Source organism: Anas acuta, chromosome 2 (genome assembly GCF_963932015.1).
Source record: "Anas acuta chromosome 2, bAnaAcu1.1, whole genome shotgun sequence".
NCBI lineage: Eukaryota > Metazoa > Chordata > Aves > Anseriformes > Anatidae > Anas > Anas acuta.
This window is the reverse complement of record NC_088980.1, coordinates 116,024,731-116,161,979: the sequence shown is the minus strand read 5'-3', so window position 1 is coordinate 116,161,979 and position 137,249 is coordinate 116,024,731. Positions and strand designations below refer to the sequence as shown.

The following is a 137,249-nucleotide window of genomic DNA, read 5'->3' as shown; positions in this document are numbered from 1 at the left end:
ATACCTTTGTATCAAAATAAAATACTGCTTGATGTAATGTTAGAGGATACTTTTTTTTTTCTTTTTTTCAACAGTAAGTCCACATATATTCTGTGTCATTCCCTTTCATTTTGTTAGAAAGTCAGGAAATATACCAAATTCTAATGTATATCTGAAACACAAATTGAACACACTTATATATGTCCAATAAGTACAATTTATACACATTTGTATCAGTACAATCTAGTGGAAAATTTCTTGTGTTAGTGAGGCATTTCAGAAAGTTGAAGAGAATCTCCTGCCAGTCACACCTGGTTTGATGCGATCCTTGTTTTCCTGGCTGCCTCTGCATTGTTTTGAGTTCCCTCAGCTCCCCAGGGCTGTTTGTTTTATCCCCACTCCAGCCAATAGCCCTCTAGTATGAAGGCCAGGCTTCTGGGACAGAGATCATTTCTTTGTTATACTTGCGCAGTTCCTAGTACAGTGAAGCCCTGACCTCCAGGTTATCATACTACAGTTAACCCCTAATAATGGAAATCTGACCTGCTGGTACAGAATATCGTGTAATGAAAAGTGATAAACATCAAGGAGTAAAACCCACAGCCTTCCTAAATAATTTGACAAGGCTATTACCACATCTCTGATTGGTAGAAAAGCCACTGCTGCTGTACAATGTTTCAGCCTGGTTGCTGTCAAGAAGATGAAACTATCTACTTTCAAGTATTATGGCATTAATATTCTAAACAGGAGTCCCCTAAAAAATAATTGGGTAACAGTGCTTGCAGATGTCACATATTGTTAGCACTCTCTGCATGTTGGTTTTCTATCCAGCTGACCACCAGAAGTCCTCTTGTAAAAGAGTCTAAGAGTCACAGCACTTTCATGTGCTTGTCTCCTTGCTGCCTCCTGAGCAAAACCCTTAGGAGTAATCATGTGAATGGGGCTTCAAAGGTATCTGTACAAACTCTGTTAGCTTGGTTTAAATAATAGTCGCACACTGCTTAGCCAAGGTTGCCTTCCACTGAGAAGCATGCACTTGCTCTGTTCCAGAGTCTGCAAGAGATGGGTAATCTGGAGCAAAATGTAGGAATAATCCTCTCCCACTGTATCTGTGCAAACATGTCCCACTCCATGATGAAGTCCCCTAGTGGCAATTGCCAGTCATAGGAACACTGGCACTGTATCAACTTTTGGCACAGCAAGTGCTCTCAACAGTAGCCTACACAAAAAGCAATGGCTTAAAACCAATTTTTAAATGGCTTAAAATAGCTAGAAATGCATTCAGGACAGCATAGACTGTGCCTATACTTGTAGGGAAATTCAATTGTCAAAAACAAGCATGCTGAAAAATTCTTCCTGTGTCAATGATGGAGGAAACGACTTGCCGTCTTCTGGGACTGGAGTGTGGCACCTATGCTTAAGAGTTTTGCTTCTTCTAAGGAGCCTGGCTTCTTTATGGAGCACACTTCAATTGGCTAACCTTATTTCTGGTAATGAGGAATCTACAGCACATCATTTTGTCATTTGAATAATTTATTTTCGCTGTCAGTGGACAGGATACTGACTTACTCTTGCAGCACAGCATTACAGCTTTGTTTCCATACATTAGTTTGACTGAGTAGCTGACGTCCAGCATAAAAAGGAGATCTCATTTCTTAACAGAGATTAGAACAATTTATTGCTGCCTCTGGGACTGTGAGCTCGTCTTTTAGTTGGCCTTACTAATTAGCAGCATAAACTCTTGCCTCCCTTATGAGATTGGTTCACAACTGGATTTTGACAGAAGTTCTGAGGGTCACATAAGGAATGTTCTCAGGGACTAGTCAGGCCAACAAATTGAATCAAAAGGACTGAAATACAGTGTGATTCCTAATGTGAAGCTCTTAATATGAAGTACATTGTGCCATGAAATGTCTTTTGAAGTGATTGCTTTCATGCTCTTTATCTTACCATCTGTTTTTAAAACAATATTTATCCTTAACACAAACAGTTTTTCTCATAGACAATTTATGCTAGCAGGATCACACTGTACAGAGCCAACCAATACCACTGCTGCAGCATCTCTGGCATTTCATGGTTACACTGTCTGAGACAAGGCCACCTGACATTTTTTGAGCTGTCTAGAGGTGGAGTTTATTGAGCTCCCATGGTTTGCTGTGAGAAGGATAACCACCCCTATTTCCAGACAGCATTTAATCCTAGAGTCACTCCCAGTGGAGACACTTCACCTGCTTCATTTGTTACAGGGCACAACATCATTAAAAATCAAGGGTTAATGCAAGTGTATAATAACAAAACTACTAGTAAAGTCTTCATTATCAGTCTGGAGTTATTCTTTAAGACCTGGAGTCTCAGATTATGAAATTTCCAGCTCTCACAATTGTAACAGTTGATCACACAAGGTTTAAAAAATAAAAATAATTTAAAACTCATCTGACTTCAGAAAGAGACTGTTTTGATTCTGAGGCCTAGTGCACAAACGCTAATGTTTTGGATTTGGCACATAAGTTACTATAAAACTTTCCTAATGTCATTACAAATCTCGTCTCCTTCTCTTGTCTTTACTAAGGAGACACAGGCGTTGCCTTGCCTTTTCTTGCCTCTCCCTATTTAATCACAGAATCATAGAATGGTTTGGGTTGGAAGGGAGCTTAAAGATTATCTATTTCCATCCCCCCTGCTATGGGCAACTTGTTCCAGTGCTGCCATAAGGTTTCCTAAGAGCCTTCTCTTCTCCAGGCTGGGAACAACCCCAACTCCCTTAACCTGTCTTCACAGAAGAGGTGCTCCAGCCCTCTGAGCATCCTTGTGACCCTCCTCTGGACTCACTCCAACATCTCCTTGCCCTTCTGGTGCTGGTGGCCCCAAGAATTGAATGCAGTACTCCAGGTGTGTGTGTGTGGAAGGCAACTACATGTCCTCAAGGTACTCATTAACTCTGTCTTTCAACCCTAATCTCAAACTTGTGAGTCTGGGGCAGCTGAGAAATATCAGACTACCCATTGCAATGTCCTCAGTCAGGATAAATGGTAACAGGGAGGAAGAGGAAGGAAGCTTCACGTCATCAGCCATAAAGCCACTATACCTGTGGTTGAGAAGGTTTCTACAGCCCTGCTGCTGACATTAAGGAGTGACAGGGGAAGAACAGCCATAATGCATAATTATATGATCAAGATAGTAATTTTGGCATCATCTTTCCTTTAGGTTCATATGTAGGCCTGCAGAAGAAAAATAGTTGACTTGTGGAAATGACATGCCTATGTTACAGGCATCAAACTCACTAGTAAAGTTTGGTCTGTTAAAAAAAAAATAATTAAAAAATAAATAAAATAAATATCCTTGTCATTATTTTTGTCAGTGGATTGTCAGCACCAAAGGTGCCTCAGGCAGACATAAGGACCCACAAGAAAAAAAATGTCTGTAATAGATTGGTTCTGGTGATGTTCTGAAGGAAAGGGTCTGGTAAGACCTATTGCCATCATGGGAAGTGAAGCCTGACCTGGCTTTGCTTTCAAGAAGGTACAAAGCAGACAAGAAAACCATCAGATTTCAGCAAGCCGTATTACTTTTACTCAGTGCTGGTATTTTACAGTTTGATATTTACACAGAACATTTGTAGCTTCATGTCAAATCAAACCATGTGGAAAATGCTGTCCCTGTAACAACCGTGAGAGTAAAGTCTCCCATTTTCAGATTTATCTGCAGAATAAACACTTCATGTTGGCTGTAGAAATGTTAACACTCATAAGAGAGAAAATAACAATGTTCAGAAAAGAATTATGGGTGTCAGGCTGCCTGCTTTATCTTCCTTGTTAAAGTTTACCATTAAAACATGATGGTACCCAGAGCACTTCAAGACTGCTTAACTATTTATAATATATGCACATATATGATATACATATAGACACATATTTATATAACACATATATGTAATTTTAAATGTTAAAAATATATATGAATATAAAATTGTAATTGTAAAATAGATTTAAACATTTCCTAGGACTGCATAATTCAGTGTTCGAAAGCCGTTTTAGCTATGGGGTGCTACAGGATTTCCTTCTGGGAGCTGGATAAGCTATTGTTATTTAGGTTTTTCTACTTTCTTGGATGTGGAGGGAGGAACTTTGCATTCATGGCTCTATAGAAGCTGTCAGGGGAACAGCCTGGAACAACACAGGTCATTTCTAGATTTGCCAAGTGCTTGTTCCCTTCTCTGCATGTCTTCAGCTTGCCTCCTCATTAACTGGCAATACCAAACCCCATGTCTAATTTTCTGCTGTTGTGTTAAACTCACAGGTGAGTTCAGATATGTGAAGTCCATCTCTCTTTCCATCTTCCGCCCAAGGAAACACTCTGAAGGGGCAGTACTTCTGCTCTTAGGCAAAAGAAACTTCAAATCATTAAGTAGTTGTGTCCTCTGAAATGGTTGAGCCCCAAACTGTAAAAGGCATTTTTTTTTTTTTTTTTTTTTTTTTTTTTTGTACTTGGAAAACCTCTTGGAAGCCATTCCCAGGGCTGAGAGGTATGATTTGGATTTTCCATCCACTGACCGCAGAGCTGAATTCAGTATCTAGATTTTCACTTCATGGTTGAATTATATATTTTCAGTTCTCACTGAAACTGTGACTATTGACTAAAATTTCTGTTTGCAAAGATATAAAATGGCAGATTTTTGGGCTCCTTCCAGTACCTAAGACTCCAGTTAATCCACTTACATCTGCCAGAATATGAGCTTTCTTCCTTTACAAAAAGTATGCAAACTTGTCACAAATGTTACTGACTCCTCAAACACTGAAAATATGAATGAAAAATGGAATGGAATACAGAAAACACAAACATTACTCAATAACTTCTCTCAGATACGCAGGTTTTAATGTTAAGTTCAAAATAATTAACAAGAATTTGGAAAAATTGATAAGAGAGCAAGACTTCAGGAAAAATTCAGGTTCATCATGAAATTAAGTTTACGGAGATTTTGTGTGTTTTATTATGGAAAATACCATCTTGAAAGAAAAACAAATATTAAAACAAACAAACAAACAAAAAACAAAAAACAACAAGAAAAAGAAGGATCTGAATGAGAAATTTGTATGCTTGGAGCTTCATTGTAAAAAACCTCAGCAGTTGCCATAGGGTCTTTGAAGGGACAACTGTCTGTGCAGAAAATATAGAGAAATGGAGACCATGTGATGGAAAGTGCCACCAGATCTTGCAAAGCAAAGATCTCAATCAGCTAGAAAAGTTAAAACACCCTCAAGTGATGTCATTTGAAAAAAAAAAAAAAGGAAAAGAAAAAGTAAATAAATAAATAGGATAACAAAAGGTTTTACTAGATGAGAAAATGAAGTGAAATTTTAAAAAGAAGAGAAATTTTATAAAATGTTTGAGGATTCAACCTGTAGAAGAGGTAAAATATAGCATGGATATCCTGAAAGGAACATAGTTAGATAAGAGGAAAAAAGACCAAACTCCCACACAAATACAAGCAGACGAATATTTTTTTCTAACTGGGGAGAGAATAAAATAATTGTGATTTGACCTTTTCCTTACCATTCAGACACAATAGCAATAGCTTCTATATATAAACTTTAGATGTTCTTCAGCTGCGCTCATCCAAAGGGTATTTATTCTAACTCAGAAAGGCTAGTGGTAAAAGGAGTTGGGGGATATTTTATTTACACAGCGATAATTTAACCTAAGGAGTAGTACTCTAAGGATAGCCCCAGGAATGACTAGGATGTTGAGGGATCCAGATGAACTTTTTGACCTCCTCTGTTAAAGCTCCTTCCATGGTATTTGCTGGGCTTTTTCAAAGTGAAGAGGTTGGAGGACACAAAGCTTTTCTCATTTTAGTCTGGAGGCCACAGAAGCTTCTGCTTTTATGCCCCAGCAATGTTTGCCTCCAGTAAATCTGAACTGTGCTGGGCAGCTGTGGAAGGAGGGTAAAAAACAAAAAAGCCTTGTGTCTGAAACATTTGTGTTTATGTGCATCCTAGCCTGTACAGCTGGTCTGACTCAGCTCTGAGAAGATGCTGTGCAGCTGTTTCTCTGGAGCTATACCTGTGGGCAAGCAGAGTCCAACATCTATGTACGTCTTTCTGATCTCCAGAGTTCATTTTGTCCCTACTCTGTCATGTTTAATCATGAAGCATTCAGCTTTTTCTTACTGGATATTCATGTGCATATGTTCAGAACTTACAGGGCCAATCTACCATTGTTCCAGTTTCCCTATTGATGTTTTTCTTTCAAATCGGAGCCCAGGGACTTGCTACAAGCCCAAATCCAATCTTTCAGAATTGATTATTTCCTTGCTGGGTCCCTGTTTACTGCAATTCTCTAAGACTGGGTTCAGCTGGTGCAAACTAACTTTGTCTTTTCTGTGAAGATAAGGCAAGATTTACCCTGAGTACTGTACAGCTCTGGCAAGTCAAGGCCATATAATAAGCACCCCTTTGAGGCTTCTCTGCTGCCACATGCAGAGAGTGGCCACAAGACCAAGGAGAGGCAGCAGCCCCTTGAAGAAGCTCAGGGGAGGATGCTCAGAAGACTAAGCTCCAGCTCTGATGAGCTCATCCTGCTGGGAAGGCAGGGAATACAACCAAACCAAATCAACATACATTCTGATCTGAAGATGTGATCACTAGGCAGCTAGACACTGAGATACCATGCAAATGGAAGTAATTAAATAACAGAAAAAAAAAAAATGGAGATATCTGGAATTATCAAAGGAATCTTTGAGAAAAATTAATGTATCTCCAATGCCCTGAGATCTGCTGGTCCAAAGGAAAGCAACGATCCCTACATAAGAAATGAGGCAAACTGTAAGGTAGAATAGGGTAATGGTGAAATATTTCCAATGCTAGAAGGTTCCAAAATGTGTAAGAAAAACAGTTTTTGAATGTTTCATGTGTGGAAAAAATCAACTTGTGACAGCTGATCCTTGGAAGGAAGAGCAGAAGAACCCAATTCAGTCCAAGTCAGTAGGAGACAGCCCTGACCCCTCTTCAGACTGAATCCATATGTCTCAGAAATAACTGGAAATAAATGAGTCATTGGGATCTCAGTGGAGCATGCAGCAATCTCAAATGGCAGCCAACCTCCCACAGATTTACCCACTGATCTTGTCCTTTCCCAGGAGTAAATCCAGTTGCTCATTTTTGTGCAGCTCACTGTCATGTACGCACTCGCACACACACAGAGTAGACTAATATAAACTTTTATACATATTGTGAGTTTCAGAGCATTTTATGAAGGTTCATATCAAAAAATAAGTGTAAGTGAAACATCAGAGGAAGGCCATTGCTGTGGTGAGTGGAGAAGAGTGGCTGGGAACCATGTTTGCCAGGCATGCCCATCAAGCCCTAGAGGAAGCCTCTGCATGTCTTACACCACAAGGTGAGAGACAAATAATATAAGTTCCTTTTGCCTTTCAAAAGAACCTTGTGACTGCTTTTTTAGCTAGATTATTCCACAGTCTTTGTACTTGTAAGGATTGCTTTTCTAATGAGGTAAGAGAGGTCAAAAGAAATTAATAGCTAAGATAAAAGCTATCAGGCTGATATAAATTAAGCAGCTTATAACATTTGCAATGCACCACAATCTGCAACAGATAAGGGACTCTAAAGTGAAAGGAAGGTTCAAAAGGAAGCTGATATTGGGAGTATCTACACTCTCATTTCTCTTTTTAAGAAGACAGCTGGGCCACAGTTGCAGTTTCCTGCTGAAACCTGTGTTCCCACTGATGCTCAGAGTGAGGATATCACTCACCTGGTACAGTGCAGCTCCTGTTCAGTGGCTCTGGTGTGATCCCACAAGCCTACATGCAAGTCCTCGTATGATAGGGACCATTGTCCTCTGACACCACAGTGTCAGTGAGAGCTTTATAACAAAGCTCTCCCTTGCCTACACTGAAAGGAAGCTCTCCCTTGCCTATCCCTGAAGCTACCTCTGCAGCAGCTGAAGGCAAGAGCCAAATCTCTGAAAGTGCAAAGTGTCAGGTATGAGTCTGCTCTCAGCTCTTCCTGCTGATTAGGTGTTTCCCCAGGTGATGGGTTTTCATATTAATAATTGTAAAGAACTCTCTGCATTAGTGTCATATGTTTTAGGAGCTAAACTTTTCGTTCTGAGTAAGGGCACAGACAACAAAGAACATTATCCCTACAGGACCTGATGCTGATGCTGCCTCATGTTGAAGCTCCTCGTGGGAGCTTGGTCTCAAAACCCATGCAATAGCAAAAGGGCTCTGAAGTGCCTGCGTCATTGCTATCACTTGTATAAAACCTTAGCTCTCCATTATTCCACATGAGTTTTAAACCTATCTGGCACAATCGGTGGTGTATGTACACCAGCAAAACTTTTGCTCTAGTTGATTTACCTTGTTTGCGTAAAGATATTATACCTTTTGCAATCACATCTCTTTACTGACAGATTTTATTTTTTCTACAGTAAATAACTCATTCTCAGCTGCACACACACAATTCCAGGCTCCTCTTAGGCATACTCTATTTTCTGGATTTTTTATTTTTTTTTCTTATGTTCTGGTTGTGATCTTTAGGACCGTTGAATGCTTTCAATGACAAAATGATATTTTATTTTATTTTTTTTTTAAACAGGTAATTTATTTGCAACAGTAGTGTGAGATACAGTAGAGTACAAGTGGGAACCAGAAAATCATATATTATTTCACAGTGTATTTTTCAGTAGATTATTCCAAATGTAACATAAGGAAATTTTAAGTCCTATAACATTAGTTCTGATACCATGGTGACTAACATTACCACAATAAGCAGTCTTGTGGAAAAATCCTTGTGCTTAGTTTGCTCTACCTCATTTGTCTTAAATTACAGAGACTGCATCAGTATGATTTAGATCATGTAAGTAACCGTGTAACAAGTAATTCACTCTGAATTTGCATCACATCTGTTTAGTAAGTCCTTGAGAAACTCAGATACACACAGGTCGATTTGAGACAAATTTTGTATGGTGTTCTCTTCTCTCACCTTAGACAAAAAGGTTCACAACATAAATTTTTACATATTTTATTTAGATTATAAATACTGGATGGTGTATAATATCCTGCATGTGTTACACAGACTGAAGATAAAATGTTGCAGGGCACAACAGCAACTGCTCTGTTGCCAAGCACTAGAAAGGTGGAAATCCTATTTGAAGGCTGTTTAGCTTTTTGTGCAGGTACCATGGCTAATTAATAATCAGGAATAAAACTCATTTTGAAAAAATCATGTGTAAATATATGTGACAAGCCTAAACACTGCATATGAGACGTCTTGCTCCTGCTTCCACTGAATGAAAAAAAAAAAAAAAAGGTACAATTTACATATACTTTAACAGGAGAAAGCTTATGATAACTCAAAATGCTGAAGGAATCTTGTTTTATTATTATTATTTCTTCTTTCATGAGAATGTTTAGAATTTGGCTGATAAATGCCTTGGAAACGGTGCAACCTGAAAGATATTTGTGTGACTCTGTGTAATCACCTTTAACTTTCATCCTTTTTTTTTTCTGATGCCCAGTGATTAAATATTATGAATATATAACAATATTTAAAGAACTTTGCCATCATGAAGGAGTAAGACTCATCCATATTTTTTTAGGAACCCAAACTAATGGTGAAATGGCCATCAAACTTACTGTGATATTTATCAACCAACATAAACCAATAAATACTTTATTTCCAATCCATGAAAAGATCATGCCAGTCTATTATTTAACAAAATTTTACTATTTTATGATGATGATACCACTGTGCAATAACTTAGAAAAGCACATATCCCTGCATTTTAAAGCTAAGTCGTAAGGGATGCTGAAGTGTGACATTCCCTTACATAAATGGTGATCATCACATAAAATGGTGATCTCTTGTTGTGGGGTAAAGCCAGTTTTGGTGGCACATACACCTAAACATTTACTTTAGGGTGGGTCATAAACCTCAAGTCAAATGCATCTCCTTCCAGAAATAACTATCTTGACTAAAAGCTCTTATTTTGGAAAAACTACAGCGAAGTCCATGACAGAAGCCATCAAACCCCTAAATAGCTCAGGATCATTTCCATTGTAGTTAACGACAAACCTAACCACGAGTCTCATTCCATGGGAGCAGGAGCAGGCCTACCATATTTTGCTTGTCCAATGAATGGCAACATCCTTTATGGTCTAATGGTCTCTTTACTTCAGCTTCCTTTTTTCCCCTGATCATTTCAGGAGTCTTGGCATCTTATGTCCAATACTCCTGTTGAGCGAAGTGCTCTCCCAGGACTGGCTCTGAGTGGTATCCACACTTCGTTAAAAAAAGGTGTGTTCCAAGGAAAAAAAATCCTCCCAATTGAATTGGCTAGCTCCATGCTCTTGTTATGCTAACCTCAGCAGTCGAATCAGGCTGGGTGGAGAAAAGTATCATGCCATTTGTGTACAGAACCCTCAAGCATAAAACAAATCACAGTTTCTTATTTAAATAATACAGTACCATGCAAAATTCACTTCATAAATGAGTTTCTAAGGAGTGTTTTTAAATATGAAAATGTAAAAAATTTCCTAACAATCCACCAATGCTATGTGTATTACTCTCTTCACTTTATCTGCTTAATCCATGCAAAAGGTTTAATCAAAGTGTCCCTTTAACAAACACAGCATTTGAACAAAACAAAACAAAATGAAACAAAATGAAATAAACCAAAACAAACCAATAAAGTCAGAACAAATGCCTACACACACGTACAAAAAAGCACACAAGTTTTAATCTTTCTGATTGAATCTATTTAGCATGACGTTTACCTATCTGAGGAGAGGCATACAGGAGTCCAAACACCTGCCCTTCCCCAGGAGACTCAGTCCTTGCTGTGGCTTAGCTCCTTACCAGTGCTACTCAGCTTCTGCTTGGCTCTTATCTGTGATCTGACATTGTATCTTCAAAGCAATTCCCTAACTATACTCAAGCCCTTGAAGTGTGATGCTGTTACTGTGTCAGAGGCACAAATATCAGCTGTTTTACCAGACTCCACACAGGTACATGATAGAGAATGAGAGGACTCATGAGCACAAAGCAGAGCTGTTCCAGGGTCACCCAAGGAAGCCCTGACCTGCACACGTGAGCTACGTGCTGTGTCCCAGGGGAGCAGAGGAAGGTCTGTAGCCCAACTACAGTGCATGGAGAATCACAAATCTCATGCTCAATGCAGGGAGCTTGTGCCACTCTCTACCATATTTTTTAAGGCAAGAAAAGTGTGAAACTAGGAGAACAGTACAGCAGGATATGCTGGGGCTACACAGTGCTGGTGAGCTGGGATAGTAGAATTGCCCTTGGATCAAAGTACACAGACTTGAGTTTAGCAGTGGTTTATTATCTCACTAGAATCATCTCATTCCCTGTAATAAAAATTGCATGTAGAGTATGTCAAAGAGCCAGAGTCTATTACAGCCCATTGTCAGGACTAATGTATTTTTTTTTCCCTCTTATTGCTAAGTAGGCAGGAGTAGCTTTTCAATTTCAAAATAAAACTATACAATTACAGTAATAATGTAATGCTCCTGACCGCTTGGCTGCTGCGTATTGTAAAACTCAAAACCACTGATCAGTAGCAAAAGCTGTAAGTCAGTACAATCTTTACAAAATGTCCTGTTGGGGTGATTATATCTATCAAAATACTTCTATGAGGGAAAGACTGATTACTGAAAATATTTCATGACCCTTTCCCCCTAAAAAAAACAAACCCTGCAAGTGCTTGCATCTTTTCCTAACAACAAATAAAGAAGCTGGTGAAGGTGCTGGAGGTTTAATTAAGACTGCAAGAGCAGTGGAACAAGCAAGGATCTTGTTCAACTAGTTAGGCATCAGCTACAACAGAAAAACAAAAGCAGTCATATTTTTATCGTCTGTTATAAAAAAATATTTCCCAATCAGTGTTTCAATACAGTTAAAAGTTAAAAACCCTCTACATTACTAATAAATTAAAAACCCCAGATCTCCAACCATCTTGTAAGAAAGTAGGTAAGTAATTTAAACCTTTAGTTTACATAAATTAGCACGGAAATCTGTATTTGAACAAGTGCACTGAAAACAGATATGCCTTCTTTTCTTCTGATATCTCTTATTTGAGTTATTAAGTAACAGGAAAGCCTTTATATTCTTTGCATGACCTTGAGAGTCTGCTGCCACTAAATGGTCAATAGTCAAACCCCAGGAGAATGTTTCACCAGACAGACAATGACATGGGCGAGCATGAAGTACAGTCAAATGCTTTGCAGCCTTATTATGGTAGACTTCAACATTCAATTTCAGCACATTTACTCCTGGGAAGAGATGAAGGTAATATATTTATACAGGAAATCATATGAGTGAAATTTGATGGGTTGATAGAATTTTTTTCAAAACCTATTAAAATACCATTTTTTTCAGAGGTAGTTTGCGAGGCAATAGCGATCTATGTGAGTGGAAACAATATTCCTTTGCTTGACTTTGGATAGAACTCTTAAGTACTATTGATGCTCTCCCTGAACCTTGCAGAGAAAGCTTAATGGATAAGACATTCTAATGAGAGCTGACAACAGCCAATTAAGTGTCAGAAGAACAATCTGATAAGTAGGTCTTCGTGTCTATAGGCGTTTCCTGATATGTCTTAACTGTCAATCTGAATGTTGAACATCTCTATCTTCATCTCATTATTGACTGATTTATTAAAGGAGAATGCCTTCAACTCCTTTTTTTTTTTTTTTTTTTTTTTTTTTTTGGACTTTGGGGTTGTTCCAGATGTTCCAGAAAGAAGGGAATGAAAACAGTAGGGACAACTCTTAATTTGCAATAATGCATGGGGAATTGTAATTGTAGTGAAGGCTTAATATTCCAACCAAGCAGATGTATGGTTTGGTGATGCCACTACCATGCAGCTGCCCACACCATATCTTTTAAAAAATGGTAGATGCTCAATTTAGAGGAGATCTGTTTCTTTAATAGGTGGAAGGATATCTGTGGACATGCTAGCAGGCTGTTCTCTGCTTTCAGTGCTCCTTGCTAGTCATACAGAAGACAGCACCTCGCTGGACGGATCTCTTCCCTTCTTGTCGTCAGCCCGGTCGATATCAATCACGTGAACTATGCCAGGCTTCAGGATCAGGTCATCGGTCTCTACGTGGCTCCTGCTATCATCCACCTCTGTGTATTTCCCTTTGGATGGCTGGGTAGCCTTACTGAAGACATCTTTAAAACGGCGTTTGAGTTCAACATCTGGGCAATAGACATACTCATAAAGAGCACCAGCAAGGACTGCTCCGATTATTGGTCCCACCCAGTAAACCTATGAAGAGAGGTGGGACAAACATAGGCATTAAGCTCTACAGCAAAGAAAGAAGCCAGGATCTCAGAGGAAATCATGTCACTACAGACTTCACTCATTAAACTTTATGTGACGTGCTCTAGCCCAATCATTTAAAACAGCTGTTTTCCAGAAGTGTAAGGTCATATCATTCACTGGATTTCATGACCTGTAAAAAGAGTTTTCTTTTTTTCTTCTTCTATCTGCCCACATACCAGATTATGAGGCAGAGAAGTGCTAGGTTCTAGTTAAGAACACTAAGTTTAGCAGGTGGAGCTCAACAATGAGGTGACTTCTCTAAAGTAATGTATGAAATAGGTCAAGAGTCAGTCTCTTAGGCAGTTAACAGCATTAGTTCCATGTAGCCTTTTTTCCTTCTCTGCCTCCTTCTCTCAGTCTCTCTTCTCTCACAGGTATTTTGTCCACTTCAGCAATACTCTCTAGTATTTCTGCTTTTCTTTTAAACTAGCAAGAGTAAGGTGATTGAGAACCAAGCCCATATCCTCAGAGAGAAATGTTTTTGTCAACTTTTATTGATCCACCTCTTTCCAAGAAGCTTTCTCTAAATTTTCATTGGTTATTTTCCACCTGTAGATAACATATCTGTGCTGTTTGCCAGGTGACACACAAAATAAATATCAATGTAGAAAACATCTTCTTTCTACATTTTCACCAAAGATGATGATCAACTTATAAGGAAACAAAACCTATCCTAATGCATATATGCAAGCAGTTCTGTTACAATATTTCAGAGTCACATTTCCAAGAGTCCAAATTTGACATCTTATCCTGCAGAACCCAACAGGCAGCCATCTATCTGATCATCTAATTTGTATAACCGAATGCAAATGACACACACAACTTTGTGGGGTAGCTATTTCAGTACAACAGGGAGCAGTTCTGTAACATTAGTAGGTGCAGAGGCCCACTGACTTCTCTTAATGACATGCTAATGTCACCGCTCTGAAGGAGGAGAAAAAAGCTATCTTTCCAAATGACCAGGACAACAGATAAGCTTCTCCTACAAGTTTCTACATAGTACATTTGTTTATTATTTACAGCGTTAGTCGTAAATTACAGGCTCCCTCAGAGTATGAATAATTAATCTTATGAAAAACTGTGGCAGTTTTTTCATATGAACAAGCCATTCACTGATAACTGGGTAGATCTGCCTCAATAGGATAACTCTTGGGAGCAAAGTTACACATGGTATTATGTTTGCAGAACTGGAGCCTCAGGGCCTGAAGACCATGCTATCTCTGTTGTTAGTTGCAGTGGGAGCAGTGTGGGCTCCATACTTTAAAAATCAAGAAAATCCTTATATACACTGTAATATGCAACTCTTACAGTTAGTACTGAAAGCGTCCCTGGAAGTGCTTTCCCTATCTTTAATTAGGGGAGGCTGAGCTGCAATCCATCTCTCCCTATAAAACATTAACTGTTTTTTGATAAGTTTAGTAGTGGGACGCTATAAAAAATTACTGTGTCACTCACAATCTGTTTATCAAGTTGTTTCCTGCACAAGTACTTCCAGTTAAGGGGACGCTTTCTAATAAAAGCAGATAACATCTGGTCTAGTTTGTAAAGACCAGGCTGCAACCCCTTCGTCTCTCAGTGTGAGTATGTGCAAAGGCAGGTTCTCCCCCTGGAAACAGATCACAGAGGGTCCCTGCTCTCAATGTGTATCTCTGCCCCGACTTTGCTGTATAGCCAGGTGAGACGTGAAGCCAACAGAATTACTTCCATAACTTCTCATCAACACGACTGGGGGGGGTTGCAATCTGCCTTGGAGGATTTTTTTTCTTTCTAACAGTTCGATTCTTTCTGTCTTGCTGGATTGCTTTTTATTGGTTTGAACTTTTTGTATGATTTCCTTTCTACCAAAGCTACTACCTCCACAAAATGCCCCCTGAATAGCAAGATGCTATTCTAGTGTGCTGTGTACCACATTACAATGCCAGGAGAAGAGAATGATTATACCAAAGCATGTGGCAGGTCAGCACCTGTCTTCTTCAGCGATGGCCTCTATGCGATGTGCAAGGATAGACAGCTAAAGGCAAATAATGTATGAAAAAATCCTGATAGCTATTTGTTGCTAGGGTGAAGGAAGCATGAAAGAAGAGTTACCCATTGGTTTTCCCATTTCCCCATGATGACAGCAGGCCCAAATGATCGAGCAGGGTTCATACTGGCACCGGTGTAATTGATCTAAAGTAGAGAAAAAATGTTACCTGTTATTAGAGTCTTAAAGATAGTCATTTAATTTCTTTTAGTCCTTGCACTATGGGACACCCTGGATTTGCAAGACATCTAATCCTGACAGTACATATTGTCATTCTCCAGAGTCTCATCACAAAATTAACAAAGCCATCATGCGAACAGGCAGGAAATCTCTGATGCAGCAGCCCAAGAGGACCCTCCTGCTACTTTCAAAATTTTTTTTGGCATGGACCTATAAAGACTACAGCAGCTATATAGCTATAGCAGCTATAAAGTCTACAGAAGTTTCCATTTACTTCTGAAGTAGACATAATGGGACAAAGACTCTATTTTTTTTTTTTTGAGAGAAGCCATTAACTTACAGCAAATAAATGTCCAATTGCAACAGAAAATCCAATTGCTAAAGCTACCGAACCAGTGACATCGTTTCGTTTTGAATCACAGCTGGCAAAAATAGTAAAAACCAGCTGGAATGTAATTATCAACTCCACCAGGAGTCCATGGCCAGCGGAAAGATCTCCATGTACCTGGAAAAAGAGAAAGAAACACCAGAGATGAAGCAAAAGTGATTTTGTAAATCAGAAAGCAACCACATACATTGATTATATTTCAGTAAACTGTATTTTCAGTGATTTCCTAAATACTACACAGTGAAATTAACTTTTAGAGGTACAAAGTCCCACCCTTCTTTTCCCCCTTCTGCCATTTTTTTTTTTTTTAATTGAGAGCCATGGAAAATTACAGCTGGACTGACAACAGACAGCTTGCCAGTAACATCGAACAAGAACTTCAAAGTTAGACTGCAGAAGTGTAGTTTATTTTTACACAGGGATTTGCAAATGCTGCACTTCCCCTTCACCATTTTTTTTCTTGGGAGCGCTGTAATTTACTATTCAATTATAAATTCATTAATTAGCCCTGACTTAATTAATTTAAATTTCAATTAAAAATTAAGCAGTGTGCGGCTCAAGTGCATTTTTAATAAGTCCTGCAACAGGGCTAACTGATGGCATTTCTTATTAGTTTAGAACAAAGCTGAAATCTAAGCCACAATCTATTTCAAAAGTATGTCATTTTAAATTGATGTTTTTTCAATCCCCATCATAATGGCATAGAATTAATTTCCCCTCCCCAGTCCATATGAAAATGGCATTTCATGCATATATTATTTAAATTTTGTATGTAAATTAACATTACCTGCTGTCATCAGATTTGGGGAAGTTATAGAAAAGAGAACTTCTATAAAAAGAATAGCTATAGATATTGCGCTGCATAAAGCCATCCCGGGGAGAGCTTTAAACCCTGTCTAGATGTTATAAATAAACCAACCAGCTCCTAAAATCTCTACTTGAGCTCTCTTTATTCTGTGTGACACTGATTATATTTTCTTAGGCTCTAAGTTAGTCTACTCCAGGAGCTGGAGCAGCAGTGATTACCATAGTGACTCCCAGGCCTCCCACTACACTTGGTGGTGTGATGAGATAAAGGATGCCTGCCCCCACGATGGCTCCCAGGCACTGGGCGAGAATGTAGAAGACTGACTTGGCGAGGCTGATTTTCCTTGTGCAGACCATTGCCACGGTCACAGCGGGGTTGATGTGGCCACCGCTGATGTGCCCAAAGCACTGCACCATGGTTGCGATGCTGAGTCCAAAGCAGAGAGAGATAAGAACCATGTCTACAGGCAGGGGCTTCTCCGATCCACCCCAGTTGATTGTGGAACCAAGGCTGAGGAGGACAAAAATTAACATGGCCAAAAATTCTGCTGAAACAGCTTTCCAGAAGGGCTGAGTCCAGACGCCTTTAAATGCTACCATGATGCTCTCACACTTGCACAGACGTCCACACTTACTGAAAAGGAAAACAAGTCTTCATCAGAAGTCAAGCAATAAGCCCTATGTTCTCCTGTTAGAGGGTTGCTATCTGGCAGGCTTTGGAGGGAAGATTTCAAGGCTGAGTATCCTTGGACTGGGATAACCATGGATGCCTGCACTGGCAAAGCAGACTGCCCTTAAAATACAGCCAGTGTTCGAGTATCTGCAGGTGTAATACACAGGTTAATTAGTCATTCCCTGTGATAAGTCTGTCCCTATAGCTTATTAGTTCATGAAAAGAACCTCCTTATATTTTTTGAAATAAATGAGAATGAAAACAAGTGTAATCTTCTACACTAGCTGACTTCTGCCTGCCTAAGAGTCTGCAAAACCCTACCACTTCCAGTAGCCAGTTAAGCATCATGCTCATTAGATCAGTGGGCATTCTCTTTTTCTAAGCAAATCTGTAGTTTCCACAAAGTAGGTACAATAGTTCAGTAAAGAGCAGTGTCTTAGCCAAACCCTGTTTTTTACTACAGTGTAGTGTTGGGAGGTTGCTTAGGGAGCTATAAGAGAAAGTCTATTTGTCTGAACACTCATACAAACCAATACTTCAATTTATATTTATGCAAAAAGCTCTTTCTTCTCTGTGGACATAGGGTAAAATTTGAATTCAGCCAGGAGAATAGATGAAATCCTAAATTCTGATTTTTAAATCAATCATGCAGTCAATTAAGTCCTTATAAGGGGCCAAGGGCGCAGAGTTAAGTAGTGGAATAGAAACATGTTTTCTGTACATTTGATGTGTGCTACTGTGTGTGGTAAAGAAAAGAAAGAAATGTCTTGATTTTCCCATCTGGAAATGCTATGTGTTAGTCTGCGCAGCCTTCCTGATGAGTTACAGTTTTGCTAGATGCTCAGATACCTATGAAAGTGGGTCACCAAAGAAAAGTTATTTGTGGTATTAATAAATTAGGAGAATAAGCCAAAAGGGAAGCATTTTAATGAGTTTCTAAGGAATGCTAACAAGATTCTTCTTTTAAAAACAAAAGCAAAAAACCCAACCCCTCCAAAACCAAAAACAAAACAGAAAACAAAAGAAAGAATATTCAGCTGTTACATCTGGGAACAGAATTTCAAGTGGAAGATGGATGAATTTATGCTCAGTTATCTAAGGTAACTGAGCTACAATGCATATTTAATACCACTTACATCAGAAAGAAGCATAAAATGCATGCCTAGCTTTTTCAAGTTATTGCAAGAGGAATGGCCCATGAATTTCTTAACAGTTGCTGAGAGTTAGGGAAAGGCAATTTAATCCTGTGACTGGAGCAAATAATTTGTTTCCTTGTCTCATTTCTTATGCTAATTTACTGTGTATTTTGGGTAGGTCATTTGTACTCTATCTCAGTTCTCTAGACTCTCAGATGAGAACAAGAATTACATTATTTCCTGAAAATGGCTGTAAAGTGCTTGTGAAGCAATCTGACAGACTCTGAATTTTGAGTGGGACTTGTAAGAGTGGGACTTGTAACTCATATTAACAACCAGTTAATGACCAGCTACCTAGATCAGGCTTTTTGTTCAAAATGGCTCCAAATTCACCACCTCCCCCAGTGCTAAAGCACACAGCTTTTTGGGGATTCTTGTCTTTGAACACTATGCCCAGACTCTCACTGCAACCTAAAGACTGTCAATAGCTTACCTTCGACAACCTTGCTACTCCCTCACTAACTTAATTTAGTGGCCTCAGGAGTACACAGGAGCTGTATCTACACTGAAAAGATGTTGGTGTCCCAGGAAATGTCCCAGATGAACATTTCACATAGGGGTGAGGCACATCCTGCTGTCCATGGAAAAGAAACGTGGATGCACAGACAAGGAAAGTGGCACTCATCTACCCTCTCACACCCATCTCAGTTGGGATGCAACATGGGTTTCCTTGAGCTTTAGCTTGCACCTGCTTTTGCAAAGCAAAGCACAAGCCCTGGTATTTTATCCCAGACTTTTGAAAAATTTCCTACCACTGAAGAGAGTTAGGGGAATGTAGGTTTCTGGAGAATGTGAGATAAGGATATAGTGACTCCTGACTTCATTGTCCAAGAATACCCGACCTGTCTCTTTCTGTATGCAGAGAATAGCAAGATGTGCAAATCAGCAACATCCCCTCATCTTGTAGAAAAGAGAGATTGCATTGGGTATTAAAACCATGTATTTAGCTTCATTCCGGTTGGGGGGAGTCCCAGGAGTCAGTGGTGCATGCACGTGTGTAACAGAGGGAGGATCCAGTAGATCACAACTTCTGCTGGCCTGCTGACGGGCCTGTCCAGGCTACCACTTAAGGAGGGCAGATGTTAGACATCTAGTACTGCTAGACCCTATGAGAACATGTGAGAACATGTGCAATCAATTTGGTCATTATTTACAGCCCTGAAAATGCAAAAATGCTGGATGCAAGTCAAAAGCATAACTCAAGTACAAATCTTGTTCATCAACATAAAGAAAGTTTCTATTTTTCTTCAGTAACACACTGCATGGAAAATATGAAAATGGTAGAACTATACTGCCAGACACACTTTGATAGTTAATGATCTAAACACCTATTTTCAATGCAGAAATGTTTTTCTGAAGCAGTCTGTTTTTCCCTGATTTCAACACCCAGCAAAACACCCAGCTGTCACAGCAATTTTTTTTCTTTCAAGCTGCACACCTGTTAATAAAAGCTTAATACTGTGTTTTAGCCCTGAGCCCAGGTTTTCACTTAAATCCAAAAGCAACTTGGAAATCAACACCGCCTCCAACGTCCACTATTCTTTCTGCATGCAGTTAATTTAAAGCCTTGAGATGAGATGGTGATGGCTGCCAGGTCTAAAACTGAAACGTGACTTTCCAGCCACTAAGATTTACCATCGAAGTTGCAGAACAGTTTTTGGAGGAGTTGTTGTTCATGGTTGCCTTACACAAATAAAAAATGGAAAAGCAGAATGACGCTTTCATGTTCTGGTCACACATTAAATTCCTATGGATACACTTGAAATCCTCTAGTCTAGACCACACAGTTACACGGTAGACTGGGTCTGATAGGGTGCAGGGTGGGTTTCACAGCTCATGTTGCCATCAAGGCCAAAAGAGTGTGGGCTATGGACAGGACGCACTGGTGTCCAGGACATCATCGGTGTGATTACAGCTCGAAGCCATAGCAGTGTAAGCAGTAACGCTGTCTTTTATCCAAATGTCAAATGGCATTTACCAAATTCTTCCTCCCCTCACTACTATGCTTGCGGGGAGCAGGGCCAGCAGCTGGGGGGACTTGCAGCGACCCTGCCTGGGGTGCAAGCTCTGTGTGAGCGGTGGCTTTTGGGGTGGCATCCGAGGCTTTTTGGGGGGCACCAACGGGCCCGTCCCGACATGTGCCGGCCGTGTCGCGCCGGGACTCCGGGCACCCGCTTGTGGGGAGGGGGCGGCAGGGGATGGGGGCAGCAGGGGATGGGGGCAAGCGCACGAATAAAAGCAGCGAATAAAAGTTTTAGGGCGCGGAACAGCGCCGGCTTGCAGCCCTCCGGCACCTCCAGTCTCAAACCCCAAGGGCGACTGAAAGATACCACCTTCGGGGAAGGGGCCGGCTCCCTGCAAGCCCCCCGTGATGCAACCCCCCCCTCCTCCCTCCTTCCCCCCCACCTTGGCACTGCAGGACGGGGGTGGGGGGTGCGCGAAGAATCCCCACCGGGGCTCCCCATTTCCCCCTCGAAACTTTCCCCAGCGCCCCTGTTGAGCTTGATTTCCTCCCCCCCTCCTCCAACCCTGCCCCCCCTCCATTTTTCCCCCTCCGCACCCCGCGGAGGGCCGCGCACTCACCCGCGGCGCTCAGCGGCCGCCCGGTCGCTCATGCCTCCGCGCGGAGCTGCGGCACCGGCCGGGGGGGGCGCGGGTCTCGGGGCGGGGGCCGGGGCCGGGACCTGGACCGGGGCCGGAGCCGGGGGGAGGACCTGGGGGGGGACCGGGAGGGGACCGGGGGGGGGGGGGCGCGGCTCCCAATCTCTGCCCTCCCTACCTGCTGCTGCTCCCCGACGGCTCGGGGGGGGCTCGAGGCGCTGCCGCCGGAGAGGGGGCGCTTGCGGTCGTGGGAATAGGATTAATTAATTAGCGCGGGGTGGGGCGGGGGGGGGGCTGCGCAGTTTGGAAGATCGGTCGGAGCCGGAGATTTTGCGGTTTCTTCTCCCGCTGCGCGCTGGATTCACGGGAATCGAGTGCAAGGCACCCTGAGGTGGGGAGATCTGAGTGCCCGAAACACCCCCGTACCTCACCGGGACCATGCTGGCTCCCAGACGGGTTAGTTTTTAAGTTTTGCCTGGTGTGGAAAGCCAACGGGGGCCACTGAAAAGAGCTCTTGACACTAGTCCGTGATGCTGGTGAGGCAATTCAGGTGGTTCTCACCTTGAGAGGAACCCATTCCATCCGCGGCATGAGAACAATCTGATGAAAAAAACAGCCCTTTAGGCTATAAGAAAACAGACAAACAATAAAGTTACCTAAGTTTCCTGGCAGGATTATTTTGTTAGAGACTGCACGGAACTTGACACTTGAAGAAGGCAGGCATGAAAATGGAACAAAGTATAAAATCTCTTTTTCTTTTTCTTTTTCTTTCTTTTTCTTTTTCTTTTTCTTTTTCTTTTTCTTTTTCTTTTTCTTTTTCTTTTTCTTCTTCTTTTTCTTCTTCTTTTTCTTCTTCTTCTTTTTCTTCTTCTTTTTCTTCTTTTTCTTCTTCTTCTTCTTCTTTTTCTTCTTCTTCTTCTTTTTCTTCTTCTTTTTTTTTTTTTTTCTTTTTCTTTCAGGTGGCTTTGACCTTTGAATGCAGTAAAATAATCAGTGCATAAGTTACACAAAAAACGTTTTAAAGAACATGCTGTTCAGGGGTTAAGCCAGGTTAAAACAGCATGCACCGAGAAACTAAATCTATTGCCTTGCACCCATATGGCAACAGAGAAAGAATTAAAATTTGATATGATAATCAACTGGCCTGTGCTATACCTGCTGTGCCAGGCAATCTTTCTGCACATTAGAAAAGAGTGCAAGAGCTGAAGAACTACTTTGGATGTGGAAACCATGGAAAACCATGGAAATCCTTTCTTAGCTTCTGCTAGGAGATTGTAGGCAACAAGTTACAGTGGTGAAAAATGAGTCTAATGTGTGACACTATCAGTTTAGGATGCCCTAAACAAATTTGAACACCGTGCAATAAAGAACTAATGCCCGTGTGTTAAATACTTAGCGATCAGAGTTAATGGTACGTACCAAGTGATCATAAAGTACAAATGTAGGTGTTTCTCTCACGTTTGCTTGCAATTCCCTTCTCTAGAGCAGTCATAAAGGGAACCAAGAGACATTCACAATTTGATGACAAAGGAAAACAGCTGGCTGGATGTTTGATTTCCTTGTTTTCAAGCTTTGCTTCATTTGCTTCCGTCTTGCACTCAGCGAAGAAGGGGTGCGGGCATCACTGCACAGCTCTGCTCCTTCCTCTGGTGCATTTGGGTTTCTCAGTGTTTCTCAGGCAGCTTCACAGCCTGTTACAGTGATTCCAGAAACTTCAAGTCCTAATAGTATCATATGGGGACACAAGCCTGTCCTATACTTCATATACTCACAGACAAGCTTTCACATCAAGGCTGCAGGAGTTGCTGCCCACAGTGAAAGCACTTTAGTTAGGATGTTCCTCTGCATAAATATTTTTTTCACCCCTATTGCCTTTTGAACAGGAATTACTATACAAAAAAAACCCTTATTTTTAGTGCTGTGTTTCAAACACCTGTGGATTCCCTTGCTTGAACACATCACAACTTTTCCCACCTGTATTTGATGAACTCATTATTTGATTATTTCAGCCTCTTGTACCACAGCTACTTCTAACAAATACTTTACTCCATTGTTCCAAAGGCCACAAAAGGTGCACACAGAAATCTCGGATTTCTTTCCAGTTTTTGGAGCTGCCTGTTTCCAACTAGGGCTGAGGTTGCTTTCACAGCTTTGCCCTGACAACACACTTGTTCTTTGGCACCTTGTAGATTGGGCTCTCGTGGCCCATTCGTTTATTCACAAACAAAATTCACTTAACAAAACAAATAATTGCTTTTCTTTTTCTTGCAGACAGCACGTATCTGCTCTTTGTGATCCTCAGAGCAGATCCCTACCACATAGAGAAGCCAGAACATTAATAGCTTCTGTCACTGCTACCATTCTTGCTGCAATAGATCTTCTGGAGAATTAGACAAAGGTTGTGACCACATAAACAGAGAAAGGCAATGCTTCGGGCACAAACCTGGAGCAAACTGCACTGTGCCAGCCCTGATCAAACAAAAAGGCTATGTTGTGTTGAAAACACAGGGGCAATGAAGCCATCCCTTGAGGTGTCACTGAAAAACAGAGAAAAGCAGTCCCATTTCATCCAGGGATAAATTTGTTATAAATTTGCCATTCTTGGGATTTGGGGGACCATGTAGATTCTTCTCTTCTCTCTCTCTCTCTCTCTCTTTTTTTTTTTTTATTTTATTTTATTCTTCTTTCCCTCCCCTCTGTATTTTCATCTCCTTAAAACCTGGCTCAACTTGGTTTGGACCTCTGCCCAAGGATGAAACATTCCAACATTCCTCCTGCTGCTGTGCTTAACACAATTAAGGAAATAACTTGCAAATAAACATACATGACAATTTTTAAATTTGTGCTAACTTTCAATCCCTGTCTAAGGGGGAGAAATACGTGGCAGAAACTCTCAATGCCTCTGCTTCTCCTTCACTGAACATTACAGCTGACTTCCCATAGTCATTTTTAGGGCATCATGAATAAAAGATCTCCCTAGGAAAGTAAGCCATGGCGAGAAGATGCTGCAACACGTAAGGCACATCCACCTTCTGAACAAGGACTTCCCAGACAGTTGAAGCATGCTGGATCTGGGATTTCAGATTGGTCTGTTGTGGAGGAGAGGGCACTCTGCCAAAGTTGGAGAGGAATGTGCAAACAGATAATTCCAGCTAAAATAATACGAGGGAGGGAGACAGAAAATCTCCCTGTAGTAGACTCTTGCACCTCGCTGAATTGCAGTGTCCCTTCACTATTATGGCGAGTCCCACGGGTATCCATCCTGGGCATCTCCATCACATCTGCCTCAAGGCTTTTGTCAGCTGAAGCAGAGAAAAGAAAATCCAGAACAACAGTAAAAAGGCATAATTTAGTAGCACTATGTGTTTTCTCAGTGACCATGGTTCTTTTACTACTTGTACCCAGAGGACCTGGACTGCTCTCCTTATGCTGCTGTCGTTAAGCTCCTCAGCTCGCTCAGCTCCTCTCTCAGCTCCACTTCAGGCTTTCAGTTTCCAAAGGGAATGAAGCTTACCCAAACATGCTCACTGTCCTACCACTCTCTGTCTTTGGGTGTCTTTGCCCTTTCCAATGTGTTTTGAGCCCCCAGGCCAATCTCAGCTGCAGCTGAAGGAAGGTCAGAGATCTTCAGGCTGCTCAGGTTCCTGCCAGCCCTGTGTGCACAAGCAGGCAGCAGGTAGCCAGAGCAAAAGGGACACTTGCTGCCACTCACAGGAGAGCCTTGAGAAGGATTTTCAGAAGCGCCTGAAGTGATGGAGAGACTTAGCTGCCATTTTCACAGTGGCACAGGCTCCTAGGAGACTAAATTCCTGTGACCCTTTCCTGGCTCCTGTTGACAAGAGCGCTTGAAAGCAGGCTGCAAGCCTTTCAGAAATGATTGACGCTTGCAGAAACGCCGACTTTCTTTACTGCTGGACCGAACATTTTGTTCCGTCGCCACTAATGAACCCTCCTCCCCTCACCACTTTATGTTTTATAAGTTTGGGCTAAGCTTTGTCTACTAAAAGGATCTTACATAAAGCACCGCTTACTGAAATGTGATCTTTGCACATTTCTGAAGTTCTAATTTTCCTGTGGTGTAATCTTGTTACTTAGGTCATTCATTTTGTCACGCCTTGGTATCAGTCTGGTCCAGATTTGGCTGCAGGGCTATGTTCTCCTGACATTTAGAGCAAGAATTCACTGGGAAATCAGTCAAGAGATTTGACATTGCTGCTGGCCAAGCTCCAGAGGGTTTAGTTTTACTCTCCTTCTCTGTTTATTGTGGAATCCGTCTGTCCACAAGCTGCACATTGAGTCCCATGCTGGAGAAGAAGAACTGAAAGGGACAAAATGGCCATTCACTTGAGGGATTCATTCAGGCTTTTCATAAAGGTTTTACAAGAAGCTGTGCACTTGGATGACTGCTGCGCTTCCTTCGTCCTGCTCCATTACCTTCCTGACGAGACAATTTGGATTGACTGCTTTTTCTTTGCTCTCCCCCCCCACCCCAGCTCAATAAGCAGCAGTTACAGTTGGAAAAGCAAAACTGTGATCTAGGTAGCATAGGAATCACCTGGAGGCTTTTCGTTTTTAGGAACAGTTTAATTACAATGTGGCATGGATAGGCCCTTTGCTAGCAATATGTAGGAGTAGTCACACAGTCAGGGGTTGATGAGCTGGAGGGGAAGAGCAGTCCCGGGCACTCATGGGGGTGCAGCAGTGGGTGTGGAAGGGTCCCAGAAGGACGACTGGAAATGTGGGAGAAGGAGGGAGGTAATGACCTGTGCTGGCAGGGAGTAAGAGCCCAAAGTGTCGATGGGCTGTGTGCTGAGGGCAAGTATTTGCACCCAGCGGGGCCAAAGAGATTTGTCTAACTTTTCTAGGTGGGACACTGAAATTCGGTTAAGCTCTCACAGGTTTCATCAGCCACAGAAAAAATAGTATTACAGTTTGTATACCTCACTGTTGCGCGTTCTTTAATATCCAGACATTCTTTCCTGGCTGATCTGAGCTGCTCTTCTTCACAGTCTTGCTGTTTATCAGCTCCTCATCTCCAAACGCTCAGCCTCTTCCCTCAGCACCACCCCAGGCTCTTAGTTTCCTTCAGAAATGAAGGTCATGACAGCTCTGCCTCTCTTTCCCTGTGCAGCTGTTATCCTCAATGATTTTTGATCCTATCAGCTGTTGAGCCATGGTAGAAGTGATGTTGTTTGTGTATTTCATATTTTATTTTTTTTTATACCTAATGTTAAAAACAGAGTACTACTTAAAAATAAATAAATAAATAAAAACCCCACACCCACAAAGTTATAACTGACCAGAAGACCTTTATCACAAAGACCTATATCATAAATCTTTATCATAAAGACCTATATCATAAAGACATTTTATGACACCTAATTCCATTATCTGTGCAACAAGAAACACACTCAAGCAAGAATCTGGTTTCCAGGAGAGAATTTTGCTTGCTAACAGCAGAAGGTGGTTTATTTGAAGGTGCATTTTGTCTTAGTTGTTATATTACTTCCATGTCTACCTAATGTGGCCACAACTGAAAGGCTCTGTTCACAAGAGTCAAAGAATCATGCAGTTTAAGACTAGACAGCAATACATTTTCTAGCTAATGTTATATATCATAGACCATCACTTTTCACCTCATAATACAGCTCAATAACTTACATTCGGTTAAACCTATTTTACAAAAAGCGTCTTTACTTGATTTGAAAACTCACTGGATAGAAAATCTACCCATTCCCTTGGCAGTTTATTCCCCAGACTAATCATTTACATCACCAAAAATGGCCTTTCTCTCTAAAATGAGTTTGTATGAATTCATTTGCCATACAGTGGTTCTTCTTATGCTGATCTCTCCCAGATTAAAAAGCCTCTTGTACTTCTACTTTGTTCCCATGAGGATACTTATATAATGTGAGCAAGTCATCTCTTCATCATCCCTTTGAGAAGCTAAGCAGACTAAGCTCTCACTCTAAAGAAATTTCTCTAACAGTTTTTTTTTTCAGCTCTTGATTTTGCCTTTGCTACTTTTTCAACATGTTATTTAAATTTTTTATTTTTTATTTTTTAAATATTGGGCTCCCAGTAGGCATATTCTGAAGTAAAAACACATCTTGTAGCACACCTAGGAATTGTATGAGCCATTCGCACTGCACCATCACACTGAGGAAGCGTTCTTCCTCACACCTCCACATAGCCCCCTCAGTGCTTCTCAGGACACAGACATCATTCTGCAGATAAGGCTTGTTTTACTCTGAGACATTAAATTTTGCATTTTTATGTATTGGAAGACTTGTTGTCTGGCACAGATCAAACTAGAAAAATAATCCACTCTGCTCTGTCCATCCTTTTCTAAACATACTAATCTATGTTCAAACTAAATTGGCAGTGATTCTATATTTACCTTCAGATTTACTTACTGAGGAACCCCCTGAAGCACATGAGGCCCTACAGCAATCCCTTCAGATCCCTGCCAACAGCTACCATTACAGGTCCATTAAGTACTTTTAGAGATCTGTCAACCAGGTCTGAATCCATTTAATACTCCATGGCTAATGTACGGTGGTAACGTTTTAAACAAATGTCACTCAGTATTGTGGTAAAGCCTCGAGAAATGCACAAACACACTGCTCAGTGCAGCTACCTCTGTCAACCACTCTGTAATTTTAAAAATGATTTGTTAACTTTTTTTTTTCTTATTTTTGGGGATGGTGGTAGCGAAGGGAAATGCCAAGACTTGCATTGGATGGTTGACATGTGCCCCAATGCTGGGAATTTCTTCTCTGCCCAAGCCATCTGCTATAACAATATAATGATAATATGTATAATACATATATATAGTTTCATATTCACAGATTAATACACTTAGTGGAAAAATATGCCATGAATGGGTTTATGCAGCATGTTTTGAAAAAGATAATTTTGCTTCAGATCATTCAGGCTGTCTTTGCAGATTACAATAGTAACAGGCTTCTTAATATCATGTATTTTATGGATTTTTTTTTCTTATTTATTTATTTATTTTCTTCTTCTTCTTCCCCCTCAATAGTAATACCTTCTAAAAGCTACACCTCAGGACAAGTGAAGATGTTGATCTTTCCTCAATGCAAAGGTTCTTCTTTCATTGAACTAACTGAGGAACAGGGTCTGACTATGCATATTTACAAGCTCAAGCTCTTTTGTCCATAAGCTTCTAAAGAAAATCTGACAGCATGGTGTTTTTTTTTATTATTATTATTTGTTTTGTTTTGGTTTGGTTTTTTGAAATCCTTTGTAGAACATTAGTTTCATTTGTCAGTTTCTCATGCTTACAGTTTAAAAACAAATACAAAAAATATTAGGGAAAGCCTAATAACTTTTGATGCAGTTGCTGCATTTTTAGTGGACTAATAAAAAGGTTTTTACACTGAGAAATTGGATTTATTCAATTTCTTTTATGACAGAAACTGTACTGCTCTGAAGAGTCTTGTTTGCCTGAATTGCCAGCAAAGTAAAATACAAAGAAATAAATACTTCTTGCCACCACTTTCACCTTTATTTGTACCAGCTTATAACCTCTGAATGGGTGTGCATGTTTGGTTGGCCAACATATGAAAACTGGTCACTCAACAATATTCTGTCTTCAGCTGCTGAATTGCAGTGAATGTGCCCTGGAAGCACATGGAGCCATAGCAAACAGTCTTTTGAGACCTAAAGCTCTAGTCCAGTGTTTGCATGTTTCCTGGCACCCCAGGGGGGTGGAGGGAGAGTGGTGGATGCAATTTGCGAAGACTGGATGAAATCAAGCAGTGGGCCACAGGGCTTTCCTTGTATTTCTTTGCAAGAAACTCATGTTCCTTTCTAAGCAATATTTTTCCAGTATAACCTCCACTACTGCCTTCTGTGGGCTCCTAGAGAAGGACAAGCTGCTCTTTTTCAAGCCAACTGAGGAAAAAAGCAGTGAGCTGTGTAAATAATTAAAAACAGCACCAAAACACTTTTTTTTTTTTTTTTTTTCCAGAAGATAATAAATATTGTGTTGATTTGTTTACAGACATTAATACGTAACAATTAGCCTGACACCATTCTGCAAGGCTTACTTCTCCATAATCATCAGTCATCTCTTTTCCTGCACCCGTGCTTTGGCTATCCTTTATAGCCCTGATATAAACTGTTTGCAGTGTCCTGTGTAAGTTTTGTGGAGAGAATTATTTTTTGTGAAGGCTGGTATTGTATTAAATTAGTGCTTAAAAAGGAAGTAGAAATGGCTAATCCTACTCTTCAAGGATATATGACAAAAATATTTGTTAAAAGTCTATCTATTTTTGTAAGAATGCGTACAGAGAATATATATATTTTAAGAATGCATCAGAGAAATGGGAAATTCTGAGGGGGTTGTGGTATCATATATCCCCTTTTGAATAAGTTTGACATCCCCCAAACCCCTTAGATTTTCAGTTTCACAGTGCGTACTTGACTGACACGAGCAGATTGTTCTTCCCAGCAGCGCGGCAGAACCAACACGCCAGTGAAAAGGATTCTTTTCAGCTACACGCCTCATCGGCACTGTCATCGGTGAGACTCCAGCGTGCTCGTTCCTCAGGGTGTAAAAAGGGGCAGAAAACCTCATGGGCTGTTTCTCAGTCCTGCAGGGTGGAGTTTGCAGAACTGGTTCTTAGAAAATGGTTTTAGACTTGTGAACTGAACATATGTGCATGAATGGCACAGCAAGGCACTTCCATGCAGTTTCACAATGTAGTTTTTGCTGTCCAGTTTCAGAAATTCTTAATTCACCCTTAAAAGGTTTAGCTCATCCTGATCCCAAATAAACTATCTCAAAGTGCTGATAGCATAGCTGTGGAATTGCAGAATTGGACTCAGTTTCCAACATCATGAAGAGGCAGAATATGTGTATGAAGTCCTAGCAGCCTGTAGACAAGAAAGCTCTTTATTTTTTACTTGAGTGAGGATGTTGAAATGGAACAAATATCAAGTCTTGGAGGGGAGAATAATTACTTGAATCACACATGAGTGTCAAGAATTTAAACCACATGCAGAAAACAAAGCAAATATAAAAGCGATCGGGATCAGAGTGCAGCCCAAATATCAAACAATTAGAAAACGTGTCAAGAGATTTCTTCAGTGATGCAGAGCAAGGAATTTGTAGACAGGCTACTGTCCTGCTCAGATAATAAATAAAACAGAGCTATTTCCCCACTATTTCTTTGTGCATTAGGTACACTGAAAGACCTAGACCACATCAGAAAGTTTGGGCACACCATTGATTTGCCTGGGTTTTGTGATGAGGCCAGAAAGAAAATAAAAGAAAAAGAAAAAAAGAAAAAAAAAAAAAAAAAAAAAAAAGAGCCTGGGAAACCCTATAATTGTCCAGTCTCAGTGGTTTTGTTACTGCTCCAAAATAAGGGGTCAGGGTATAATAGCACTAGAAAAGCTTGGTTACTGTAGATTTTACATAACGAGTTCCCAGCTTCTCTCACTTCTCTCATTCAGTGTGTGCCCAGTTTTGCAACCAAGACAGCACAGAGAACAGATTTGAGCTATAAAGATGTCAGTGGGAGAGCTTGTTTTCCTTTGGTAAATTGCAATAAATTATAGAAATGCCTTAGTGCTTGCAGGAGGGGAAGAAAAAAAATAGCAAAACTGAAAATGCTAAAAAGAATCTCTCAAGTGTCCTGAATTATTCCCTCTCCTTTTCTACGGCTTGCTCAGAAAGTTATGGTTTTGACAAAGTAGCTTCTGCTGCTTCCAGTTAAAGTCCATTTAGGGTTGTTTTTTCATACTAAACCTTGCTACCCTACCCACAGCTGTTAGGCATGGTTACTTAAGAAGTGGGTTCTCCAGCCTCACTTTGGGGGATCCCTTAGGGGCACCTGCCTCTCTGAGGAGGCACCTGAAGCTCCTCGTGATCTGCCTGGCAGCAGCACTTGCTCAGACCTGAAGAGATTTGCCTGCAGCCTCCAACCACTGGCTTGCGGATGAAGTAGCCTAATGTTCAATGGCTTAACCTGAAAAATTCAGTCTTAGCAGCACTTTTAAGCACGGCAGAAAGCCAGTTGTGAGTCAGATTTTTGCCTGGTAGCAACATTTCCATTTGAAGCTTCTGCACACAAAGGCAATGCAGGATCCTGGGCCCACCTGGTCCCTACCTGGTAGCGCCTTGTCTGAAGGCAGTTGGGAAGGTTCGAGGAGAAATGGGAGAAGAGCATCTGTTGGCAGCATGGCTGAGACACTGAACAATTTTGTCTAACCTTGGTTCTGTATTTGTGTTTTCCCTGCTATTCAGGAGGACCTTCAGGGGTCATGATGATTTCTGGAAACATCATCCTCCCTCAGAGCTGAGCGTTTGCTGTGCTGCACTCTTAGGGTACTTTCATCAGAGATACAAAAGCAAGGCAGCAAAATTTCTTATTGTGCACTGTCACCTCCAGCCACAATTAACATTTCCCCTTCTCATTAGAGGTTTTCCCTCTGTCCCTTTTATTTTTTTTTCTCTCTTTTTAAACAATAGCAGAAGTCACAGAAAAGGTGACAGCTGGTGTCTATGTCTCAGAGTACGTTATAGGTGACACCACCAGGACATTCCTGAAAGCAGAGAGAGGCTGATACTCCTGCCAACTTCCCCTCCTCCCAAGCTCCCCACCAAAGGACCTCTCCCCCCAAAACCTGTAGCCTTACCCATGATAAGAACCAGGTAGAGCTGCACAAACTGCAGTCCCTCAGACCTGGCGGCATTCTGTTCTGGGCAAGCTAAAGAAGCAAGAAGAAAACCTGTGCAGAAGGTAAACTTGCAGTCCCTATGAATAGCTCAGGTTCATTTGGAATAACCCGGTGGCTCCACAACACACTATTAAGACATCTTCATGCCTATACATCATGCAATACTTTTGCACTTAGAATGCCACCACATTTATTCTCTGCTATAGTCAGAGGTGGGAATAGAGTTAATCCAAGTTCTGCCAGTACATCCCAAGCCAATAGATGGGAGCTCTTTTTCTTTACAGAGTGTATCTTTTAATACAGATTTAAGATCTCTAAGGTCAAATGCAGAACTTAAGCTAAGTATCTCCCAATACAATCATTGAAAAACATTTGGCTAAATGTTATGCCTCTCAAATAAATATATACATTGTGTGTGCAAGTGAATTTATAAAATATATGCATGCATTTATACATGCATGTGCGTAAGTTAGTAGGAAGGAAACTTTTAGGTAGAGAACTCAGCTCTCTGTACACACACACACACACAGTTTTCTGATGAATTATAACTCATTCCTAAAACTTAAAAGATCTGTCTACATGAGTACCTGCTTTTATTAAGAAAGAGATAATTCAATAGGCAGATGCTAGTCTGCCTACATCCAGTTTTTACACCCAAGTAACTAGCTTGGGAAAATTAAACCTTTAGCATTTAATATCCTACTGACATGTATTTACAGTCCACGGAGTGCTGATTTACAGCTCTATGTGATGCCTGGATAAAATTGCTCTGCTCCTACCCATCACGTCCCAGGATGTTGTTGAATGCAAATTTTATGGGACACTTCATTTGCAAATCTTGAAAAATGAGCAGAACTGGGAGGTTCAGTGGAAACTCTTTTCTGGAATGAATTTGAGGAGAAAATCTGACATACATGGGAGGAATTTCTGCGTGAATAGGACAAGACAGATATGTGCGCACAGATGGTGACTGACAGTACCATACTCTCAGGCAGGCTTATTAGTGCAGCCTCAGTGCCACGATAACATAGATGTGCTGGGCTGAAGCTGGCTTGTGCTTGACAGCTGAGAGTGAACCCGTTTGTGCTGACATACTTAAGAAGGAAGGAAACTGTGAGAAGGCAGAGGAAAGGCAGGAATAATTACATATTTATACATATATATATACATATATAGGTGATGATAGTTATGGCTTTTCTATTTCATTTTGTAAGGAAAGGGGGTTCTTTATTCTCTATCAGGTTTGTGAATCACATCACTTTCTAAAGACAAAGCAATTTATTCAGTGTCAATATAGTCTCCACGTTATTAGTAGCCTCCACAGAGCCATAGGAAAAGTGGCTGTGCTAGGGGGAGGTAATCCTGAGAGTCTCTAGCAGCCAGGCAAACTGGAGACTGTCTCAAGGGTTGCCAGAACCTCGGGGAGCTGGTGGAATATGATCCTGGGTGCAAGGTGATGCAGCAATAGCATTTTCAAGAAGAAAGGATTTTGTGTGGGATCCATGAAGAAAGGCTGAGAGAGCTGGGGATGTGCAGCCTGGAGAAGAGAAGGCTCCGGGGAGACCTCATTGTGAGCTTTCAATACTTAAAGGGAGCTTACAAAAAAGATGGAGAAGTACTCTTTACTCGGATAGATAATGATAGGACAAAGAAGAATGGTCATAAACTAAAAGAGGGGTGATTTAGACTAGGCGTTAGGAGGACATTCTTCACCGTAAGGGTGGTGAGGCAGTGGCACAGGCTGTCCAGAGAAGTTGTGGATGCCCCATCCCTGGAGGTGTTCAAGACCAGGCTGGATGGGGATTTGGGCAAACTGGTCTGGTGGGAGGTGTCCGTGCCTGTGGCAAGGGGTTGGAGTTAGATGACCTTTAAGGTCCCTTCCAACCCAAGCCATTCTATGACTCTATGACTCTATGATTCTATGATTAATGTTGCTTACTGTGCTCACATCTCTCCTCTGCTTCTGCAGAACCTCTAAGTTGAGCATCACGCTGTTTAGGGCTATTGCACCAGAATAAAATAGCTTCTCTTAAAATGGGCTCAGAATAAAATGAGAAAGCAAGATTCTCAGCCTGTCTGTCTGCTCTCATCTGTACAAAAGGAACCGGAGGGGCACTTTCCTCTGGTCAGACAACCTGGCACTGGTTTTATGCTGAGGCAGTGCCTGGGCAGGCTTGACAGATGCACAGTGTTTTGAAACAGAGCTTGCATTCTTAAGGCTGCCAACTGCGAAGAACAAAGCTGAATGATGCACTTCTTGGCTGGAACAAAACTGGGAAGTCCCTGGCTTCTTCCAATCCACTGGAAAGAAAATGTAAAGAAAGGGCATGAACATCCTATGAGTTAAATTCCATGCTAATACCCTACTTCAAAACACATCTGTTAAAGCACAGAGTTCCATACTTTTAGCTGAAGACACGTGGTATAATTACCACCCATTTACAGGACCATTTTACCAGTGGGAAAATTGAGGCAGAGAGCAGGTCAGGTTGCTCAACAAGTCCATGGAGCTACAGGAGTTGGAGGAGAATCCAGGTGTCTGAAGTCCAAGTCTGATACTGCAACCACAAGCAGAGCTACACCTCAGGACTCTGAAGAACTCCCTGCAATTAGCTACAGAGCCAGGAGCTTAGCAGTTCTCCCCCCAGATAAATATTTTTATGAACACCTAATTTCACTGAAAACATTCTCATTAAACTAAATATGACTGTTTCCTCCACTCACACATATATAGACTTTCCAGAAGGCAAATCAGTCCCAAGTATCTGGGGCTATGGGCAGATTCCCTTTACCGAATCAGTTCCATCCCCCAGTACTCTGTGTCCCTGCCCTGTCCTCTGAACTGTAAATGAATTTCTTGATACAGGACAAGCACATCTATTTTTTTTATGAAGTGTAACAATTTATGGCCTGATTTCAGACATTAGGTTCCAAGGCCAGATTCATTTAGTTCTGAAAGCATCACAGCAGGTTACATGGCTGATAAACTGGTATTAACAGTACAGTTAAAAATACTTATCTGATGCATGGTTAGCCTGAAGGCACATACAACAAAGACTTTTATATATAACCTACATACACAATACAGAGCTCTATTAAAATATTTTCCTCTCAGACTTCTGAAAAGTGTCATATTGTAATTTTCATTTAAATTTAAACTACATTTAAAATTAAAGTGGTGATCTCCAATGACCCATCACTGAGATAGAATAGCCCGAGGCAGGAGTAGCTCCAATAAATTTGGCCTTTTGGGGGAGGTACACCAGAGGACATTTCAGGAGGCTGTGTCATATTTGATTGCACTGTGGCTGCACACCTCCGACTGCCAGCGAGCAACAGCTTAGCTTTAGACGAGATGGCGGTGATGGCTGTCTCAGCTTTGCGGGCCAAATCCTATGTGGAGAGAGGCAGCTGCCTCATGTGGGCAAAAACACCAAGAATTTGAGAATGCACATCTGTGAAGTTTACTTTGTTTTCAAATTAACATGGATTTGTTTAAGAAGAAAGGCAAATACGAAAATACTACTTTCCCAAAATTAAGTTTTTGTTTCAGAAGGGAAGTACAACTGCGATGTTTGGAGCAGAGCAAACAGCCAAGGGAGCATTCTCTTCCCACTCCAGCCCTACCACAGACTTGCTGTAACTCCTTTACGGAACATCTGACCTACCCTGGCAACTGACCTGCATTACAGAAGTGCTTAGAGATCTGCAAATGAAGAAATGTTCATAACTAAAAAGCATTTACTGTAATGGAGCCCCGTAAAACAGGCTCTGCATGCTGCAGCTGATCTTTAGTATATATGCAATTGCACTGAATGAATGCTGTAGAGTGTGTTTTCATTCCTCTTCTGCATATGCTCTATATCTTTTTCTGAGCAAAACAAACATCTGTGCATCGTTGTGTAGATGGGATTTTATGCAAGTTTCAGTGGATGACCTTCAGCTTTTGTTTTTGCCTAGCAGTCATACAAAATATAAGCTAAACTACAACTCAACTTCACACTTTGACCTTTTAAAATTTACTTTTAAAAATAGAGGTTATCTTTTATGCTGCAAATTATGCCTTCATCTCTTATAATCCCACAAGTCAGATATCACAGTCCCACTTCAATTATGCTAAACTCTTATGTTAATTTTAAATCATGTAACTTAATTCCTGGCAAAGCAGGCTGGTGATTTTCAAAATGTGGTTAATGAGGCAAAGTACAATCTAGATTCTGCTACTGAGATCATCTGAATCCCCTAGGTCACTGAAGATGACTGTGGAGAGGCTCTTCTTCACACAAGTCTGGGTTAGATTTTCAAAAAATGAATTTTTAAGTGCAGTTAGGGGCTATGAAATTTGAAGTTGAGCATACAAAGAAATTGAATTACTTTCACTAGAGCCATAGAACAACAGTGCAGCTCAAACAATTACGCTTCTGTGCACATACACACTTTAAAGGCCTTGAGTAGTGTCCTCCCTTTTTAAATCACAAACACAAACCATACCAGATTTTCAAGATGACAACCCAGGGACCTGATGTCTATGTCCACGGATGCATGCAAATCAATGTCATTTTCTCTCTCATTTGCAGAAACCAAACATTTGCTAATAACTTTTTTTTCACCCCCCCTTGACTCAAACAATGGCTTTATGTAAGACCAGTTAGTATAGGAAATCTTATGAGACTGTACAATTTTTTCAATACAATTACATTCCCCTCCTCATAATCTATTTCATTCTCTGATCAGATAAGCTGAAGTTTGTCACTAAAGCAAGCTCAAGGTTAAACTCAAGTTCTTCAGAGACTTTGTAATTTATTACTATTTATTTCTCCAAATTATAGAATTCATTCAAAACATAGATGAATTCATCTCCATTCTTTATTAGGATGCTAAACTGTTTTATTTGCATGTAGTTTGGGGAATATATTGGTGCATAAGCCTTTTTTTTTTGTCTGTAAATTAACAATTAATTAACAAACATCTGCAACAGACAAGACAAAGCAAATATAAGGGTATCAAAAGATTGGTGTACATTTATTTTTTATTTAACATCCCTGATGACCTGGAAGAAATCCCTACACGGCAAGAGAGATTCATTCAGGATTTGAGGTGGGAATCAATACTTACAAAGAGCAGAGGATCTAGAGAGCATTGCTGTGTAAGTGGAAAAGATGCTTTATACACCAAGGTCAAATCCAAGTGAAATCTAAAGACGGTTTTTCACATGAGTTAGAAGGTTGGATGACACAAAATAAAAATTCTGTCAGGAACTGCTCTTAAATGTCTTAATGTATGGTCCTGCTCAAAACAGTCATGAAAGTGCACAGTCAAAATATTAAAACAAAAAACAATTGTGCTCAGTAAAGATACATGGGAACTCACTGTTACTCAGTAAGGGCTCTTTAAAGAGTGGCTGGTGTGATGCAAGGGCACCTGGGCAGTAGCATAATAATGCCCAGCATATCAGCCTGGGAAGGAACCGCCTTTCCAGCATGGGGCCCTTGGGCTGAGCCCTCAGCCATACAGAAAAACCAGAGGGATTTCTATGGGGGAAGGTGGAATCAGACATCATCTTGAGTGTAAAGGGGGAGATTTAGGGACACGTTACTCACCTGAGGAAAGACATGCATTAGGGCAGTCCTTTGGTCAGATATCCTGTCCAAAACACTTCTGGTGTTAACATCTGTGGGTCCATCTGAGCACAACAATCGCTCTCACAAGTAACACTGTGCACGTTTACCTACCTGAGGTACCCATGGAGCTCCTCATTGGTGCTTAACACCTGTACTTCTCCAAGCCTCACGGTTTGCTCCACAGCCCCAGGGAATGGGATGGCTTTGCTGCAGGTGCTGGTAGCCTCATACAGCATCACTTCTGCCTCCGGCTGCCCAGCCTGCTTCTACCTTCCCTCCTCAGAGCATGCTCATCCTGCCACAGGGAGAGATGGGAAGAGCCTGGGGCTATGCGCCAGCACTGTGCAGGCTGTAAGTGGCTTTCCTCCTCTTCAGAGAAGGACATTGAGGCAGAAACAAGCAGTGGGAGTTATGTAGGAAATGGTCCCTCTCCCTGTGTGTCAGCAGGGACCCACTATTTCTTCTGCAGAAGGACTGAAGCCATACATTTGCACAAGATGAGGGAAAAGACAGCAACAGTTCTGACCATGAACAGTTGTTGGGAACAGAGGAAAAGGACATTTCACCTTCTTGTTTCCTGCCAAACTGCTTCCTTTTCTTCTACAGTTTGCTATATGAAGATGATGGAGCAAAATGTTCCAAATCGCTCCAGAAAACAAACAATAGGTGTCTATTCTATTATTTATTTATTTATTTATTTATTTATTATTTATTTATTTTCTCCATTTGGAAGGAGATTTCTCCTCCTCCTCCTGGGACATCTTGGCCATATTGAATGCAGCTGTGGACTGCAGGAATGACCACACGTGTTGGTCACACAGCACTTAAGGGAGGAGAAAGGAGGAATAGAGGATTACATTTTATAACCAAGACTGTGGGATGCTGGACACAACTGCCTCTAGAGTTAACCACCAATACACACCCACCATTTAACACTGCAGCATCCACCCTGCCCCTGGGGTTTGTTAGGTGTTGACAAGGCAGGAAGAACAGCAAAATGGTGACTTCAGGAAGCTTGGGTCAAAAAGCAGCCCATGGGACTGATAGGTGATAGGCATATGCACTTTCCGTGCAACAAATTGCTGGGACTTGGACAGATGATCAGACGCTGGCAGACCAAGAGCAGTCACAGCAGCAGCAATGAAGTTGCTTCTTGGTACAGATATTATAATGTCCCACAGCCACCACCCTAAGACTTTGCCTCACCACTAAAAATGAATACTATCTTGAACACTGGGACCAGGGTATGCATCATGCAGTTGACTCCAGAGTAAAATTAAAATGTTAATTTTAATGTACATTTAAGTTCTCTGAAAGAAGGCTCATGTGTGTTGTTTACAGTATTTCAGTCAAAAGGCATAGTGGACTATGACTTCAGATGGCAGGCTCACCCAAACTTACTGCGCTGGAAAGTTGAGCTGCTGTGTTATCTGTAGCGTTATGCATTTGTATTCAAAACCATCCTTCAGTAAAACAAACAGTCAGGTCTAAAAACAGCTACAGTCTAATGGTAATCAAAAAAACAACTCTTACAACTGAGAACACTGCAAACATTTTAGAAAATTAGCCAATGCTTCTTTATTAATAAGCAACAGAAAGTAAAAAATACATTCAAAAAATAGTTTCAAAAACAATTTCTAAAGCAGACACACCAAAAATATCATGCTATTCTGAATGCTTTTTTCTTAAACCATTAAAAGAACATTAGGTAGGCTAATGCAACAGCTGGCTGCATTACCGCTTTCACAATATAATCTGTAATGGTAAAAGCAGCTTTTTCAGGCATTTTAGTGCAATTTATGCTGTTTACAGGTCTTTTTTTGTGCATTTTCCTATAACTTTATGTCAATTGATGTCACTCTAGTTTATAAAACCTCCAGTAAGTCAAGACAACTCCACTTAGCAGTTACTTTGTTTCCTTTTAGAGGTAATATCAAAGTAGTTGTTCTGAATCCCAAAATGATAAATATCTAATAGAAGCCTGAAGCTATTCTGGTGCTATACAATCGGTGATGTATAATTGAACATTAAGTAATCCAAGTAATAGAAGTCGTAGGTCAGCTGTCTTTCCTCCTTAGACAACTCCTTTAAGTACTGCCTCACTACCTCTGCACTTGTTCTTTCATCAGAGGAATGTCTATCTTTGAATTTCGGAAATTTTAGCTCAGCTGGAGCACCCACCAGCTGCAAAAAGTAATTGGCATCTTCTTCCAGGGTTTCAAACTTTCCTATGAAATCATAGTTGATGAGGCAGGGATAGCAGAGCTTACTGACCTGCTCCCAGTGAATGTCCATTCCTACTGGACGATGGGAATCTAACAGGTACTGGATAAACTCCTTGAACTTAACTCCTGATCCAGTTTTCAATGCCTCTTCATCTGCGTTATGTCTATACTTCTTAATTATTGCCTTCCCAAATACGGGATGGTAATAGCTGTTTGGATGTTCAAACTTATCCCTGAAGGCAGATACGAGTCTTTCCAAAGGATCACGTACAAATATAGTCTTGGTGTACGTGTTCAAACGTGTGTATATCCCTTTTAAGTCATAACTGTCCAGTTTCCTTAAATGCTTTCCGTAGTGCACATCATCATGGGAAATGTTGTGCGTGGAAGTGGCGAGTCCATTGAGCACCATGAGGACCCTTTTCCAATTGGAGCAGCCCGCTTTCGGCACTTCACAGTACAGGACCTTGTGCCTGTCCTCCACGTAAATTCGTGACACCATGTGCACGAGGTGTGTCCGCAGCTTCTTCCTGCTGTTGTATTTCTGGCAGAATTCATACAGGAAGGACCTGCGCTTTTCCTGGGTGCTACCCACATCCTTCCACTCATCACCCTTGACCAAAGTCTTGTTCAGAGGGCGTAGCGCGAGGGGTAAATACACTTCTCTGAACTGGCTGAGAGGTGGCTCGCTGATCTTCTGCTGGTTGGACAGTCTGCTCACCAAGGAGACAGCTACTGCACCAAAAGGGTCGGCCTTCCCCTGCCAGTGTCTGCTGCCCGAGATGGTCATCTCCTGCCTACTGCGGCCAGGAGGAACGTGCCCGCTTTGCACCACTTTCCTCTGTGTCCCTGGAGGTGGGAGCGTGAAATCCTGAAAACATTGAAAGAAACAGAGTTTACAATGCAGCAACAGTACAGCCGAGTCCATTCACATCGCAATCAGTACCACAAATCCTTTCAAACCAGTTGATCGATACAGCTAGTTTAGCAACTAGCTGGGCTAATTACTGAAATACGTGCTTCTGAGGCTTTCCTGACAGTGCACAGTACGTCTTCCTACAAAAATAAATAGCTTATACCAAAACTTTTACGAAAGCAGAAGACATTCGCGCAGGGAGAGTGATAGTCCAGGTAGGGGTGGCCAGGTGCTTTTCTCTGCCCATTACATTTTCCCTTCATGACAGCACTGGTTGAATTTAACATTGCCAACAGCTTTCCAAAGTGCATGGCACACCTGAGCTTGCTGCTGGCACATATTCTGGGCGCTGGAGCAGTCTTCTTGTGCCCCAGTGGCTCTAGGACCACTTGCTCCCCAGGACCAAACTAGGGCTCTTAAATAGTTGGAGGAGGGTAGGTTTGAGTGCGGTGTAGGGAAAGCCAAAATCCCTCTTCCAAAAACATCCTCTTCCTTTCCTCCTATGGATAGATCATGGAAGTGGCATGCACTGGGTTGCATGAACATAAGATAATTTGCCATACAAATTTGTCTACACCTGAGCTAGGTGCTTTCACAGCCAATAAGGCAAAATAGGTGCTTTTAGTGCTTATTGCATCTGACTTATTTAAACATCAACATTAATGACATCAACTAACTAGACACCCTGCAAAGTATGTGAAAAGATGAGACTTTCCTCTCAAACATCTCTTCTAATGTCCAGTTTCTGTGCAGGCCATGAGCTGTAGAAATGGCAAAGCTCAGACCTGTGTTTTGTGGGCAAATTCTCCAAATTATCATGCAAGCTGACTGAACATCTTCTTGCAGTTTAATTATTTCTGCTCTCATTCTTGAGTGGATTCTGCTGTGTCTACTAAGGCTTGTACAGCTTTTGTTCTTTCAGCAGGCAAGTCTGCAGCCTTGGGACATTTATATACCTACTATTTTCACTACAGTTCTGCAGAGAGGGGATGCTGCTCAATAGTTTTTTAAACATTTTTTTAAGCATTCTGTGGTAGCCAAACACATGGCTGTACACATATGTATGGATACCCATACACGAACTGTGTACATCTTACATCTAACTTTTTTGGAAACCTGTACAAAAAGACTCTTTTGTGATAAACTGATTAAACATTTACTGGAAAGTTGATCTGTGGACTGGCAGACCCTAAGTGTGTATTTGGGATGATGGGAAAGTTCATAGGCTGACTCAAATAAATAAGGCTGTTAACAATTTAGAGGAATAATGTAAAAAATGGTAACGCAGAGAACACAACTTCAATTCCAGTTTGAAATAAAGCCTACGGAAAAACAAGCAGTTCCAAGAAAAGTTAGTCTATCTTGCTGTGTAGTAATTTCCAATGACAAAAACAAACCCAGGTGATCAGGCCATTCAGTACTGCCAAAAATCACTGACTATCAGGACTTTGCTTTCATTGAACTGAGTAAAATGATTTTAGCACTGGTGAAAGCAAATAAAAAAGGACAGCCATGCAGGACTTATATATCTAAGAGAGAGTGTATGTTGCTGTTTTGAGAACTACAAAAGGATAATTGAATTTTTCAATTTGGCCTGGTCTGTTTTTCTAATATCATCTAATTTTTAGTTTTGTTTTCTAATATTTAATTATTTTAAACAGAAGAAACACATGTGCCTAGAGATTTATCCCTTCTGCTTTAGGATGGAAAGACTTCAGAAGAATAGTCAGTGTATAATAACAGAAGGTAGTGCTAGTAGTAAAACAGGAGATGCCTATGAGTCTAATGGGAATTTTAGCAGCACAGTAATGGCAATTTACAAATGCTACTGCAGAACCACAGACTTACAAATTAATTGAATGTTTGAACCTTAAAATGAAGCCCTTTAAAATCTGAAAATGAAAAATACGGGATACAGAGAAATCAAGCACACAATACAAGTTTCCTAACAGAGGTAGGAACCAAGTAACCAACATCTTCAATTCACCCATGTGGATCTGGGGCATTTTATAATATAGAACACAGTTCCTAGAGATATGTGGCTGGAATGGTGTACCCAATCCAGATAAAATTCAGGAGAGGGCAGTAGTACCTCATAACATCATCTGGTATGTAATTTAAATTTAATAATGTATTTCAGGAGATATTTCAGGGAAAAGATGCTTAACTATCTGAATTTGCAATTAAAGCTTCAAAAATGAGCCATGCACTTCAGAGCCATACACTTCCTGAATTCAGTCTGCCATCCTGAACCAGTGGAAGATACCTTGGTTCCACCAGGAGAGCATGAAAGAGGAAAGACTGAAATGTGTGTGGTCTTGATTTTATTCCATTTCAAACAGTTCACCTGGGATGCAGGACCAACCTCAGAGGATAACTGGAGGAGATACCAGAAGAGGACTGCATTTCAGTCTCAGAAACCATGACTGCAGCTGTAGGAACCACTACTGAAGGATTTTTCATGGGATTAAAAGACTTCAGAAAAGGATGGGCAGAACTATTCAGAGAAATCTCAGGTAACACCCTAAAGGAACAACATATGCACAGTGGGAATCACTTGAAAGGGGTTCCCTCCAAGCAAGACGAGGCAAAAGAAGAAAGAATCTATCAGGGAGAAAAAAAAAAAAAAAAAAAAAAGCCCCAAACAGAAAGGGGGAAAAAAAAAGACCTAGGGGAAAAACAATGACATGGGAAGTTCTGAGGACAAAAAAATTATCTAAATATGTAAAATACTATTAGTTGCTTCCCCTCTCCACTTCCCCTTCTCATTGAGATACATATCCCGTAGTGAATACAACAGTAATGGCTAATAAATGTTATTATAAGCTCCACAAGGGATAGTGTGCTTGCAGTAAATGCTGGCTGTAACTTGCTCCTTCTAAGAATGGGAACAGATAGAGATAATTTTCAAAGGCATAAATGGCTGTCATATTGCCACAGTAGTATTACAACTAAAATAAATGGATAAATAAAAATTACCAAACCTGCCTATACACCTGCCTGCGTAATGACACTAGCAGATAATGAAGGTAAGAATAATGAAGGGATGAATCAGGCTTTGTATTTGATGAGAGACATTTAACTAGAAAGTTTTCTTGAGAAACTAACTGTTTAACTAATTGTCAAATAAGTAGTGACATATTTCTTAAACAAAATTGCCTAGCAGTTTGGCATATTTAACTGCTACTGCTCTTATGTGGGTGAGAGAGCTGAAAGCCACATGCTGTGAAAGGACTTTAATATTTCATGATACTAGCCTTACTCAAAACTAGGTGTCTTTGGCTTCCTCTTGGTATCAATGATTTTTTAGTGCCTGTTTTATGACACCTTAAAGATCTGAACATCTCCATGATATGGTGACTGTTTTATTTTTATATTTATTTATTTATTTGAATCAGGAATGGGAAGACTAGAGCCTTGCAAAACCAATAACAATTAAAAACCAAATAAAAAACAACAGCAAAACAAAAACAAAAAACAACAACACCAACAAAAACACAACATGTGGCCATTATACCTCCATTCCTAACAGTTCAGTCCACGAGCTGCTGCTGAGCACCATCATTTTGGAACATGCCTGAACATACACCAACAATAGGCAGCAAGCAGATAATCCTGTAGCAGTTACTGGATCTAGACCTTTCCATGGAAATGGTCTTACCGAACTCTTTCAGACAAGTGTCCAAACACAGGGATGGCCATCTATGTCTTTCTAAGGAGCAGCTATTTTGGGAACTAGCTGCCTGGCATAGGAGAAAAACTCGATGGTCACCTTGGACAGAAGCAAGTCTGTCCTTGAGACATGCTGACAACCTGTGTAGCAGGCTGTGCACATTTCATCCAAGAATTAGAAGCCAGTGAAGTGTTGCACCCTTGCCAGTAATTATGCAGAGTGCCTTGTTCTTCATTTGCATTCACACATTTGAAAGAAAGTTAAGAAATGGCCAAGAGTCTAATTTAGAAGAGTATGCATATAACCTCTGTCTCCCTTTAGCTAGACAAGATCAGAAGAGAGATTTAAAAATTAGTTTAAATACAAAGAAAAAAGGAATTTAACACAGTGTTAGTTTAGCATTTGGCTACTGGCAGACAATCCAGCTGAAACAAAAGGCATTTCTGAGGTCATTAATGAGTTCATGGATTTTTTCTGCCACTTTTATTGCTGGAGATTCCCTGCTCCTCCCCCATCCACACAAGAATTCTTTCTTCCTGTAAAAATCACTAGCCAATACCAATGCCTTCTTTTATGCATGTCGAAACTGTCCTTTCCTTTAATACCTTCGCAAATCATGGGGTTAGAAGAGAATGACTACTGCTAAGAATGGTTAAGACTCACCCAATTATGCTTTGTGGTAGTTTTACAATGCACTGATGGGATCTCATCTAGACAGTTTGCAATTACAGCATCCTGCCATCCAAAAAAAAAAAAAAAAAAAAAAAAAGATGTATTGTAAAGGATGATATTCCAGAGCAGATTTACCAAGATCTAATGGCCTACAGTGCAAAAAGATGTATTGTAAAGGATGATATTCCAGAGCAGATTTACCAAGATCTAATGGCCTACAGTGCAGACAGTGCTGTTTCCTAAACATTTTACTGCTGGATCTTCATTTTTACTAACAGGAATTATAAAATTAAGTGAGACCAATAAAAAACTTAGGACAGAGAATAAAGGAGGAATGAAATAGTCTATTCTATTGTGCTTTTCTGTGCTACTAAATACCTATGTTGTGGGCATTCTTAATGTATAGGTTCTCAACATCTAGTAAATATCTCTTCTGTCCTAACACATGCTTGCTAAAATAGTCCTTTAAGATGCTTCTCAGGAGCAATGGCACAAATCACCTGGGAGCACACTGTACTTTGCTTTCCACTGTGGTTTGCACTTGGCTGCTGCAGATTTGAGTGCCCTCAGGACTCTCTTTGGCAGTATTATACTGCACAGCTAATATGGGTGCTCTGCAAACACATAAATATTCCAAGATTATAAAATCTCCATTCCTTAAGACAAAACCAGGTTACAAGTTGCTTTTTTTTTTTTTTTTTTTTTTTTTTTTTTCTGATGAAATTTATGAAAAGCAATTGTTTAGAAGGACAGAGCATTTGTGTTTTCTGATCCACCCCAGGCAGGGGTTCTACAGTACATACTCACAGAAATTTACCCATGAGCCTGCCTCCTCCCCCCCCAAAGATGAGATGAGAGGAGTATTAAGTACATGCTTGGAGTACATCTCTGCTTACATCACAGTCCTTTTGTACTAGATATGCTCAGAGACTGTCAAAGTTCAGCATGGACTAAGAGCATTATATATTTTATTTCACTGTACATTTCTTTATGGTGCCTCTTATGTGGGGATTATATGTGTATTATAATGACCATCTAATTTCAGACCCTTAGTTGTTTCTCTAGGATCCCTCCATAGAGAACAAACACAGAGAGAGACACGGCTCATTTTTTGATTCATTTTCTGACTCACACAGGGAGATCAGTCTCTTAATTTAGGTCTTTAGATGCAGGCAGCTTCAATACTGAAGGACTTTAAAAGAAACATCCTCTTACTCACATTGTAGGTAGGTGTGAGTCTTTGAAAAGGTAATATATATATATATATTGCTTAAAATACCAAGTTTTCCACATAATTGGGTACAGTTAAGAGGATTTCTTCAGTAGAGGTCCATGATTGTGGTAGATGATTCAGAATTGTTATGTAGTTGAAATATGATGAAAATTTTGCATGACTCCATCTCCAGCATGCCAGTGAAGCCTGCAGCTGTTAATAACTCACTTTAAGTGTAAAAACTTGTAGAACTATACTTATACATGAATGTGCAAGTTTTCTTAAGCCTGCCAAAATAATGGAATATCCTTAACTCCTTTATGTTAAAAGAGCATTTACAAAGCATAACTCATAATGGCCAGACTCCTCTACTGCAGTGCTACCCCACCTAACCAGTAAATATGCCCACAGCTTTCTCATAGCATAGTAACTACATAGTTTAACATTGCTGAGTGAAGAAAAACCCTACAGGAGCTCCCACTGGAGACATTACACAGGCTGGCCACAAGTGACATGAGACGCTGATGAGATGCTTTGCCTTCTGTGCACTACAGATAAACTCTTGATTCATCACTTGTGCTTAGAACAGCTACTCCAGAGACAGGCACTGGTAACTCCTCTCCCAGCAAAGTAATGAATTTATGGCTTATCTAATTTATTCCAGGCAAATCATCACTGCTGCATTCCTCATGAGCCACAGGTGATATATGTATTCGTTGTGAACACTGCAAGTTCAGTGGAAGTCCTTCTGTCAGACATGTATAATGTCACTTTGTGGTTTATACACAATTCCATTAGGAAAGAGGAAGAATGAAACGATTGTGCTTTGGACTTTCATAGTTCTTTCTGTCCCTGAAGTTCTCAAAAGGTCACAAAATAGCAGCAATTTTAATGCTTCATCTGGATTAAGTTCTAGGATTATTTCTTACGTGGAGCCATCAGTCACAACCCTGACAGGCAAAAATTTAATAGACAGAACATTTTCCTATGTTACGTGTATCCCTAAAACATACATACTTGTACCAATCACCTCTAAGATTACTAAATGAGTTTTGGGGAAAGGAGAAAACAGAAATGAGTACATGAGGTGATCAGAGCTTCCTGAAGAAACTAACGAAGAAGCAAACTTTGTATTTTGCAGTTGAAATGCAATTAGGTTTAAGGGAGGTACTTGTGAACACAAAGCCAGATACAAACAAGAACAACTTATCACAGTAAGAAAGAAATACTGAAAATAAGTTTGTTAACAGATACCAGCCATTTTGGGTGCTAATTTTGAAAACAGTTTTGTGAATTGGTGACTATTGCCCCTTGAATCTATTAGCAGAAAGTTAGGCATCTCACTGCAGGCTGACTCAGAGTTGTGGCAAGGGCACAGACAAAATGAGTGAGGAAGAAAAGGGAAGAGGGAAAGACTTTTTTTTTCCCTCTTCTCTCTCTCTCTCTCTCTCTCTCTTTTTTAATATATATATATATATATTTTTTTTTTTTTTTTGATGTGGCATGGCCCAGTGTCAAGGAATGAGGTGATGTGGAAAAAACTCAAAGAACAGCACCAGTACAGAGCTGGTTTTGGAGAACAACTCATACCCGTGGGTCACTGGGAAAGTGAAGAGGCCCAACAGGGTAAGATGAACAGCAACATTATCAAGACCACAGTAGTAGCCCTGTCCCCATTTAGTAAGGGAACAGGAGGAACCCATTTGTCTGTGCTCAGAACCCTCACAGATACACTACTGAAGGCTTTGCATTGGGCTCCCCTCCTCTCTGTGCCTCTTGTCTCCAAGTACAGAAAGTACTAAGTCACCCATGGTAATGAGGCAAGACAGTCTGCACCAGCCACTCCAGCAAGCTGATTCATATGGTCAGCAGCTTGGATGAAGGAAATTAATCTCTAATTTTACTTGCCAATTCTTGTTCAAATCTGGAATTAATTCCCTCCTGTTTTCACCCTCACAGTCAAAACATGTGGGTTCTCTAAAACATGGTCAAAATGGGATGGATAATAAAGATCAAGGCACAGTTAATAAAAACAAAAAAGTCCCAATTAAAATGCCATGGTTATCAGAAACTAACAAAGCCATGTAAGTTTGTGTGACAGATTAAAGATTCACCAAGACAGCTGCAATCAAGTGTTGAAGACAAAAATAAGCACCCACCCTTGTTACTAATAAAGAAACCACTGTCAAGGTTGATCAATAGTAGTGATAAATTGGCCTCTGTATCGTTCTATGTCGATGCTACTACTCTGACTTTCTGGCAACAATTTCATGGGGCTGGTTCTTCCCAGTGTAACTTCACAGACTTGTAAGCAAGCACAGAGACATTACAGCCCAGACAGCTTGTGGTTGGAAAGAGACTGCATCCAGTTTGCACAGCGTGTTTGTCTCTAGATGTTTCACTAAAATGGTCTGCTAGTTAAAGGCAAATTTCAGATCACAGACCATTTAACCTCGGTCATCTTTAGCCCTGCCTCATTCCTGTACAGTCACACTCATTTCAGGAATAGGTAGCCCAGTGTGTTCCATCAGTACTTATTTCTGAGCTCTGTCCTCCTCCCGTGCAGACTCGTAATAGAGCCTATGTCAGCCACTTCAATCAGTAATCAGAAATCTTCACTCAGTACTCACTGATATCTGTACAGAACAATGTCATAGTAAAGCAGCTTAAACAACCTGAAATTCACAACAGACTCAAACTAAGATTATACTTGTTTTATGAAGGAGACCATTAGACAAAAGACTCTTGTGTTTCACTGATTGGTAGGTTTACTATTTGTATGTAGGAAGTTTAAACCTGAAAATGACAGGTAATCTCAAAATATTACATATTGTTTCTTATTTGAGTTCATTAAACAATGTCAGTGTGCCTACTTTCTCATAACTTAAAGCACAGAAGTTTCAAACCAAATAATCTAAACAGTTTATTTTGTTGACATGCAATTCTCAAAATCGTTATTTCCAAGTACATGGAAATTCATATACACAGTCATTTTATGAAGAGGAAAATAAATAATTATTTTAAGCCAGACAAGCATTCTTAAGTACACTTCATATTTGAAACAACATCTATTTTCTTCCTTAATTTTCCTCCATAAAGAAGAGGGCTGACACCAGAGGCTAGACACCAACATCTTTTTATCCAGAAGAATTAGGGACCATATCCTGGTACTTGTTGACCAGTTTCCACCCTGCACCAGGGAAACCTGGTTTCCCTTGGCACCATCTCCATGAGGAGATTCACTATCTATTCCCCACAGCGAGTGATCTAACTCCTGGGCATTACCTCTGGAGATCAGTCAAATATGCAAGCTTGGACTGAAACCCTGGCTCCAGGGAGTGCTGTAATGACGAGGTGGGTGAGCCTCTCTCCCTAGTTTAATTCTGCAGGATACAACACAGATCTTAGAGGCAGCAGAAGTTGTAGTCTTGAATCTCCTGTGGCAGAAGAAGAAAATAAATCATGGACTTCTTGATCTCAGGGAATCACTGACTCAGTTTTCCCAGATATCCCAATGCCATTTTAAGATCTCTCAGCATACCTGTGCCTTATGCAGCCCAACCTGGCAGGTATGAGCCTTCCCAGAAAAATGGCCATTTGTGGGTTCCCACCACACCAAGATAAGAAGTAGCAAGGTTGGTTTAACCTTGCCAACACTGTGACACATCTGCACCCGCAGAGGAACAAGACTACAGGGCTCAGCTGCCTCCACTGGGAGATGACAAATGAGCAGAGGCTATCATGGACCTGGACTTGGGTTGAATTTCAGTACTTCAGTTTCCTTCCTAACCTGCCCTCACAAACTACAGTGAAGATAATAGCTACTTAAATGGTTGCTTAGATGTTTGTTCTGAGTAGCCAAATGTGGAGTCTCGATGCCCATTAGGATACCTGGGATAAAAATGTGGCAAAGAGAATGGGTTATATTGTGAAACAACGTGATTGTAAACCCAAAGGAATTTGAGTTGGGTACCAAATCCTTTCAACCAATTACTTAAAGGAATTACTTCATCTAAAGAAATTAAGATACAAACAAGCTGTTCAACAAGCCATTCTTCCAGGCAGCAAGACAAGTGGTGGCCTAGTTTTGTAGGGGTTTCAGTGGTATTTCCCTATCCTCTCCCAGGACAGCACTTCCAGTTCCTGCCTGTATCCAACCAATGGCAGTGGTCAACGTGAATGTGGTGGCTTACCACCTGCATTCCTTGCTGGCCAACCTTTTGCCCTCTCCTGAAATGGACACAGAACTGGGATGTGACCTTCTGCATTTCCCCCAGCAAGGTCAAAATTTCCCTTCTGACTAGCTAGCCCACCTTCATACTGCTGCTTTCCTTTTGTGACCATGTTGAAGTTGTCTAAAATTGGCCTTGGTCTCAAACATTATCACAGGAGGACTGACAAGGAGATGACCTGGCAGTGTGACTGGACAGGTCTTGCCTGGGAATCAACAGCATTTACATCCACAGACATGTAAAAATTAAGACAAATAAATAAATGTACTCCCCCCCCCCCCACCTCTAAAAATAAAAAATAAAAATAAAAAATAAAAATCCCTTTTGAAAAGAGAGGCCTGTAATGTAATGTTGAGCCTCTGCATACATGGCAATATTTCTCACATTAGTGGCTGTGGTAAGATCCATAGGGATTTTTTGCTGGTAAACCAGATCCATTTCCATCTTGTCTGCAGATAAACACACTTATCTTCCAGAATAAACAAGACATCTTGCTCTTTTAGAAAGTCTTTTAGAAATAGTAAGAAAAATTTCAAATGAAACTAGGTTCAGAAGAATATTAATGTAAGGCATGAAGAATTCAATTTCCCCCAAATTGCTTTGGAAAAGACAGTAAGATCTCTAGAGGTCTCAAAGTGTTTTCCCCTCAGTCACAATTAGCATTTTATTCAAATTAGATGACTTTATTGGTAAATAAAAAATAAATATGAATGTACATTGCATTCTAGGTCGGCAAATATCTCAAATCTGTGTTTGCCTACATTCATATACTTTTAAATAACTTTATGTGTTCAATTTTACAAAAAAATATTATACTTGAGAATTGATTACATTCATGAATTACCACGGAATAAATAGGGTGTGAATTTACAAAGGGAATTATCTGCTGCATGCTCCTTCATACTAACCGGAATGTAACATCCTATTTTCACAGGAGGAGACTAGCTCTTGTTTATCACAGGTAAGAGAAAATACTTTGGTTTATTCTGTGGAAGTTTTTTGGTCTAGCAGTCCTCTTGGTATGCATGCCATTATTGTTACAAATGATCAGTGCACCATCCAAACACTAACTAGTTCAACCACAGTCCCTCTCTGAAGCAGAGGAATGAATAGAAAGGACAGTCCTGTGGTTAAGGGCAGGTGCATGGGCCAGAACCACAGTGTTTGATTTTGTAGCTTTGAGGAAGTCCTTTGACCTTCATGCTTCATTTTTTCAACGTCTGCAAAACAAGGAAAGATAATAATTGCCTACCCCATGTGAATATTGTAATTCCTAATTTCTGGTTAACATTAAAAACCCTTGCCATTTACAGAGTGAGAAGGGACAGACAGAAAGCTCAGAGTCAGTCAGGATTGCAACTGAACTTCCCTGCCCTTTCTAAATTTCACTGCTCAAACCTCATGTCACTTCTTCCATTACTTGTGCTCAGTGTCCAACCTTATTCTTAGCCTTTTGCATTCTCTAATCCTTGCTAAGAATGCACTAAGAATGGTATCAGGAGCAACCGTGATCAATGTGGAAGAAAGAAAACATTATGTGCAGGGCAAACCTGAACAACTCTTCCTGTCTGATTTTTCTATCAGATATCACCAGAGGGTTGTGCTGCTCTTCAGAGGGACCTCGACAGTCTTGAGAAGGGGGTAAACTAGAACCTCATGGAATTCAACAGCAGGAAATACAAAGTGTACCTCTTGGGGAAAGAAACATGATGCCATGCACCAGTTCAAGCTGGGAGCTGGCCAGCTGGGAAGCAGCTTCAGAAAAGACCCTGGGGGTCCTGGTGATGGATGTGCCTTCATGGCAAAGAAGATCAACAGCATCCTGGGTAGCATGAGGCAGAGCATTGCTAGTGGACTGGGAGAGGTGATTCTTCTGCTTTGTTCAGCCCTGGTGAGACATCTGGAGTGCCGTGTCCAGCTCTGTGCTACCCAGCTTAAAAGAGACATACTGGAATGAGTCCAGTAAAGGGCAACAAAGTTATTTAAGGAATTGAAACATCTGACCTATAAGGAGTGGCTGAGAGAGCTGGACTAGGCAGTCTGGAGAAGAGAAGGTTCAGGGGCATCTTATCACTGTGTGATAAGGTAACTTATCACTTATTACCTGCTAGGAGAAGTAAAGAAGACATATCCAGGCTCCTCTATGTTGTGCATAGTGACAGGACACAAGGCAGCAGGCAGTAACCAAAACACAGGAAAATCCATTTAAATATAAGAAAACACTTTTCCTCTGAGGCTACTGAAAGAGGTTTTCTGAGAGGCTATGGAGTCTGCATTCTTTGAGGCACTCAAAACCCAACTGGACGTGGTCCTGGGCAACCTGCTGTTGCTGATCCTGCTTTGAATTATGGGAGCTGGACTAGATGATCTTCAGAAGCACCTTCCAACCTCAACTATTATGTAATTTTGTGAAGCATATGTAAGTGTTACATTTGTTTGGTGGGCTAAAGGCATCAGTTTTCTTGAAGATTTTCAAACTCTTTATTTTTGGGAATGACGTGAGGAATATGACCCCAAACTGGGAAAATGGGGGCAAGGGACATACCTATTAGATAACCTCAAAATACCAGCACTTGGAAGCTGGCATACACAGACTGAACTTTTGATAGCTAGGTTGTATAAGAAGATGAAAGGGGTAGGGGAGCATATTGATGTAGATCACAGCACTGCACAAGGAAAATAAAGGAATTTGAACTGAACTGTGGAGTTTTTTGCTCATCTTGGCTTAAGTTTATTACACCACAAGGACACTTGAAGGAAACAGAGGTCATTACACTGTCATTTAACAGAGGCTTGTTTGACTTTCCTTTCACTTTTTTACTTCAGCAAATGTACAGTTACTTGTGGTTCAAGCCTAGCTCTAGCAGGGCTTCATTAAAGCCCTTTCTGTGTTACTGTGTCTCCCCATCCCCATGTGCAGAAAGGGAAATCTTCCCTGACAGAGACGCTCAAAGACTAAGAGAAGGAGATGCCACTGCAAGAGAGCTTGCTTTGAGAGAGATCCTCAGGGACAAAAGCAATGGGACATATTGCAGAGCATTCCCACCAGCGTCCTGACCCAGACAGCAACTTCACTGCAAAAGAGACAAACAGATGGGATTTTAACTCATGACCATGTAAAGACATTCAGATTCAAAATGCAAGTATGCATATTCTTGATAGTCCTTCAGAGCTTCTGGGAAGCACTGGACAAAACCGCATGTAGGAGTAAGCATTAAGACCACAACACAGATCCATCTGAGTGGCAAGGATGAAACATAAAGGATTGCCTTCAGACACATTTTGACTGGCAGTCTGTAATGTTTTTTTAGCCAAGACAGTTACACAGAAGCACAAGGTCTGTTCTTGTTTCCTTGCATTTCCCTTAGCAGTAGTTATGCTACAGCTAATCAGGCTGTAGATCAGTGCCAGGATTTACCCTGAAGTTGCAAAGGTAGCTAAAAACAGGTATTGAAAAGCCTGGATGACCCTGTTCAGGCAGAGTGGTAGCTGACCGCTGCTGTTAAACAAACATGCATACTCATATACACAAACCACAAAAGGGTGCTCAAGGAAAACCAGCAAATGCTTCATGATCAAAGCAAACTAGAGAAGGTAAAAGTGGTAATTGTAGACTAGGGATTTTGGAAGCATATACTACTGTGGTAATATATCTATGTTATATTTCACAAAACTTTGTTTAGACTTTAGAAGGAGCCAAGAACCACAAAGAAGCAGCAGTCTTTATGATGCCAGAGGTCCCACATCCCCACCAACCAACAGTAAGGGGTTTACCCAGCAGAAGATCAGTAGGACAAGAAGCATGCCTTCCCTGTTTCAGTCACCTCTCAACAAGATGTTTCCTGCTATTTGCCCCTTCGCACTCCTGCTCCTGTCAAGTTGTAACATCATCCATCTTCTGCAGAACTACTTTTCCCTCACTGAAATTCTGGCAGACAGTTTAACTTAGAGCTCTTGCACTGACTTAAAGAAGACTACCAGGTTTTACAGGGGTAAATATCTTATCCTGCATATAAAATTTCTGGTTCAGTATTGGGAATAAACAGAATCCTTCCAGGGGAGGTTCTCCATTAGGATCAACTTCAGTTTAAATCTTTTTATTGAAGCGGTATTACTTCAGATCATCCATGCAGTGCCTCTGCAATGGCATCCTAAGTTGTGAACTTGAAAATAAAATTCATTTCTAATTTAAAACAGTCTTCCATTTTCTGGAGGTTCAAAGGAAGTTAGTTCAGAATTGGGCATCATCAGCTTCACTAGTATCCATTTTAAAATGAGTGTCTACCATTCATCCCCAAATCAACTTTTCACAGCTTTATTTGGGTACACCCTCCACATATGAAAGCAATGAAATTTTACTGAAAAACATGTTCTTAAGCTAACAGCAGAGAGACAGAGCTTGTCAGCAGTTTGAGGAGAAGGCAATGGCATGCAGGAAAAGAGCCAGACCAGAGACACAAAGCATGGTACCAAATCCACCTTTTGCAGCTATGGCAAATGTCCTTTTTATCACAGTACACCATTCCTTAGTGAAGGGCAATACCCTCCACTGAGCTGTCTCTGTCACAGAGAAAATGTGCAGAATTGTATCTCCAGTCAGCCATCCCTGTCAATGTAGCCTCAAGCTGTTTTAAAAATACAACTGCCCCCCCTTCTGGCCAACAAGGACTCCCGAAAGTGTTTTGCAAGACATTTCAGGCTAATTTTCAAATGTAATTTAGTCTATAGAAGTTAATTAGGCTTGTTTTAGGATATAAACTTTCAGCCAAAGCTCAAAACTTCCAGTAAGTTTCAGAATATTTTTACATTTATTTAGAAAGAAAAAGGAAAAATAAAAAGATTTTTCTTTGCTCAATGAAATGCTAAATTCTGGGCTAAATATGTTTATTCATCAATTACTTGAGGTAACGGGAACAGCTCTGATGGAACGAAGTAATGGTTATTATTTGATATCTCATGACCAGGCTTCCTGTGACCTTCCAGACCTTCAGAGCCTGACTTGGTCAGGAGTGGTGCCAGCTCAAGGCACTGAAAATCACTGACAGTGACATCCATGCAGTGCTGTGCCATCACAGGGGAATGCTGTTGGACTCAGACTGTGCACAGTTGCCTTAGGTAGCCAGTCCCCATTTAGGTGGTCAGTTCACAGATAATGGTGAGGTATGACACCACGCATCAACTTAAGGCTTGGAAGGAAGACTAGTTAATGGAGGGAAATTTTTGAAATATAAACATTCTAATGATGACTGCTTTTTAAGTGACTTAGAAATAAATCTCACAAACACCCATTTATGTGACATCCAGATAACAGCATTCAGTGTGAGGACCCTGTGTGGGAAGCTATGAATGAGGAGTAACACACCACTGCTGTACAAGCCCAGTCTTTCCATTCAGGGAGAGCATTCTTTAGGAATTCTTTCGGGACAGATTCTTTATGAAAGCATACTGTGCCTTTCCTCCTCTCTATCTTGTCAAGGGAAATTTTATTTCAGCATATTTCCTATTTACTTTTCCAGATGCTGAGATACTGAATAGGAATGTATAAAGGTTATTTTCTAAATAATTACTTCAAAGTGACGCAGTAATAGACAGGATAGAAAACTCCTCCATGAGCACTTTCCCAGTTTAGTGAAGCCTCATGAAAATTCAAAGCAGAAATGAAAACCTAAACAACACTGAAAGACACCATTTACACGTTACATATTTCATACCAGTATTTCTTTTTTTTTTTTTTTTAGGGAATACTAGCTAACAAGAGAAGTATCACTCATTTGGGAAAAAAAAATCATAACATAATTCTGTACTACAAAGTTTGATACCAGTGGACAAAGTATTGACAGACTCTGTCCTCACAGTCAACACATTGCTAAGTAGTTGCACTGAATTGCTTAAAAATGGCGAATCTGAGGTTTAAACAGTAAGGATAGGTATTCATGTCAATTAGACACATCTGCAGTGCCATAAAATTGTCTGATCTGTTGTCCTTCATACCAGTATAGTTAATATTAGCCTATCCTGTGAATTTCTCCTCTCTTTGTAATTTCTACAGTTCCTCTACATGAAAAATTAAGTTACAAAAAATTGAAGTGTCAAAATACCTGATTAGTTATCTGTTGTTGCAATTTTTCTCCAGATGCTGAAAGAGAAAGAAAATAATTAGTTTGCACATATTTTAATGAATATGATAATGTACACACATAACAAACACTGTAAAGTCAAGAACAAAAAAAAAATCAAACATTGTAATTAAGAAGTAGTGTTTAACACGAACAAATGATTTTAAACTTATAAACAGAAGTCTAAAGTTAAAGAAAAAAACAACAAGCTCCTCTTAAGGAAACTGCCATAAAAGTAAGATTGAGATAGATATCCAATCTTGTTAATCTCGTACCCCACAAGGAATTGCAACATACAAAACGAAGGCAACAAATTTCAAATACATTCTATGAAGCTCTTAATTAATGTTTTGAGATGTACTACTGCACGTATATGTGCCTGGAAGACTGGTAGCATCCAGCTCAGGATTTGAGCATCAGAGAAGAAAAGCAGCTTCTGCTGTTAACCTGAGATAAAATTACGTGCCTGTGTCATGACTGAGGTTAGGCGCCAGCTGGCTCAAGGGAGAAATTCTATCCTGATAATATCCCCAAAGTGGTGAGTTGAGTTACGGTCTCGCTCCCTCATCCTGGCCTTCTTCTGCAGCGTCCTTCAGTGTACTCCTGAAGACATGATCAAAGCCTAGGAAGAACATTGCTTTCCTAGAGCCATCTGGGACGCTAGTAGTAATGACATCTCAAACCTGCTCTTTCCTTTTAGATCAAACAGGACAGTAATTTTGCCTCATTTACCATTCCCATGCACTATCTGTCAAAAGGGCAGCTGGTATCAATTACCCTCCCTTTGCTACTGGAGACTATCCACATGTATCTGGGAAAATCAGGAATTTCGCACTGACCTATCCAGCTAGGCTACATGTACCCACAGTGTTTTTTAAGTAATAATCATAGGACACTGTTTATAACCTGTCAGTATCACTATTAACTGTCAGGGGAGCCTGTTTCTGCTTAGCACGGATGGTTGCCTCTTTCAGCACTGGAAATGATACTCCATTTCAATGGAGTTTCTTTGCACTGATGTGTGTGGCACAAGATAGAATTTTTAAAAGGAAAAGAAAATATTTAAAATGTTAGAACACAATAATAATTAAAGGAAAATGTTCTTCCCTACTGGCTGCTGAGAATTCTTCAATTTTCAAGGAAAGTGTTATAGACAATTTAGATAAAGAAAATTACTTCAGGCTATATTATAAGATTGTTTCTTATGATAATTATTTCCTGCCTGCTTCTGTTGTGTTTTTGTTTGCTAATAAATAAATAAATAAAAACTTTTTTTTTTCTCAAAAAGAAAAAAAAATCACAAAAAGCCCACATAATTTATAGTGTAGGGGAGAATTTCCAAAATGTATTCCCTTGTTCACTGAGATCATCTTTGGAATTAATGGAATTTTATCATGTAACTAATTTTTAACCAAATAGATTGTTGGTAATAGAAGATTAAAGGAATATGTGTTTTTAGCATTCTGTAATGATATACAAGTTGCTAGGAAAGCACAGCATTTGAAATCTCTGGTTAGATCAACACTATTTTGCTCAAAGGTTTGTGGACTTTGAATACTGATGCTTTCCTGTTTCCCAGTACATTTGTTTTTAGGCTATTTTGATTCACTTTAAAGGAATTTTAATAACTTTCTGTTGACAGCATGGACAGCTGGTCTTGAGAATTAGTGAAAATTCACTTGCTGACTGAGGAAGGAAGTGACATCAATGAGTTTCTAAAGTCAGCCCAGAGGGAAAAGTGCACTCCGTGAGAGTAGCCTTTCATGCCATTGTATTGCCAGTGATGCCTCAAGATGCAAATTGCATTATCAATCAAACTTGTGGTTTCTACCTCAAGCAAATATAAAAATGGACACAAAGACTGGGAAAGACCTGCCTGGCCACTTTTGACATAGCTAAGGAAAAAGTGAAGATGAATCTGTGTATTTTTTTTTCCCCAATTTAAATATGACAGTATCAAGGAGAAGGCAGTTGCTTAAGTGTCTGCACGATATACCAGCAATGATGACATGGGTTAAATAGGACAGAGATTGACTAGGCTGTTAAGGACAGGAGGGAGATCAAATTCAAGGTCAACAGCAAATTGAATACTGCGTTCTCCATTTATTCACTAGATGATCCTTGTCCTCATCATGAAACAACTACATGAATTTGGCATAGTCAGCAGTTACGCTCAGAAGAGGCCAAGTTCCATGATAAAAGAGATGCTGCAAATTAGGGTGGAAATACATTGGCACCATTATTTCAGGAAGTCTGCAAAGTCATGATGTGTCCTGTACTTTTGTTTTAAGGTGAAGAGATACAAAAAAAGTGGAAAAAAACATGAACACATGAAACAACACCTTCATTTTCCTTAGCATGAATAGTCTTTTATTTCCCCCTTCCTCACTGTAATAGATCATCATTAAGTTTAAAATAGACATTCTTTCAAAAACAGCAACTACTAAATAAAAATGTCCCTCCAGAATTCAGCTTAAAAATATTTTTACATATGTATTTTTTTATTTTATTTTATTTTTAAAGGCACAACCTAGTAACACCTACAACACTGAAAGGTGTTCAAGCTTTCATCTGTCAAAGTAGGGCAGTAGAAGGCTTTGTCATTGAAATAACCAACATTTTGTCTGTCCTGCTTTTTATTTTATTTTAAAATGACTTTTAGAATGACTAGTCACTAATCTGTGTTTTACCTAACTTACCCTTAACTTTGAGAGGGATGTTTCTGTTTAGGTGCTTTGTTATCACTTGTGGTTACTGTCATCATTCTCTGGCTCCATTAGAGAGAAAGGTCCGAATCCAAAGGACACAAGGCAATGGGACACCAATTAAACCAGAACTGGCAGAACAGTCCAGGCAGTCCCAGAGGTAACACCTGCATTAGGCTCATGACATTCATATAATTCTTGAGATCTGCCAGATGTTTCATTACCCATAGACCTTCAACACTAAATTCAAAATTTACAACAGCTTTTCCTGAGCCACTGCAGTGAGACAGCAGCTCGTACAAGATGAATGGATGCATGAACATCAAACTAATTGGGGAATTTACTGCCATCTGGAAATTTATAAGGAAGTTGCTCAGCTGGTAGTCAGTGTAGTCCAAGAGACATGTCTTCTGCAATGTGAATGGGTTGTTCTTATCTGTGCTTCTCCTGAAACTTTTTTTTTTCTTCCTACTTGTCATCAGACAAACTTCCTAACTCAGCTCAGGAGTGCTATTTGACCAGCTATCTTGACAACGCAAGCATATCAAACAGTCTCCATTGTAGATAACTACACTCCACTGATGTTTTGAGTCAGAAGACATATATTTACCAGTACAAACTGGAATTCTGAGGACTTGCTGAGGCTCTGCTCTCCTGCCACTCTAACTGAAGCTAAACTGGTACAACTGAGACAAAACATTTGTTGAAACCCAGAACTGGAGAAACAAACCTCCCCAAAATAATTTTTAGTGATACTTTTTTTTTTTTTTGGTCTCTCCAATCACAAAAAGTGTGAAGCACTACCCTTATGTGGTTTTAGATTATTTACATAAATGGCTTTCTTGTGTTGTCCTCAAGCTGTACCATTTTAGAGAAGAAAAAAAAAAAAAAAAAAAACTTAATTAGTACACTGATTCCTGCTTCCAGAGCAAGGTGGATTTTTCAATGTTTTGCTTACTTGTTCTTGCAATATGGAAGATTACCTTACTGAAAGGAACGGAGTACATTTTCCAATGTAACTGACCACTGTAAGACACAAGAGCATGTCATAATTGATGCTGTCACAAGGAACTGCAACACCAACTCCTCAGCCTTACGCTCCCAACCTACTCAGAGAACAGTGCGTAATTATGCACACTGTGCCCTGCTTACCTCCATACAAAGGAATGTGATATTTGTGCAGGTTTACAGATTAATCTGCTGTAATTCCTTTTAATGTTAAACTACTTCCAGCTCAAATATAATTAACATCACCAGGTACAAAAGATTGATTAGAAATATGAGCACACTCCAACAGAACAAATAACAGCTTGATGCTGTTTCTTATGTTCAAATAGTTGGATACATGAGGAATTATGACAGCATGTTTGTTCCCTAAGTATATAGCAAAAGAAAGAAAAGTTTCATTTCAAAAGGCAAACGACTACTACTGCATTTAATTAGAGTGTAAAATTCCTTAAATACACAGATCTGACAATTTATGTGACGTGACTGCTACAAGTCCTAGCAACAAAGGATTTCTTTTTTTTTTCTTCCCCAAAATCAAATCCTAATTTATTCTTTAAACAAGAGGGGGACCCTCAGCCTTGCCTTGAAACAATCATATTCATAATCTGAAACAGCCATATTCACATAGCTATGTGGGGAACAGCACTACAAGGAAATCAGTTTTGAGGAGAGAATTTGATATTCTAATATCAATTTAATTTTGTTTTTCCAGTTCGTGACAGAAACACTAACAGCTTTGGATTTTACTTTATTTTTATAGACCTAAATAAACACATATGCAACCTATTTTGTTATGATCCATGCCCCTTTCATTACTGGTTTCCTATCCTACTGGAGCAGTGAAAGGAAACCAAAGCACTTATTTCTGACAAACTTTTGCAGCAATTTCTAATGGTGCCAGAGCCTGAAGAAGAAACACTCAGATTTAGTTTTCTGACTTTTAACTGAGGAGGTGTGGCACTAACAGATTATCTTCTGACAGAGCCTGCAATTTGGCATACAAAGATTTAAATATTTAGGACAAAAACATGCATTTCCTATAAATTAGCTGCAGAATCTCCAGGACTTGTAAGCCACACAGCTTCTTCAGACACACATAATATTTTCCTCCTAATATGGAATTTGGAAAACTAAAACTTAGAGCATTGCCTTCAAAACCTAGTTTTGATTATTTTTGCGCCTCTGTGATAATTATGCAACTGAATATGATCACGGTGGCCTAAAATGTATTAATCACATCTTCATGGTATTGCATAATCCTCAGCTGTCACAATGCCAACTCATAAGTTGCCCTGGCAGTAGGAAACATAAAAAGAAACTCAAGTTGATACTGATTGAAGCAAATGAAGGAAAGTTGGCCATCTCAAAACACTGAAATTCTCACAGCATTCCAAGGTCTCCCCAGTTAATTTTTCATGATTACTTTTGATACGAAAACAGACCTTTAATTGTCAGTCTCTAATAAGGATGCAGAACTGTTCTCTTGGAGGTTCAAATGACCCTGGGAAACTAAACATTTACGCAAGTTCCAGTAGTCAAAAGTCTTGTGTTGATTAAAATACACTGTTCAGTTTCCACCTAAAAAATTCAAAACAAAGAGAAACCCCAAATGAAAAAAAAAAAGTTCCTGGTCTGATAAAGAAACATTAATTTTAATAGGATTGAGGACCTTCATTCATTAATTCTGTGCATAAGAAAAGATGGAAGGGTGCAATATAAATATATTCTTGAGCCTGATTCTGCATTGGCAAACACTGTATATCTGTACTTATGGCAAGGAAACATCAGAAAATAAGTTAAAAATCTGGCGTTTTACCTCATCAGCACTGACAAATATTTTCAAATGATACCGAATTGCCAGTACGTCCACTAAAATAATTAGTAGGCAGGCCTGTCTAGCAGTTTTCTCCTAATTTGTTGCTTTGTATTTCTGGCAAAATGGAAAGTAAAGGTTTGTCACCTTGTTCCTTTAAGGATGGAAGATTTGAGATAATGGAAACATGCCAGACGATGTATTTGGTTTTAAGATCAACATGATATTGATATCATGCTTTGGACGGTTTCCAGCTCAATGTAGTATATTTATTTTGAATGCCTATTTGGCATTCATCCTGTATCCAGCAACAAGAATAGTTTGTTTCAATTTTGTTTTACAGCTCATTATGCAACTGCTTTGAAATGCTTTCTTTTTTATCTAACTACTTCACAAGGTTTTCCGATTCCTGCTCTCCTAAGGAACCAAATGGAGCAAACTATGGAATCTTACTCATCTGCAATTAGGCAGACAAAATCAGTTACTTATGGCTTAGCAGATGCATTTCCTCAAACTCCATCACAGAGTGTTCCAAATGACAGGTAGAAACTGCCTCAGTTCTCACACTGCATGGGCCATCGCTTTTTCATTTTCATTGCTTTTTCAATCAGATGGACTACCAGCCTCCACTTTCACATTGCTAGGTATGTATAGTGCTTTATATAGTGATCATTTAGAGCATAGATCACCATCTGTTAAAATGTCTCTCTGACTACACTCCACTGTTGAGCTCAATGGCTTATGCGATCATCTTCCACTAAGTGGGTTTCTGGGCTTTGACACAAAACAATCTGTTTCCACCCGTCAGCTGGTCCATTGCAGCTTCCTATGTTAAGGCTCTTTTTTTTGTGTGCGCTAAATGAGAGATAGTTGCCCTTGACTTCTTTCCACTGAAGGGAAACTATCTGGCATTTACTATGCCAGAACCAATCTAAGAGCTGTCATGAAGGAAAAGACCATGAAGAGTAACTAGTGCATGCATGTACATACTCATGGACCCCATGCAGAAATACAGCCATGGACATACTGCTGCATCTTTAACATATCCTGTTATAGTGTTAGGCAGTTGAAGCTTTGCATTGCACTGACAGTAGGGCTAAAACACTGCAGGAGTTTGGATTTGGTTTTGGTTCCTGCCTGTTTTCTGCTCACATTAAGAACATATGGCTGTCCCCACCCAGACAAGGAATGTGACCACAGTTGAAAATTTTAGTCAAATTAACTATTTTGAGGCAAAGCCATATGGACTCATGACGTTCAGTGTGGCATACATTAGAGAAGGTCAGCTGCTGGTCTTTCACTTGTAGTGAAAATGAGTGAAAGTACAGCTGTGAAGCATACCATGCCCATCCAATCTTAATTAGAATGGTCTGGAAATCGTATATGAAGATGAAGGCACCAGTACCAAAGGCAAGCAGCACACAAAGTTCAACATAGTTATGCACACAGAGCCTCTTTTTTTCCTTCTGCTTCCCTTTTTTTTTTTTTTTTTTTTTTGACTCACCTGCTAGGATCATTGCACCACAAACATTAGAGCTACAAAGCTTCTCTGGTCTGAATCAGAAGCAGTGGCATGAAAGACAAGCATGCAGCAAGCCCAAACAGGGGTGGAAAAATCCAACTTCTTGGCATTAATTACAAAGTAGAGTCCCACAGCAAAGTCTCCATGGGAAGCTTTAGTCTACAGTTTCTGTATTTCAGAAATAAAAAAGATGAATTGTCTATACAACATAAGACCAGGAAGTGACCAGTGGTGATGAGAGCAAATATTCTTTCAATTTACTACTCATTCTGAGTTATGCCTACATAAACAAACTGTACTTTGAATCTGCCATGTTTCTTTGTTTAAGGTCTAAATATGCCACTCTAAGGCACGCTCTTAGCACATTGGCCTCAAATAACTTCACTGAAATTATTCAATTTCAAAGCAAAATATTCCCCAATGAGAATGCAACACTTACAGAAAGACAGTGCTCACATTTGTAAGGAAGGTTACATGCATGAGAATTTGCAATTAATCCATGAGTGAAGAAAGAGGGGGGTGGGGATGGAGGAAAAGGTGAAATAGCCCTTCGAAATAGAACCTTAACAACTGGAAAACTAAAAAATTATCTACAGGATAATTTTATAGTGAGAGAAAATTAGGAGGAGAAAAGAGAAAAGAAACAAAGCTCAAATATAACCTTTCCTTATACACAGCTCTGCATTTAGATTGGTCAGATTCAAAACAAAAAACTGCAGCAATCAGTGAGCTGCAGCGAGTACAAATTTATCTACGTTTTGTATAACTAGAATATGACCATTCACGACCAACTCTAGAGCTTGAATTCAGCTATAGTTATAGGAAGCCATTTGTTAAAGGTCACCTATGACTGAGAATATAATACGAATCCAAGATGCACACAGGTTCAGGTTTGTGCTAGTCATAAGAAGTTGGGGAGAGAGGAGGGTGGGAAGCTCAACCACTGCTGCAGATTTGGTTCTCAAACGGATTTGGATAGTTTGACAACACTGCTTAATCAAAGTAGTTGATTTCTGATATGTGAACTATTACGAGAATACAGTTTTAACATTTGCCATTTGTGACTACATTATTGAAAAGTTACCAAATAAAGTTATATTACCAAGTAAGACTACTTATTTTCTTATTGTAATTTGAGTCAACTCTCGGTGACTACAGCACTGTAAAACCTCTTCTTCCCACAGTTTCTCTATCCTTTGAAAAGATCATGCAAACTCAGTTATTATTGCTAGAAAGAAGTAAGATTCTCAGGTTGACATAGGAGTTCAGAGCTAAATTAAACAGCTATACCTGTATTTCTACATAGATAGCTTTATTTGTTGTTTTATTTTTATTATTATTATTATTATTTTATTTTTAAAGATAGTGAACGGATAATATTTTAAGGAGTTCCTTGAAAGAAGAGCCCATATTGATGTACAAGCAAACCTTAACAGGAAAATCTCCTCAGACATATAAAAAACATTTCAGCCATGTTCTCTGAATATGTTCTTCAAACATGACAATTCAAACTGTATCCTCCATATTGGAATGAGAGTGGACTAGGAAAAAAAGTTATATAATAATCTATGCATAGAAGTCAAAAAAAATTCACATGAGAGAGCTATTTATTCAGAATTTTATGAGATGAATAATCCAAAATCAACTCTGATGCCCAGTCTGCAAAGAATATAATACTGCTACATTAAACCATATTTTGGCTTTTGAAAAACAAACAAACAAAAACCTTGTATGCTTAATGTCTTTAAAGACAAACCTGCAGCTCGAGCTTGTAATATGCCCTACCACTAACTTTCTCCAGCCAAGTAGCAACTGAGCGTATATTGCATGTACACTAATTGCAACCACCTCCTTTCCTGCAGGTGAAACACCCTGATGCTCCAAGCCTTACAAACAGCACCATACTCTGCTTTGGCAGGAGGCTTTTGCTTACTTTAGAAATCTCCACTGTTACTCCCTCTAGGTGCCATCCTTGCTGTGCCAACTCTGGTATTGGCAGTGCTCAAAAGTGGGAAGAGGCAGGGGTGATGAATCGAGTTCAGGTGGAGAAATAATTACGAAAACTGATCTCACATATGCCACCGAAAACATGGTTAGATGTTTTCTTTTAATTAAACAGAGACTAAAAATAACAGCAGTAAGGTAGCATCCAGTGCCCAGAAACTGTGAGGTACCCCAACGGCGACAGCCTAAATGATGCAGTGTATCAATTTGATCACTCAGGCAGAGGCTAAGGAGTTGTTCTTAGGTAGAGTGCACCTTTTTCACACACAGAAGGTAAACTCTCAGGTGGGCTTTAAAACCACATCTGCAGGTTTTGCACACACACGTATTTTCTGTCCCCCCAAAATAATACTGCTGCTTACAAAGCTTTTGTGTGCATGCATATGGTCCTAATACCTTGGTCCAATTTGCATCTATAAAATGTGCAGGTGCAGTTTTATGGAGACCTACGAGAAGAACATGACCATACAGCATACTATTTACATAGCAGCCCTCAGAAAACACACTAAGTAATCTTCCCATTTGTCACTGTAGGATGTAACGTGCATAATAAGGGGAGGTAGAATTTTACAACTAAAATCACAATGGCTGACGGACTAATTTAAGAGACAAGTCTACGCAGTCCTGGTTTGCAGACAATGGGTATGCATTATTACTGACAGCAGTGACAGTACCCCAAACTGAGGGCAAGATTAATGCATCTTCTGCAAGGGCAAGAAAGTGTAAAGAACTCTTTCAGAATTCCTAAGTAATTAAATTAAAATATATTTTTATGAATGAAAAAGCTCACCACTTTTACATATTCCACATCTCCCCAGTGAACTGTATTCTTTTCCAGGCATTTAAAAAAAAAATTCCTGTGTGCCTGACATGAATCAGCAATGTGAATTACTGACCAAGTAAGCTTCAGCAAGTGCTAAGTGACATATTCATAATATGGTACCATTATTCACATGTAAATTACTACTTTCTACTGAACTGAGCACTCAGGATGAGACATTTCTCTTTCCTTCTGGCAGGGGAACTCAGTCAATATTGTGTCTGATTATCAACAAAACTTAACATACTATTGGCTTACTGCTAACTGCAGGGGCAAGGTCTTCCTGTATTTCCACAGATTAAGGAAAAAAGGCATATTTCTATTTAGCCTATTATTACTTTTTTTTTTTTTTTTAATAACTGATTTTTTTTTTATATAAAATCTAATTAAATAATGTGAATAGAAATACAATGGCAACATGGAAAAATTCTCTTCAGATTAGAAAGTATATTGGACTAAAGCCACTCCAACTGATATTACTTAAATAGTTTGTGAATAGTAAAATATCCAATTTTATAGGGCTGAATTTCATGCCTTGTAAGGGATTTAAAAAAGAAAATGTGATAACTGAGCATTTCACACACACCCCAATAACTTTTGGGCATCACAAACATATTGACCTTCTGCTATAATTAAAGTGATTTGTATACTTTGGATTGTTTACAGTATAAAGGCTAGGTGCAAGTATTGCAGGTATAATGAGGAACAAATCTTCAGAAAAATTAATTTTGTGTCCTTATGTTGCTGATAGGGAGTGAAAGGAGTGAGCAGCATTTTTAAATAGATAGTTAATTAGGTATATAGGTGGAGACTCTGAAACAGCAGAGCTGCAAACAACTCAGAGTTTCAGATTTCTTCTGTTCATACAAACATATCAGTAATGTCCGTACTTTCAACAGTCCACATTTTTTGCCCCCTTGGTTACAGACAACCATCTCCCAGAATCTCAGAAAAAAATACAGACACCTACAGTTCCTACTACATAGCCTGAAAGTCAAGTCCAATACAGTAAAAATTACAACAGTCTCAATCACTGCAATAATGGAAACTGGGATCAATTCCATTAATGCCAAGTTCTTTGCTGGAAAAGGAAAACCAAACAGGATCACACAACCATCTCCTAATATTCAATATACAAATTATCTTAATAAAATTACCCCTTGAGACAAACTACAGACCCACAACTTTTCTTAGTGTTTGGTTTCATGACTGGTCTAAACTGCTTCAAGCCTGGCAAAAACGAAGAGCACTTTTGCCACAGTGACGTGCTTTTCCTCCTCCATTACGACAGTCCCAGTGGCCTTGCATTGTGTGGTCAAGACATATCACAGACCCAAATCAGCTAAAAATCCTCATCTTACTTAATAGGCTGATTTTTGATCATATCAGCTCAGAAAAGCCACATGGGCTGTATGGATGGAGACGCATGGCTGGGGATGACAGCTGGGGCAAGGAGAAGTCCCCTTCTAAGGAAGCTCACATGTGGATCAGCATAAACCTGCTGTAAATCCAAATCCTCAGAACCCTCATCTGTTCAGCTGCTACTGAACCATCAGCACCAGAATACCAATATTTGTCACAAATGACTGAACAGTTCAGATGAGCAACAATAACAAGTCTCTTGTCTGCCTGCTATTTTCCTTCAGGGCTTGCATTGTATGGGACTTTTTTTTTTTTTTTTTTTTTTCCTCCTCTACTCAGACACACTGTCTATTTGGATTTCCAAAAGGTATTTGATAATCTCTCACACAAGACTTTTTAAGGTAACCTAACAGGCACAGAATTAGAGAGAATATCTTTGCATGAATTTGGAAAATATTTAAAAGATAGCAAACAAAGCATAGGAAATAATGGTCATTTCTCACTGTGGAAGAAAGTCAGAAACAGAATCCGGCAGGAGGCTGAGAAAGGACCAGAGATGTTCAGTATATTCTTAAAAATCACACAAGAAAGGGACTGCATAGGGAGATGACCACAGCTGTTGCTGATACTATTTTTACACCTGAGCAAGGTGTAGAAATGACAGAGGCTAAAGAACTTTGGACAAGAGTAAGTAACTAATCCAGTGACATGTGAAGTGCAATTTCTGCAAATTGATGCAAAGCAGAGAAAAACATTTTTACTTTAAAGAGTGATGGATGATGAACTGAGTTCAGAACTCTTTGCTACTCAGGAGTGAGATACTGGGGTGGCTAAACTACACAAATGCCAGCTATGTGCTCACAAGCTAGAGAAAGCAAATTGAAAACTACTGGAAAAACAAAGGAACTGTTGTGTTACTGTATACACATACCCACGTCTTAAATATTACGTGCAATTCTGATCCTTCAACTCATGTGAATGATGAGACAGGAATGGCATAGAATGAAAGGGGGTAAGATGGTGGACTGAAAGCATAGAGTGGCTTACAAGGAGCAACACTATGAAATCTGGAAAAGCAATGATCCAGAGGAGGTATGATAGAGATCTACAAAATCATAAGTGACGTGGAAGGGGTGAATCAGAACTGACTGTTCGCTGCCTCTTCTAACACAAGGCCAGGGGCATCGGATGAAGCAGGCAGATGGCAGGTTCAAAACAAACATGAGGAAGCAGCTCTCCACGCAACTGGGAAAGGAAACTCGGGAACTCTTCACCAGGGGATGTTACGGCTGCTAAAACTTTACATGGATTCAGGGGACAACTGAACAAGCTGAGAGACGGGAAATCCTTTGGGGGCTGATAAGCAAACAGAAACCACCTCTGGCACAGGAAGTCCCTGAAACACAAACTGCTGGAGTTTGGGAAAGTAATGTGAGGAGGTTTCACTGCTGTCAGGATATTGAGCAAGACAGAGACCAGGTCTGACCTAGTATTGCTGTTTTTATGTGCAACAACACAAGACAAAAAAAAATACAAAAAAAAAAAAAAAGGCACCAGTTTCAACTACTTCAGCATTTGGAGACCTTCAGCTGGCAAGTCCAACACATCTTAGTGACATGCCCAGGTGGTGGCAGGCAGGCAAGACACACGTGAAGTCAAGTTCGTATCTCATACAGCTCTCAATAGTGGGGTGCACCAGACAACAAGTGAAATCACTCTCAGTTCTTGATCCCTGGGCAGGTAAAGCCCATTGACTATGCCTAAACTCTGGCAGTGCTGAGCAGTGAAGCAGCCTGGAAATACCAAAGTTCCTCTAGGTGCCACAAACAAAATATTCCTTCTTTACTTGTTCTGCTTTCAGGTACCAAGATCTCAGCACAAGCACACGGTTTTGTTATTAAAGCACACGTGGGAGACCTTAAACATGGAAGAACATGAAAATCCTTCCTTTTTGGAAGGGGCACAGTGATGGCCTCCTGCTCTGGGGGAATGCCCTACCACCAGGCTCTCCTCACATAGGGTGGTGTTGACCTCTCTCACTGAGCTGAGTGTTGTGTTTAAATGAATTTCCAAGGAAAAGGAAAGAAAGACTAATTGAATATTAAAAATGTTATGCTCTGTGTGCAAAGCTTAGCAATAAACAGACCTCCAAAGTTACATAGAAAGTGTATTGGGAGCAGAGGGCTGAACTGCAGCATCCTAAGCCACATGCTAATACCAGACCATTCTCCCAGGTCACACACTGGCAACATCACGTGTTTAGGAGACATTACAAGAATGTGTATATGAAAAAAAAAAAAAAAAAATTATATATATATATATATGTATGTATGTATATATATATATTTACCACCTGTCAATTTGCTGGTTTTGGGGGTTCTGCTCCCCTGGAACTCAACAAAAATCACTAGGGAAAAACATGAGACTTTTTTTTAACAACTGAGCTGTTGCGGATTTTTGTTCATAAAACAGACATCCATTTAAAGAATACAAATAGCCCAACAGTCATCATAACAACTCTTAAACACTGCGTCTAATTATACTGCATTGATTAAATACAATATATTTTTAATTTATTAACTTAATTAATATTTTAATTAAGCTTTGTTCATACAGTACAGCTCCTATGGCTTTCCTCCTTCTCTCTTCCTCTAGAGTTTCATTTTCATGGCAAATAATGCCTCTCTCTTCATTTATTTTCAAAATGAAAAACAAAATCCACACAAAACAATACATGTCTCAGTTGTCAAAGCCAGGTGTCAGTTCTAAACTTCACCTGCACAGACAACTCCCGAATCAATGGCTGTAGTATTCTCACACTTCCTCTAAGTCCTAGCAGGAGGCCTACTTTTAGCAGTTTAAGATGTTACAACTCCAACTGCTGTTTTAATAGATTGTGTGAGTGCTCCCAGGTTACTCCAATGTAAAAATCTGGCTACCTACAATCACAGCTGAAGACCAGCAAAGTGATTTGCCCACAACCAGTACAATGGAGCAGATAGCCTGAATGTTAGCACCTAGTGCCCTCTACCTGCTTTGCTTAAAATGCATGAGAAATAAAAAACACACAGAACTTCACTTTCTAATTTTTTTGAAATTCTCTCAGCCTCACAATTAAGCTGGTCATAATCTATTTTGTAAATTACTGGAATCAGAAGTGCTATTCCCTTCTAGGCTGCAAGCTACACAAGGGAATGCCATTACAAGTGGTGCAGATATTTTACGAAACCTAATTTTCAGCTTCCCTTAATAACATTCAATCACTGGAACTGTGAATTCAGGTGTCCACCTTATCTTTCCAGGAAACGCAGCAGGAGCTACGCTGCAGTGAAGTTCATCATGACACACAGAGAAAAAGGAATTTCAGCCCATAAATCCTGGTCCTGTAATACAATCCCAGCACGGAAACACTTACGTGGGCCATCGAAGCACCCAGCACATACTACAGATGGGCAGATCCTGATGCCTGCACAGATAAGACTGAACCATAAAAGACAAAGTTTTAATGAGTAGATAGCCAGCACCATGAATGGAGTTCCAGGAAAAGTTTGCCTCAGTAGCCTTATCACCCAGCCTAAGCAATATTACAATAATCCACAGTTATCATGGCTGATTTGCATTTGTAATTCCAAATTGTGCTAAAGATAAATTGTTTGAATTTCCTTAGCCATAAAGAATCCACAGCATATTTATTTTCTCACTTTTTATTAGAGGGTACACACATGCACTAACCTCTGGATTCTCATGCTACTTACCTCTGAACTATAGAATAGAAAGTGTGAGCATGTCTAATTGTGGAGGGACAAAGCCCCTACTAAAAGACCTGATCACAAGTCCACAGATGCAAAGGCAATGCTTTGGGTATGCATGTCCCTTAATCATAAGCAATGGTTCTAAAGTACATTGTCATGATTCCCTGCATCTTTCCTATCTGGTGGAACATTAATATCCCACCTGCAGGTCTTCCACAATGTAATACAGTAGCATTCCCTCAAAGAATACAGGACATACAGGAAATATAATTGCCCACATAGACATATAGCTGCCTAGTTTTGAAACCATCTGAATTTCAAACCTTTGTTGTAAAGATGTTTCTAAAGACTTCATTTGAGGCAATGCAGCTTAAAATACATAAATAAATCACGCTGCCAGCATGGTAGGTCCTTGTCACTGCTTCTCCCCCTTCCCAGAGCTGTCACCAGTGGTCTGGCATTACTGTCCCCTCCTGCTCCTGGTCTCATTCAGGTTCACATATATGGCATATTCATTCACCCCTGACACCCCTCTCACTACAGCAGACACATTTGACAACTTAACTTGTCAGACTGCCAACAGCAGCTAAAATAAAAACAGGTAACACCAGACCAAGGCCTTCTATAGCAAGCTTTGGCGAGGAGCTGAGCACAACACTGACAAACAAGCCCTACAACACAGAAGCACAGCAACACGACTGCATGCCGTGCCCGTTGAAAGCATGTGTAAGCTAATACTTGCATTCTGCACGCCTTAGCATTACACTGGCCTGGCAGATAGGGTCCCTGAGTGCCTTCTTCATTCTCTGTGATTGGCAGTAACAGCCAGGAAAGACTACAGCAAAGCCACAGGCTTGGGACACCCCTTGGAGCACTTTTCCAGCCCTCTGTGATTGTTTATCCATCAGAGGGGTACAGAGAAAAGAAGTCCTGTGGCAAATTCTCACAGGCATGGCATGCAGCTGGTAGGCAAAACATAGTATTTCTTGACACAAAGCCAACTTACTTGTATACAGGGAGCTGCCAATGTGCCTTTGTATGTCTAGGCCTCCAGATATATTATCCATCCCATCAGAAGCTGACTGGGGTAGAGTGGGGTCCAACAAGACAAACCACTGACACACAGTGAATCTAGATGGGACATACCACGAAGCACCAAGTATTTTAAACCCCCATGCACTCCAGTGGGCGTCCTAGGTGTTTCCTGATGGGTATGTGTGAGTAATGGCTCTGTGTATTTTTTTGTTTGTTTTTAACAAAAGGAGGTTTTGCCTTTTTAAAACTATAGCAGAGAGATTTTAGTACTCAAAAGAAATGTAACTGTGTTTGTGATTATTTTCTCTCCTGCTGCTAAATACGATCATTCGCTCCACTTCGTTTTTTATTAATTAAATTAATACTAATTGAGCAGCCTTTTAGTATATTTTTAGCCTGAGTGTATTACATGCTAAATCCTGCACACTGTAGCCTCTCCTTTGCCTCACCCTTTATCCCCAATCCCAGAGGAAATGTTTAACTGCAGGTCACTGTCCTGAAACTCTTCTGTGTTAGCAGATATTTATATGTTCATACTCTTGAATCGGTACAAAAATCAATAGATTTTTTTAAGATATTTTGAAGAAACTTTTACAAAACAAAAGCAAAACCAAACACCTACAGCTAATTTTGTGTGACTAACTGCCCCCTAGTGACAATGTCCAATTACGAATAACTTCACAGACACTTCCAAGCCTTGCATAGTTCCGATAATCAGTATCTCAAACATTGCTTTTTAAAGAAAACGAAGCAAAACAGTCAAGCATACACTATCTCATAAATAAATAAACAAACAAAATTGTTAGCTTAAAAGCAGACTTATTCATTCAAAACATGATTCCAAATGCTTCAATTAGTCTTTTCTTGCACAGGTAGCATCAAAGCCAATGTAATTCCTGTAACTCAATGTATTCCTATTACTCAAAAAAGTGGTGAGTTAAATTACAATAGCCAATGAACTGATACACTTCTAAGAGCTGTCTGTCACTGCGTGGTGATTCTGCATAAGTAGAAAGAAAGAAGAATTAACTCTGAGCTAGCCCTGCAATGCATGCCTCTCAAAAAATATCACACCCCACAGTTAAGCCCACCTCAGACCAGTCATTGAATAACAGAATCATAGAATGCCTTGGGTTGGAAGGGACCTTAAAGATCACACAGGTCCTTCCCCCAGCCATGGGCAGGAATGCCACCCACTAGACAATGTTGCTCAAAGCCCCAAGCAAAAAAGTTGTTCTCCATCTTTTTTTACAAGCTCCCTTTCAGTATTGAAAAGCTGCAATGAGGTCTTCCTGGAGCCTTCTCTTCTCCAGGCTGAACATCCTCAGGTCTCTCAGCCTTTCTTCACAGGAGAGGTGCTCCAGCCCTCTGATCAGCTTCGCAGCCCTCCTCTGGATCTGCTCTAACAGCCCCACGCCCTTCTTGTGCTGGGGGCCCCAGAGCTGGATGCATCACTCCAGGTGGGGCCTCACAAGGGAAGAGTTGAGGGGAACAATCACCTCCCTCACCCTGCTGGCCACCCCTCTGTTGATGCAGCCCAGGATGCAGTTGGCCTTCTGGGCTGCAAGCACACACTGCTGGCTCATGTCAAGCTTTTCATCCACCAGAACCCCCAAGTCCTTCTCTGCAGGGCTGCTCTCAGTGAGTTCTTCTCCCAGTCTGTGCTCACGCCTGAGATTACCCCAACACAGGTTTCACACATTGCACTTGGATTTGTTGAACCTCATGTGGTTCACATGGGCCCACTTCTCAAGCTTGTCCAGGTCCCTTTGGATGGCATCCTTCCTTTTGTTGCATCAACTGCACCACTCAGCTTGGTGTCATATGCAAACTTGCTAAGGGTGCGCTCAATCCCATTGTCTACATCATTGATAAGGATATTAAACAGCACTGGTCCCACGACAGACCCCTCAGGGAAAGTTTCCCTGTAACAGCCATTCACATGTGGAGTAAAGATGTCTGCAAGGTGTGCACACCATTGGCTTTATTTTACATTGTTACACATTAAGGTGAAAGCTGAAGATTCACAAACTGTTCTTAATACAGAATTAAAACTGGGTGCACACACACACACACAAAGCATGCACACTCCATATGCACAGGTGACCAGATCTGGAGATGCCGCTTCAAAGCTATTCATTGCTGTTTTGTAAATAGGAATTCTCATGTTTTATCAAATGTAGCCTTTGGTGGCTTTTTATTTTTATTTTTATTTTTATTTTTATTTTTATTTTTATTTTTATTTTTATTTTTATTTATTTATGTGGAGAATCTCACAGCAACAATTACACTTCACTTTGTAAAACAGCTCTGGGCAATTTTTGAACAGATCACCAACAACTACTTTACGTAATACTGTTTTCTGGTATGCTTTTTTATTTTTTAATTTTTAAGAGGATGTAACTTCTGTGAAAGCAGTTTTTTTTTCCCTCTTCACACTTAATGAGCATGAAATACATTTTTCTGTTGGTTTTTTTTTTTTTTTTTTTTTTTTTTTCTAATGAAGTAATAACCTTACCACATTAATTTGGTTTGCTGCACTCACTGTCTTTGCATTCATAATCAATGATGTTAGCTACAAAAGCAGTTCTCCTGTGTGCTCACAAGTTACTGTAATATTGGGGTTTTAGTCAAAAATACTCCTCTTTTCTTCTGGAACATTAAATTGCAGTCTTAAAATACAGCCTTTTAGTAAGCATTTTTTAACAGAATATAAAGAACGAACAGCTCATAAAGCAAAAAAGACATGGCAAAAGAGACAGATTGTTCAAATGCAGACAACATAAAAATGTACTGAAGCAAGTTCCAAACTCCTGAGGAAATTTTGATTACTTAAAAACAACAGAAACCAGTTCTAAGATGATCCAAATTACAATTTAACCTTTTACATTTCCATCAAAAAAAGGGAATGTTTTTATTGTTAGTACCTATTCTCAAGTTTTATTTCATTTATTCTCAGAGTGCTTACATTGTTATTTGTTCATATTTGACACTGGCTAATATGGATAGTGTAGACATATAATACCATGGACTGTAAATGTAGACTAGCTGCCTATTCAGAGAAAGGAATAAAACACTCTTTAGTATTTTTTCAATCATGCCAGAAAAATCCAGTGCCTTCTTAAAGCTAATAAAAGCAGACAAGAAACATGCTACTCTTACACTTTCATGAGACATAAAGCTCTCCAATTCAGCAGCTGTGGAAATTTCTTCTGAACATATTAAAATGATCTTAGGTCTCTACAGAAACCCTGCTCATAAAACAAAAAAGCTGGGATAGTTAAAATTAATACATCATAAATAAAACATGCTTTTCAGTATATATTAAGTGACAGGTCTCAGAAACTCCACTGCCATGCACACGCTCACAAAGCAGCAAGAACACACGCAATTCATTAAACCCACTCAAGTGTGCTAGTTCTTCCTGGCATTACTCATAATTGAAACATTTCAATTTTAGTTAACAGAAAAAAAACTAATTTAAACGTAAAACAAGAAAATTAGTTCTGTGTTTCTGGATTACAATCCCATAGTGCCTTCAACTACACATATTTAGCCTTGGGGGGTTTAATTAAAAAAAAAGTTTATTTTTTTGTTATTCTTTTTTAAAAGAAGAGGCAACATTGCCCATTCAAACAGAAATATTTGCAGACACAGATATCCTAAATATTTTTTCCAGTATGCCATACAGAAGGAAAAACAAAAGAAAAAGAAAAAAAAAACAATAAAAATGTCTCAACTTGTATTTTAACCGTATGCCTTGAAAATGTACTTCCTGCTGTTAAACTGGCATAAAGAACAGATTCTCCCTCTAATGGGCTTCAGCATGGTCCTCAGAGGGAAATCCACTGCTTGAAGCAAGAAGCATAGCAAGAGCAGTGCACTCTACAGTGCAGACAGCTGGGGTGGAAGGAAGGGGTGACGGACACCCCCCCCGCCCCATTCACACTGGGCAAATGCAAGTTATCTGAAAAACCTTCATCTGTTCCGACCCACTAAAGCTCCCTGCCAGGCACCTCCACAGTCATTATGTGGCTAGAACACCTCTCAGCCTTTGGACAGTCCACGTTGAAGGTGACAAAGCACCCTGAAGGAAATCGATTATATCATTATATCGTAAACGAAAGGGCTGAGATTCAGATCTTACATCTCAGGCTCTGTATTCACAAGTCAAAGTGTCATTACAGGTCCCTGACCTAGGTCACCCGTTACTCCAATTTTCATTTGAATTGAATTTATTTGCAGAAATGAGCATGGACAAAATGCATTTCCCTGTTCTTGGTTTGTTTCAGTGACTCACTGGGGCTTTACTCCCGACACACATCCACCCCTTGAAATGAAATAATCAAACCAATACAAACAAGATCCCCTTGGAAACACATGGGCACCCTGCAAGACCAAGTTCTATGGTATAGGGGCCAATTCACTGTATGGGGTATAGGGCTGTCTAGATAATGTGTGCGTTACATGCACAGCCATCCACACCTTTCCTATAGCCCTGCTTTAGGGGCTCCTCATTTTTGCCCTCCAAAGAACAAGGATAATTTTTTTTTTAATTAATTTTGAAATCGCCTTACAGTATTATATAAGTGAAAGTGGGAGAGAAATGGGGGAAAAGACCACAAGCCCTTGTGTGTTTTGTTGTTGTTGTTTTTGTTTTGTTTTGTTTTGTTTTCCCCCCATTCTTCCCTTGCAACCTGCTTTTGAATAGCTGCTGGAGACCAGATAACTCTACTCAGCAGATTTTCTGTCTGACCCCATATGGCCTTTTATTGTCGGACAAACAAGCAACCAAATTACATCCTGCTTATATAAAATCACATGCAAGTTATTCCAGCACAATACCAGATCCAAGACTAGAACATTATTCTGGGCTGTAGCAGATGAATTTCTGAAACAGTGCTGCTCTGTTTCTGTTACCTTTATGCAAGTTATTTCAAATGAATAAATAAATAAGTTCCTGATGAAATCCATTTCCCTAAAAACCTAGTCTAACTTTTATACCACCTCTCCTCTGTAAACTATTATTTTCATGGTTTGCATAGTGAGGCAAAACAACCATATAGACATTTCTATTTGCATGTCATAAAATTGAGTTTACCTTAAAGTGGGGTCATGGTAATAGTTAATCCACATCAGTCAGATGGGGCCAGGAAAAAACTGGTACTATGTTAAAATAAATAAATAAAAACAAACCTTTTAAAGTATTGGAAAACTAATTACTATTATTATCCCTTAACACAGCAATATCAGTAAATATTTACCAAGACTTCTACAGACCTTTTCAATTTTTCATTCAGAGGAACAAATTGTTCTGCAAAACAAACCAGCTAAAATAGTTATCATGCCATTGTTTAAATAGTTTCAGCTACAAGAAAAATATGCTGACAAGTTTACACATGCCTGAGGTCCATGAGTGCATAAAACCAAAAACAAGTGAAATTCATTCTATTCACTTATTAGTCACATGGTATAAGAAAAAAGACAAACTTTTATTCTTAAATGTTGTTCTATATCTCCATAAAATCATCCTCATCTATTCAACTAGCAAGCAGTTTACCGCTGGAAAGCCAAATATTGAGGTGCCATTACTACCATACACCAGCAAGGGGAGTAGTAACACTTTGAGAACTTCCCTCTGCAATAGTACTATCCATAAACGAAATAATGTACAGAATATTGATGCTGCCCTGCATCAGGCAGTGGAAAGGACATTTGTTCTACGGAAAGAAAGAGAAATTTAAAAAACCTGAGTCTTAAAAGGCTATTTGTTTTTGAAAAGAAAATGGAAGCACACATACACACACATACAGGCTGAGATCAGCCCAATTTACACACCACTCCTCCCCCTCCCCCCCAAAAACAAACAAACAAACAAACAAAACAAAAAACGTATTTCTTATGTATTTTCCCTTTTTAAACAGTGATGGCTACATATTTCCATGGGAAGGAGAGACACTAATTTCCTAAGAAAGCAAACACGTGGAACTGCTGGGACCAGTAGGCAGGAGGACTAAGAAGTTCTCAAGCCTGAATTGTAGCCATTGCTAAGGAAAGCAAAAGATGGAGTTTTAAAAACAGGCTTTCACTTCTGGATTTTGTAGTTAAGAGCAATGGCACTTTCATAAAGCAGTACATTTCAAAAGTGCCAGCACAGTGGTCTTTTAAACTGTCCTACCTGCCAACACAGACCTTCCCATGCTGTGGTACAAAAGAGCCGTGGCATCCCCAGAGCTCCCACAGCAACAGGAGATGAACGAGCACTGATGCTTCCACTTTGCTGTATCACTCTTCCTTTTCAATCCTATACCTTCTATATACATACAAGGTATAGATACCTCTGAGCAGCAGAATTGCCCAACACAGCTACAGTCCAGCCACTGCAGAGCACAGGACTTCAGGTACCAAGGGGGGATATGCTGCATCAGATATTCAAAGCTGAGAAGAAAAGCTGCTGTTTGCATTGGTTCCCTGGTTCATCATTGCAGCCAAGGTTCCCATGTTCTTACCTTTCCTACAGCACCATGAGTTTATTAGAAAGAAACATGAACCCCTCTCCCCCCAAAATCCTGTAAGTTTATAAAAACTGCTACCCAAGTAGGTAACCAAAGTATTTAATCAACTTGTAAACACCCAAGTGTGAAGGCATCTTAGGTACTAATCATGAAATTACTATGCATGACAAAACTCTGAACAGTGTTTTGCTGTAATTGTGCATAATTTAACTCAGAAAAGCAAGAGGAGTTATATTTAGATGCAGTAGAATGTAGAAAGAGGTCAATTTGATGAGGGGGGAAAATTCTGTCATTCTTATTAGTCTGATAAAAAAAATTATTCATCAAATGTTAAGAGTTTTAGGATGGTCCTCCTCCAATGTGATACCAGGGGCAACACATCAACAAGGGGGTATCCATTGCAAGATCTGATATTCCAGAGCCATGTTTTTAACAAAAATATTCAGCTTTGTTACCTTACAGTACATGTATAAACTATTGTGCGTTTTAGCCATTAGAGGCAGAGATCAGTATTTTATAAGCCCGGATTACAGCTATTACAATAAACCAACAGAAAATTTTCCTTCCTTCTAGTGAGAAGAAATGGAAATATTAAATCTTCCCCCCCCCCCCCCCCCCCCAAAAAAAAAGAAAAAAAAAAACACAAAACAAAACAAAAAATCAGATGGTCTCAGCAATTTTGTAACTGAGTTTATAAGTGAATGTTGATGGGGTCAAATCCAGCCCTGGTTTGAATGGTGTCTTGGTTTTGTCTAAGGGAAAAGATGCAGGACACAGGGTGGCACCCATCCTTGACAAACCACAACTGAGACACGAGAGGCTGTATGACCTGCCTAGAGCCTCCCAGTAAGGGTTTTGATCTAGTCAAACGTGGAGCCTTTTGTGGCCGAGGGACTGTTCAGGTAAGCACGACTGTTTGAATTGCCAAGACCATATGAAGAGATGTGTGGGCCCATAGGTCTGCCCCTTCCCACCATCAGGTCAGCCTGTGTCCTCCTGAACTCTATTAATAGAGCAGCAATCACAAAAGAGTCATGGGCCTCCTTGTGGCACGGGACCAAGACTCTAACCAACGTTCTCTGATGCTAGTCTGAGCACATCATTTCTTGAGCCGTAACTTTGGGGCCATGAGTAGAAATAGTATCAGAAATTTGATGTCTTAATATCAGGACTGAATGCCTTTTCCAAGTAATTGTCCTAAAAAATGGTGCAAAGATCATAGAAGCTACTGTAAAAAACTGTCTTGATGCTAATGCAAATGGTCTCAGTTTCTTTCAGAATGACTCTATCTAGCACTTGACCTTTAATGCAAAATTTTCCAGTAAAATATTCTTATTACACCACAACCAAAACTCCTTGAACTATTGTTAAAAAGTAAATTGCATTAGCAGAAAAATATCTCCATCTTAAGAGGTAGACTCCATGAATGCACATGGATTACAAAAATATGAGGATGGCCTTAAAGACCAGTTTTCAAACTTGCCTAGATTCTAGCTGGGTTCGCAACACTTCTGGGAGAAGTCAAATGAGTGTATTTGTCCACCAAATGTATGCACCTTCTCAGCTTTTGGAGACTAAAAATGTAATTAATTGATTTTGATGTCTGGAACAATAACCCGTATGGGTTTATCTGGGAAAGGTAATATGACAGTACCGTTTCAACAAAACACGTTTTGCTTCTTGCCTGAAAGAATGGCAGATTTAGGCTTGTGCTAAGTGATTTCACCTGCATATCAGGAGCCCTACCATAGACGATCCAGTTCCTTTTGCAAATACCATCATGGACCCCTATGGCCATGGGCCTTGCTGAGTCATACAGCATAGAAAAGCACCGACAACCCCAAATACCTGGATGGGAAATGCAGGACATGACTCCAGGTCCAAATCTGCCAATCCTTTCTGCCCATTTCCCTCTTCCAAAAATTTAGTATTTGTATGATAAACAGACTCATGGTGACCCAGTTTTCTCTTCTTCTTCCTTATATAACTAAGCCCAAAAGCATAATTAAATTTGCAAAAACAGAATAAATACCCCAAACCATTAAAAACAAACAAACAAACAAACAAACAAAAAAAACAAGATGGTGGACAGAACATAAGAAATAGAAAGACACCTCACTTTCTGAGCCTCTTTGCCCTGGCATTTGCATATACAAGACATAGATTCCTCCTTCTTGTTTGAGGAAGCAGAAAATTTTGTCTCAAAATCTTCACTCATCTGCTAGACAAAAATCCAGACCTCTTCATGTATTTCAAATACATATTATCAAGAGTCTTCCTACTTTTCAGTTGCCTTGAGAGCTGAGTAGAAAACGCTTTTCATACTGGGGGAAAATATTTTGGGTTTTTCACACTGTTCTCCTCCAAATCAGGAAGAGATTAAGATTACAGTGATTTATAACTAAAGAGCACTTTTTCAAATAATTTCAAAACATTTTAGCCTTTTTCTTAGGCTGTGGACTCTGACAAATTCAAAATAACTAAAAAAGGATTCTTTTATTCAGAAGATGTCAAAATAGTAATGTCAACACAGTTCTCCAAAGAAATGAATTTAAATAGAAAATTCATTTGAAACCTTGTTTCCCACACACAGTTTTACAGTTACACTGGATCAGCATTTCTTTCCAAATAAGAATATTCTGTCAGAAAGATCCCTGACTTGCTCTAGGGCTCTGCGTTTACTTGTATTTTAGCAACAGGAGAACTGAAGCCTGAGAAGATGTTTTTTCCTACCATAAGAACTGTAACCCTCTTCCTTGGGGTCCAGCTGCCTATGATCCCAGGCCCAGCGCTAAAACCACACATCTGTGTTACCTTGGCTCAGACTTCTGAGAAAACCACTGAGTTGTGAGAAGGGGATGTGAAAAAGCACGCAGGCTAAAGCCGTTCCAGATAAGAATGGCTAAACTGCAGACAGAGGTAAGGCTGTTGAGCTGGGGATGGATGCCCCTACAGGATTCAAGGAAAACAAAACAAAACAAAACAGTCAACCACTGACATGAAAAAGATAAAGCGCTTACAGGTTAGAAAAAAATACTGTATCTTACCTCTTTCTTTCTGTTCTTCAATTTCTTTAACTAATGGGCATTTAAAAAGACAATGCACAAAATAGAAAAGTGAACTGATTGCAATGGAAGCTTAATTATAATCTAAAGTATTTGCTCATCTGTATAATCTTAACTGCTTGCCCATTGCTAAAGCAAATATTCACTATATATGAATGTACAAAACAGTATTTAGTATTACCCTCAAATAATCTTTCAGTATCATACTTACTTAGTTGATGTGGTTTTTGTTGTTGTTGTTGCGTTTTGTTTTGGTTTTTAGCTTCATGCTTTTATCAGGGGTCTAATCTGATCTGATTTTACTGCATGATCTATTCTATATCCTCATTTCATTGCTTGGAATGAATTATGCTAAGTCTGTACATCTAGTGGCTTCCTGACATACACATTTTAAATATTATTTTTAAGCCCTTACAATACAGCGTGGCTGGGGGCACTATGTGACAGATGCAATGGAATCACTGAACATTTGAAGATTACTGCATTAATTTCATAAGAAGTGTTACATGCAGCTGCATGGGCTTGCTAGCGACTGTGTTGCTGCCTAAATGGTTGGAGGAGATCAATTACCGCAGAAACAAGTGATCAGTGGAGGCTGGGGATATTGACACCAGCAAAGGCAGATTTTCTATCATAGCCAACAGAGATGTCTACAATGAGGACATGCATTATTTAATGTGTTAATTAATTTTCCTGTGAAAGGCAGGTGACTGGCTCTTGTACGTGTATCTTATTTACATGATTTCTGTTGAAAGTTTCTTTTATGAATAAAATCTCTTGCTTTAGGGAAGTCAACTGGCTGCCAGGTAAACCAATCATTTCCAAAGCCAATTTAGTATTGGGGAAAATGGGGCAAGACAGACAAATGGCTTGGTTATCACCACACAATCCAAGTCACGGAGACACCTAGAGTTAGCTGGGAGAGCGCAGTTTGTAGGGTTGAGTTGGCAATGCTGTCTCTGTATGAGGAAGGAGCTACTAGAATGGTATCCAGGGAAAAAAGCACCTTCCAGATGACCAAAGGATGATCAGGGCAAAGATGTACATAGGCCATGACACTTTTCAGGACTGTGGCCCTTAGCTAGGCTCAGCTCTGCACTAATGTAAAAAGTTATTGCATATGCTCACATTTCAATGAAGAGGACTGTTCTCTGGGATGTTTTGACCTTAATAGCCATGACCAAAATAAACCCATCCAGTTCTTTTTACTTAACGCTGAAATGGAAGATTTTTTTCCAAAGCACCTTCAAGACAGGCAGTCAACACTGACCATCAGGGGCTGTATGCTAGAACTCCAGCTGATCTTGAATAGCATTTCATTCAGAAGCCTCTCCAGCCTTAGAGAGGTGAAGAACTAGTCTATGCATTACTATATACTTCAGTTCCTTCAGAAACCAGAAAGGCAGAGCTTTGTTTGCTGAATGGCATCATAAGCAACACAACGCAGTACCAAATTCAGAAGACACAGTAGTCATTTCCTACCGAATTCAGACAGATGCAAGGGTTGGATACAGAACAGGACCATCTCAGTTACACTACTGCTGGTGTAACAGTAGATGATAACCGGCTTAATATCTGTGAAAAATAAAACTAAATGTTCATGCTAATTTACTGGATTAGACATCACTTTGTTTGCATCACAAAGTCATAAAACGACAGCTTCTAATGATGCCAATGTAAATTATCACAAACAAATCGTGTTTCACAACTGAAATTGTAGATGTGTATAGTACTACCAGATATACTCCGAATACAAAATAGCTGTCACAGTCTGCCAGTCTTTCAAACTAATTATTTATTTTCCTTGTGGCATTACAGTGATGCATAATCTATATGCAATTCCCATCTTTTACTATTCTAATTGTATTTTCTTCCTTTTTTTTTTTTTTTTTCCCATAAATTCAAGCTACACACAAAACTAAAGCTGTATTTTCACATCTGATTAATTTCATAATCATTTGTTTTAAATCTGCTCCAGCTCAACCTAGAAGATATGGAAGAAAACAGTTTGTTTTTCTTTTGGCTTAGATTTAGATTTAAGAAGACAAGCAGCAGCAGTGTGAGACATATATAATAGGGCTTAATTACATCTCATACAGTCCTAATTACAAGAAGTGGCAGAAAGAACCTGCAACATTTCCTCACTGAAGAAAAATTATTAACCATGTTTGCCAAACTTTCAGTATTGAAATGCTATTAATTGCTTACTGCCTGTATACAGTATTTTCTATTTAAGCTGATATGTATATTACAACTGCCACAAGAAATGAATAGCAAAATTAGTTTGATGAATTTTGTAATAATATATCTAGAATTTGCTCAAGATGCTTAGGGAATTTAGATTTCTGCCACAATGGCTCACGATATTTTTTTTTGTCTTTAATTCAAGATAAAATATTGCTATTGCCATTTCCTTTAATGTCTTTTTTTTTTTTTTTTTTTTATTTCCCAATGCATAGACAAGATATTCTATATGCCCACTTAACTAAAACAGTCATTTCAGGACTGGTTGATAAATAAATCATTTCATTTACAGAGGAAACTTTAAATAAGCTCATTTCTAGGCACTGAAATTTGAGAAATCAAAATTTTTTTCACAATATCCTCTATGAAAACGTTAAGAAAAATTTTATTGCTAACTGCACTTTTCCACTATTTCCTCGCAAATCAATTACAGTTGTACACATTTATTTATGTGCAAGTGATAACCTTCTGTTACAATCCAAGAGGGGCAGATTTATGTAGGGAAAAAAAAATCAGCACTATGTTAATTATTGTATCATTGACAGATTTACACAGTATTACTTTTTTTCTAAATTACTTGTAACACACTAGTATGCATTCACCTCATGTTATGCACTCGCTATGTGATTTGTAAGTGAATTATTAGCATTTACCTAATACTATTTTGAAGATACAAACAAGTTCAAGAAAAATTGAAATAATTATTTCAATACTCAGTGACAACGTGTCAATGAAAAAAAAAGTTCTTCCAGAAGTGCTGATTTTAACAAGAAAAACACATTTTGCTGAAAATATCCTGAAAAAAAATAAAAAATCTGAACAGGCCTAATTCATCCCTGCTTGCTTTGATAGCATTTAGAATAGGATCATCATAAACATTCCGCTTCATTAGTGTTAACATCTCTGAGCAACAGCGCTCCGGTACTAGTTATTCAGCCTAAACTGTTTCCTGCTCATTCCTAATAACACTGCTGAGCACTTTTGCTGTGTTGCAGAGAATGTGTATAAAATGCTAAGTGCATGCTAACATTTCCCCCTTTAACTGCAAGTCCTCAGGGAAGTAGGTGTGGACACTAGAAGACCACCAAACATCTGGCAGTGCTGTACCTACTGGCAGGCATACCTACTGGCATCAGAGCTGATAGGGAGGATAGGGCTGTATGGGCTGTATAGCACTTGCTATATAGGATGCTGTCAGCCAGGTGTCTAGGGGCTAGATCTGTAGGAGAAGATTACAGGGACAGAAGTAATGCAGACTACTTTCCATCACTCGGCACATTGCGTTGCTTTTTTCCACCGCAACAAGGGATGTCTCCGGCAGCAAGGCTTTAAGTAACTTTCTTTAGGAAGGTGTTCAATAACATGCTACACATCTCTGACAAAAAAACTAAACTCCCTTCAATTTAAGTATTCCTGGCACCCAGCTGAACACTGCTGCTGCTACTCCTCTGTCATTCAGTCGTTTAATCCACTATTCACTACAGCTTTCTGTGGCAATAAGCATTAGTAGCAAGTTCATTCTCTCTTCTTAAAATAAATTGGGGGGAAAAAAAGAAGTGTTATTTAGCCTTCTTACTTCTGAGGTCTGAGTACTTCCAATATATCCTTGAATTTGTGCTCTGCATAGGACTAATCCCAGTAGGTGCCAACATTTTGCTTCTCTGCCTTGCTGGCATTTTTGACAAGGGTGAGGGGGTATATACAGCATGCTGATGAGATGCTGTAATAAAGATGTTAAAGATTAAAACTTGGGCTTAAATCCTGACTCCTGCAGAGTCTCATTAGTACAATTCATCCCGACTCAATTCATCATTGCTCATTATTTGCGGTCCTTCAACTATTCTCAAGTCCATATGCCCATGTTTCTATCCAAGCTAACATGTATTAGTTATTCATATAGATGTTGCTGAGATGGTATCAAAAGGTTTACTAAAATGCACATATAATATCACTTGCCTTTCATCTGCTTATTTCATAATCTTATCTAAAAAGTAAAAAAGCAATCTGGCTAGATCTATCCTTTCTAAGCCTATTTGCCTTATTGCTTATGGTTCCATTATTAAGCCTGAGGAAAATAATCTTCTTTACTCCACCTCTCTGTGCATCTACCATTTGGTGTCTTTTTATGGTTCCAATTTCACTAACTCTTGCAGTTTGTCACAGAACACTCTCAAAAAATGGACCCTGCTATGGGAAAAGAAATGTCTGCACCATGGGGATAAGGTTCATGGAAAGAAGCCCAGAAATGGAAGACAGGGTGTCGCAAATTTTCTTCTTAAATCTGCCTCTTCTGACCTTACTATATTGCATGTGCTAAAACTCAATTCTGCAGCAAGGAGCACAAATCAACCAACCAGAGCACTTCAGCACTCCCTTTAACTTTAATCACATGAAAAGTCCCTCTTGACTTCAGGGTCTACTGAAGTGTCACAAGCTAAGCGCAAGTTTCATAGAAGGAAAAAATCAACTACAACAATTCACAAACCTCATTTGTTAGCTCTGAGATCCTACCTCCTGCAGATGGAGGAGGCAAGAACACTGCTGACACCGAGCTCTGAGGTCCATGCCTGACTCTGCACAAGCCAGTTCTTCTCATGCCTTTTTCTGTTATACCTCTTGACCAGAACCCATTCATATCCCTTATTCTCTTTATTATTTGTTGTTGAGTTCCTTAGAGTTGGTTTTGCCATTCCCTGGGAGGATGACCTCTTGTGTGACCTCCCTTTTATACTCTTCCCTGACTACTAAGCTTAAAAGCACATAACCCCTGCCCTGCACCTGCAAACATCAGAAATGATTTGAGAAGTTATATATTGCAGACCAAGTAGAGGTTCTTCAGTCATCGAAAAAGATCAAAAGCAGAAAAAATGGAGGCCTCTGTTTTAAATAGGCATGTGAGCTTTGTCCACTGAATCTTTACTCTCTCAAATAAGACTGATAGCTGAGAACTGTATTTTTATGTCATTTTGAAAGTCCTACTAGACTATGAGACTTACTGAGTACAGCTAGCACATTTTTTCCTTAAGCATATTCTCCTTGAGTCAAAATAACTTTCCCCAGCAAAAAAAACAAACCACTCAAAACAAACAAACACACACACAAAAAACAAAAACAAAAACCCACATTGTTAAAAATCCCATATCACCCAATAGCCCAGGACAACACCAACCCCCCCATTATCATACTTTGGTAACAAGCTACTGCTTCTCAAACGGCCAAGGAACAATAAAGATAATTATTTTTTATCTGCCAATTCAGCTACACGTGAAACTATTTAAAAAGCTTCAGTTGGCAGCAGAAGGATGATGTTGTCATATGCCAGTTACATTGTCTGAACAAGAGATGGATTGTCAGCTCCAAGAACAAATGATTGTAAGTGTTCAGCAAAAGAAATGTATGACCACTGCTGAGGAGAGAACAGAAGAAAGACTGAAGAGATGAAGTCAGAAGAGATCTGACTCTCAATATTAAGACATAAAAAAATCATAATATTAAAAACGATTCTAATAAAGACAGGCTGATCTAGAGAAAAATACACACAAACAAAAGGGAGCATGGTGCAGCTGAAATCAAGGAATACTAAGCAAATGCTGATGTGACATAAGAGAAACAATGGTGTTCTGCCTGAACTGCACACAGAAGCAATCTGAATCGCTCTATTTACCTCCTCTTTCTCTCCTTTTTTTCCCCCTTTCTTTTATTAAATAAGCCACTTTTACTTAGTCCAAGGAAAAAGAAGTAAACATTTAACATTTCAGACACCTAGGAAACTGAAAATTCTGCAAGGCCATACAGTAACACTATGTATTTGCTGAAAGGGGTTCAATGAATAAAATGGATTTGCTCAGACTTGTGTGAATGTCACTGATCTCCACAACAACGAAAATATTAAGATTAATGGTTGCATTGCAAGTGTTACACTACAAACAGGGGACCCTCAGAGAGATATTAAGGAGGTAAGCTGCTCTAATTCTGTCTCCTGCTACTTGAGACACAAGGAACGTGGGAGTCATGCTACCCAGTAACAAGCGATTTAGAAAGTGGATCTCCTAGCAATAGATTCTCAACAACATAAGATCCTGAGGGTGTTCTGCACCACAACGGTCAAACTTACAACTGGAACACAGGGACACCTGTTTTACTGATGGAAGCATGAAGCACTTCAGTGCAAGTCAGAGATGGATGCTAAAGCATTTTGGCAGCTGAAGTAGAGAGCAGAGGGGGCAAAAGACACACACTCAGCATACACTCTGGAAATGAAAAAAAAATATATTCATTTCCTCTACATTTTTCAGAGAACTTGATTTCCTCAACCCTTGGAATTCTGAAAGAAACAAGACCCACAACTATGCTTCACAGTAAAGCCAGAACAGATTCAGCATTACACACTTACCTTTTTGCCTCAAATTCAGGGAAGATTCACAGTACTTTCAGAAAGAGGTTCATATACAGGGTTTCAGCTGAGTTACAAAAGATGGACTGAGACAGGTCACAAATGACATTTGAAAATTTAGACAGGTAACATGCAAAAAAAAAAACCATGCACTTACTCTTTCATTACTATTTACTCTGGGGACACAGAACTTTATTACTATTTCATTGAGAACTATTGCATCCACCTCTTCAAATACTATGAGCCACGGAAAAGTACTGCATGGGAAGATTTTCATATCTGGCTTTATTTGATGTGAAGCTTTATTCCCTTCCCTCTTCCCCCCAACACTGGTCATTTCTCACTTCAAAATTGTTTTTCCTGCATAACCATATTATATTACAGAGCTGAATTATACAACAAAATCTCATGCATTTGTAAAATTGTAGCACACAGCTGTTTTGTTACTAATACTCCATTTTAAAATTGACTGGTTGGAAAATGAAGTTTGTCTGAAAACAATCACTTCTGATCTCATCTAAGTTTACATACCCCATATAAATGTCTCTCTTCCATGACCTGAAAAAGTGATGCCACACATACAGTCCAAAAAGGGAAGTGTAGTTTCTCTCTTTTCTTGTTTTGTGGTTTTCAACCAAAATCCTACAAGTGTAATTAAGGACAGACGACCCAAGCAAAGACAGCTAACTCAATCTAGAAGGTAAATATAGCTGGGAAACAGCTACATGAATAGCTTTCAACAAGCAGAAGCTGTAATTCTCTGAGAATAAATAATCAGCTGAGATACAAGTCAAACTAGTTCTGTGGACAGCCTTTGTTGAATGCTATTTTAGAGAAGTAACAGAAGCCATTTGCATAACCACAGTTAGGCTAGGTTACAAGCAGATTTCCAAAGAGATTTCATTCAACAGAACTAGAGAAATTAGGCCACCATCTTATCTCAGGTTAATTAGTGCTACAGCTTACAGTAATTTCAAAAAAAGGAGCCTCAGACTTGAAGATTAAGGATGATATTTTTTTTCTTGATCAGGAATTCTTTCCACTAATACTAGAGAGACATGCTAGAGAACCCCTCAGAATGACAGGTTCAGGTGTTGTTTAAATGAAGAAAGCAAAGCACAGGATTTGACTTTATGTCTGCATGATCAGCGTGCTGCCAGCCCACAGTGCGCTACACTGACTATCAGGCAAGAAAATGAATGCCTACTATGTGATAGGTAGCTGTAGATAACTGATGAAAGGATCAATGGTTTTCAGTTTCATATTCAAGTAAACACAAGGAGTGATACAATGCAGCATTTAATAGCCTTTTGTCCCGTAATTTAGTCCTGTCATGTAAATTGACAGTTATCAGCTGCAAGTCTGATGGTGACAAGCCCAAGGTGATTAGACCTGCTCTTCCACAACAGTCCCATCACGCCCTGTCTGTGATGGATGCAGAGCCGCCAAGTGACATGTTCGCAAGAGGGGGGAGGAGGAAATGCAGCAGGTGGTACAGGACAGGCTACAGATGTCGGCGTCGGCTGAGGCCCAGAATGAATCAGGTGAAGACTAACAGGTGAAAGAAGGAACACAGGTTAATCAAGGACAGAGTACTACGTAAGGCCATAGCTGGTTCTGGGGGGAAATCCTTACAGTAGTAAAGTTTTCCAGTGGAGGACACTATTGGCTCTAACAAATAACAAATACTGGGTCCTGGCATGTTGTAGGAGGGCATTGCAGCTCACAATGGTTAGGGCAACCCTCTGAGGTATGAGGCAGAGATCCCCTGTTACATCTCTCAAACACCGCAACACACCTACACCGACATCTTTGAGAGTCAGAAATTCATAAATAGACCTGCTTCCTAATTCAAAAGGATGATCATGCTTTTACAGTAGGCTACCAAATATGAACAAAAAGGAAATTCCCAATTAAATGCAGGAAAGCTTCTCCTCCTGTTTCAGTAAAAAAAAAAAAATAACATTAAAAAAAAAAAAATCCCGCCAGACGGTAAAGAATTCAGCTTTGTAAAGAAAAAAATAAGTGAAGACTGAAATGATTACAGATGGATGTTAGCCCATGAAAAATACATCAAGACAGTTGCAAGGAGTACTATCAGTAGTTAACTTCCCATAATATTTCCCCTAAAACTTCTGTAACAGATGGAAAGGTTCACTGTGTCATTGAACAGCAAATACAAATACATACCATCCTATGAACTGGAAAGAACAGCTCTCCTGATTTCACACAGAAGATAGTGCACGATCGGTATAATTAAGTAATTTGAAAATAGAAAAAGCAGGTTATGCAGGTTTTGTAGTGCAGGACAAAAAATTGTGCTTCCGCATTGTAATACATTATTTCTTCTCTAAAGGCAAATGTTTATGATTTTATGCCAGTCCATGGGATTGTCTCAAGATAACTAGATCTTCTACATTCAGCATATAAATAAATGTATTACTCCATTTTACTCCTATACAAATAGCAATTTCCCACTATTACAAAAAGAGCTTTAAATGAATCCATATTCACCATACTCCCAGTGTCCCTTCTTTATACAGAATGAATATGAAATGGGAATGAATTGCATGTGGCCAACTCGGATGCTGACATATTTTGAGCACATGAAAACTATTTCTAATTTTACATTATGTGTGTGTGTGTGTACACACATACAAAAGAAGGAATTGGTCTTTTTGTTAAAAAAAATATGGAAAGCTAAATAATGCACTGCCATTTAACACAATGGCCATAGCAACTCTTCCTCCTTTCCTCTGCTATAAATTTTTCATTATAAACTTAATGCTACATCCAAAGTTTTGTGTCTGTGTATATACGAAAACATACATTTTAAAGTACAGCACCAAGTACTAATAACCATTCCAGGTCTAAAAGCACTGGCATGATACTATAAAGCCATTAACTGTATATTAAATTATACGACATTTCATTTATACTACATTTCATTTTAGCTGTGATGACCTAGTAATTACTACTGATTGTTTCTGATCTCTCACATATGAAAAACATGGCTGGTAAATTAGTGATGATAACCAGTAATGAGAAGCAAGGGCATTCAGACTTTCTCTTAGTGTACCTTTTAAGTGTTAGAAAGAAAAAATTAAAAAGCTGTTTTGCTCTGTATTTTGCTCCTTAAGGCAGATCCAACCCATTAAATATATCTATTATTTTCTCTCCTTGTATTTTTAACAAAGATCACACAATATTATCACATTTTACCTTTTCTCTCTCACGGCACTACCAGGCTCTGGCCAACCAATTCTGAATTTGCTTTCACTTTCAGACATTTATCTGCATACAGTTAGGTGAAAGGTATTATTAATCATATCCTGTTGCTAGGCTACCTGGAGATGTTCATTTAAGCTTAATGTTTCTCTTTGTTAAAAAGTGCCATGAGGAACACACAGACTTAAGACAAGAAAACTACCTTGCAATAGCTGCATTAAAAAAAAACAAAACAAAACAAAACAAAACCACAAGACTCCTGTAACGGAATATGGATTAGCTAGAAAAAAAATAAGCAAAACCAGCACAGTCTATGGTTTGCATAGTACAGCTTCATTTGGAACATGAACCTTTTGAGTTGTGCAAAAGGAATTAAAATCAAGGTTAAATGTTCAGCCTCATAGCTACTGGAAGAGTTATTAAGACACCAATTGTCTTCATTAGGAATAGTTCAACTATGGAAGCATTAGCTAATATTCAGAGAAATGAACAAAAATGTATTTATTACATAACATTTTAAAAAAAAAATATTTTATATGCCTAAGTAAATCAGCATACTGTTTATGCTTATTGGTATAAGCTTATGTGAAGATTTACACTTCCACATAAAAATTCATACTCCTATGCCTTTCCTAGATCATACCACAAGATACTAATTTCACAAACACTTCATCAAACAAACCAACTAACTCACACCCACCTGCCCACTTCACATTCACCCATTGAGGGTTATCATGTAAATGCAGCCACTCATTTCCGTGGTCATCTTACTCTGTCACATCTATGAAGATTTATCAATGGCTTGAAGGGAGTTTAAGTTACATATTACAAAGTCCTATGTAACAAAAGAGGTGAAGGAGCCCCATTAGTGGAATGTAACTTAAACGGCTCTTTTTACCTAACGAGTATTACCAGTTCAGCTGAACTGGAAAACATGAAACAGTCCTAGCACAAACAAGGCTATACATCATTATTTTGGTCCAAGACAGCAGGATGAAGTTCTCCAATTTTCACAGAATCACAGAATTTCTAGGTTGGAAGAGACCTCAAGATCATCGAGTCCAACCTCTAACCTAACACTAACAATCCCCACTAAACCATATCCCTAAGCTCTACATCTAAACGTCTTTTGAAGACTTCCAGGGATGGTGACTCCACCACCTCCCTGGGCAGCCTGTTCCAGTGCCTAACAACCCTTTCAGTAAAGAAGTTCTTCCTAACATCTAACCTAAAACTCCCCTGGCGCAACTTTAGCCCATTCCCCCTCGTCCTGTCACCAGGCACGTGGGAGAACAGACCAACCCCCACCTCACTACAGCCTCACTTACAGCCTTTTCTTACGGTATTAACAGGACCTGCTGCCTCATCTAAAAAAAATGCAATAAGCCTCAACTATGCAGCAGCTTAAGTAGTGTTAGCTAACATGAAGGAAGACATTTTTCCCTCCACTCTGTCTCTGCTTGCCTACAGAGAATTAACAGCAATTTTAACTTCTGCTGTGAAGCTGATATACATAGATGAAATACAGCACTCTTGCTGTGTGGACTTTCCATTGGAATATGAGGATTCCATCTGATTATGAGGAGAAACTTCTCTACTGTGACTCAGGTTGCTCAGACGGGTTTTAGAGTTTCCTTCTCTGGAGATATTCAAAACTCATCTGGAGGTGATCCTGTGCAATGTGCTCTAGGTGCCCCTTCTTGAGCGGGGAATTGGACCAGATGATCTCCAGAGGTCTCTTCTAACCTCAACTGTTCTGTGATTGTGACTGGCTTAAAGAGCTACCTGAATAAATTCCCAAGAATTCTGGAGTGCTGATACTCCCTGTAATTCAACTGGATGAGAATAAATTCCACCCCTTGTTGGACCGTTTTGCGTCCATGAAGACAGAATCACAGAATCACAGAATTTCTAGGTTGGAAGAGACCTCAAGATCATCGAGTCCAACCTCTGACCTAATGCTAACAGTCCCCACTAAACCATATCCCTAAGCTCTACATCTAAATGTCTTTTAAAGACTTCCAGGGATGGTGACTCCACCACTTCCCTGGGCAGACTGTTCCAATGTCTAACAACCCTTTCGGTAAAGAAGTTCTTCCTAACATCCAACCTAAAACTCCCCTGGTGCAACTTAAGCCCATTCCCCCTCGTCCTGTCACCAGGCACGTGGGAGAACAGACCAACCCCCACCTCGCTACAGCCTCCTTTGAGGTATCTGTAAAGAGCAGTAAGGTCGCCCCTGAGCCTCCTCTTCTCCAGGCTGAACAAGCCCAGCTCCCTCAGCCGCTCCTCGTAGGACTTGTTCTCCAGGCCCCTCACCAGCTTCGTCGCCCTTCTCTGGACCTGCTCAAGCACCTCGATGTCCTTCTTGTAGCGAGGGGCCCAAAACTGAACACAGCACTTGAGGTGCGGCCTCACCAAAGCCGAGTATAGGGGGACGATCACCTCCCTAGCCCTGCTGGCCACACTGCTTCTTATGCAAGCCAGGATGCTGTTGGCCTTCTTGGCCACCTGAGCACACTGCTGGCTCATATTCAGCCGACTATCAACCATCACTCCCAGGTCCTTCTCTGCCTGGCAGCTCTCCAACCACTCATCTCCCAGCCTGTAGCTCAGCTTGGGGTTATTGCACCCCAGGTGGAGGACTCGAATGATCAGTTTGGAGAGAATCAGTATCAGTATATATGCATCTGGAAATTTAGGTTGTAGCCCTTAAATCATGCAAGAAGCTGCAGTACACACACAACACTGGGAACTCCAAACATTATATTTCATGCATTCTGCTGAAATGAGAAAATTCTGAATGTCAGAGTAGACCTGCAAATCTTCTCTGTTTCTAATGAAAATAAGCCTTTGCCTGTGAAGTTTTGGCCTAAAAATGAACACAGAAATTTGACAAACTGACAGTAACCAGTGCTATGGAATTTTCAGTGCAAATTTCTGGCTTAGATACTAGTATAATCATAATCATAGGGAACACACATGGATGCAAATACCATCAATACCATAAAGAAAGTATTCTTCATAGGGAGGAAGGGCCTTCAGAGACCAACAGTGACACTTCCTCACTGCTGCTTTGGTGCCCTCCAGATTATAAGAGCAAGCCCTTCTCAATTCTTTATGTGAAAAAACAGATGCTGAATACTTCTGGAAGACATTACTGTATATACACTTAGAGGGGTAGAGAAGCTTGCATTCAGCATTTTCAGAAGTGCTAACCACTGAATTCTTGAATGACGAAGCAGAGATTTTTTTTGTTTAAAGTGGGCTATATGTGATATTGGGGTTTTGAAGTGTCCACCAGCTAGACTGAAACAAAAGTATAGCTTGTTTCTATCAATGTTCAGTTCTATTTATTCTTAATATAAAGTGCCAAGAAAATGTTGCCCAAAACAAAAGTAACAGCCTGTCAGCGTGTTTCTGGCACCAGTTCTGGTCTAAGATTCCTTAGTAAAGTCATGGTTTCCTGTGAGAAGGCTGAGATGAAGCCAAATAGGCAATGCTGGGGACTAAGCTAGTGCCAGCAATGTCATCAAGAGAATTTTGTTTGCTTGATCAAGCAATAATGACTTCATGCCTTTAAGTGCATCAATTGAGAACTCACCATAACAGAAGCATTCTCCCACTTGTGTTTGAGGAGGTCCAAGGTGTGACTGCAGAATATGCAGGGACAAGTCCTGAACACAACAGCATAAGAACTCTTAGAAGCTTCAGAAACTGCAGGTAACATATAGGCACCCAAATTCAGCATCAAAAGCAAGAAGTTGGAGTCTTGTTCACAGCACCTCATCTTGACTTAGGCTATGTTTGGTGCCTACAGTTGAAGCAACATTCACCTCATTTCATTATCAAATTCTCATACACAAATAGCATGTAAAACACAGAAAGAGATTGTACTTTTTACTTTGGATACTGACATTAGAAGGATTGAGTGAAAACATTCAAGGTCTGCACAAAGCTGGCTGGCTGCCTGATACACACAGTGAGGAAAAGCTTTTCCTCCCAGTCTCCATCCCTTCCACGCTGCAGAAATGACCAGAAAGAACGAAGCCATGACTGTTTAGTAGAGAAGACCAAATGATGCCCTGTAAAATTTTGGTTCATTGGTTTTATTTATTTATTAAGGGAAGATGAAGAGGATGCAATATAGTCTTAGTAGCTTATGACACATTGGTTGTCTTGAACTGGGGAAAAAAATTCTGGCTGCTCAAAAATCCTTGCGTTTGATAAACACAGAGATGGAGTAGCAATTTCAAAGGACTGAAAGATTACAAGAGAACTGAATTATGTCTACCACATGATCTGGGAAGTAGCATACATCATGAGCCCTAAATTACTATGAAATAATGAGGCTGCAGCAAGCCTACTACTTATACACAAATTACCTAGCTTGAAGTTAGCCCAGGGCGCCTCCAACACAGTGAAGTCACTATTTGTGGATACAATTTAGAGCACACTGTAGTTGCCAAGTATCTAGGTCTAAACAACCTTGTTGCTGCTTTGCACCCTTCATATGTATTTTAAAAAGTTTTGCAGCCTGAAGGTACTTAAGTGTATACATAATCAAACAAGTGACTTGCCCCAAATAAAAGCTGTTTTATATACGAGTATATCAAGGTATCACTAATTAAAGTTTATTATTAATTATAATAATTAATAAGTTCAATGTTTTTAAGGCTAGAAATCGCTAACTTTAAAATGCTTTATTAATCAAAAAATTTTACATATGTAATCCCTGATGCTGTACTAAAAGTCATATTTGATGATGACCTGTACCCCTAGCATTGGTCTCTGGATAACTTAGGTGTACCAGATGGCTATTCCATCAATGAAGATCTATGTGGTTTGAAATCTTGCAAATATATTGTAATGACATTACAGTGTTTGTTTGAAATTAATTTAAGGAAGAAGAGATTCGGTTTCATTTAGAAGATCAAACATTTCTGCAGAGAGAAAAAAAATAGATCAAACCTGGTGCTCCTTTAAGTTTACAGGATAGTGCTTTCCAGTTTGGTAATTCTGCTTTAATATTAATATTTTGTAGCAGTACTAACTCCATGTTGAAGTCCAAGTTATTTTTCCCTTATACTTTAGATTTCAGGTGGGTTGGAGAGAATAAAAAGACCATCATTCTTCAGATGAGAAACAGAAAGATAACAGCTTTCATCTTTAACTCCTAACAGTCAGTTTTAATACAGGAAAACCATACCAAATTACCTGTCTACTGAGATACTAAGAGTTAAAAAGAATAGTTGTGAATGCAAAAAATAGTTTTAGTTTTGAATCCAGTAACAAATGCATTTTGGTAATTACACCTCATGAGAAGTAGGGAAAAAAACAAACAAACAAACAAAAAAACTTATCTGCCACCCTTATCATGTGAAATATACTCTCCACATGTCCTAGTGCCTTAAGCAAGAGCATAAATAAATACTATGCTACAGCATGACAAAAGCAGCATTGATGTTCTAGGATAAGAAAGGCATATAATAACGTAATAGTGGACTAATATTGCCTGACATTATTCAGGCAAAATAAAAGATATTTTCATTTTAGACTACCACAATGAAATATGGTAACTAAGACATCCCACACCTGTTCTAGTAGCATTTAACAGAAGCAAGTATTGCATGTTTCTGTATAACACAGAGAAACCCTTAGAGTACAGATAATCTATTTCATTTTGCATTCTCATCACAGGTTTCCAGTCTTACCTCGTCCTTAGCAAAGAATACTTGATAGCTCACCCCTCTTTTTACCCTCTCCTTCCCTTCCCGAGTTACCTCACCCACTGATCCCACCAGATTGTGCCAGACAGATCAGCTGAGCCCACCAGATTGTGCTGCATAGGTCACCTGAGCCTTAAAAAGACAAAGAACCATTAAGTCTCCTTTCCAGTACAGTAGACAATTAGCTGATATCCAGGCTAAAATGTTGCGAAGTTTTAAAATGCTGTTAGTGGTTACTCAAGCAGAGTAGCACTGAGCTTAATGCATGGGAAGAGCGAAACACAGCTTTTACTGGGAAGGGCTTACTTCTTCACAGAAAGACAACCTTATACTTTCCATACAGATTCTTTATCTTTAACCCATTCACTAAAATACTAGTTTCCTGCTATCATACTCTTGTATAGCTGTTGTTAGCTGTCTCACCAATAAAACACAGTGGTAGAGACTGAGAAGACTTCAAAGAGGAGGTGTGGTGATATACCCAAAGTGTTTTCCTAAGAAGCAGTAGTTTGTCAACAGGCAAACGGGAAAGGCATCTGAGCAGACAAGAGACCCGAATCCTGTTTTGTCAATACAATGCTAGGTTGTGCAGACAGCACCTTCCACACCATGGTATAAGGAGAACATTGTCCTAGAAGACGGAATAATGCAATTCATTTTTGAAGAATTACTTAACCTTGTCTCAGGTTGTTTTCAGGGTCTTGGAGGAAGGTTCTCTGAATTGCAAGTTTTATCTCCTTATACACTTTCTGTTATTTTAGACAGAGAACACAAAACACACAAAAGAGTGATACAAGTTTTGCTATCGCCCAACAGAACCATAATTGTCATAAAATGAAATTATTTTCAAACTTAAATTTTTATTTAGAGATTTGATGTAATTTTATTAATCAGTGTGTTCCTGTATTTCCTGCTCTAACATACAAGTCTCAGTGTGTCTTTAGTACTAAAGTCAACACTTCAGTTGTCTGCCACAAAAGAGTTATTTTGTAAATATTAAGACCAGTTCTCAAATCACTATACTTCTCTGCTAATACACTGCTGTTTTGTACTAATTCTTTCTTTTTCCTGCTCAGTCACTAATCCTGCTGATATGCAAGGCTATCTCACTCCAGTATTCTTACCTAATTTCTTTTAGCTGTTCTATTACCTTTAGCCAGTTCTGTGGAAATTTGCTGTTTTATCTCACAGCTGGGGATTCTTCACAGGCTTACAACAGAATAAATCTCTCTTGTTTCTAAGGGTCCCAGTAGCTTAAAAAGGTCCAAAATAATTATCTTTTTTTTTTCTTCCTCTTTTTTTTTTTTTCTTTCTTTCCTATTATTTACATGACAGTATTTGTAACTGTGGCAGTATTTCAAAGTTGCACCCTGTTATAAGGAACCAACTAAAGGATGCAGAGCACATTCAGTAAAGAATACATTTGCTCCAGCCTCCGAATCCCCCAGTAAAATAGAGAGAAAAGAGTAGATCCAAGAGTAGATCCTTTCCTCCCCACCCAGAAGATAACTTCTTTGCATACCACAGTCCCTGCCATGGGGACCAAACCAGTGAAATGCTGCTGTATGCAGTTAGACAGATCTTTCCGCACCCCATGAACATTACAGTAATTTGTACTGTCCCCCCCCCCCCCCAAACTGCTCCACTTATAGGCAACAACACCTCAAAAAAGTATCCTACAATGATGTCTGCAAAAGTAATTTAAAACTAACAAATATAATTTCTCTCCTGAGGAGTTTCAGTTCTTCAAAAACCTAAATAAACCTCACCTACTATTTCACCAAATGAGATGAGTCAGCTGTGCTGATTAGTGAATGTATTGGGTTTATGTAGCAGGCAGAGTCCAGAGTCTGTGGGCAGAGTCCAGCAGCTGCCCCATGTCAGATCAGAGCCAGCTCAAGCTGGCTCCAAAAGGAACCCACTGCTGGCCAGAGGAGCTGAGCAAGCGAGAGACACTGGTAGTAGGGCCTCCATAATTTAAGAAAGGGAAAAACCTGCTGCACAACAGCAGCTAGGCGAGAGGAGTGAGAAGCAGCCCTGCAGCCCCCAAGGTCAGTGCAGCAGGAGGACAGGAGGTGCTCCGGGCACACAGCAGCAGTTCCCCTGCGGCCTGTGGAGAGGCCCCTGGTGGAGCAGGCTGTCCCCCTGCAGCCCATGGGTCCCACATGGAGCAGATCTCCACGCTGCAGCCCCCCCATGGGTGGAGGAGCCCCCGGTGGAGCAGGTGGATGTGGCCTGGAGGAGGCTGCGGCCCATGGAGAGCCCCCGCAGGAGCAGGGGTCTGGGGGGAGCTGCCGCCCACCCGTGGGGGACCCGTGCTGGAGCAGTTTGCTCCTGGGGGATGGATGGACCCTGTGGTACAGAGCCGTGTGGGAGTAGTGCTTGAAGAGCTGCTGCCCGTGGGCAGCCCCTGCAGGCTCAGTTCAGGAAGGATGGCATCCCGTGGGAGGGCAGAGAGTGACCGTGAAGGAGCAGTGGAGATAAAGTGTTAGGGACTGACCACATGCCCCATTCCCTGGTTCCCCTGTGCCGCTCAAGGGGAGGAAGTGGAATAGGGTGGATGGGGGGAAGATGTTTCTAATTTTCTTGTAGTTTCTCACTGCTCTAGTCTGAAATAAAAGGCAAAAGATTATATTGATCTTCCTATGCTGAGTCTGTTTTGGCTGTTGTGATAACTGTTGAGTGTTCTCCCTGTCTTTATCTCAACCCTTGAGCCCTTTCAATAGGAGGGGGAGAAAATACAAAGGAAGAGGGGGAGTGTGAGAGCGGTTATAGTGGAATTAGCCACCCTGCAGGGCAAAACCATAACAGGGAATAATACCCATGTTGCTTTTATTTTGAATGACCAGACTTGACTTGAATTTCCACAGAGTCAGCTATGTGGTATGAAACTCCTCATACCATACTGAACATGCAGGTTTAGTGCTCTCTTCTACAATTTAACATCCTACCTGCACATACTGAATTTTGTGGTGATACCTAATGCATTGAGGTTCTCCACATAAGTAACAATGTCTTATTTTCATTACACTTCTGGCCTTACAACTTACACTCAATTATCTGCCAGTCAGCTGAAACTCTAAGTTGCCCTTTTCTAAGGGGCAAGAAGAGCTTTTGTTTCACAGACATTACCAAGGTATGTCTGACTTCATTGCTCTTTACACTCCTCATTTAACAAATCAAACAAAATCAGTTTCCTGTAACAACGGGTGCAGTGAAGTCTTTTCTTTGTGCATACATTTTTCCTATGAAATTCCTGTTTCTGCTATTGCACACTTCAAGTTCATTCCTTTCACTATTTGCTTGGACATACAGAGGGGCCTTCAAGTGTCTACACCTCACTGGCTCTGCACACAACTCCCAAGAATTACCAGCTTTCTGCAACAAGAGCAAGATTTTAGGTAAAACTACCAGCATATTTTCCAGAGCTACAGTCTATGCCCTGTTAACAGCAAAACCCTGAATTCTTGGCATACTCTGAGTTTGGAAAGTTGAGCTTTTCTTCTACTTTAATTGAAAAGGACTTCTCTCAGATAGTTAGTTTGTCCTTCTCAGCCTTTGTTACCTTCATGCCTCACAAAATATGTCTCCTTATTTGGAAAACACTCTGTCTGAACTCCACTCCGGTTCTACCTGACAGCATCCCTCTGTACTTTCTGTCCAAAGAACCCCTGTTCCACTGGCTCCAGAGATCTGGCCTCAATATACTGTATTTAGGCTCTGATTGCCATGACCTGTTCATATGAGAAGAACTGCAGTCTGAGCTGGCAATCATAATTAAAGCTACAAATATATTTGATATCAAAAAGCAAAAGACTCTAACAGAACTGTGCCACATAGTAAAATAAATGCAAAAAGTTTTATTTTTATTATTTTATTGTAATTTTTATTTACCTCTAGAGCATACAAATCTTAGGGTATACTTTGAATCACACTTTAGATTCAGTTATTGTTAATTGCAAACATAAAGGTCATAGTATGGTCTATACATCTTCAAAATTTTTATTAAAGTAGCACAGATCACTAATTTAATTAGTCATATCTGCAGTGCTATTTTTCTCCCACTGCCCTCCCTCTCTATAGCATTTCAGATTCACAGTACTTTTTTCCTCCTCTGTAGCAATTCTGTAATTCATTCACAGAAATAACAAGGTAAAAAGAACAAAGGCTGTCATTTTTTTCTAGGAAGTACCATCATAACATACAACCATCACCATACCTACTAATGGAAAACATCAGAATAGGACCCAGTCTGATTACCAGTACCTTTTAAAGCAAATTTTAAGAATCAACATCCATGCTGCTAATACCTGCCTTAAGCTAATGTTTGAAATTGCTGAAAGTCAAAGATGCCAAGAGTAGGAAGATGCTATCAAACTCCCATAATGTCCTGCAGTTTTTTCCAAGCCAAGAGTTTTTACTGCTGCTCATGAAAACAAAAGGAACAAACAACTCTGAAGAATAAAATACTGAAGAAAAAAAAAGACAACTACAAGATCATAAAAATCAGAATCAAACTTTTCAATATGGTTAGTCCCCTACATACTAGCAAAGTCACACCACTAAGATGCAGGGAAGGGAAACACTAACTGAACATCAACAAAGACATTCTATCCTTTGGCTTAGATGTTTCCTCAAAAGGGAAAGGAATATACCACCATCTTCTTTCTAAGGGAAAAGGAAGGGGAGGCTTAAAAGCCCACTTGTAATCCAAGGTTCCAACATCCAGTGAGGAAATTAGAAAACTTACAATTTTACATTCCATGTATAAGAAAACATGAACTTGGTTGGATTTTGCCTCTCAGGTTTCTTTTAAACAACGGGATAATTTTTAAACTGATTTAGAAAGCCCTTATGGAAAGCTTGAATTACTGCTAAGTTGTTTTATCCAAATTAGGTATTTTTAAGATCCCCAAATATTGGATGCATAAACTACTTATGTTTAGAGACCCAAAAGGAACAAGAATAGCATTTTAACTGCTTTGTTTCTATATACCCTCATGCTCCTATGACTTTACAGAGAAGCTCAGTAACCCACAAAAAATGTAATATAACAAAATAATGATGGTTAAATGCTTCTCCTTTTTTTTTTTTTTTTGGTTTTTTGGTTTTGTAAGGAGTAGGAGTAACAAAAGCACTTTAAAATTCATTATTTCTGTAGCACCTATAAGCAAAGAGTATTTTTTTTTTTTTTTTTTTTAAATCAGCCAAACAACCACCAAACAACCAGAAGTTTGAAATTAATTAAAACTTATGCTGGTCCATCCTCTGGCCGAGCCATCCAGCCAGTTTTTAACCCAAAAAAAGTGTATCTGTCCAAGCCATGGGCTGCCAGCTTCTACAGGAGAATACTGTGGGAGACCCACGTCAAAGGCTTTGCTGAAGTCTAGGTTGACTACATCAACAGCCTTTCCCTCACCCACCAGGCAGGTCGCCCAGTCATAAAAGGAGAAGGAGGCTGGCCAGGCAAGACTTGCCTTTCATGAAGCTGTGTTGGCTGGGACTGATCCCCTGGTTGTCTTGCATATGCTGTGTGAATGCACTCAAGATGATCTTTTCCATAAAGTTCCTTAGATCAGGGTAAACCAGGGTCAGGCTGACATGCCTGTGGTTCCCCATATCCTCCTTATCGCCCTTCTTATAGATGGGTGTCACATTACTAAGTCTCCAGTCACCTGGGACCTCTCCAGTTGAGCATGACTATTGAGAGATGACAGAAAACAGATCAGCAATCACATCCACCAGCTCCCTCAGCACCCTTGGGTGGATCCCATCTGGCCCCATGGACTTGTGGTAGTCCAGGTGGGGCAGATGTAGACAGATGTAAGAAGGCATTAAGAACCTCAGCCTTTTCCTTATCCTCAGTAGTCATGTTCCCCACTGCGTCCAGTAAAGGCTGGAGATTCTCACTGCCCCTCCTCTTACTGTTAGTATAGTTGTATAAACATTTATTTATTTATTTATTTATCTTTTACCACAGTGGCCAGGTTGAGCTCATGCTGGGCTTTAACCTTTCTGATTTTTTCCTTGTATATACTAGCATCTTCTTTTTACTTTCCCTGAGTTGCCTGCCCCTTCTTCCGCTGGACCTAAACTCTCTTTTTCTCCTGGAGACTCAGCAAAAGTTCCCTGTTCAGCCAAGCTGGTCTACTTCCCTGCCAGCTCATCTTACAGCATGCAGGGACAGCCTGCTCCTGTGCCTTGAAGACTTCCTTCTCAAGGAGTGTCCAGTCTTCCTGGACTCCTCTGCCCTCCCGGACTGACTCCCAAGGGACCCTCCATACCAGTGCCCTGAACAATTCAGTCTGCCCTCTGGAAGTCCAAGGCAGCAGTTTTACTGACCCCTCTCCTGACTTTGCCATGAATAGAGAACTCTACAATTTCATGGTAACTCTGCCCAAGACAGCTCCCAACCACCACGTCTCCCACCAGTCCTTCTCTGTTCATGAACAGCAGGTGTAATGGGGCAACCCCAGTAGGCTCACTAACCAGCTCTGTTTTCTTCCCAGTGTTCCAAGATCCTACTGCATTTCTAGGTTTAAAAGGGACAGGAAACTATGCATAGAATAGTGTGTACATGTGTATCTATATCTATCTATATGTCTTGATACCAAACAACACAGCAGTGAAACATAGCCCAGCTGTTTCAGTTAATGGAATCTCCTAGCCAAAATTAACTGCTGTTGCAATTTGCCCATTTTGAGTTAGGACAGTTAATTTTCCTTCTGCTTTGTATTGTGGACTCAGTATGTGCACCCTATCCATCTCTCACTACATTTATTTCCACATTGTGAGGTGCAGGGATTATCTGCAGAAACTACAGAGCTATTAAGTTCCTCTTGAACAAGCAAAAGAACTGGTTTTGTACGAATGGCTTCTCCACTTTGTCTACACAAGATAGAGTCATTTTCTAGACTCCTAGTGTCCTTCTGTACTGCTGCCCACTTGGAAGGACAATGTAGACCTTAAAAAATGTAAAATAGTTGCACATCTTTTAAGCCATGCATGCATGAAATGGCTGGCTTAGAAAGAAAGTAGAATAACATTCAAGGTAGAATATTACCCCTAATCAAGATCTGTGTATGCAAATCCTCTGCACCATTTCAGATTTTATGTTCTGTAACTTCGTAAGTAAATTTATCTTGATAATGGTTTCTAGGTAGACTTCTCTGAACCTTCAGTGTCCATGGACAGAGGGCATTAAAATCTGTAGTTCCAACTACCAAGAAACCAAAAGCCTTAAAAGACTAAGCCAGATACCAGAACTAGCAACTGAAACCACAAACAGGAAAATGCCTCCAGAGGCGAAATACCATTTATTTTTAATTTAAACTCAGAATTAATTTTCCTGTTCAAACTGAATTGCTGCTACGGGAAGTATGGTATTTCTAACTACAGTATTTATGCCCTTTCAGGGCAGTACAAGAGGACACATACAAATAGCCATGCTTTGTATTTTTGATTAATAGTAAGAATGCCTTATTTTTTTCCCTACTTTAATTATTGGTATAACCGGCCTCCTTTTTCACTTTAGCTTGCATTGTCAACATTTTCTTTTAATGAATTTTTGTACAAAATAATATCCTAGTAGTATTAACACACTTACATAAAAGTAGAAGATAATTTGAGGCTCTTGGGTGCAGATTAGGAAAGCAGAGGAAGTGAACACACTTAAGTTAACTCACTCTTCTTTATTAGTGTCTGTTGGTTCTGAATATTTTTCTTCTCCTACTTTAAAATATCTTATTATACATAGCTGTCAAAATGAAAATTATAAAAAAAATAACATTCTGCCTCAGGAATTGAAGAGGAATGGGAGAATGAAAAGAAACAGTGAAAGCTGTCAAACATAAAAATAATACTCAAAGAATTATGGGTGGTACTTTGGATTTTGCATATAGAATTTAAGAGCTTTGTCTTGGGAAGATATATTCTTGATACTAAGAAGCATCCACAGCAATTATCCAATTGTGCTGTTAAACAATACAAATGATCATCTATACCACTGCAAGGTTTTCCACAATCTTTGCTCTGCTCTTTGCCCCTTTAGAACAATCCTTCAATCCAGTTACGAGTTTACATATAAAATGCGTAGAAGACACAAACAAGACCATGTATTTTTCTCTATTAGGCTCAAAATCATCAAAAATATATCTACTTTGCTTTTGAGCAACAAAAAGGGAAATGGAAAAGGGTAAAAACTTGCTATATGCAAAAGTATCCAGACACTATTAGGACAATCTACCTGATCCAAAGTGCTTAAATATTAATATGACACCACCCTTCCCCCCAAAAATGTAAACATACAATATAGGTCTATGACAGTATTTAAGGCTTATGAAACAACTCTCTTAGACCACTGTGATTAGCATTAATGCCTTTAACATGAACAGCATTGAAACATCTTCCACCACCTGTCTTTCAGAGGCAGATGATGCTAGAATACAAGACTATAAGCTTTGTATATGATTCCAGCTTAAATGGGAAACAATAAATTGTGTTTTTTCCTTTTGGAGTATACATGTATACTCCATTAAAAGGCAAGTGACTTACAGATACTGACATAATATTTATTTAAAATCTATTTGAAAAGTTATTAGACTTAATTTTTTGTGTGTGTGTGCGTGTTTAATATTTTAAAATCATGCAATGCAAAGTAAGTTTTTTTTTTATTATTAATATTTGGCTTTATTCAGTTAAATATGCAAGAACGTATAGAACCAGGAAATTTGAGATGGTGAAAAGAACTGGCTTCTAAATGCAGTAAAATAAATATTAATACTGGCACAGCAATGACTGGCAGTTCTTAAACTAGAATGAATAAGAAAATATGTATACATGTTACATTTTATGGACCACCTGTCAGCTTCACAACCAGATCTACTGTACACTGGCCGTTATAATTTACAAGAAATCATTTTTATCTGACTAGACATTTTGATTAGATAAATGAGTTGTTTACAGAATTTTGTAAACAATGAAAGCAGAGCATAAACCCCGAAGAACAGCAAAATATCACATTTTTGGATTTCATTCATTTTCATAGTTACTAAAAGGAAATGGGATAAAGGAAATATAATTAATCTGTGAAGAAGTTCTCTTGCCTTTGTAAGCAAGGGTCGCAAACAACAAACAAAGAAACCTCCCTTGAACCTAAGATGGTATGTCCCAGTTAGTATGAGATCCAAATACCACAGGAATCCTGTAAAGTAGGAACTGGTGTCGATCCCACTTTGTAGACTGTGAATTGTGGGCATAGATTTTTCTATTGTTGAAGGTTTTTCAGGAAATCTAGGCTAAGTTCAGACAGAATGCATTATCACCCACCTTATTAAAGTCCTTGGTTAAGATGTCCCCCTTCCTTGCACAATGAGAAGAGGTAAAGGTGTTTGATGTAAATCTCTTGATTTACTGTTCACCAGGTAAGCTCACTGCACATCAGAGGAAAACCACACACCTTCATAAAACACAAAGAAACTTCCTGAGCGCTTAATAGCTTAAAGAGGATGAAACATACTCCATATTCCCTCTCACAGTATTTCATGTATCAGATCTAATTTGCATTATTTTTCCCCCACTATTTGCAGAAAGCATTTGCTTCTCACTCCCCACCCCTCCCTCAGTTCTTGAGCTGGCATTTGAAAATGATCTTAAAAAACATAACCTTGAACTACAGACCATACAAAGGGTTAAATAAGCTGTGTAACCACAGAAGAACCTGGCAAACCTTTGCAGTTTTATATAACCAAGCAACATGAAACCTCCTTTCTATTCTTGGCTAGATTTCCTTTGCACACCCTGTTTAAAATGTTTATATAGAGAACACACAAACTCTAGTATCTCTGGGGGGTATTCACAAGGCTAATTTTAGGCAGAAGAAACCAGTCTCTTTCTAGATTCTCTCTAAGGCCATTGGAAAGACAGTGGCTCCAACGGAGATATTCAGAAAATGATAATTAAGCTGGATTTGTAATTGCAAGTAGCAATCCAACAGAAGAAAACAAAACAAAAACAACAAAACCACCACACAATGTTATTTTGAACCTTTAAGCTAGTAACTCACCTGCCTCTGGATCTGCCTGCTCTCAGCCCATTTTCAGCCTTACCCAGAGGACTTTTCCTGATCCTCCCAGTTTGTTCATGCTGCAAATAACTAGTGCTACCAACTCTCTGGCACAGCCTTGGTCCAAACTAGTATGTGACATCAACCTCACTGGTAATTCACTGCTGAACCCAAACCTCAAATTATCTTGCAGGGCAAAAGGAAGCATATTTCTCTCCACCAATCACAGCAGTCAGCAAAACTACCCTAACGACCCTGATGTTTCTTTTAGAAATGTTCTCCTACACATCTTATCTCCTGCTTTCTCCTATATGTCATGACAGATGTGACTACACGTAACATGCAAGTCATGATTTGAAACCTCTTTACATCTTTCTTAATTAAGCTCTGTAAAAAAAAAAAAAAAAAAAAATTAAAAACACTTTTCCTTTATTCAGGAGTCACCACTATGTATTTTTGTTTTTATTTTTTAAACAGAGTACAGCAAATCTTATTTTGATCTTCTCCAACTAAACCAGGGTCAAATGACTCCAGCCATGGGCTACTGATATCCCAGCTAAAAAGCTGAAGAAAGTCTCCCTTTTTATGTTTTACGACATATAAGAAGATCAGCACCTACCTGATCAGATACAGCATCATTTGTTACAGGACTATTTACACCCAAAGGCACCCAGAGGTGCACATTTTGGGATTCTATGATCAAGGGCTGGGAGCATTCAGGTGTCTTAGCGGCAACAGCCATGTCATGCTCAGTACCACATGGGAAATGTGCTACAATACTTCACTGCTCAAATCCAAAACACCTCAAACTTTTCAGACCACAAATAAGCTATGAAAGTGGTCTTATTTGCTTAAAGCATGAAAAGTATAACACTGAAATAAGCTGACATTACCCTCATTTCCATAAACCACTGCTACTGCTGACTGACATTTTGCAATTTAAAGGATAGAGGAGTCAAATTTATACTGGCATTTCTACTGTCAGGCAAAAAAAGTATGAAGTATGCATAAACCTGCAGTTCCATCTATTGCTTGTCACTGTATCAATGGAAAGCAACTGCATGTGTCACTTTCTCCTATCCATTTGCATTACACATAAGAGAAGACATGATGTTCCGTGTCTTCTGAAATGCTATTTTATATTCAGTGGTGAGCCATTACCATTTCAGTATATTATCCACTAGATAGTTTCTATCAGACAGCCTATCAGGTTAGAAGTGATCCTCAAAACAGTTGCCTAGTGCTCTGAGGAAAGCTAGGTTTTTATACACACATGTATTTTTACACTAAACAAACTGCTTGAGCTTCTTCAGCAGAGATTCAACAATCAATGCATATTCTTGCATCTCTTAATCAGACAGTTACTAAAAAAGTGACTTCAAGGACTTCTTCCAAAAGAAAATTAATTCTTGAAGAAGGATATATTTTGTTATAAGTATAAGGTTTCTCCAATCCAAAATTGCATAAATGAAAAAGAAGGCTTATATTACTTTCTGAAAGCTTCAAAATATTTGATCAGCTCTGCTTTGGAGATTATTTCATCTGTGACTGAATGTTGCCTTCTTCTTACTTTCAGGAATTGATTTTAAAAGGAACGCAACCTTTATCTAACAGTTCCAACAGTATACACTGTAGAGTTTCTAACATAAAATGTAACTTTGTAGAATTAAAATTAAAAAAACAACAACACAAGTTTAAGGATGAACAAAAGGATTATCTATCAGATAAACCAGATCTGCCCTCATGCCTCAATAAACTGTAGAGACAGATTTTACTCATGAAATTCTGCGGTCTCTTCATCTTAAATGAAAACTTAATAGATTGTCCTCTAAACTATGACTTACTGTAAGGAGACCTTGCCACAGCAAACAGCAAAACATTTGCTAATGGTCTCTGAAGTACTCTAGCTAGTTAAAAAAAAAAAAGTTCATTTGTCAAAGAAATCCAGTGATGGTTGCCTTCTCACTCTTAAATTCAAATGATACAGTATCTCCCATACACCCAAATGCATTTTAGGGATTTTGTTACAAAAGGTGTTTGTGTAAAAACCTCAATTAGTGTTTTGAAGGAAACTTCGACGCTGTAGTTATTTCATCTTTAACAGGACATGGAAGTTTATCTACACATCATATCTTGCTCTCAATCAAAAGGTTTCTTAAAAGGCAAACCCAGAGGTAAAAATACAAATTGAATTATTTAATTACATTTTTCTTTGAAGTAAGACATGAAAGAATCTATATTTTTTATTTATATTTAGTTCCTACTTTGATAAAAAGATATTTTCCAGCAAAAAGTATTCTGAAAGATTTTCAAGCAACCTTAACCTTAATTTACTCATTATTCTTCTGGGATGCAACAAAAAACATATGCTTACACTCTAAGAAAAAAGAAAAAAAAGTCTGTAATCTTAAGTGGTCTCAAAATTACTCTAAAAATTTGATGTGGAAAAATAAGTGAAAACTTCTATGAAAATCAGTTCCTTGAATCTATTCAGTGTTAAGCATAATCTCTTAGAGCCTTTCTTTGTCCCATCCAGGTTTGTTTTTTTTTTTTTTTTTCCCTACAAAAATTTGTTATCAGTGGTATCATTGCTTCCAATTAAAGTTATTTTTCCATTCATGCTTCTTCATGTCTCAAAAGTTCATTCGGACACCATTTGACACTACTGCCATCTTCCTCATTAATTGTCAGATAAGACAGGAAAATGCAATTTTCATCTGTTACAGTTTAGGTTTAAGGCAGCAGTTTCATCCTAAAACACTCTAGCTGCTGTCAGATGCTCAGTTTCTCTAAGATGAAGAAGTGAACTGGCATACCTATACCCACTAATGACAGACAGCTTTTCTGAGATGAAATGGCAGCAGGTCAGTTCCTCCAAGCAGTGGAAAAGGTGGTGGCAGTAGCTCCACAAACAGTTTAATCATTACTCTGTTTCCAAAGGTGTTACATCTGATTGATACTCTACTATTTCATTTTAGATGGTGACAAAAAAAGTAAAACAAGCTCTGCTACTATTCTATTCGTTATCCAGACCCAGCAAATGTTTTGCCTAACTTGGACTGTCATCTCTGTTTCTAATTGCTGTATGAGCAACATTAAACAAATGTGGCATTTAGAATACTTTGTATTAAAAAAAAATCCTCACATGTTCCTCTCCCTCTCAATCTTAGGGACTAAAATATGAATGTTTTGTTAAAAGCATGGAAAAAATATCCAATTAAAAACTAATCATTATTTGAGTTACTGATCCTATGGGCAGAGAAGTACTGTACTATCTATCATTCATATTTAAGAAATGCTAATCATCACCTTATGGAAGAAGTGCTTTACACTCAGCTCCCCTCCCCTCTCCAACCAAACGTCTATCAGATCTCTGCCCTGTGCAACATGCTCCAAGGTGACCCTGCTTGGTGAGGGGATTGGCCTGGATGATCTCAAGAGGTCCCTTCCAACCTCAACCATCCTGTGATTCTGTGACTTGTTCTTATATGTCTCTAAAAAACAGCTTATTTACTCACGTGAACTAAATTCCAGAGCAGCCAGAAGTACACTTAATTAGATATTTTCCCTCCCCCTCTACCCCCCCCATTTCTTTTTCTTAAATATAAAACAACATTCTACAAATTATTGTTAATTCTTTGATAGGTACAAATCCAACACGAAATGGCCAACCATTCCTGACTCACTGCTTCTGCTAGAAAAAAACATTGAAAATTAACAAGGAAGTGAAAAAGTAGCCAGGATGTTTTGCTGAGCCAGTCACCCGTGAGTCACTTTAACATTTGAAGATTAGTAAACCACATTTATATGGGGTGGAAAATCTTTTAGTAATCCAATAATATCATGCTCTGATACATATTTCCATAGGATTAATCACCGTCATGTAAAAAATGCTACTAAGAATTCCCAACGCATTCAAGCTGGGCACTCCAGCACAGGAATCACAGGGGAAAGGCATCATCAAGACAGCACTGTACAAATTCATGGAAGAAAGAATAATCCAGGGCTACTTAACACATCTCCAATCCAGGAAATCTCCAAGTAATAAATCAGAAATGGCAAAGAAAATTCTCTGAATTATCATTATAAACTTGTCTTATTTATACTATCTGCTCTAGGCACTGTAGCAGAGATAATACGCTAACACAGACCTCTGGGCCTCAGCTAGTTTAGGTTTTCTTCTTATCTGCCAAATATAATTTGTTTATATCAAGTTCCTACTTGACGTACTTGTAGCTACAGGTGACCTGGCATGCCTGCCATGGTGGAGGATGATCACCTTGCTACTCTGCCACCCTCTTAGCTCAAGTAACATTTCTCTTTGAAATTCAGGCTGCTGCAAACCCAGAAGCTCTAAATGTTTCCCCCACAGTATCTCTGGTATTCATAACTGCACAATATTTTAAGACCAAGTCATGGTGCCCCATAAACATTCCTCATTAGAAAGATAACTTGCTAACCCTTTGATTAAACTGTCCTGTTCTGAAAACAAAATCTGTGGGAATCAAATTTGGGCTTTTTTGCCTGTCTTTGACCTGCGTAGTTTGTCAGTCTCTGGCATTTTTCCCCAAGTACTGAGTGACACACCACCAAACCAATTGTACCTTTTCAGGCCATGCTTTCCCTCCCTTTCACCATTCCTCTTCCCCCACCTCACAGCACCAATACGAGCAGTGCCTCCATGCATAAACCTTTACTGTTAGTTTCTATTAGATATTTCAGTATTAGATTAGGCCTCCATCCCCCACAACAAATATTTTGTAAGTAGCTGGAAAAAAATCCTTAATGCTGCAGTTTCAAATGAACATTTCAGTTTCCATAGAATATTTGGCATTAGATTAAATACAAACATGTCTATTTGTCTGTTTTACTGTTATTTATTTAAGAAAAAAATGTGACCATCGTATAGCAATGTGACTAGTAATGTGCGCTAGTATTGTTATATGACTAGCAATATGTGCTAGCAAATATGTGAATATAGCAATATAGCAAAATGTGACTTTTACATAGCAATATAACTAACCAAAAAACATCGACTCAATGCCACAAACACTTGGTACACACGTATTATCACATCAGAAGAAAGCAACAAAAGCCAAAGAAAAAAGACTATTTAGAATGCAAGCTAAGGACTTTGCAGGAGCAGACACTTTAGCACTTATAATTGGTCAAACTTCAGCATTGCTTTTACCAAAAAATTCTTTGTTGATTTTACTGATCATACAAATTATCAGTATAAGTAGCACTATTTAATATTTAATAAGTAGCACCATTCTCTGAAGCACAGGCCTTTCTGGCACAGTGCAATATTAACATGAGGAAAACATACGTTCTCACCATAAAAAATATTATACTCCTACAAATTCTTCACTATATACCTTCATAAACTGCAGCCACATTAGTTTCTTCCATGTATTTGGAAGGCAGGAAAAAGCTGAAAAAACTGCAAGTCAGAAGTTTTCTCAGGGTAAATACACGGTTTTGACCAGGTTATTCATAAGGCACCTGCAATATCAATTCTGCATTTCCCACCCCTCATTATGACTGCCTGTGTGATGACAGCCTTTTTTAATGAAGTCACTGAAGTATGATTTAATAATAGAGAATTAAACAATGATTGATGCATGAGAAACAACATAATCAAGGCCAAAAATATCTTAGTGATAGAAGATGCCACGAAATAGTTGGACCAAAAGTAATATATAATCATGAAAAACATTAACACATACAATGAATATGTAAGGGTTTAAAACAAGTTTAACGTATTTCTTATGATAAAAGTTGCATCTGAATTTAGAATATATCAACTTTTATATGGCTTACATTCAGTTCCTATCATTGAACAGTAAACACCATTCACTTTTCACTGCCATTTTTGGAATTTCCTTCATTTTTCCAATTGTATATTCCTTCCCCGCCCCCCCACCCCCAATTCCTGTATTCCTGTTTTTCTCATTTAACATGGACAGTAAAAAGTATTAAAACACACTTGATAGTGAATGTCAAATTAAAGTAACTTATTGAACAGGATGAACTAGTCTTGCTGATCCTTACTTGGATCTTTGGTCCTTGTTTTTTTAATTCTTCCTTCTTGGTGCACTCAATGACAGCAGAAGATAGGGAGTCAATGATTGTTCTTGAAAGAAAACAGAAGAGGTCAGAGTGAAAGTACTGTGCTTTCAGCTCTGGTGTTAGATATTCTGGCAGTACCAGTACCCAGAGAAAACACTTGATCTTCAGGAACAAAAGAATGCTGAAAGGATAGCAAAAGTTTCCAAAACAAACAGATGACTGCCCCAGTAATTAATATGAATGTCTTATGTGGCTACTGGCCTATGAGGATTACCCCACTTAAAATACCAAGATTAACCACTAACTTTCAAGAAAGGCAACTATTTGCAATGTGGTCATTGCTAAATAGTTTTTGCTTAAAGTGACTCCTAACTGATCTAAATTAAGTTTCCTTTACAACCTATTAATGCCAGCCACACAGTATGTGTAGTTTGGTACCCAGAGAGACAAGGCTGACTCGACTTGCCTGGAGACCCTTGAACCCACCCCTCAGTCACAGCATCTGGCAACTTTATCTGTGCTATATTTATATGTACATCAGTCCTAAACCTGATGCCAGTAGAGTTTCATTATACCGCATGATCAATCATAACTTAAGAGGTAGCACACCTCAGCTACTTGCAGATTAATTCTACCAGAAAGGAATTTCAGCTCAAAGGTTAAATAAACCATGAAATATTTATACGTCACTGCAACTACCTCAGACTACATAAACCCAGTCTCATCTGCCTGTTTATCTTCAAAATAGGCACAATGAAGTGTAAAATGAGAACAGAAGATCTGTAAGACCAAAATAAATTAAAAATCCAAAATGTAAATCATATTCTCCTTATTATTTCTTATATTTCACATACGCTTTGGGGCCTCTCCCTCCCTCCCTCCTGTAATGACACTAATGTGAAAGTCAGGGGCAAGAACATTTTTTGTTGGCTTTTTTTTGTTTGTTTGTTTTGAGACATTTATGACCACCTTCTCTCTGCCACCACTCTCAAGTAAGAAAAACTCTGACATGAGATCAAAGAGAAAAAAAAAACATCAAAATTCTGATACAAAAACATCTGTTTTACATTTTATTGCTTGACTGGATATCAGTTAATCAGAGGCCAGTCAGCCAACTCTCACCCGAATTATTTTGCTCCTGCAACTAATTTCTATAGTGTTTAGGACTCTATTCATATCAAATGGACTTTATTATTGCATCAATAATTCAGCAGCTACCACAGCAATAGTAAAAAAAATAAAGGAAGCACACAAGTAAATTCTAGTACCTCTCTCAACTACCCTGCCCTGTTTCCTTCCCTCCCATTGCAGAACATGATACAGATTCGTTGCTTTCCCACTGTCAGCATTTTACATACTCTTAGGGGACTGGTAGGAGGCAGAGAAGGTTAGATATCTTGAGGATCTTATACTTCTTTTCAGAGTTTAGTTTCTGAGGAAAACAAATCTCTGTTGTTTTCATTAATAACTGTTTTGCAGAACTACTCCGCTTGAGCATGTCTAAGTGGCTAATAAATCAAGCAGAAGTTCATGGAAAGTCTTGGTTCTTTGGCCCTACATCAAGAACAGAGTAGCAGAGCTTCCTGGAAAATGTACCATAATTCTTCACCACAATTGCATAATCATCTTAAAACAATGACATTTAATGAATTATGTACATAATATGTTTAAAGTAACAGCCTACATTTTACACATAATTCAAGTGCTATGACAAGCGTCAACAGTTTGTAAACCATTAGATCTCAGTAGTGGACAAGGCATACAATGCATCAATGAATCTGGAGGGTTAGCAAGAAAGAGACAAATGAAGAAAAACAAAAACAAAACTAATGCATGAATGTGCACTTCCTTCATGTACCTTACCATGCTTCATTTCAAAAGTGTACTCTAATTCTTTAATAGACTGCAGTAGGTACTGAGACTACAGTGATATTTTTCCAACACAGTTTACCCTGCACTGTTTGGTGACTAAAAGTTTTTTTCAGGAATAAGGAAATAATTTTGTTTATATTAGTGTAGCAAGAAGAGTGAAATTCTATTGACTCCATTTCTGTAAAGCCTCTCCTTCATCTGCTGCCACTGTGAGGTCAAGATTGAGAAAAATAAATTTGCCAAGTAACAGGGCTAAAGGATATTAGTGGTGGAAGCTTTTACTTTCTTCCACCAAGTAGCCATCCTTTAACAAAAGAGCTACAATTTTTCTTACTCTGCTGCCTCCAAAGCCCTCTACAAAGAGGGTTGCCTTTCCCCAGCCAATGCCCATCAACAACAACAACTGCTTGGCACTCAGCTGACTCTGCGTGCCCTTCAAGAGACTGGACCTGATGCTGTACCCCTTCCAGTGGAGTAGCTGACCCTCCCACACAGCTTGCATCGTGCACACACTGCTCTATTTTCAGCCTTACTGAAGGGCTGCCAAGAATAGCCGGCTTCCCAAGTGAACCAGGATGCTGGGAATTACACCATGACTCACAATTATGCAGAGAAAACACCATTCACATGCCACAGCAAGCAGGTCTCTGTACCAGGAGAGATGAGATTCCTATCCTAACCCAAGAAAGTGAAATGCTTGTTCACATTAAGGCTTGCTAGCTCAAACACAATTGCATTTGGGAACAATCAGCAGCTGTGTGAGAGCAGGAATGATGGAAATGATAGAGAAACTATGAGGTTTTGGCAACAGAAAAAACATTCAGGAACAACTGCGTGTCTGTCTGCACCTTTTAAAAGTTTAAACAAGAATATCAAATACAACTAAATTCAAAGATAAAACTCTCTTTGTGCACACTGCTTACTATATATATTATTTCATATTAAATGAATTTTCTTTCCTTAACAGAGGTATTTTGTCAATTAATGGTAATGTATCAGGGACTGATATTTCCCTGTTTCTACTTAATATAAATGAGTGTTTCCAGCTGCAGCTAACAGAGCTCACACACCACATCTCTCTGGCTGCTCATAATCAAAAACAAGAACCCCCAACAATCTTTTCTATTGCAAATTTACCAAGAGGCAACACGCACAAACCTAGGGCACAGCTACGTGACTCCAGATAATACCAGTTCACCTGAGCTGTTTCTAAGCACTGAGAGTATAATATATCTATAGTGGAAAGTATTACAAACCCTTAACAACTTTTTCATCTATGCCCTTACACATATAGAGCTGGACAAGTTCTTTTGTTGCTAGATTCTAAGTGGTACTGAAATGACCTGGTCCCTTCCGATCACATTAAGTATAAAATCAATTAACACCTCCTCTTCTTTCACCTAGCATTTTCTCACAGTAAAATTTAATATTTATTCTGATTATTGTTAACCTTAGGCTGCTGATCTTTAGATACATTTCTGCATATTTCCCAGTGTCCATGACATGCAGAAACAGTCCCCTGAGGTACATGTCAAATTTCGTGGCTATTAGGCCATCATCCATTACATTCTAGGGCAATGAATGCCTTTGCCAGGAGACAAGTATTTCCTTACTATCTCCATTTCTCATGAAGAAACTCTAATATCCTAAGCCTGTGAATTTCTTGGACATATATACATAAAAGTTAAAACAGTTACTAACTAAGGCATCAGAAACCATGTGCAAAAAGCAGAAATATTTTAATTTTGTTATCAAGCACACAAAGTGAAGACAAAATTCCTACAACAAACTTTCAAATCACCTTTGATGGCCAAATTCAGTTGCACCATTCTAGGACACCAAAGGAGGATTGGGTAAAGTGAGACATAAACAAATCTGTCTCCACAGTCTGTCGATGTGCTAGACCTGATGTTTGACTGTTACTTTGGGGGGGAGAGGGGAATACAGGTCACAGGACATACCACAAGCAAATGACAGTTACAACATCAAACCTTGAATAGAAAAAAAGAAAAAACATTGATGGAATGTTTAATCCAGCAGCTAGGGTCCAGAGACCCTTCTGGATTTTTCTTAAGCATGCTGATGGAACTGTACCTGTCACCACTTACATCCAATTGATCCAGGGGAAGTCAGAAGAATCAACCTCACTGGTTCATAGCTTTTGTAGGCAATGCCTGGGCATGGAATGACAACGCTTGCTGGAACAAGACAGGTCAGAGTTGAGATCTTCCTGGAGGAGTGAAAGGTTAACCTTGTGCACCATTAGGTGAAACAGCATCAACAGATAAGGCACAAAGTCATACCTATCCATATAAAGTCATACCTATCAATATAAACGAGTGCACTTTTAACAGGGAGTAGAGGACAGTAGGTTTTTGGTGCCCTCTCCCCTACCCACCCTACCACCCTGTTTACTGAGCTCACTGTAGGTTTTGTGCACACAAACTAAACTCTGTACAACCATAGCCTCCATTGACCCCATATTCCATGTCATAGATATGAGCTTCTAAATCTGCAGCATCCCTGGGCCAAAATAAATAAATAAGAGGGAGTGTGATGCAGTAAATTTAAATCATTTGTCTCTACATCACTTTCCACTATTATTAGCTTGTAAATGTCAAGCTTTGACCACCTGTCAGGGCTTTATTCTCTTAAAAGAATACAGAGCTTTAAACAGGAAAATGATTATTAAATAGATGTGAAATCTTGGATGTATTTTGCTTAGCATCCTTAACAATCTCACAAACTTCAAGATCTCTACCACCCCTCAGAAATGTTGATAGTTGTTCTGTCATTGTCCCTTACATGGTCCTGAATAGGTTTATATGAAGCTGGAGGATTAAGAAAAAACTGTGCCTATTCTGCCTGATTTTGTTAGAGCTGTGCACTGTGAATTTCGTAGAATCACAGAATCACAGAATTTCTAGGTTGGAAGAGACCTCAAGATCATCGAGTCCAACCTCTAACCTAACACTAACAGTCCCCACTAAACCATATCCCTAAGCTCTACATCTAAACGTCTTTTGAAGACTTCCAGGGAGGGTGACTCCACCACTTCCCTGGGCAGCCTGTTCCAGTGCCTCACAACCCTTTCAGTAAAGAAGTTCTTCCTAACATCTAACCTAAAACTCCCCTGGTGCAACTTAAGCCCATTCCCCCTCGTCCTGTCACCAGGCACATGGGAGAACAGACCAAACCCCACCTCCCTACAGCCTCCTTTAAGGTATCTGTAGAGAGTGATAAGGTTGCCAGCCAGGATCATGTGATGGAAAGCTTTACAGTCAATATCAATATCACAAAATCATCTGAAACAACAAAGCAGTGAGGGACAAATTGTATTTGTTAGCAGGTATCACACAGGTTTGCTAGAGGTCAATGACACACTTGGATTTTGTTGTCACAGGGAGACTCAGAGTGTGCATGGTAAGGAAGAATCATTTTTGCTGGGTATAAATTGGACTGGAAGGAGTGGGAGTTCCTAAAGACCTACTGTAACAGATAACATTTTCATAGTTGCAAAATACTGTTGCCGCTTGTGGTGAGCAAAGGCTTTCCAGGCAGTACAGGATGCTGCTGCACCTCTTCACTAAACCAGGACCAAACCAGTCAAAGTCCAGACCAACTGGAAATGCCTGAGATTGTTCTCCCTGTTAAGCGAAGCTTGAAGCTGATGAGTGCCTGAGAACAGCTTCATCCATATACAGGGTAACACTTTAAATACCGCATATTTTGCAGTCCCCTTAATCAACAAATATTTACAATTTTACAAAGAGAGCCTTTAAGCTGATTTGCTTCCTGACACTTATTTTGAATAGAAAAGAACAAGCTTTGGAGCTTTTGTAGGTGCAGTTTGTTACTTTTTGTTGTTTGTGGTGGTTGTTTTAAACATACCATTTGGTAGTATTTCACTCATTCTTCTTTGTGCCTAAAGACAGCAGCATTCGATCCCACAGACATAGCCATAAGGCTCAAGGTTGGAGGAGTTGAGAAGAAAAACACTATATGCTGATGTAACACGAATCTTCCAGGTTTCAAACTGACAGTTATAAAATGCCTTCCATAGAAATACTGTAGAAATGTAAAAATATTTCCTTGAAAATGCCATTAACATAAATGCAGTAAAAATACAAAAAATACATGAGACAGTTGTCTGAGGCAGCAGGGACCCAAACCTGAAAGCCTAGTTGATCACCATGCTGCCTTGCCATGATGATTGCCCTTAAAAATACAAAAGGGCCAAAAATAAAACCATTTTTTTCTTTTTCTTAAAAGAAAAAAGGAGGGGGGGATTTTTTATTTCACTGAACTTTTTGCCCAAGACATGCATCATATTTTCCAGCTAGATCATACATATGATAAGTAGGACATTAATACCTTGTACAATGAAATGGCTCCCTGATATTTAAAATGTTTATTTCTCACAGATGCTGCTAGGTTATTAACAATTACCCCTAATTTATAGAAATAACCTGTTTACAGTAGCACCATAAATAAAATTGAAGCAAAAAGACAGAAACAAGGGCTCTCGAGACTGAACTTCAAAACAGTTCTGATCCCTGTGCATCCCAAATATCTGACTATGCTGAGAATATAGGTTTTTGTCTAAATTATGTCTCCTGCCAACAGTCTCTACTCCCACACAAATAAGTGAAACAAAGAGCATACTGAAAGTAAATATACAAACATACATATACACATACTTAAAAATATCAGAATTTCTAATTTTTTTGTTAAGAATCCAAAGGTTTCCCTTGCAATTTTGCAGAGACCACATCATATGCTCTAACAGGGCTGTTTGTAATCAAGAGAGAAATCAAAGCTGTTCAACATCAGAGATAAAGGAGCCTTAAATGTACTGATGGCAACCACTTACTATTATGAAAGTGTGCAGCACACTTCAGAAGAACAGAAAGGTCAGGAACGGAAAAACTTCTCTCAAACTTTTACTACTGTTGCTTCTAAATTATGATTTGCCACATAGAAATTCTCTCTCCAGCCTTCTTGATTTGTAAGGTTTCAAGTGTATCTTGAATTGTATTGCATTATAAAATCAGTGCACTACAGAGACAAGACTGCAATGCTTCATTACCTGAATAATCAGGTTTTAAGAAAAGGGCTTTCTGGAAACTAAAGTTATTATAAACAGCCACAACTGTGGACAGTAACTAAAAAATTCAGTCAGTGACAGCAAATTTGTTAGACAACTACACAGAAATTGAATAATGTGTAAAAAAAACCACCACAGCATAGTTACCTAACAAAAAAGAATGACTGCTAAGGACTCCATGAAAAACCACATCTAGTTATTCTGTTCCAAGGATTTGAATAACAGTGTGAAGACCACCTATATTTTTCAGATCCAATCCAAAAGAGCATTTTGAAAACAGCATATTCAGCCTTCCTATGAAAGGGGATGCCCTACTTTATATGCATTCCAATCTCAAACCCCCAAGCCCCTCAGCAGTGGTTATAGCACAAATTCTGAAGTGAGTTCAATTACATACCTACAAAGAGAAGATGATTACACAAAGCTCTCAACACAGAAGTGCTTGAGAACAGGCAAAAAATAATACTTCAAGGTGTCCACAGTACAATTAAGATACTAGCCACATATTGTTAGAAGTAGACTTCTGTGGTCTAGGTACTAATGAGTATGGGTGGGTTGTCAAAAGTTTATAAACAGTAAGTAAAATGGCATCAGCTTCTGCTCAACCACATTATTGAACATACAGCAGACAGGAGGCCCAAAAAACTCATCCTGTTTAGTTTCGTTCACACCACTGAAACAAGAAAGCTAAATACTAAAGGATTAAAACTTATCACCAACTCAAAAATGTTCTTTCGAGACACCCTCAAGAAAAAATAAAAAAAAAAATCACAGCAGGAATTTCTTTTAAGGAAGCAAAATTAGAAGGTACTTATCTATAGGAATGATAAATGTAAAAAGAACTGATCCACAAGGCTGAGGACTACTAAACAGACAAACTTAGGAAGCACATCCTCACAAAAAGATAAACATGGTCTTAAATGTCATATGCTGCAATGTGACATTTGAATTTCTTTTTCTTAAAATTTCTCTGTTTTCCTGCTGCTGAAGATGGGGTGAGATGTCATAATCACTAACTCTGAAAATCATAATTTCTGATATTTAGCTTTTACTTGTATATTTAGATCACAGTGGTACAACAAAGTATCAGTTCCTCCACAAAAAAGAACTGTTTTCTCTATATAGTTTAAACCCATTTAAGGAGGTGGGGAACAATGACAACTCTTAAGCTATACAGTGAAAATTCACCTACTAAAATTTTGTATTTCTGGGACTTCAAGAACAATAAAACCACTCACCAAGAAGCATCTTTCTTTTGTGCTTCAAGCCAGTAATGGCGGGGGGGGAGGGGGAGGTGAAACACACAGAGAAAACCATGTATCTTGATGAGAAGAGTAAAGCCTGAACACACAGCCTTATTAGAACAGCCTCACTGATAGTCAGGCATTGTAAACCAGGAAGAATTGCTTTCCCATACTGGTGGCATTCTTCAACTGTTAGCAAGCCTCAGGCAAACTACCCAAGACTTCTGTAACAGAAATATTTCAGTTACTAGAACAACTAGATTAATCATGATTAATATCCGTTATTGATCAGGCTCCTTTTCTTTCATTTACAACCATTTTTAGTATATTGCATTTACTGAGGACCCTCTGGCAAAACTACTACTTCGAGTAAACTGTTGCCTCTGCAATTCATTACATATGAATTACCCTGTAAGCCACATCAATGTTGCTCCATTTAGGCAAGGTTTAAATTTATATATATACATACATACATATAGATAGATAGATATAAATCCACACAAACAGCAAAGACTAAATATTACCATATGTTGCATGCATTCATTTGCTACTTTGAGTGTCAAGATAAGGAAGAAGCTCCACAGACTCAAAGTATCTCACTGAGTTAACCAAATGACCCAAGAGATCACTTGAATTACCAAGTCTAGGAAAGCAGGAAAGAAAGCACACCCTCTTATGCCAAATCGTACAGATACAGCTTGGATAGCTACCAAGAGCAGACTGAACTGAGAAAGCTCATGTCATCTTATGGAATGTCAAATTTTTCTTAAAATGGGATCGTTAAAGACAATTTGAGTGAACTCTGTTCAGATTCTTCACAGAAATGAAATACGTGACCTAAGGAACCAGAATGGGGTCTCCATGAAGCTACTCGGGAGCTCAAAGGACAAAACTTTCCTGCATCAGTAAAGCACACAAGCTGCAGAAAGCTGTTTGGGCACCCATAGAGTGCTGCAAAGACCCTGGGCAAAATCAAAACAACCACACTTGCAGCCCACAAAGGGAGCAGAAAGCATGCACAAGAAAGCTAGTATCCCTAAGGTGAAACGCAGCTGCTGGGAAAAAGAAGAGACAGACTTTCCCACACTTGGGAACTAGAAATCTATGGGACGACAGGGGCAATTCAGCCTTGTTTCAGATGAATTATCAGTCATACTGCACTTCATGAAACACTGAGGGAGTTCCTGGTAATCATGGAGTTAATACGCACACTTCACAACAATGAATTAGATGAAATTTACTAAGAGGAGAAAAGAAGAAAACCATAACCCCCAGCACACAGGTCTAATCACAGCATATTTTTGTGAATATTTTGTAGTAATCAGCCATGGCAAATCACATCAGCCACCAAAAAAAAGTTTTGAAGTACATCTGAATGCCTAACTTAAAGTCTAATTCACATCTCTAATGTAGAAGGGTTAAAATGCAAGTGTGCTTTGCACACTCACACACCTTAATTCAAGTGATTGATGATATAAAACTCAACTTCAACTATGGAAGACCCTTAAATTTGCCTCCTGTATGAGATTAATACTGCTGGAAATTATTAAACACGCAATAAATGGCAATTGACTTTTCATCAATACCACAGTGTTTAATGCTCTCAGTGAACAATGTAAGACAGTATGGGAAACTGTCTAGTAAAGCTGTAAGATTAAATTGAATTTATACAAATTTCATTTTTATATTTGAACATATATAAATGAATATATTTACATATATGTTGTAGTCAGAACATAAATGTATGTTACATGATCATTGTTGATGTCAGTGAAGTTTTCAATCAAATAAAGTCTGTATGTGTTTACAGCCATGTCTCAAACTGCTCGAGAAGTCTGTTTCCTATTATTCCATTGAGATGAACTGAAGAAGCCCAGCAGAAGAATGTTGCAACATCCAAGTAAGGTTATATCATCCTGTCTTTATATGCTCCATGCACTGTACCAAGCCAAGGAACTCGCCTGTCCTTTCAGTTTGCTAATCTCTGTAAAAAGCCATCAGAAAGGACCACCATATAATTAAGAGGTGCTTCTTAAGCATCTACAAATGCAAGATATGGTGTTTTTTTATTTTATTTTAATATAATAAAAAAATTAATAAAATTAAAAAAAAAAATAGAGATGGTGACTGTGACCAGAATTAACCTGAAGAGGCCAAGCACGGTAGGAAGGAGACATGGCTGTGCTGAGCCTACAGGTACACCTGAAGTAGGTGGACAGGATGGCAGATTCATAGGTTAGGTAAAAGTAAGTGAGAAGGGAAGTTTGCAGAAGTAAATTGGGGAAAACAAACAAAAAGAAAAACAACAAACTTGCTTAGAGAAGACCAGATCAACAAGGATATAAGACAAAAAGTGGAATCAAATCATAACAGAGGTCTTAGAGATGTGAACAGCTAGTTGAAAGAAGATGGCCAAAAGGAGAAAAAGAAGTTAAACTATACAATAGTGGCATTAGGTCCAGTGTGAAAAATTATGAACAGCTAGAAAGACAAAATGTGGTAACACAAACAGTGAGCGTGAAAGTAAATTGATTAATACAACAGCATATTACTATACAATTTTCTAATTCCCCACAAAATCTATATCTGACTGGGAATTATATCACAACTATGAGAATCTGAGAAATAAGTATGAACATTATAAACAGTAATCAAATAAAATCTAGCATCTCTTCCAATGATTTTGATTTATAGAGTCAGACATTCATAGGAATATGTGGTAATCAACAGCAACCCTCTGGTGCAAAATACATACATTATGTTCCTAAACTCAAAGGTAGCCAGCTTTCCATGCTTCAACAACCAAATGCAAAAATGATTGTTGTTGGTCTTGAGTATGGAAGATAAAAATAGTCATGCTTACAATGAAGACTTGTCTCTATTGTCTTGTGGCATAGCAGTTGAGAAACACAAGGAACACTTTCCATTTCTTAGCAGAACATCAAATCACACACTCAGCCACTTGTAGATTAAAACTGTCTTACAGCTGTGCAACTAGCAACTCACAGAAGAGGACATAAAATTCTTATAAAGATGCTCATAAATTTGGGATTCTCCAGACACAGATCATCCTCAAAAAAGCTATAGTGTACAACACACAGAAATATGAAAAACACAGCAGAAAAGGAGAGTACCCACAAACTAAGGTATATTGTGAATATGCAAATGTGCTTTATTTCATAGAAACTCTTAAGGCAGCAACCAGGAAAGGGGGATAAAAATCATGAGAGAATTGAGCTGCAGAATATTTAGAAGAGATACAGGTATTTGAAATAAAAAAAAAAAGAATGTCTTTCCACATTTTAAATTGGAAGACATGCATGCAACAGCAGACACCAAAGAATGATTTTTCTCCATGCTCATTCTGATTCATATGACCTAGTCACTGCCAAGAGTGCCAAAATTCATTTTTTGAATCCTGCTGAAGTGCTGTCAAAACAGCAGTCCAGCGAGATAAAAGGGCACTCAAAACTGAAATCACATTTTAAGCTCACTAACCCTTTCTGTTATTCTCCGTTAGTTTCTATTTTGTTATGGAAATATTTTCACATGGAAATGATATTTTCATCAGGAAAACTTCTCTCCTGATGAAGATTATGGCAATACATCAAAGAGAACCCCCCAAAGAAAGCATCTGATTGCCTAAAAGAACGTATTATCTAATTCTTTTTTTGTTTTTCACTGTTTCTTTTTAATAGTACGCACACACAGAGAAAATGAAAATGGAGAGTGAAAGGGAAGGAAGGAGGGGAACAGTGAGAAATGGTAACAAGGAGCACTGCATGAAAAAAAAGGTTAATTACAGGACAAAAGATGCAAGGAATGTAAAGAATGTCAGCAAGTAAATAAATCAATAATCTACAGTCATCATCTACATTCCTGAACTACCTTGAAAGCAAGGATATCTGCCCTTAACATACCCAACAACAGTAAAGATTTTTCAAGGCAGACTTCCACTGCAAGCTCTGTTTCTGTAAACAACCTCCTGTCAACACTTGATTACATGGGAACCTTTCCAATGCCAGTCAATTTAACTCTTTTAACAGTTTTGTTTAATATAAGCTTGTAAATACACTATTACTTGCAACAGGGCTCCATTTTGGGGCCAGTTCTCTTCAGAGTTTTCATAAATGACTGGGATACAGGACTTGAAGGTGTATTAAGTTTGCAGACCACGCTAAATTGGGGGAAGCTATCTACTCCCTTAAGGGTAGAGAAGCCTTGCAGAGAGATCTTGTCAAATTAGAGGGTTAGGCAATCATCAACTGCTGCATGAAGTTCAAAAACAGCAAGCACTGGATTCCACACCTGGGATTCCAACCCTGGCTTTACATACAAACTGGGGGACAAGAGGCTGGAAAGCAGTCCTGTGGAAAGGGACCTGGGGGTTCTGGTTGACATTAAGTGGAGTGTACCCTGGCAGCCAAAAGGGCCAACAGTACCCTGGGGTGCATCAGGCACGACATGGCTAGCTGTTGAGGGAAGGGATTGTCCAGCTCTGCTCTGTGCTGGTGCAGCCTCACCTTGAGTACTGTGTGCAGTTTGGGGCACCACAATATAAGGACACAAAACTATTAGAGAGTATCCAAAGGAAGGCTACAAAGATGGTGAAGGGTCTAGAGGGCAAGACGTATGAGGATTGGCTGAGGTCCCTTGATTTGTTCAGCGAAGAGGACATTGAGGGGAGGCCTCATGGTGGCCGGCAGTTCCCTCATGAGCAGAGCAGAGGGGCAGATGCTGATCTCCATACTTTACTGGATGCAGTGGGAACATGACTACTGAGGATATGGGAAAGGCTGAGGTTCTTAATGTCTTTACATCCATCTTTACTAGTCAGACCACTTATCCTCAAGGTACTCAGCCTCCTGACCTGGAAATCTGGGATGAGGAGCAGAGGAAACCCCCCATAGTTCAGGTGGAAAGAGTTAGAGACCTGCAGCCTCACCTGGGCTGTCACAAGTCTATGGGGCCAGATGGGATTCACCCAAGGGCGCTGAAGGAACTGTCGGATGTGATTGCTGGGTTGCTTTCTGCCATCTATCAGCACTCATAGTCATTTGGAGAGGTCCCAGATGACTGGAGATTTGCTAATCTTATGCCCATCTATAAGAACAGTGGTAAGGAGAATCTGGAGAACTACAGTCCTGTCAGCCTGACTTTGGTTTACCTTGACCTAGGGAAGTTTATGGAAAAGATCATCTTGAGTGCATTCACACAGCATATGGAAGACAACCAGGGGATCAAGCCCAGCCAACACGGCTTCACAAAAGGTAAGTCCTGCCTGACCAATCTCATCTCCTTCTATGACTGGGTGATCTGCCTGGTAAATTAGAGAAAAGCTGTTGATATAGTCTACCTAGACTTCAGCAAAGCCTTTGACATGGGTCTCCCACAGTATTCTCCTGGAGAAGCTGGCAGCCCACAGCTTGGACAGGTACACTCTTTGCAGGGCTAAAGCTGTCTGGATGGCCAGGCCCAGACAGTAGTGGTGAACAGAGTGAAATCCAGCTGGCAACTGGTCACCAGTGGTGTTCTCCAGAGGCTGATGTCTGTGACTAACCTCTTTAATATCTTTATTGATGACTTGGATGAGGGAATGGAGCATAGCCTCAGTAAGTTGCAGACAACACCAAGTTGGGGGGAAAGTGTCAATCTGCTGGAAGGTTAGGAAGGCCTTGCAGAGGGACCTGAACAGGATGGGTTGATGGGCAGAGGCCAATGGGATGGGGTTCAACATGGCTAAGTGGTGGGTCACTGATGGTACAAGGATGGTTGGGCCAGATGACCTTGGCATTCTTCTCCAGCCTCAATGATTCTATGATCTCTGCTCTCTGATGACAGCAGAGATGTAAACCCGAGGGAACGGTATAGAGCTGGGACAGGGGAGGGTAAGACTGGGTATTAGGAAAGAGTTCTTCACCCAGAGGGTGGTTGGGCACTGGAACAGGCTCCTCAGGATAGTGGTCACAGCACTAAGCCTGTCAGAGTTCAAGAAGCATTTGGACAATGCTCTCAGACACACAGTCTGCTTTTTGGGTGGTCCTGTGTGGAACCAGGAGCTGTACTCAATGATCCTCGTGGGTCCCTTCCAACTCAAGATATTGCATGGTTGTATGATCAGCTGAGAAACATTAACAAGCCGACATGAACACTGAGCACTGCACTTAGTTTAAAAAAAAAAGTTAAGATCAGCATCAAATAATTGCAGGAATAATACACTAGAACCTCACCACAACTGCACTTCTCTGCTCTAAAACAGAGCCTAGCAGCTCATGCAGAATAAAAACACAGATCAATAAAACCAAAAGACTAATGTGGTTTTATAAATGTATTTCTTCACAGTGGCATCAGTATATTATGAAGTTAGAGTTTTACAGAGGTAATAGAAGTTGAGCAATAGAGACAAGAGGACATAAAAATCATTACTTCTTAACAAACTGGGATCATTCCATATTTTGGGGGGAGCGTGGGTAGAAGGAGAGGGTAGGGGTTTGAAGAAGGACTGCAAACAAGTACAGAACTATAACCAAGAATAGGCCATCAAATAGGGTGGCACAACAGAAGTAGATCTGCAGAGCAAAACAGTGGGTGTTGAAGATATTACGGATATTCACCCAACACACATTTCATAGGGGTTTACATGAGATTAACTATGGACTGGTCCAGTGAACTGAGCATCCAGCAGGGCCTGATGTGAATTATATGTTCTTGTTTAATTCAAAAAGGGATCTAGGTCATCCCGTGGGGCAAACTAAAGCATGGTAAATTGCCACAACAGTAACTCTGCTCAGAAGTGTAACCCTTATTCAATGCTAATAAACACTTACCTGAAATTGTAATGGGCCACTGATGCTACATATAAAAAAAAGTTTGTATATCCAGTATCTAACCAGCTTTAACAGCAACACCACCACCACGAGACTGGGTTAGAATGATTCAGTTGTGTTGCTACCTAGAATCCCACTTTTGTCTACAAAACATTACAATAATTCTTCAAGAATTGCTTTGCCACACAACATAAAATGTGTAAAAAAGCAGAGGAAAAAAATCAGCATCTAGAATTATATCAGAAGTGGACTTGGACACAGTACGTATTTGCACCACTTATTTTCGCAAACAAAGCTGATAGCACAATTAGGCACCTGGGGTCATCTTTTCCTGAGATCCAAGTTATTTCTTAATGCATGTATGAAGTGTAGATATTAAACAAGTCTGACAACCACTTTTTAAGTCATGGATGCAATTACTTTAACCAGGACAAAAAAAAAAGCAGCTGACCCTGCCCCTCCCCACCCTCCCCCCCAAAACACGCACACACACAAGAAAACCAAAAACCTACTGTACCTGTATGCTGTCCTTCAATCCAGGCTTGCAGATACATGAAGAGGAGTAGACCAGCTACTCCAAACATCAGTAGCGACACAAAGACTTGTCTTAGGTTCATGACCCTATCAGAGGGCTACTTCTCAGCTTTCAGAATAATGCATGGCTCATTTTTATGAAATCTTCAGTGCATCTGCATCTTCAGTATGTGAACTTCTTCCCCTGAGACTCTGACCTGGAATAATAACAGACGCAGCTAGTTTTTATGCTACATTCTTATACTCCACCAAAGACTCTGTATCCAGTGTATTGAATGCAAGCTGTATCTCTCACAAACAATTATTTCCAATGCTGAGATTGCTGTTCACAATTTTGACGATGTCAATACAGGATATAAGCAAATCCCTTGGATGGGATTTAAGCAAGTCTCTTCAAGTGGCTACAAATACCAGTCCACCTCCACACCACTGGACATCACCCACTGCCATAATGGTTAATGCCCCCAGATAAGATGCTTGGGGAATTAGTTGACCAGCATTTTAACGAGCTATGTTGTGACATGGGAAAGATTTGTCAAGAACCTGATTCTTGACATTAACTTCATTGGAAATGTGATCTTGCAAAAATGACTACTATTTTGAAGAGCAGAGGGCCTAGAAGAAGGAAGTAATTTAGTTAACACCCTACACCTGACATAAACAGGCCATAAAACTCAGTTTATAACAGTATATAGAAGACACTGCAGAGCATAAAAAAAAGCCAACTTGTTAACCTGAATCAGGACACATTTGGTTTGAAAGCAGTTTACTAGAAACTGAAGAGCAGCTGTTAAAGCTAGCCTGAACAGTAAAAGGATAAAAAAACGCACACTGAAATTCGACAAAATTGAACACTCCTGTAAGTGAGCACCTGATAGAAGTGTCTCATAAACTACAGCAAAGAACAAGTCAAGCTTTTAAAGGAAGACAGTACATTGAAAAAAAATATTTGAAAGAGAAAAACATTAAAAGAACAGAACAGAAGTTCAAGTGCATTCAAATAAACAGAAAACTAAAATGCAGACACTTACTAGTTACATGTATTCTGAAAACTGAGAGTATGGAACGTTCCACAAGAAAAGTTTGTATTTTTAAGTAGCTCAGCAGTGTCATATCTTTACATGCTGAATTTCTAAAAATACACATACACATAAGGCTTAGCAGGGAATACCATTAAAAATAGCTGCTGAATGAACAGAGTAACTATGTTTTCTAAGAGGCAAAAGATTTCAAGACCAACAAAGAAGCATCTGAAACTTTTCAGAACTTTTTTTTTTTTTCCTACTTTCAGCATCTCACACAGCTCCATAGACATTCCCAACATGTGTAGGCTGGCACTGCAGCTCTTGCCAGCCACTTGCTCTCATCAACCCTGACTGCCCTGCCCCTTCTGCCAGCAGCAGGGCTTACACATCCACACAGAAACATTCAGAAACTTGATCCAACTAAAAACTGCTCCACAAAACAATGGAATGGGAACTTTTCTGACAAATGAAGTGAGAAAACACCGGTTTAGTCAAACTACAGCCCTAACCAGGTGTCTACAGTTTTTCTGTTAGCAGTACCACCCATTATATGCATCTGTGACACATGCTGGCACAGGATATAGAGCTGACCTTGCCCAAGCACCATCATGACTGCAGGCAGCACCACCTGCAAGCCCTGTATTATCATCTTTTGGATGCACAGTAGAAACCAGGAGCAGTAGCAAGCAATTTAGTCTGTTAATATAAAAAAAAAAAAAAAAAAAAAAATAAAGAGGTTTTTCTACTAGGGTAGTTTTTGTTTTGAGAGGATAAAAGTTTGTTTTTAAAAAAAAGTGTTTTAATACCTCTTTAAACTACAAAAGAACACCAAGAAAAAAAACATCCTACTCCACCATCAGTCGTTACATTTATCTTTGTATCAAGTTTTCAGGTTTCTTGCAATTAGTTTAATTTAGTTTACATGAAACTGTATTATTTATGCGTTGGCTACATTTTAAGATTAGCTTTAAATAAGAATACCTACTTCAGCATTGGTTAGACTCTAAATAGATCAAACCCACCCAGAATGTAAACCTATTCTGCTACCTTATAATATTTTTAAAGGCTTTTCAGCTTGAATAAGTAGTTTAATTTATTTAATACAGTGATTTGTAACCCACATACAGAAAAAGTGATAGTTGCATTAAAAAAAAGTCCGAGTCCAGTAGTCTTCTAGTAGAACTTGAAAAATGGCCACACAACACTGACAAATTTGCTCTTTCAGCATTAAAATGCAACGGTCGTGGAAAACACTCCCAGCATCCTGGCAAAGTGGAAATATCTGCAAATATTCTTTAATCAAGATGAATGCTCCTTTGTGGCTGCAAGGGAAGAGCAAATAATCAATTGCTTTCAACCTAAGTATTTTCAGAGGAGATCAGTACTATCCACGTGGAAGCCTAGCATCCCAGTTAAGCTGTAGATCTTTCTTTGCCCTCGGTCCTGGTCCAGATTGCTCTACTGGGCAGTAGTTTGATATACTGGATAGGATGGTTACTTCAGGATAACTAATACAACCTAACTGCTATGACTCTCTCAGCTACGATGAAATCAAGTTTTTCTTTAGCTTAACCTCTCCTCATCTCTTTGGAGGTATGGACCCTAATGTGCCATTCCAACTCAAGCTTGCAAAGGGAACATGTTAGGGATGCTTGCACCCTATAAAATTTCAAGTCCTTTCAACTTTTTGAGAGAGATTGCTACATACTGTTCCTATCATGTATGGAGAGAGAACAGCAGACAAAAACAGTACATGCAACACAATGTTGTGTTGGCAACACAAAGCTCTTTGCAGCAACAATTAGAAACTTGACAAATTTATAGTTATTCACTTCTGAGGCTAAATTGCTTAACTCCATTGTCAAATTTAAGAGTTTCAGGAATCCACATTCCACTAATGTAAAACCCCTGCATTTTTCCCGTTTGTGTTTTGGGTTCTGTTCAAAGGTGCAAATTCCTGCACAGGGCCAACACAAGCAAATGAAATAGCACAGCCACCCCCAAAATGAGTAAGAGTTCATATCCTGCTTTTGGCATACTTCTTTATTTCAGTACATCATCCACCCTTCTCTACCTGGCAAGCAAATACACCTGCAGCTGAGGAGATGCATCTCTAGCACTCAAATACCATTCCTGGCTTCCTGTTATTCTAGACCACACAAAACCAGTGGTTCTTGGTTGTAGTACATTTGGCTAACTTAATAGTTCCTTGAGACTATTCCCTTTGCCATCACCTAGCTCTAAAATCAAATACAGAAGGGTTTCTAAGTAGTTTGAGGCAATGTATTATTCCTCTTTTTAATTCCCCTCCATACTTTTTTCCTCCACCTGAAAAAGGATGATCATGATTAGTGGTTAGCCAGCAGTGAATAAATAGATGCTCCTTATAATGGTCAAAGCATTCATGTTACTGTGGGTTACCACAAATTCCCACTCACTCAGCATCTCCGAGGACACACCTGAGTTAATAAAGGAAAATGAGAAATAGCACACTAAGCTACTGCAACCCTTCACAGCCCACACATCATTTTTTCCTTCTTTCTTTTCTTTTTATCCCCAAGAAGCAACACATTTCCTGATGCCTCTACAGGAGTATCATGGCAGGATAATTTTGCGCCAAGGAATGTCCTGCTGGACACCCGCCCAGGCTACTTTCAGCACAGTCAGCGAAAGGATACAAGGGTATCTTCTCACTTCACCGCTCCCCCTCCTCCCTCACTTCTCATCCATTAGCTTGTGTCCTACTTCATGAGTATCCTCCGGGATCACCTTTCCACTCTCCACACCTCAACTCTCTGGCTTCACAACAACATGAGGTACAGCCCTAGCTCTTAACAATGCTTGCAAAGTTCTTCTTATAAGGCAGTGCTATTCTTTGTTCTGGTTTATCCCAATAGTTGCTAGGAATAAATATACAGTATTTGCTCTTTTCTCTCTCCAACAAGTTATGCAGAGAATTATGGTTGGGTGAAGTCAAAGTTTTAGAGAAATTTGAATTAAATGCATAATCGAATCAAGATAACCAAACAGTCCTGCTGAACAAATTCACAGGAGTGAGGGGAAAAAAAAGAAAAAAAAAAAAAAGTTTCATAATGTTGCCCTTTCAATCCATAGGAATCTACTTGAGGGTCAAAAAGGTTAGAAGTCTGCCAGACTTCACTACAAGGGCTAAGCAGTGGGCAGGGCAGTGATGAGTTTCTCTCCCATCTCATGACAGCCAGTATATCAGTACCTGGTGGCTCGAAGGCAGATAACCAGTGTCTCCCTTTATAATCTAACAGTCAGGCCACTGATACATCAGCCCTGCCTCCATACCTCAGCAACTTCTCAGCCTCCAGAGACACTTGGACACAGCCTTCTTATAAGTGTAACTGAAGACACCATCTGGCCTGCACAACTTTTTCCACTGGCAATAACAGATTACTACTTACCAGCCTCGCAAATCAGGTTAAGAGAATTTTGTTAGAGTTCTGTAAGAAAAACAATGAAACCTGTTGTATGAAATACGTATCTGAAATACATATATATTTATATAAAATGGAATCTTCTGTATGAAAATATGTAGATTTCTTTGAGAAGAAAACTGCTTAAAGTAAGCATCCTTCCCTTGCCCACTGAAAATCCTGAAACAATAAATCCCCTTCAAAAAGAAAAAAAAAATCTTAAAATTAAAGTTTCAAGAATAATCAGAAAATTCCAAACATCAACATCACCAGAGCAACTTCCCACCAGTCAAGTTGCACATATTTAGCATTTTTCTACTTTACTCTCCCTTGTTACATATAAAACCTCAATGCTGCTAAAGAAATTATGTTTTGTTATTAATGCATATTAAGTGCATATTAATGCACTTTATAGCATACAATATGTTATACAAAATGAATAATGTGGCACAGTAAATATGTTTTGCTTTCGATTTGGCCACTTTAATATATTAAAGCCTGCTTCTTATTACCCCTTCAATATTTTTCCAAAGAAAAAACTCTTAATGAAGTAATATATAAAAATAAGACTCATTTTACTAACAGAGCATGTATTGGTTTCTGATGCCATTAAAAATTCCCATATGAATTGTATCAGGTGACTGAAACCAGCCCATGGTAGCCACATTACTTTTGAGATCATGTAGAATTATGGACACTAACCTGGTCCTACCTGTCAACCTTAAATCCTCTTGAGCTTCAGATGATATTAGTTTAATCCACACAGTAACTGTCCAGTTAATTAGCTTGTAGTTAATAGAAAGCTGCAGTAATTTTACTTTACACAATAAACAAAAGCTGTGCTCATGTTAACAACAGATAAATGCAGAGCTGTCCTACACATGAGTGTGTAGGTTAACGTATCAGCTTTGTGAAAAGTTCTGCTTGCTTAAAGAACACAAAAACACTCCAGTAATAGTGAAAATTACAGGTTTGGAACTTTACCAGTTTATCAAAATATTCAATACTCTTGGTTTCATTCTACAGACCAGGACACATCCTCACTTCAAAAAGAATAAAGGCTTTATCATTTTCCATAATAGCTCCCAGTCAGGACTGCACCTACTGTACCTGAGCACACAAAGACGTGTTTGGCATGCTTAGCTCTCACCTGCCTGAAGGACAGTGAGCAGTCCTGTGAAAGTCACATGGATTATGGAAAGTAAGACAGAAACAGCTTGCGAGACAGCAACTTGATGCCTCTGAATCGTATAGGCAAGGTTGGAGATGGACTCCCCCATTTCCCCACTTAAGATTGGGGAATTAAAAAAAAAAAAACCTTCAACAGTCTTTTTTCTTTCTTTCTTTCTTTTTTTCTTCTTTCATGTAATTAAATTATAAGACCTTGTTTATTGACCGCAGTGAAACAAAGTGTTTTCAGCATGCCAGTCTTGCAGTCTGGTTGCCCTAATCACTCATGTTACTGCTTGAAAACGCACAGACAATGCTACTATTTATTTATTTATTTTTTAATTTAATAGATATGCCCTGAATTCCCGATTTCTCGTGTGATGACTGTGAAGGGGGGGGGGGGGGGGGAAGGAAGGAAGAGTAGTCAGCAGAAAAGTTGCTTCTTTTGCGGAGCGCTCCCTCGCACAATACCGCGACAGGGGAGTAATAGGTTTCCACTGAACTTCTGGGGGACGCTCCAGAGCGCCCCGCTCCTGAAACAACCCACAACCCTCCATCTCCGTAGGGAGCCATCCCTCGGCAGCCGGTCCCGTGAGCGAGAGCCCCTTACCACCACGGCGGCCCCGGGAAGGCGAAGCGCCCCGGTAGACCCGCAGCAGACGAAGCAAGCTCTCGCCCCGGGCCACCCCCATCCCCCAGGGTGAAAACATACCGAGGCGGCCACGATCCGTCTGCTGCCTCCTCCCGCTAGTAAAACACCCGGCACCCCAGGGCTGGGCGGCAGCGGAGCGCCGCGTTAAGAAACAGGCTGCTTGCAGGGTCAGGAAGCAAGCCCCCAAACAAGCCCACCCGCCTCGCCGACCGGGGCGGAGGCGGCCTCCGCGCCCCGCCCCGGTGCGCCCCGCCCGGCCCCGCCGCCCCCGCGCCACCCCTTTTACCTGCCCGCTTCGGAGCGCCGCGCTCCTACTACCGGGCGGGAGGCGTGCCCGTAGCGGTGGGGAGGCACAAAGTTTCACCGCAAAACTTTGAGGATGGGGAGGCTGGGATGGGGCCCCCGCCTGAAGGGGGGGAACCCCGCTGGCGCCTTGGGGGGTGAATCTCTGTGAGGGCAGGTAAATGCCGTGTTTGCTCACCCGCTTGCCCTCTCCTCCGCCTGTGTGTGTGCAAAACCTGTGTCATTAAACAAAGAGCTTCTCGCCGTTCCTGCCTCAGAACGCCCCTGAGATTAAGCGCTTTGCTAACAGGTTTTGTTTGCTGTTACATATCCAGAGGTAGGTTCTCCCAAAGCCAGCAAATAAACGCGTCTAAGCTGCCAGGTAGAGGCAAGTCATAGCTGGAGTTAGCTACCGAAACAGGTAGTATTCCAAAGTAAAAACTTTGTCATCTGTGGGAGACACTGTGATAGATAAAAATATTTAACTAGTGTTTCTTAACACTTCAGATGTGCTTTGCAAACGTTATCAGCTTATTGTGACAATAGTCCAGCCGTGCAGACAAATGATATTGTCTCTCTTTAACTGGCACGTTGCTTCACTTATGTTTTTTTCAAGGACATGCTCTAGTTCCTGTTTGTAATGGGGTAAACACAGAGGAGCTCTGATTTTCTAGAGATATTCTCAAGCCACTTTTATACAGCTCTCTCCCCTTCAGGCATTTCACTTCATTGCTAGACTGCATGTTCCTAGAATTACTCCCTGTATTACAGACCCATTGCTCACTTACAGCACAAGCCCTTTCTTGATATAACAGTAACATATCTTCACATTTTTGCACATCTTTTATTTTAAAAGCTATCAAACCATCTTGTGCACTGTTACAGCTAGCACAAAGGGATCACTTCTCCAATCAACCAAGCACAACCAACTTTGACATGAAGATGAACATCACCAACCAGCCCAAGACAGTGGTTCAGAGCTGGTAATAAAGAGCTGTGTGCTGCTCAGATTTCAACGGGGGGTTAACTAAGCAGAGTGTAATTACCCCAACCAGAGCTTAGACACTGGGGATAACGCACATTCACAGAAAAGTGCTTCAGGGTCTGAAGCAACCAAAGGCAGCCAAGACCTGTGCACAGCATTGTTCCTTATGGGTTTCCAAACCAGGC

At 39.6% G+C, this 137,249-nt stretch overlaps 2 protein-coding genes across 11 annotated transcripts; both read right to left on the bottom strand.

Annotated features, from left to right (window-relative positions):
* Positions 1-9,001: 9,001 nt before the first annotated feature.
* Positions 9,002-21,525, bottom strand: AQP4 (aquaporin 4). Of its 2 annotated transcripts, none has more exons than XM_068671829.1 (5): positions 21,391-21,525; positions 16,962-17,376; positions 15,888-16,052; positions 15,433-15,513; positions 9,002-13,287 (listed from the first exon to the last, which is right to left on the bottom strand). In XM_068671829.1, the coding sequence occupies exons 2-5, from the start codon at positions 17,340-17,342 to the stop codon at positions 13,009-13,011; spliced, it is 906 nt and encodes a 301-aa protein (XP_068527930.1). In that variant the 5' UTR covers positions 17,343-17,376; positions 21,391-21,525; the 3' UTR covers positions 9,002-13,008. The 2 variants fall into 2 exon arrangements, with proteins under 2 accessions (XP_068527930.1, XP_068527929.1); XM_068671828.1 differs by lacking the exon at positions 21,391-21,525 and adding an exon at positions 21,195-21,350.
* Positions 21,526-39,097: 17,572 nt separating this feature from the next.
* Positions 39,098-136,218, bottom strand: CHST9 (carbohydrate sulfotransferase 9). Of its 9 annotated transcripts, none has more exons than XM_068671819.1 (5): positions 136,084-136,218; positions 129,491-129,704; positions 56,576-56,613; positions 45,024-45,095; positions 39,098-40,642 (listed from the first exon to the last, which is right to left on the bottom strand). In XM_068671819.1, exons 2-5 carry the CDS (start codon positions 129,588-129,590, stop codon positions 39,545-39,547), a joined length of 1,308 nt encoding a protein of 435 aa, XP_068527920.1. In that variant the 5' UTR covers positions 129,591-129,704; positions 136,084-136,218; the 3' UTR covers positions 39,098-39,544. The 9 variants fall into 9 exon arrangements, with proteins under 9 accessions (XP_068527920.1, XP_068527919.1, XP_068527921.1 ...); XM_068671818.1 differs by lacking the exon at positions 136,084-136,218 and adding an exon at positions 135,858-135,997; XM_068671820.1 differs by lacking the exon at positions 136,084-136,218 and adding an exon at positions 130,539-131,041.
* Between the last annotated feature and the right edge of the window lie 1,031 nt (positions 136,219-137,249).

Excerpts from the sequence above, each read along its gene's own strand:
- AQP4 (XM_068671828.1), bottom strand. The coding sequence starts at position 21,226 with ATGAGCGACCGGGCGGCCGCTGAGCGCCGCGG. Across the intron at positions 17,377-21,194 it reads GCGGCCGCTGAGCGCCGCGG|TAAGTGTGGACGTCTGTGCA; the intron begins GTGAGTGCGCGG and ends TTTCCTTTTCAG. Across the intron at positions 16,053-16,961 it reads GAGGCCTGGGAGTCACTATG|GTACATGGAGATCTTTCCGC; the intron begins GTAATCACTGCT and ends CTCTTTTTCCAG.
- CHST9 (XM_068671819.1), bottom strand. The coding sequence starts at position 129,590 with ATGAACCTAAGACAAGTCTTTGTGTCGCTACTGATGTTTGGAGTAGCT. Across the intron at positions 56,614-129,490 it reads GATTGAAGGACAGCATACAG|CATCTGGAGAAAAATTGCAA; the intron begins GTACAGTAGGTT and ends TTTCTCTTTCAG. Across the intron at positions 40,643-45,023 it reads CTACCACAAAGCATAATTGG|GATTTCACGCTCCCACCTCC; the intron begins GTGAGTCTTAAC and ends CAATGTTTTCAG.